Consider the following 144,179-nt stretch of genomic DNA (forward strand, 5'->3'; position numbering starts at 1 on the left):
GGGCTGACTCGCTTGGCCATCTGGAGTAGATCGAGAGCTACGCCCCTGGCCATCAGGTCAGGTTCAGAAACTTAAACTACACCGCCAACATCCACGGAGACTTGATCTTCGAAGGATTCGAGCCCTTGTCAGGTGCACCGCACAATCACGACGAGCATGACATAACTATGCCGTCCGACAGTATTTGGAAGATCGCATCTGCAACTACTCCGGCCCTCAATCTGGAGCAAAGTGCACCATCCGAGGATGGGTGGATAGACCCCGCCATGGAGGCCGCACTCTCAGTGGCGATAGAGCCGAATACTGACTTCACCCCCTACGAGAGCCATGTTGCCGAACCATTGGATTCGTCCCCGACCATAGGCTCCGAACTGCCTGCGTCCGTGCCTATCAAATCTGATTGGGCACCGATCATGGAGTTTACCTCCACGGATATCTTTCAACACTTGCCTTTCGGCGATGTGCTAAATTCATTAAGGTTTCTCTCCTTGTCAGGAGAACCTTGGCCGAACTATGTCCGGCTAGAAGGGGATGCGGACGACGAACAAATTCGCTGCCCACCCACCACCCACTTAGTAGCCACTGTCGACGATTTAACCGACATGCTCGATTTCGACTCCGAAGACATCAACGGCATGGACGACGATGCAGGAGAGTGCCCACAGAGCGCTGGACAGCCACTTCATCACATGACATATACATGGTGGATACACCCAAAGAAAACAATGACGAGGAACGGGAGGAGACAGCGGAGGATGACCCCTCCAAGAAGCAAACAAAGCGTCGGCGTAGGCGCTGCTCCAAATCCCGCCTTGGCAAAAACAGCGATAACAGCGCAAGAGAAAATAACACTCCAGTTGACTCCTGAGGAAATGACGACCACATTGCCCCGACGGCTGAGCATGATGAAGCTACAAACGGCGAACATAGTATGGATCCGACGTCCGAACACGGCGATGCCGCGGATAAACCTCATCAACCCCCCTCTGGGGAGGAAAACAGTCTGGACGAAGATGCACACATCATCCCGGAAAGGCACTTGGAACAAGAGAACCTCCGCAGCAGGCTTATTACCATAGCGAGGAGTCTGGAGAAGCAGGAGCAAAGGCTTAAGGCAGCACAAAATACGCTCAATAGCAGGTGGAACAAAGTGCTCGACAACGAAGAAAAGTATGGTGGAAGTTACCACACAAAGAGCTATCCAAAGCGCAAGCTATTACCCGAATTCGACGATGAGGCCTTAGAGCCCACACAGCCGAAAAATAAAACCGCCAACCGGCCGGATCCACCACCTTGTGACCGCGACAGAGCGGCTAAAAAGGTCGCACATAAGTCAACACACGATCTACATGAGGACTTGCGCCAAAAATCCAGTATGACCAGATCCATCTATGGATCTAAGAAGCGCGCTCCGGCACAAAATCAAAACCGAATACCACATCCGTCTAAATGCCATGATACATCCAAATACAGGGGTGCCGCACACCCCCTATGTTTCACCGTTGAGGTGCTGGACCACGAATTCCCAGAAGGATTCAAACCAGTGAACATAGAGGCGTACGACGGGACCATAGACCCCGGGGTCTGGATTGAGGACTTTATCCTCCATATCCATATGGCTCGCGGAGACGATCTCCATGCCATCAAGTACTTGCCACTCAAGCTTAAAGGACCAGCTCGACACTGGCTGAAAAGCCTCCCCGAAAACTCAATTGGAAGTTGGGAGGAGCTCGAGGATGCTTTTCAGGCTAATTTTCAAGGGACTTATCTTCGACCTCCGGATGCAGACAATTTAAGTCATATAATTCAACAGTCCGGAGAGTCAGCCCGAAAGCTTTGGAACAGGTTTCTCACTAAGAAGAACCAAATCATCGACTGTCCGGACGCCGAAGCCTTAGCAACTTTCAAACACAGCGTCCGAGACGAATGGCTCGCCAGACACCTCGGCCAAGAAAAACCGAGAACAATGGCAGCCCTGACAAGCCTCATGACCCGCTTTTGCGCGGGCGAAGATAGCTGGTTAGCCCGTAGTACCACCAGCGACCCAAGCACATCCAAAGTCAAGGATGGCAATGGAAAACCACGACGCAGTAAAAGTAAGCGCCGCAATAAAGAAGACAGCCCAGATAATACGGCAGTAAATGCCGGATTCAGGGGCTCTCGACCAGGTCAGCGGGAAAAGCCTTTCAAAGGCAGCAGAGATGGACCGTTTAGCCTAAACAAGATTATAGACAAACTATGTCAGATCCATGTCACCCCCGACAAACCTGTAAATCACACCCATAGAGAATGTTGGGTCTTCAAGCAGGCCGGTAAGCTAAACGCCGAACACAAGGGGGGGGACACCAAGCGAAGACGAGGACGAACCTCGCCAGCAAAGAACTGGAGGACAGCAAAAATCCCCGCCAGAGGTTAAAACAGTAAACATGATCCATGTGACGAAGAGGAGAAGCAAACACGCACTCCGAGACATACACGACGTAGAGCCCATCATGTGGCATCCTGGCTTAGAGAAAACCGGAACGCCCCGTATTCCAGCCCAGAGATCAAGGAGAAGTCTTCTGGAATACGGCACTGCTTAGCATAGAACAAACCAGCTTTCTATTATTACACGAATAAGATTACAAGGTCTTCGATGTTACAATGAATAACATCAGCACGGCGACACTACGCCATCCTCAGTTGCTCTATGCAAGCAGCAGAACAACTCGAAGCAGCGGAATAACTCTAGCAGCGGAAAAACTATTGGCAGCGGAACAACGACGATGGTGGTAAACTCCACTCCGCAGGGACTCTGGCTGGAACGCTTATCCTAGCTCGCGAACACAGGAACAACACCAAACAAGCAAGCAATCCAGGCACGACCTACAAGCTGGCATGACACGCCAGGTCAGTACATTGAATGTACTTGCAAGCACACAATTAACCAGAAGCATTCAAGACAAACAACAACATGGCAATTACAGGTTAAGTAGGAATTAACATGAGATCATCAAGATAGCATGGCATGAACAACATGAACATAATACTGCCAGAACAATATGAGCATGGCATGAACATATGAATCTGTCGATACTAACATGCAACATGATAACACTACATGCACCAATTATTCTGCTTGGGTTATCTCACAACCATCACACGCAGCACTTACCAACCTCGGACATCACACAATCATCTCAGGATCAAATCAAGCTTGGTATAAACAATACCGTAGTAATCATTAAATCACCACAAGGAGCTTGATCTTTACCCATGATTCTCGCACAACATCATGAATATCCAACAACTCGGTATCCTCGATACCACGGTGATCATTCCGACGATCACAACCATGACCAACACTTGGTCTCAAACGGTGATCATTCCGGCGATCACAACCATGACCAACACTTGGTCTCAAACGGTGATCATTCCGGCGATCACAACCAACTTATCTCCTCATCGAACCGGGGTTGTCATTAATCAAGTTATTATTAATACCGTTGACTCACGATGGGACCGACACGAACTGGGCTCTTATCCTCGGGCGCGGCTATCGATAGGTTTAATATACACTCTGCAAAGGTAGCACACTGTACCCACACCACGGAACCCATGGCCTCGCACTCCCATTCGGGTGGACCAACGGCGTTCTGACAAAACCGATCTATTGTCATGACACTCTCCTGGCCACTCCGACCCACTCCCAACTGGGCTAGTCCTGGGTGGCCCCGTGTCTACCAAAGACACCCCGACCACCGTCGTGGTCAAACGTCTCTCACGGGGACCGGATCCATAAAAATAAAAACAACGGGCACACAAGGTTATGTCCGCCTACCTGATCAGGGTAAGCACACCCATAACCTTCCCTCGTGGGAGGCACCGGCGAGATGCACGACAATAGACCCAGTTAGGACCTTACCCATACGGTAAGCGTGGTTGCACTGGTCAGTTTCGATCTAGCAGCACCATGACTCAGTGAACAGTTGTTCAAGTTCAATTAAATCTGGTTAAACTTGAATGCAATATGCTGAGCCATGATAAAATAACATGATGCAATGACAATGCATGAGCATAATATCAACATAAGCACGGGATGCAACATAACTGTCCATCATATCAACTATGAAATAATCACCATCTGAACATGGCATAATGACGAGCATAAATATTACAAGTTCAACACTACTCATAGTATAACATAGCATGACCACTAGCATCAACCATAAATAACATGCAAGAACTTATCAATAACATCACCGAGTAACACTTAACCAACTAACAGCAACGGAACAATGCCTATTAACAGTACTCGGTAACCGACGTTAGTCATGCACCGAAGAGCATGACCAACCCAACATGTACTACTATCAAGCATGGCAATATGAAAGTAATACTAGCAACTAGCAGGGCATGATAACTAGGTGCATAACAACATAGCAAACAAGTAAGCACAATCCCAGAAGCATTTCCGAAACAACGATAACCATATTTTAAACAAGCAATCATTTAATAAATATTCAAGTTGAAAACCATGGCTACCGCATGACTATCATGCAAGTGGGTATTGTGGCTTGCCTGGGGGTGAAGAAGGCACCGGGAAGAAGTGCGGTGAAGCCGCGGAAAGATTTGCCGGAAACAGTTCTCTCTCGGAGGGGCTGTTTACGTGCAAGGGCAAAAAAGGTCATTTTCATAGTGTCAAACCGAAGTGAAAATACCAACAGAACGGGCTCGACGAGACGAAGAAGTGGGCTTTGGATTCACCTCATTTGGAGTTACGGTTGAAAAGTTATGAGGAGTTGAAGATCAGGGACCTATCGGGGAAACTTTTTCAGCAAACAGGCCCCTGGTGGATAAACAGAAAGCGCCTTCTCTGAAAATACGTTTCCCAGAGAGGAAAACGCGTTCTTGCCCGAACAAGAAATGGAATACGTCTTTGATAAGGGAAAGCATACTCACAGGAGTACGTTTCCACTTATCCACGCTGGCAAGCGCGGGGCCGGGCCTTGAGCAGCTGACAGAGGGGGCCCGCGCGCAGGGGGAGGGGGCCAGCTGGGCGTCGTCTTCCTCCTCGCTGCTCCCCCGATGGGAAGCAGAGGAGCAGAGGCAGGGGAGAGGCCGGCGATGGCCCGGGCAGCTCCGGCAGTCCCTGGCCAAGCCGAGGCCACCGACGGGCGCGGGAGGAACGGACGCACCCGTCCCCAAGGTCAGCTGGCACCGGGGAGGGGCGGGACGACCGCAAGGAGAGGGGAACTATGGCGGCTCCGGCAGCGGTTGAACTTGAAGACGGCGTCTTCTGCTACTCCGGCGAGGGGGCGAGGGGTGGAAGAGGTTCGCCGGGGTCTGGGTGGGCTTCTGGTGGTGAAGAGATGGAGGGAGAGGCATCGACTCGCTCGGATTTGAGCGGAGCCGAACGGCGGCCATGGTGGCAATGAAGGTCGAGGAGGGGCTCTAGTGCTCGGGGAAGTGGACGGGGAGGGGGAGTGGAGTGCGAGGAGGCCAGTGGTGAGGTCGAGAGGCCTCGGGGACGGCTTAAATAGCCGCGGGCGAGGAGGCCGAGCTGTCATCGCCGCGGACGCGTGCCCACGTGCTCGAGCTCGGGGGTAGGAGACGAGGGAGGTGCAGTGGAGGTCTCACCGGGCGGAGGAGGCCAAGGGGGAAGCAGTGGAAGAAGCCGAGCGCCATTAAAGCTCGGTCGGCACTGTGTGCTCGTGGACGTGCGGCGGCATGCGTCAGTGAGGAAGTGGACGGAGGGGAAGAAGGGTCCAGGTGATTGGCGACGACGAGAGGAAGACAATGGACGTGCTCACGCGCACTAAGACGACGAGGGGGAAGCGAACGAAGCAGAAACGACGCCCTGGACACGGCCACTGCGCACAGAGCGCGTGCACAGACACGCCATTGTCGTGGTCACCACGCGAATGAGGGCATTCAATGCTCAACAGCACCCAAAATGTTTTCTAGCAGATAGTCCTTCCAAAGTAGGTTGTAACTATGGTGGTAGATTGGTTAAAAGTGACACGGTTAAAAGGCAGTTAACACCTGAAGTTTACTACAGTAAACTTGATCGTGTACTGCTGCTCAACAAAGACTTGATTGAGGTCAATGGAGTTTTCTGGTAGATTGAGGTAAAGAAGAACTTACATCCTGGTAACTGTGGAGGGGTTTGGATCAAGATTTAATAGAGTTGCTTTGCAACTGCCAAAGATGGTCCAGAATCAAGATTAGGATGATGCACTCACATGGAGTGTCAAATTGAGCTCAAATTTGTCAAGATTAGAATTACTTGGGAATTTTAGGAGTGATGGAAATAAAGGTTTCTTCACAACCTAGGGCAAATTGGGTTATTCCTTTAATAGAAAAGGAATATTCCCAATAAAAAAGAATATTGGGATTTGGGCTAGGATGAAAATGACAGGGTCTAGGGAAGGATTTGGGAATGACAAGCCACTCCGGAAGCAAAGAAGAGGGCATCTTCTTCAGTTTCCAGACCACAAAGCCACGAAAAAAGAAAAATCAAGCAAAAACCTCAGAAAAACAAAAGAAAAAGAAAGGGCCAAAAATCAGGCTATCACACGTCACCCCCAAGTTCACCCCCTGGTTGGCCTGCCCGATCACTTTCGACCGCAGGGATCACCCGACAAGCATCCGACATGAAGGATTGGCTGCCTTGGTGTTAGACCCAATAATAAACGGATACCATCTCACACGAGTCCTTATGGACGGCGGCAGTGGTCTAAATCTGATATACCAGGACACAGTCCGCAAAATGGGGATAGACCCGACAAAAATCAGCCGCAGTAATACTACCTTCAAGGGAGTAATACCTGGCCCAGAGGCCCGCTGCACGGGCTCTCTATTACTAGAGGTTGTATTCGGTTCTTCTGACAACTTCCGAAGCGAAAAGTTAACTTTCTACATCGCTCCATTCCGAAGTGGCTATCAAGCACTACTCGGAAGAGCGGCTTTCGCTCGTTTTAATGCAGTACCACATTACGCTTCTCTCAAGCTTAAGATGCCCGGTCCACGTGGCACCATCACAATTATTGGAAATATTGAGTGTTTTCTACGCGCGGAAGAACGTGCGGCGGCTTTAACAGCCGAGCACTAGACGGCCTCACCAACCAGAATAAATGACAAGTCGTCAAGACCACGGATATGGTTAGACGAGTCCGGCGCATCACTACATATACATGAGATTGGTTTGATGGCTAAACCCTCATAGACGGTACCAGGGGCTTCCCGCGTGTAATCAGGGCTAGTTCGGCTCAACTTGACTTATCTTAAATTTTAATGGCTTATTGATAATAACCAATTTTTTGGCACGGCAACTTTCACCTAAGTTCTTCTCTTTTATAGATGACAATCGTGCTACACCCGTCCAGGACACAACACAACGGAGACACATGCGCAGACATGCAGCAGGGACCCGCTCAAAGGTTTCTTTTCAGATTAAGACCCTGCGTAAACCTTTTTTACTGTCTCTTGTTGTTCACATCCTCCGGATACTCAATACAACCGAGAAGGATGCTGATGTTATTGGCATGTGACCATGTCAGGATATTGCATGTACCTGGACACTCGGGGATTATTATTAAGGGCATTGTTCAGCCCGGCATATGTTATAAAGACCGAATACCTTAGGGAGTGTTCGGCGTCACGAGTTTAGCCTTATATGCATCAGCTCCGAATCATGTCTTTGGTCAAATGTTGGGTTTGCTCGGCTCCCGTGTTTTGCTACCTTACGTTCCGCTCTATCGGCTAAGGCGGCACCGGGAGAACTACTGCAATTGTGCCCTGGTTCATCCGGATGAGCACCTCAGTAGAGAAAGCCGAAAACTGACTGTCATGATAAAGCGCGAGACTGGTCAACCACTCGATGACTTAGCGGAATCTTCGGGATTCCTCCGCATTAACGAAGGGCCGTTTCCTGGTCATGTACGTACGTGCCCCGTATTCGGACGAGCGCGGAAGTACCAGGGGCTATATAGTAGTCCCACCGTCAAACTCCTATGGCTAAGTGAAAGTGTTAAAGCAATATAGTCTGATTGCCTCGTTCGCTGCGCTACCACCTCCTTCATGGACCAAGACGTTGGATCAAGTGTGAATATGCATTTTTTGCGAACACCCCCGCATTATATGCGTGGGGGCTGAAGCCGACGACTGCAAACTTTCAGGTTATATACATATATACATAAACGGCCGCACAGGAGGCATCATAATACTTTCAGGCAAAAAGTATAAACACAACCCTTATAATTCAATGAAACATTGCTTTTACAATAGGAATACATGTCACTAGAACATAATATTCTTCGAGCACTGAGCCTCTATTGAACGAGCGCCTTCAAGGACTTCTTCAAAGTAGTGCTCGGCAGATACTCGGCTTACGACCGAACTCTGGGTTGCAATAGCGGTGGCCTCCATCTCTGCCCAGTATGTCTTTACACGGGCAAGCGCCATACGCGCACCCTCTATGCATGCCGACCTCTTCATAGCGTCGATGTGCGGCACATCACCAAGGAACTGTTGCACTAAACTAAAATAACTATTCGGCCTTGGCCCTTCCGGCCACGGATGATCCACAATAGACCTCATGGCAAGTCCGGACAACCTATGGAGCTCGGCCCACTCGGCCATTCACTCATTCAACAGCAGCGGACGCACTGGAACATGGAACTGTGACCAGAACAACTTTTCCACTTCATGATGTTTTTGATCCTTGAAGTACTCGGCCGCATCAGTAGCACTTGCTGCCAAATCCACGTATGCATCTGCAGAACTCCATAGTTGATCAAGAGGGGCATACTTCGGATCTCCGAACTTCATCCGCAACAAAAAGGGCTTCCCAGCCGCGATATCTCCAGCTTGACGCAGCTCCTCCTTCGCCGCTCTGATTTTAGAGCGGGCTTTCTTGGCTGCTACCATGGCCTTCTCCAGGTCCGTCGCCTTCGCTCGGCTTTCTTTTTCAAGAAGCTAGTAACAGTCGGCGGAATCTTTCAACTCAACGGCCATCTTGGCTATTCTTTCCTTGCTTTGGCAATGCGCGGCCTGTTCGGCCCTCAGCTCTTTGACCGCCTTTAGAGCGGCCGCATCGCTATTCCTGGCTTTTTCCTTGGCTCGGGCAAGTTCCGCCCGAAGGGTCTCCACGGTGGCAGCTCCATCTGCAGTCACAACATATTAAGGATACTGGCATCATGCTCCTCTTACTATGTGTTGATCACCGGAGAAATCACATACCCTGTGCCTCATCAAGCCGCTTGTTGACAAGCACGATGTCGGCATCTGCTGCATCAAGTTGCCGCTTTAGCTCGACAAACTCATCAGTCCGGCTAGCCACCGGACCTTCAGCCACCTGCACATGAAGGCGGCCTGATTATTACCTGGGACTATGATCCTCTGTTTGCCGCCGTTCTCAACGGCAACCAGAGTCTCAGGGGCTACTATCTGCATAGGGCACACCTAACGTGTGTGGTACTGTCAAAAACATACACTATTTCACGTACCTCAAAGACTTTCAGTAGACTCATAAAAGCTTCATGCAACCCGCTTTCAGTGGATGAAATCGTTTCAATCACCATACCCATTAGCGTACGATGCGCTTCTGAGATGGCCGCTTGCTCCAGAAGATCCTTCAGTGCGTCCGACCGCACACTGTACGGTTCCGGACTCTTTCTGTTGCTCTCTTTAGGAGCCGAATATTGAGTACTTCGGGTGGCCAAAGGATTACCCTCTGGCCTTGGCGGATCAGGAGAAACCCTCTGCGACGACACTTCAGGGTCGCCCACCTCATGAGGCGGGGTGGTAGGGGGAGGTGTTTCGCTCTCCATCATCTCCGGAAGAAGATCCCCCGAAGACGAACTCTATCGAGAAGGGCTATGATCCGAACTACAAGATAAATGCTTCGGTTATTGTCTTCAGAGGTAATGTAGGATATTTTTACTATTAAGTACCTTTTGTTTACTTACAGCTCGGTAGAGGGCTGATCCCCTTGCGGGCACGGTGCGGCAAGAGTACCCTCCGAGGCAGGACCCTCTGGCGAAGATTTCTTCCCCCGTTTAGAAACCTTTGTTTCCGGGTCTTCACAAGTGGTCCTCTTCCTTCCTTGGGGAGAGAGAATTTCAGATTCTTCTCCCTGGTTATCCTCCTTCACGGAGGCGCTAATTCCGCCGGCTTGGATGAATAATGAGTAATGCCTGCTTTCAGCCTCTTTATTCTCCCCTTTATCTTCCCCTAAGGGCGCCTGATAAGGCGCCGTCTCGAGCATTCTGGCTAGTACTAGATTCGCTGAGCCTTCGGGAAGGGGGGCCGAACACCTGATCATCTTCGCCTTTGTTACCCAGTCCTGGTCAAGGAGCGACTTTTCAGAATAATGTTATGATAAATAAAGACAGCATGTTCGGCCGCGGGATTACTTACTTGGGTATCTAGGTGATTACAACTCAGACCCGCATCCTCGGTGGTGTCCGGACACTTTATTTGTGGTCCGAAGAACAATTTGTACATCTCTTCGAGCGTCATGCCGAGGAAGTGCTGAATAGTTCGCGGTCCTTCCGGGTTGAATTCCCACATACGGAGGGGTCGGCGTTTGCAAGGCGGGACTCAACGAACTAGCATGACTTGCATTACCATGACTAGGCTCACATCTCTCTCAAGGAGATCTCGGATGCGACTCTGCAATATCAGCACATCATTTACTGGCCCCAAGTTCAGCCCCTTGTTGATCCATGATGTTAGTTGTGGTGGGGGGCCCGGGCGAAAGGCAGGGGCGGCTATCCACTTGGCACTTCGGGGAGCTGTGATATAAAACCACTCCCGTTGCCATAAACGGGACACCTCTGCGTGTCGCCCCTCGATCATATTCGGCTTCACATTGAAAGTCTTGAGCCACAGGCCGAAGTGTGGGGTAATGCGGAGGAAGGCCTCACACACGACGATGAATGACGAGATGTGAAGGAGGGAATCTGGGGCCAGGTCATGGAAATCCAGCCCATAATAGAACATGAGTCCCCTAACAAAGGGATCCAGAGCGAGGCCTAGCCCTCGGAGAAAGTGAGAGATGAATACAACGCTCTCGCCGAGTTCGGGAGTGGGAATGACCTGCCCTCAAGCAGGCAGCCTATGCGAGATTTTGAGGGTCAAATACCTGGCCTCTCTTAGCTTCTTGATGTCTTCCTCTGTGACAGAGGAAGGCATCCACCGACCTTGAAGGTTGGATCCAGACATGGTTGAAGGTCCGAAGCGCCTGACCTAAGCCTTGGGTGTTGGAACTCGAGGCGGGGGAAGGATTCGATTGAGCACGAGAGGGAAAAAAGGACAAGCCTTGGCCTCTTTATAAAGAGGGTGAATATCAAGCGTCCCCCTCGTGGCCGTTTGGGACTTGCCTAAAATCTAGGAGTCATACCAACGGGCACGGTTGGGTTACCCACGTCCGTATTGATGAGAATTCCGTAATAAGGGGGACATGATCTCTGCTTTGACAAGACGTGTCAAGAAAACCGCCTCGCGGTATATGCAGTGCTGGTTAAAAAAATGGTTCGAATAAAGACCGGGCCATGGCATGATGTCATGTTGCTAGACATGTCAGCAGATTAGATTTGTGGAAATATTATTCTCTCTATGGTGGTATGTGAAACTTATTTTGCAGAGCCGGACACTATCCTTGTGTTCAAAATCTTCTATGGAGTATTCGGAGGAGGAACCCGCCTTGCAATGCCGAAGACAAATCTGCGCGTCGGACTCATCGTCATTGAAGCCTGGTTCAGGGGTTACTGAGGGAGTCCTGGATTAGGGGGTCTCCGGACAGCCGGAATATATCCTTTGGCCGGACTGTTGGACTATGAAGAGACAAGATTGAAGACTTCGTCCCGTGTCCGGATGGGACTTTCCTTAGCATGGAAGGCAAGCTTGGCAATACGGATATGTAGATCTCCTCCCTTGTAACCGACTCTCTGTAACCCTACCCTCCTCCGGTGTCTATATAAACCGGAGGGTTTAGTCCGTAGAACAACAATCATACCATAGGATAGCTTCTAGGGTTTAGACTCTACGATCTTGTGGTAGATCAACTCTTGTAATACTCATATCATCAAGATCAATCAAGCAGGACGTAGGGTATTACCTCCATCAAGAGGGCCTGAACCTGGGTAAACGTGTCCCCCACCTCCTGTCACCATCCGCCTTAGACGCACAGTTCGGGACCCCCTACCCAAGATCCCCCGGTTTTGACACCGACACCCTCCCTCTCCTTCCACCTCCCTCCTGCCTCCTCCCTCTCCCTGCCTCGTCCCTCCTCCTCCTCCTCCCTCCTGCCCCCTCCCCCGGCCTCGTTCATCCTCCTCCTCCCTCAACGTCCCTTCCTCCTGCCTCCTCCCTCCCGATCACCTCCCTTCCTGCCTCGTCGTCCTCCTCCCTCCACCTAGCTCCCTCCCTCGCTCATCCCTCCATGTTCCTCCCTTCACATCCATCTGTTTTTGAATTTTTAGTAAAAAAATTAGTAACATAAATTAGTTAACTTAATACTTTATACTTTCTAGTTTACTTAATTAGTTTAAAAATTAGTTGGTAGAAACATGTATTGGACACTTAGTTGGTAGATATTATAACTAGTAATAGAATAGAAAATAAATTATAGTAATCGAAATTTTTAGTAAAAAAATAAGTAATAGAAACTTTTATGTGTAGAAAATTTTCAATATAGAAATGTATTGGAATGCTATATGAGAAATTTTTAGGTATCACATTTAGTAATAGAAGTTTGTTGTAAGAAAATTTAAGTATAGAAATTATAGTAATAGAAATTTTTAGTAAGTGTTGAATAGAGTAGAACTAGGGTATTTAGTTTTGTCAATCTCACATTGCCAAATTTAGAGAGAGAGAGACCTAGTTTCTATATTAAACCATTGTGAATGAGCGCCAAGTTTGAATGCTCATGTGTGGCGCAGGGTATATCAACGACGAGCCGGTCGACGACACTGAGAAGATCATCGACGACACCCGCATCCTCGACAACCATCGTCTATAGTGAGTAAACATGTATAACTAGTGTTGTGTACTAGCTAGTGTTGCTCAAATATGATATGTGCTTACCCAGGCGGCCTATGTTTGCAAGGAACACCTCTGAGTGGTCTATGTTTTTGCCGGATTGTTGATTAATTTCCGTTTCGGCGAATTCCAGGCGCTCGATATGTTCTTTTTAGCAAAGCTCATGCTGGATTTTTCCGTGAATTTTAGCATGGCTTGTGCTAGAATGTAGGAAATATCGAGTGCCTTTGATTTGTCGAAAAGAGAATTAAACGACATTTTGGGTTGACTTTAAGTCTGTTGGGGCTCCATACATGACAGTCAAAAAACAGTGAGGGAGTGTCCACCATATATGAGAGAAGAAGAATGTCGACTATTGTCGTGGGGGTCGTTCTTCCTGTTCTTTCTCGTGATAGACCTTTTGGTAATGCACGGAAAGGAAGAGAAGAATGACCATCACCGACAGTCGCAAATATGAGAGATGAAGAATCCCGACTATTGTCGTGGGGGTCACTTCTCCTTCATTCCCATGTCCTAGACAATGCAATTTGGTGTAATGCACTCGGGGACGATGGGAGGAGCAACCATCACCGACAGTCGAATATATCAGAGAGGGAGTGCCCACCATAAACACCACATGAGATGAGAGTTTTCAAGGAAGACTCGATGGACCGAAAGTCAACCCATGATGACTATTAATGATCCAATTTAGTTTTCATAGTACATATATTGAAATTCAGAAGTTTAATCTTTGAATTATGAACATAGGAAATGTCTGACAATGACGATAGGATCTCGGAGTGGGACTACTATGGCGACGACCGGGATCTATGCAACAAGCCTCACCTACAAGACGGTTGACGCTTCAGTATTAAGCTCGACGAGACGTTCGATGTTGAAATGGTACACAATGACGACAAGTCTTTTTCGTAATTAAGTATGACTTCTGCTTCTTCAATGTGTGATTTCTATCTTTTACAATTCGACTAGTGCATCCCCTGGCATGCAAGACGCTATGTCTTGGAGAAGCTAAATTTCGAAGATCTTGAGAATATGGAGACAAAGAGAGTTAACCTATGGAACCATCATATGGTTATGCTTTTTCCGTAAAGCTATACAATGTGGTGACCTAATCCCATTTCGGTTGCTCGAATTGGGAAGCACTATGCAAGGTGTATGGTTTTCAGGAGGGTATGCATGTCACCTTCGATCTTGGTGATCCTGAAGATGACACTGGCGAAGATAATATCAATGAAGATAGTATGGACGAAGATAATATCGACATTTGGGTCGATGTTGATACGCCTCCACTTCTTCCTCTATGTGAGTTTCTCAAACATATTTATTAAGTAATGTATATTGTTATTTCAAAATAGTTGACATCTTATTTCCATTTACAGCTTATTTCCATTCTTCAAAAATGTACAAAAGATAGTAGACATAAACTACTACACTGATGGCTTTGAATTAACTTATGAGGAGAAAGATCATCTTATCTCACTTATTATTGATGTTGAGAATTACAATACCAATTATGAAACTCCTGCACATTATGGTCAATATGCGCCACTAGTGCACATGTCGAACTACGGTAACATCCATGGAGATGGCATGATAAGCTTTTTTACTATTACGACATCAGTGCACCTTTTGCATACATTCTTCTAAAGCTAAACTACATTGCTAACTACGACGTTACTATTATGTTTTTTAACAAAAAATCCCAAAAGATTGTGTGCCTCATTTGATGTTGTCGAAAGGTCGCCTTGATGTTATTACCTTACGGTCAAGTCCGCCTAGGCTTCATTGCTGTTCATACAAGATTTCTCAAACCGATGAAGACATGACAATCAAAGAATGGAAAAATATATGAAGAATCATAGGGAGCTACTTGGAAGCAACATTGTGCAAAGCGCACGAATTGGAGATAGGATAATCTCCATTCTTCATAATGGAGTGTCAGGGGCTATCTTATTTTATGCTATTTTACCTTAGAGAGGGTAGTAGGTCCTAGCTAACACTGGTACATCGAGGTGCTATACAAACGGTTTTTAACCCCTTTACGGGACGACATTTGGAACCGTCGCCAAGTGAGCGACTGTGATGGTCGGTCCTTCCCACACGACCGAAAAAACGTCGGGGATAGGGAGCCTTGATGCAGACAGTTGTCCCTATAAAATTGTTTCTGATATCTTGAATATCCGAAATGCTTCATCCTTGCAACTCGTTTGTGCTCACATTGCCATTGCAGCCGGTATTTTATGGTGCTACGCCTACGATGCACGACCCATCACAAACTGTTTACGATTATAGAAGCAGACAACCACACACATTTACTTTTCGTCGACTATATGCGATTTGATGTAAGAGCGCATAATGTCATGATTTTTTCACGGCCGATGCCCTTGTGGAAGGACTTATGTGTGGAGCCATCGCAATGTAGGTTAGCTCGAAGGGGTTGAACGGGACAAAGGACACAAAGGATTTACCCAGGTTCGGCCCCTCTCAATGAGGTAAAAGCCTACTCCTGCTTTCGCCGACTATTGCTTGAGTATCAATTACAAGGGAGCGATTACGCTTGACCTAGCTATTGATCAACTGTTTCTTGAGTTAACCCGCCTCCGGGTCTCGCCTTTATAAACACAGGTCGAGGCCCGAGGCTTACAAGAGCCCGAGCCAGATCACACAACGTGACCGGCCTGGTTTCTAAGTCGCATTGCCTTATCAGGCAAGCCATCGTACGACGGTTCATACGTCCATGTCTTGGGCCACCAACAGACCCACCTCTTGAGCCGCCGTCTTTGCACTTGTCTTCCTGGGCTTACTTGGGCCTTCTCCGTTGAGCCGCCAACGGTGTAAGCTGGCCCCTCCTGGGCGGGTCGTACCTCAGGGTTATATCCCCAACGTTAGGCCCCAGGTTGACTTGAACTTGTTCATGTCAATCTTCACTGCTTCAGTTGGCGAGTCATCTCTCCAGAGATTAACCTTGAATAAAAAGTTCTAACCTTCCATGACGTCACATGAAGTAAATTCATAAAACATCCATGACCTCACAATGAATCTTTTGCATTAACTGGCCGTCCGAGAATCGAGGCGCCCACACTGCTTGAGATAATCACAACGCCTCCTCGATTTCTGCGTCTGCCATTTTACTGTTCACCTTTTCCCTTATAAATAAGTGCGGGGGGGGGGGGTCCTCTTTCAGTTTTACCCCATCCCTCTCTCTCCTTCATCTTTCTCGCCCCGATCGCCGCAGTCGACCTGCACCAACTTGGCCGCTGCATCAACCTGAACGAACCAGAGAAACACGATGCCCCTCCACTGTCCATCAGCATCACCAGGTACTCATCTCTCCTCACTTCCAATCTGCACTAAGTTGCCCTAGTTCGTCGGTGGTCGTCGTGTTCATCCGAGTTCGTCTTAGTTTATGCCACCAATGCTTAGTTCAATCCAAAAGTAGTACTAAAGTTGTGCGGTAGCAATTTTTGCATTTGTTTCCAATCGTAGATGCATTCTATCCTCCTGAAATTCAATCCCCAGCACACTGGTTCCCCTGCCTATATTTTAGGTTTAGCCATTTCCTTCTGCTTTTCGAGCTGCTATAGATCCGTAAACACAACTACAAACTTGTGGAACCTGTTTGTCCCACACTTAGCAAAATCTCAACTGCCTTGATCTGATAGTTAACTGACCCACCGTTCACTGTCTGGGTGGCTTAAACGACAACCTCTCTAACCAACTTAATCATGATATTATAATCTGCCAGGGAATGACTGACTTAAACATGAATTTTGTAATTACTGGGCGGTTCTTCATCACAACATTGACCCGCCACACTGTATTCTCATGCTTCCGCTGTCAAAATGACTAAAACCACCACCTCTTTTGATTGGGTTGCCTCTACTGTCACTGAGCAAACTCTCAAGGAATATGTTGAGATGGGCGTTTTGTCAGCAAAGAATATCATCCACTAGCGAGTTCCAGGAACTGAAGTTCCCCATCAACCTAAGGAAGGGGAGGTCATAGTCTTTGCAGATCACCTTGTTCGTGGCTTCTCACAACCCGGATCAAAATTCTTTCAGGGTGTTCTGAACTTTTATAAGTTACACCCCCAAGATATCGGCCCCAACTCTGTTTTCAACATCTGCAACTTTCAAGTCTTATGTGAGGTGTACCTTCAAGAGGAGCCCAACGTTGACCTATTTAGAGAATATTATTACTTGAACCGCCATACCGAGATGACAGACGGGCCTAGCCTTGAACTCGGCGGGATTTCAATCCAAAGGCGAAGGGACGTTGTCTTTCCTACAACTACACTACCCAGTCACCCCAAGGACTGGAATCAGACTTGGTTCTATTGCCAAGACACCTATCTGGCGGGTGAAAATCCTCTGCCGGGTTTCCGAACCTGCCGGCTCAGCCCTAGACATCCACTTCCCGACCGGATCTCTACTGCAGAACGAGCCAAATATGCGCCTACTTTTTCAAGGATAAGGGCCTTATTACCAATGGTTTAAATGGAGTCGATCTGGTCCGATGCTGGGTCGCCTGGAGAGTCTTGCCTTTGAGCCGCAGCACCGGCTTAATGTGCGAATACACATGTGATGTAAAGGACCCTCAAAGGTAAAATCCAACATGTCTTGAAGACCAGGAAATCAATGAAATGACCAAGTCATTACTCAGGGAGCACCTCGAAAGCTGCAGCAAGACAGGTCTAAACCCCTTATGCACTCTCAACCCGGCTCCCGACGTAAGTATTTCAAGCCATTCGTTACTTCATTTATCATTTTCTCATAAACTGCACAACTTCTTATTGTCATTTCTGTTTTCAGGCCAGCTCTCCCTTCTGGAACAAGAAACTGCAGGATAAGCCGACCAAGAAGGCCAAATCAAAAACTCGAGCTCCAAAAAAGACCAAAGGAAAAAAACAGGATGCTGAAGATTTATTTGCCCTTAAACATGAGTCGGAGGTAGAACTCGATTCTCTTGGCTTTCTTTTTATGCAACTTATTGATGCTAACTCCTCTCAGGATGATGCAGAGAATAGCCACGCGGACGTCGTAGAGGTAAATATAATTTCCTCCGACCCAGAGCCCTTGCCAAGACAGAAAACTCGGCAGGTGATCCAGAAAGTAAGATTTTCTCATCCTCGTGCTTACTTGGATCCCGACTTTATTTTGAAGAAACAACAACATGAGGCCAGGTGTAAGACCCGGAGCGGCGACAATGAAGAATTGGTTTCCAGCTTACCAAATACTCTAGCTCCTCGCAAATGTCGTCACGAGGTGCCTCTAAGTCCAACTCTTTCCTTTACAAAGGTGGGTCTCATTTTTCAACCACTAACTCTTCCGACTCAAACTATCAGGGAACATCTCATTCATCATCCTGCGACTCTACCGGGACCCAAATGCCTGCCTTCAAAATTGGCCAGGGGTAAGAATTTGCATCTATTGGTCAATTTTTTTACAATGACATGCTCATACTCTTTATATCTTCCTTTCAGAGGTATAGCCAAGGCAAGCAAGAAATTGAAGATGGGCGGGCCTTCCAAAGTTCCCACAGTTAATGAGCTGGAGAAATAAGCACCAATAGTCTCAGAGGCTTCCATTGAAAATCCTGAAGATCTTGCTGATGATCCGCCACCACAAGTCGACACCATAGTCGTTGATGCAATGAACATTCATGCTATCCTGCCAAGCCCTAAGCCGCCCAACCCTGCCAAGCTTGTTGAAGAAATTCCTCTTTGGCAAGAGTGCTGAGGATGTCCTCATTACTGCCACAAGCTATACGGAGCCAGTGAATCCCATGGTCTTGGCCAAACATAGTGCCAAGGAGAATCTCATTCTTTGGATATGGGCAAGACCAGGATGAATTTGGAGAGCTATGCTGCTTTCAGTGCAAGCGACATCCACGCAGGGTACCTGAGCCGCCTTCACACCAGCCATGAGTTTGAAGCCGGCTTAGTGAACCTCATGAAAGAGCGTCCTGAGGTATGATATTAATCTCCTTCCATATATACTTATGTAGCCGCCGAGTCTTAAGTATAAGTAAAGACATTGACTATACTTGAGAGTCCATGATCACTTGCAATCCATAACCTCTTAGGGCCGACTTATAATTGCTTGTAAAATCCAAATATGTATCCCCCAAGGACCAGCTTAAGCTGACAAGTTGAACCGGTACTTATAATCACTTGTAGAAACTCAAATATGTAGCCCCCAAGGGCCGGCTTAAGCTGACAAGTTGAGTCGGGTCTCAGTAAAAGTGAATTGACCCACATTAGCCCCCAAGTGCCAAAAGTAGAGTACTTGTAGTGTGCTTGGGGATTGAATAGGATAACAGCACCTATAATTATTCCTTGCTTTGAAATCATCACTTCATCATTGCATTGCATGCAAAAGAGTATGAAGGAATCGCAAGTAGGCGATTTAAGGAAAAACATAAAGTTGCAACAAGTAGAGGTCTCCAAGGCCAAGCTTGAGCTGAAAACAACTCTGGAAGAAATGGAAAAGCTGAAGCCAGGTTTTGATGCCGAGAAAGCCGGCTGGGAAACTGACAGGACTGCACTGGCGAAAAGGGCCAAAGATGCTGAGGCTGCTCTTAAACCGGTGACTGAAGAGTTATCCAGCTTAAGGCAACATATTACTCAAATGACATCCGCCATATTTGGTAAGTATAATATGTCAGTCTAGTTCTTTAACTTGTCGGACATCCCTTATGTATAAAAAGTCTAACCCTCCGGCGACTCTTGTCTTTGACAGGTGTCAGGAGTGCCAGCCTTGGCCAAGACATTCTATCGAAGTTGAAGGCCATCTACTCTTCAACTGAACAACTATAAAGTGGCACCCACCATAGTCTTGTGGCTTTAGGGGGAAACAGAAAACCGCCGAGTCAAGTCAAGGCTGTGCTGGATCACTTATCAACTCCCCTAGCCTAATTGGAGAGCAAAGATTTTCATCCGCCCGGGCCGGAGCCCTTGTCGCTCTTGGTCACTCCAAATCATGGGCATCAGAACTTGACCCAGATGAGATAGCCACCAGATGCCCCGAGTTTAAAGATGATAAGTTGCCCTTTGAAGAGAAGGACTTCAACCATTGCGTCCGGGAGATGCGGCCCGTGGCCTGCAAGCTTGTTGAAGAGTAAAATATGAAAAACTACATGGCAGCTATGACGAGAACAATAAGAAGATACCACCGCCAACTTATCATACTGTCAATCTCATTCCTCCTCAGCGTAATCATATCTTTGCTCCTGACGTTGATCATTCCATTATTCTCAATGATGAAGCCACTTTTGAAGCGTTAACTGGCATCGATTGGACAATGGTTGATCTTCAGATGATCGACGAGGAAGAACCAGTGCAGGATGATCCACAATCCTCAAAGCGGCAAGGAGGAGAGTAAATAGCGATGATCCAGGCGGCTCTCGGGCCAGCTTATGGGAGCATAGATGCAAAAAAATTAAAGTTTGGTATTTTTGAGGGCTCAAAGCTATGACTTGTAATAGGATAGTAGAAAACAATGATCTGCTATGTCAAGCCTTCATGCATGTTAACTTGTGATTTCCTGAACATCCTGCCATAGTTACTCCTATGGGTCATACCAGCACTTCATATTTTCATTCAAAATGTTGCATGTCCTGGACAAAGGTCAAACGACATATGCCCTGGCGATTTAAGCTAGGGCGGGTAACAACCCAAAATATAACAGTCTTGTAAAATTTACAGAAAGACTAGAATCAAGGCCATCCAAGCCAAAACATACTGGCGACTTAAAGTCGAAAGCCAGGGCGGTTTTACCAAACCCTGAATGTTCATATAATTATTGAAAGACATACCTGTAAATTGAGACCATAGTGATCTCTTCAATATTAATATCCACAGCGAGTGCCAACCCTAAGTCATGCGATTTCATGACCTTAATTGTTTAATCCAAAATACCCTGGCGACTTAAAGTCCATAACCAGGGAGGGTTAACAAACCCAAAAATACTCAAAATATGAGTCATATAATTAGAGGTTCATTACCCAGACTATCAAAAAATCCACTTAGCAGAAAAAATCTTTTTCGGAGGAACAAACCCAAAATACTCAAAAGAATGATTCAAGAAAATCTCAAATTATTGCTTGGCCGGCTTACCAAAGCACGACCAGATGAAAGGATCGATATAGTTGACCAGATATGAAACTTTGCATCAATTTAAACTTTGCATCAAAGTAGGTTGTCTAGATATGAAACTAGGTGAGCAACCTATATGATGCAACAACAATAAGTACACAAGCAAGCAAGGGATGTAACATAAGATAAGCTTGCACGAGTAAAGGGACGAGATAACCAAGAGTGGAGCCGGTGAAGACGAGGATGTGTTACCGAAGTTCCTTCCCTTTGAGAGGAAGTACGTCTCCGTTGGAGCGGTGTGGATGCACAATGCTCCCCAAGAAGCCACTAGGGCCATCGTATTGTCCTCACGTCCTCACACAATGCGAGATGTCGTGATTCCACTATTGGTGCCCTTGAAGGCGGCGATCAAACCTTTACAAACAAGGTTGGGGAAATCTCCACAACTTAATTGGAGGCTCCCAACAACACCACAAAGCTTCACCATGATGGAATATGGCTCCGCGGTGACCTCAGCCGTTTAGGGTGCTCAAACACCCAAGAGTAACAAGATCCGCAAGGGATTAGTGGGGGAATCAAATTTCTCTTGGTGGATGTGTAGATCGGGGCCTTCTCAACCAATCCCTAGGAAATCAACAAGTTTGATTAGCTAGGGAGAGAGATCGGGCGAAAATGGAGCTTAGAGCAACAATGGAGCTTAGGGGTGGAAGAGGTAGTCGACTCGGAGAAGAAGACTCCCCTTATATAGTGGAAGAACAAATCCAACCGTTATCCACTAACTCAGCCTGCGACGCACGGTAGTACCACACCAGAGACGCGGTACTACCGCCAGGGCCCGCGGTACTACCGCATGGCATTGCGGTACTACCGCTGGCACAACAGTAGCTAGACCAGCCCTGATGCGTTGAAGCAGAGGGCGGTAGAATCGCTGGCGCGGTACTACCGCTCCCCCTTGCAGTACTACCGCAAGGCACGGATAGTCTAGATTGGGAAGGCATGGACATATAAAAATACATCTGTGGCAACTTCTGCTGAGTTTCGATCTATACCAAAATCCGACATGGTACTACCGCAAGCCAGGAGTGGTACTATCGCGTAGGGCGCGGATGTAAAAAATTACATCCGCCCCTACTTCCGCTCGTGCTGCTGAGCCTGGCCTGAGGCCACGGTACTACTGCATCCGAGAAGGGGTACTACCGTGAGCACCTGCGGTACTACCGCGCCCAAGGCCGGTACTACTGCAGGGGCCTGCGGTACTATCGCTCTGAGGAGCAGTACTACCGCATGCCCCAGTTTAGCAACACTAGAAGTCCTTCCTTTTGCAGAGATACGGAGAAACGAAGGATGCTCCAAAGAGCCAAAGGAAAGGTGGTGCAAAAGGAACAGACATGTACGTGTTGATTCCACCCAAACCTTCCCAACGTGGACCCCCTCTTAATAGTACGGCTTTCCTACAACTCAAATCCATCAAAAAGAAACATAGAGAAACGCCGTCTTCAATAGTCTTCGAGGGGCACCAAACCGTCTTGTGCCTAGACATGATATATATGAAATGCTGAATGCATACGATTAGTCCGCAAAATCATTGTCATCAATCACCAAAACTACTAAGGGATAAATATGCCCTTACAATCTCCCCCTTTTTGGTGGATTGATGACAATATGGGATTTGCACATAGGGATATAAAGTAAAGCATAGGCAAACCCAACATCTATGAAATATAGACGGGCTCCCCCTAGATGTGTGCACTCTGGAGATGTGCTTTGGACTGCATGACACACATACTAGGATCAACACTCCCCCTATATTTTATAGACGAGGCAAATCTTACAATGGAGTAACTAATACTAACAGGGAGGCTAGATAATACATATGAGCATAAGTTAACTCACACAAGATAGCATAAGCTCACGGGCTACTGAGCATGAAAGACAATAAGATACGCTAGAGTGCATATGTCTTACACCATATGATAAGGGAAAACGACTCACAAAAAACCAAACCAAAGCAAACGAGGTCCAACAGAACGAAAGCAAACACGTCACACGACTCGCAAATCCCTACACTATCTCCCCCTTTGGCATCGAGACACCAAAAAGGTAGAGAGGACACCTACGACATAGGTGGTAGCCCCAGCTGAAGTGATCACTCGTCACGCTCCTCGTCGGACTCGGCAGCGGGGATGGGATCCTCCTCAGATTCAGTCCACTGATAGCCCTGCTTCGCCATCCATTCCACCTCTGGAGTGATGTGCTTCTCGGACCCACTGGATATCTCCTCGCCAAATGTCCTCAAGATCCTCTTGTCGCGGTGACGACTCTCCTTGGAAGCAACATGGGTCCTGTACTGCCCCTTGGCTTGCATACAAAACAAGGCCTTCATCTTGGCCTTCAGCTTCTTAGCCCATGAGGGCTCAGTAGAGGGAGGAGCATAACCAACAGAGCTATCCTCATTCGCTTCCTCCTCCTCAATCTCATCCCCATCCACGTCCATCTGAGCAGCCTCTGCCTCAGCACGGGTAGTGGTGTTAGCCCACTGAGGCTTGATGCGGAGCTTGATGGGCTCGTGACGGGTCCAGTCGAGGGCCTCAAACTCATCATTGGGATAGAGCTTCTCCCAAGTCTTCGAGATCAGGTGAAATAGGTAAGGACCATAGATGGGTACCTTACGGTTGAACACCGCAAACCGTAGCTCACACCACATGATATGTGAGACATCAAGTGGTTGCGTCTGAACACGACGCGCCTCCTCACAGATGAGCATCATATCCACGAGATAGGCATGTACCTTATCCTTGTCACCAATGCATGGGAAGAGGGAGTTGCGGAAGATTCGATGCACGATGTCAAGGAATGGGTTCAGCACCCATGCCTTCTTGCCACTAGGAAGCTGCTTCTCAACATAGTATTGCTGAAGCTTGTTCTTGTTGGCGGACTCAGGGTTGGCATGAGGGCAAACACCAATGGGAAAGTTGAGCCCCTTATCACGAACCTGTATCAGATCCATGAACTCCTTCCACTTGGCGGTCATCCGCTGTCCATTGGTCATCCACGTCATGGTCCATTCCTCATCAGTATGGAAGTGGACCGAGGCAAAGAACTGAGCCACAATTTCAGGGTCAAAGTCCATGTGGAAAGTGATCAAGTCATCAATGCCAAACTGCTCCACCAGGTCCAAAGCCTCACCAAAATAGTCGCGGTGCTTATCCTGCCTCATATGATTCATGTCAATCCAATGCACGTCCACGTAGATGTTCTGCTTGGCCTTGATCACATCCAGATAGATAAGATTCTGCTGCTTGGTCCAGAACAACTCATTCCCTCTGAAGTTTGCACGGGGATTCACATAGGGGTTGATCTTCCTTCGAGTGACAAACTCAGCTAGTGGCATCTCATCCATGCCCATTGTTGGCTCCTTGGTCTTGGTTGCGGTTGACTTGGTTCTGCGTTGGGGGGCATTGGAGCCCTCTGGAGCCTCATCTTGGTTGCGCAGGTGCTTCAAGCCCGTGTCGCGGACGGGATTTGACCGACATACATTGGAACCGGAGCCACCACCTATGACACACAACATAAGAACATGCAAGAGAAGCGAGAAGGATTATTGCAAAGACGAGGACCAAAACCAAATGAAACAAGCAAGCACAAGATTCGGAAGGACAAAAGAGCAATGTTTGGAAATCTACGATAGTACCGGACCAGCTTACAGAAGTAAAAAATTACAGCCGCGCGAGTCGCGATAGTACGGTGCCGGGGTGGCAGGGTACTACCGCGCCTTGAGTGGAAGTAATTTTTTACTTCCGCTCCCCGGGCGGTAGTACCGCTCCAGAGAAGCGGTAGTACCACGCGAGGCTGTTCTTGGGTGTGTACGCGGTAGTACCGCTCTAGCGGAGCGGTAGTACCGCACACATTTGAAGACCACAAGAACGGCGGATCTGGATGCGGATCTGGAACACAAACCACCGCAGCAGTAGATCGGTACTACTGTTGATCAAAATATGCTATTGTATCACTCCAAAACACATGTTTACTACACTAACAATCTCCTAGACTTCCCTCTTGCAAAGATTTAGCCAAAGATCTCATGAACTACACAAGCATCTCCCCAAGACCTAGAAGCACAAGAACGGAACAAAACGGAAAGAACTTGGGGAAATACCTAGGTCCATGGAAAGAGGACGAGGTGGGGAGCGATCCCACCGGTCGGAATGCAAGGAGAGCGGCCGGAGACGGAGATCCGGTGAGGTCCTCCGGCGCCGTTCTTGAGCAGGAGAGAGAGAGATGGGGTGGGAAAAAGAGATGAATGGGTATGGGGGAGTTAGAACTCCCCCTGCCCCGCTCTTAAGCCCCACACGCTCGTGAAGGCACAGTAGTACCGCGGGTCCTCATGGTAGTACCGCCCGGGCGGAAGTACCGCACAACAGGCGATAGTACCGCTCCTCCAGCGGCAGTAAAAAATTATTGCCGCGATGGAGGCGGTAGTACCGTGTCGTGGACGCACTGGTACTACCACAGAGCAGCCCACCTCCTGCGGTAGTACCATGGCATGCCACGGTAGTACTGTACCCCAAGAAAGTGCAAGTTTTGCAAAAAGAGAGGGAAACAGCCTTTGCAATGCAATCTTCAAGCAACCGAACACACACACAGGAGAGGCGAACACACGAGGCAACTCAAACACGCACACGGCAAAAATAGAAAGGCAAAAGACAACAAAAACCAAACACGAAACACAAACTCTCCAAGGAGAGGGCGGTTGCCGGAGCCACCTATGTTTGAGTCAATTGGTATGGCACCGCGAAGAATTATCCTTGGGCCCATGAACAAAACTCATCTTTGAAGCACAAGTACCATCAAAAATGGCTAATGTGAAAGAGTTGATCGATTTTTGCATAATGGGGGGAGGGAGAGTTCATTGCGAGAACAACACTCCTCCTATGTCCATGCCTACACCTAAACAAGATATCAAGTTGAGTATGGTGGGGCGTGCAAGGGTTCAAGCCACATTGCTCGAGTCAATGATATTTAGCTCATGCCTTAACTCGCGAAATCTTGCTTCATCCAAAGGCTTCGTGAAGATATCTACAAGGTTATCATGAGTGTTGACATAGTTGAGCTCGATCTCCCCTCGCCTGATATGATCCCGGATGAAGTGATACCGGATCTCAATATGCTTCGTCTTGAAGTGTTGCACCGGGTTGAGAGAAATCTTGATGGCACTTCCATTGTCACACCAAAGAGGCACTTTGTCACAAATGACACCGTGATCCTTCAAAGTTTGGCTCATCCATACAAGTTGTGCACAACAACTGTCGGCGGCCACATACTCCGCTTCGGTGGACGAGAGAGACACACAACTTTGCTTCTTAGAGGACCAACTTACCAAAGAGCAACCAAGGAATTGGCACCCTCCGGAAGTGGACTTCCTATCCACTTTGTCTCCCGCCCAATCTGAGTCCGAATAGCCTACAAGGTTGGATTTTGCTCCTCTTGGGTACCATAAGCCAAAGTTTGGGGTATGAGCCAAATATAGAAAGATTCGCTTGACCACCACAAAGTGGCTTTCCTTAGGTGCGGCTTGAAACCGTGCACAAATTCCCACACTCAACCTGATATCCGGTCTAGATGCACAAAGGTAAAGCAAGGAGCCAATCATGGAGCGATATATGATACGTCTCCAACATATCTATAATTTTTGATTGCTCCATGTTATATTATCTACTGTTTTGGACAATATTGGGCTTTATTATCCACTTTTATATTATTTTTGGGACTAACCTATTAACCGGAGGCCCAACTCAGAATTGCTGTTTTTTTTTGCCTATTTCAGTGTTTCGAAGAAAAGGAATATCAAACGGAGTCGAAATGGAATGAAACCAACTGGAGAAGTTATTTTTGGAAGGAAAGCTACCGGAAAAACTTGAAGTGCATGTCAGGAAAGGAACGAGGGAGCCACGAGGCAGGGGGGCGCGCCCTCCACCCTCGTGGCTCCCCTGACGTATCTCTTTCACCCATATATACCCACGTACCCTAAAACTATCGAGGAGCACAATAGATCGGGAGTTCCGCCGCCAGAAGCCTCCGTAGCCACCGAAAACCAATCTAGACCTGTTCTGGCACCCTGCCGGAGGGGGAATCCCTCTCCGGTGGCCATCTTCATCGTCCCAGTGCTCTCCATGACGAGGAGGGAGTAGTTCTCCCTCGGGGCTGAGGGTATGTACCAGTAGCTATGTGTTTGATCTCTCTCTCTCTCTCTCTCTCTCTCGTGTTCTTGAGGTGATATGATCTTGATGTATCGCGAGCTTTGCTATTATAGTTGGATCTTATGATGTTTCTCCCCCTCTACTCTCTTGTAATGGATTGAGTTTTCCCTTTGAAGTTATCTTATCGGATTGAGTCTTTAAAGATTTGAGAACACTTGATGTATGTCTTGCCGTGCGTATCTGTGGTGACAATGCGATACCACGTGATTCACTTGGTGTATGTTTTGGTGATCAACTTGCGGGTTCCGCCCATGAACCTATGCATAGGGGTTGGCACACGTTTTCGTCATGATTCTTCGGTAGAAACTTTGGGGCACTCTTTGAGGTCCTATGTGTTGGTTGAATAGATGAATCTGAGATTGTGTGATGCATATCGTATAATCATACCCACGGATACTTGAGGTGACATTGGAGTATCTAGGTGACATTAGGGTTTTGGTTGATTTGTGTCTTAAGGTGTTATTCTAGTATGAACTCTAGGGCTGTTTGTGACACTTATAGGAATAGCCCAACAGATTGATTGGAAAGAATAACTTTGAGGTGGTTTCGTACCCTACCATAATCTCTTCGTTCGTTCTCCGCTATTAGTGACTTCGGAGTGACTCTTTGTTGCATGTTGAGGGATAGTTATGTGATCCAATTATGTTATTATTGTTGAGGGAACTTGCACTAGCGAAAGTATGAACCCTAGCTAGGCCTTGTTTCAATGCATTGCAATACCGTTTACGCTCACTTTTATCATTAGTTACCTTGCCGTTTTTATATTTTCATATTATAAAAACTATTATTTACTATCCATATACCACTTGTATCACCATCTCTTCGTCGAACTAGTGCACCTATAAAATTTACCATTGTATTGGGTGTGTTGGGGACACAAGAAACTCTTTGTTATTTGGTTGCAGGGTTGCTTGAGAGAGACCATCTTCATCCTACGCCTCGTACGGATTGATAAACCTTAGGTCATCCACTTGAGGGAAATTTGCTACTATCCTACAAACCTCTGCACTTGGAGGCCCAACAATGTCTACAAGAAGAAGGTTGTGTAGTAGACATCAAGCTCTTTTCTGGTGCCGTTGCCGGGGAGGTGAGTGCTTGAAGGTATATCTTTAGATCTTGCAATCGAGTCTTTTAGTTTCTTGTTTTATCACTAGTTTAGTTTATAAAAGAAAACTACAAAAATATGGAATTGAGTTTGTCTCATATGCTTCATCTTTTCAATATCTTTCGTGAGTATGATGGGAAGGAAAATTGTGCTCAAGTGCTAGAGGAAGAAGTCTATAAAATGTTTGGCACTAAATATTTGAATGATGAACATGATTGCAATGTTGTTAGTATGAACTCCTTGAATACCCATGTTACTAATGATGATTGCACTAGTTATGATGAAAATGTCTCCTATAAACATGTCAATTTTTGTGGAGTACATTGGGTTTGTAAGCACACACCAAATAGGGAAGATAGATATTGCAAGAGGCATAAGTACTTAGAAACTAAATTGTTGCAAGAAAGTCTTGATGATTGTGCTAAAAAATTCAATATTTTTCGCACCCCTTGTGAACTTTGCAATGAACATGGTCATTTAAATCTCCAATGCAAATTGTTTCATGACCGAATCGTATCCAATTTTTTTGATAATTTGATTACCCTTGAGCATCATAAAGAGCTTAGTCTTCTTTTGGGGTATGAGGAAATGAAACGTATAACTGAGGGTATTCCAAAGTTTAATCTTGATATATTTCTTGATTTGGATATAGAGAAAATTTATATGTATTGTGCGGTGAATTGTATTGAAAATCCTTATATTGCCAATTACATAAAGAAAAGAAAGCAAATAGAAGATGAAGAGAATACTAATGAAAGGGAAGAGACTTCCCAATATCCTTCTATTATTTCTTATGATGAATCAGGTAACGAGGAGGAGCCTCCTATTCAACCAATCTCATTAATAAGGAGCTCCAAAAAGAGGATTGAACCCACACATGATGTGGTGAAGAAGAACAAAAGAAAAAGAAAGAGAGGTAAAAAGATATCTCCCCCAAATAATGCTGCTCCTATTACTATTGTGCCTCATGAAAACATAATTGTGGAAGATAATGATACTTCTTATGATCTTGAAAATCTTTTTGGCACTTGCTTGGAAGAATATGATAATTGCTATACTACTGGTGCTATCCATACTATTGATGATGAAAGTGATTATGCTTATGATACGAAAAGGCCCAAGCTTGGGGATGCTATGTTTGATGAGGATGACATATTTGAGAATATATTTTCTGAAATTAATGTTTGTCCCAATGAGGGAGTCCTGGATTAGGGGGTCTCCGGACAGCCAGACTATATCCTTTGGCCGGACTGTTGGACTATGAAGATACAAGATTGAAGACTTCGTCCCGTGTCCGGATGGGACTCTGCTTGGCGTGGAAGGCAAGCTAGGCAATACGGATATGTATATCTCCTCCTTTGTAACTGACCTTGTGTAACCCTATCCCCCTCCGGTGTCTATATAAACCGGAGGGTTTTAGTCCGTAGGACAACATACAATCATACCATAGGCTAGCTTCTAGGGTTTAGCCTCTCAGATCTCGTGGTAGATCTACTCTTGTAATACTCATATCATCAAGAACAATCAAGAAAGACGTAGGGTTTTACCTCTATCAAAAGGGCCCGAACCTGGGTAAAACATCATGTTCCTTGCCTCATGTTACCATCCGCCTTAGACGCACAGTTCGGGACATCCTACCCGAGATCCGCCGGTTTTGACACCGACATTGGTGCTTTCATTGAGAGTTCCACTTTGTCGTCACCATAAGGCTCGATGGCTCCTTCGATCATCGCTAGCAATGCGGTCCAGGGTGAGGCTTTCCTCCCCGGACAGATCTTCATATTCGGGGGCTTTGCACTGTCGGCGTTCTGGGAACGGGGGTCCCCAGACTTGCCTGCCTGCGGCCTGCGGCGTGGCTCAAAGGGGGGCCCAGCGCGGCCCATCTTCATTCTGGGAACGGGGGTCCCCAGACATGCCTGCTTGCGGCCTGCGGCGTGGCTCGAGGAGGGGCCCAGCACGGCCCATCTTCATCAACACAGACCCAAGACCCTCGCGAGGGGCCAAGCCTCGCGGGGTGGACGACACGGAGCTTCCTCAGGCACGGCCTGATCAGGCTGGCTCGCGAGGAGGCGGAGAGATCAAGGCGGGGTACCTCACGAGGTGCCCGTGACGCAAGCCATGACGACCAAAGGCGCCAGGCGGGCGCCAGCCGCGCAGTGTCCTCCTTTCCTCTTTGGTGCAATGGGAGCAAGCGCAGGCGAGAGCATCAAGCAAAGGCACCCGTTTCGGTGCAACGAGACCAAGACTAGTCCAATGGCAGGGAGGAAGTCATTGTGGAGCCCAAGCCAGCGTCACCACCAGAGCCTTTGGCAGGCGAGGACCAACTTTAGTCAGGATAAGTGTACTAGATGTTCCCCTTCAAAATGGCCAATTGTTGGCGCCCTTCCCGCTCAATATTTGGGAAGAAGGCCCAGGGCCTTTGCCTATAGATAGCCAGGGTAGGAGAGAGATCGAATCGGAGGGATCAGAAATCGGAGGAGAATCGAGAAGAGAGAGAGAGAGAGAAGGTGACTGAACTCCTCCTAGCAGTCATCCCCGCAGCCAAGAACAGACCCTCGTGAGGCTGTTCTTCCTTGTATTTCTCATCATCATCAGCCCAAGAGGCAATGCACCACACCACACACTGGAGTAGGGTATTACACCACAACGGTGGCCCGAACCAGTATAAACCCTGTGTCTCTTGTGCTGTTCTTTCCATAGCTTAGATCTTAACGAGGCGGAGGGGTGCAGGTAGGTAGAAGGTGAAATCTCCACGCGCACCCCAGTGTTCGAACCTCAAGGGTCTGCCGGAACCCGAAATCCACGTTTGGCGTGCCAGGTAGGGGTGTGCCGGAATTCATCTTCCACCACCCCGTTCTCCTCCGACCATCGCGTCCATGTCTGACGCTCGTCGGGCCCGCGCCGAGCGCTGGGCCGCTCGCTTCCCGCGTCGCCCAGACGGCTCTTGTCGGCGGGCGTCCTTGCCGTTCCCCATCACCTGCCGTCAACGCCGCCACCGGCCCGGCGGGGGACGAGCAGCAAGCGTCGTCTCAGCATCCGTTCGTGCGGCAAGACGGCCGCACCGCTACTCCCTCGCTCATCCCAGCTGGTTCTTCATCCCGCGCGCTCCGCGCACCCATGGAGGCTCGAGCTGCGCTCATCGCAGCAAACGAGCTCCTGCGCTACCGTCCCGTCGACGACGTCTACGAAGAATGGCTCGACCGCGTCGCCGAGCTCGTCCGCGCCGCAGGGGGCTCTCCTGCGCCGTCCGTTCCACTGCACCGCACCCCGCCCCGCGCGGGCGACGAAGCTCCGGGGGCGCCCCAGCCGCCTCCTCCTCAAGAAGGCGCCATGGCTCCAAGGCGCATGGCCCCTGGGCGGAACCCGCTCCAGTATGTGCCAGTACGGCAAGAGCAGAGCTGCCAAGAAGTCCCTCGCCCGCAAGAATCTGCCCGGGCACTCCCTGCTCCAGCACGTCGTGACCATGCTCCTGCTCCCGTACGTCAAGACCCCGCGCTGCTCCCAGCTGCAGCGCGTGGGGACATGCAAGACCAAGCTCTCCGTCACCCAAGGCCTCCCGTGGCCATAGCAGGCTGCCGTGCCTTCACCATCGAGCTACGCAGCGTCGCGTGGCCCGGCAAGTTCAAGCCAGACCTGCCTCCTCGTTACGACGGCACGGCCGACCCTGCGGAGTTCCTCCAGCTCTATGAGCTGGGCATCGAAGCTGCCAACGGAGACGAGAAGATCATGGCGAACTGGTTTCCCATGGTGCTCAAGGACGGGGCCCGCACCTAGCTCCTGAACCTGGCTCAAGGCACGATCTCCTCCTGGGACGAGATGCGCACCCGCTTCATCGCCAACTTCCAAGGTACTCGCGACCGGCCACCCGCCGTGAGCGACATTGCGCTGCATCAAGCAACAACCTGGAGAGACCCTGCAGAAGTACATCCAGCGCTTCAACAACGCACGCCTCAAGATTCCCAAGGTGACCGAGGAGGCCATCATCTCAGCCTTCTCCGACGGCGTGCGTGACGTCAAGATGAAGGAGGAGCTGGCGATGCATGAAGACCTGTGCACTTCCTTGGAGTTGTTCAACTTGCCAACCAAGTGCGCCAGGGCTGAAGAAGGGCGTCTCTTCCTCCTCGAGCCGCCTGCCACGGACCCAGAAGAGAAGAAGCCCAAGGCCAAGGATGTGAAGCGCAAGGGGCTTCCATGCTCGCGGCAGAACCAGACACCAAGCGGGGCAGAGATCAGCCCGAATCTTCCAAGGGCAGTCGGTCCTGTGTGTACCACGACCTCCACACCCACAACACCAACGAATGCCAAGAGCTCCGAGCCATGCAAGAAGGAAGGATAGGCCGACGCCCCGACCGCGGTGACCGGGGCTGCGGTCGAGGAGGAGGAAGGAACGCAGGACGCTGGGAAGACCGCTGCCCGTGCCAAGGGTGGTGCGATTGACCTCGCGAGGATCGATGGCAAGACCCGCCTCGCGAGGGAGACTGGAGGGATCAGCCTCGCGAGGATCGCCCGCCAGGCAACGCAGGCCTCCCTCCGCTGCCGCCGCAGCCAAGGAGAAACGAGGACCGCCATCAGGACAAGGGGGCTGGGGGCTTCCAGGAGCCGCGCACGATCGCCTGCATCCTGGGCGAGGCTCAAGCCCCAGCCTCTCAACGCATCTTCAAGCAGTTCGCCCGCGAAGTGAATGCAGTCCTCCCCAAGCTCGAAGCCACGCACGCTCTCAGGTGGTCGGCGTGCGCCATCACGTTCAGCTCAGTAGATCAGCTCAAGTGTGCGGCCATAGCCGGAGTCCTCCCGATGCTTTGTTCCCCAATCATCAGCAACGTGGTGGTCACCAGGACCCTCATCGATGGCGGGGCAGGGCTCAACGTCCTGTCCGTGGAAACATTCAACAATCTCCAAGTGCCCTACAACCAGCTTCAGATAACCAAGCCTTTCTCCGGAGTCACCGACGGCTCCACATTCCTGATTGGGCAGGTCCGCCTCCCTGTCACCTTCGGGGCACACGACAACTACCGCACCGAGCTCATCGACATCGACGTCGCTCACATTCGCCTGCCGTACAACGCCATCCTTGGGTACCCAGCGCTGGCCAAGTTCATGGCCGTAACTCACCACGGCTACAACGTCCTCAAGATGCCAGGAAGTGGCGGAGCCATCACGGTGCCCTGTGAAGAGAAGGACGCCGTGTGTTCCCTGGAATGAGCCTTTTAGGCCGCATCGCTGGAAGACCCGGATCGCGGAAGCAGGAGGCTTCCCGAGACCGCCCCCAAGAAGAAGAAGACATCGTCCGGCCCGGCCCCTCAGGAGGCAGGCCCCTCAGGGCCCGCGCCTGCCCAAGGGGAACCTCCTTCCATCGCATAGGAAAGCGTGCCCGGCGCCCTCCTCAGGCAGGGCTCGGGGGCTCTCCCCTGGAGGGCAATCGACCTGGCTAAGGTCACGAGGGAGGCGCTTGGGCACCACATGGAGGCGTGTTTCGAAGCATGTTTCCCTCAAGAAGGAGTAAGGCAAGGAGGGCCAGACCCTCAGGAGTTCGTCAGCAAGGCCATTCAGGAGCTACGGGAGTCAAGAGTCATGAGAGGCGGCCGCCGCCTACCAGCTGTGGCTCCCCATCCAGGCGAGGATGGTGGGCTGCGCGTCTGCACCGACATACCAGGGCTCAATCGAGTCGCCTCTCTGGAGCGCCTCTGGCCCTCGCGAGTGGGGCGCTGCAAAGGTCCACCCCACAACTACGTTTGCATGCCTTACGGCTTGCCGAACGCGGCTGCCACGTACCAGCGCCTCATGAGGGGCATCATGGAGGCTCAAGAGGCCAGGCGTTCCGCGGCCCTGGTGGAGATGGAGATGGTCCGCGAGGAGCCACCAGCGCCTCCGGAGCCTCCCGAGGCCCCTGCGCCTGGGGGCTCGTGAGGATCGGCTTCTGCAGCCCACCGAGTCTGCTACGCCAACACTCCTTCGTCCTCAACATCATCAGTTGACATCTTTCAAGTTTCGTTTCCAGTTGGGAGCACCCCCCAGGGCTGCATTATTCCCAGGCCGCGTGGGTCTGTCCCTGCGGCATGTATCCCTTCTATTTTATGTTGTTAGCTTACCTTGTTGGGGGCGCCCCTCGGGCTGCATACCGCTCGGGCCAGGCCCAGCGGCATGTATCCTGTTTGCGTTTATTTCCGATTATGCGTTAGACCCACCATGCTTGATTATTTGATGCCGGTCCACGGCACCTCTTCTTCTCCTTGCCGACCACTTGCACGTTAAAGGGGGGGTACCTGAGCATCGCGACTCAGGGCTCTTACTGGCTCTCCAGCCCTCACCCTCTGGCCTTGTCCATGGCATCGCGACCTAGCATACCAGCGACGGCTGAGACTAGCTCGAGGGCCGGGACCCGAGGACGTAGAGTGCCGACATCTAACCAAATTTGCAAGGACACATCACAAGATAAGGCCAAGTGCCAGGCGCAACCCGCCTAGAGGTAGGGCCCCGTGAGTCCCGCGCTGGCTCACGGGTGCCCAGATACACCTCGCCAGGCCCTACCGTGCCAGCCACGTGTCAGGGCGGGGCTGTACACGCCCCGGGGCTCCTCCAGGAGGGGGCCCCCCTCCCACGTACCGGTGGAAGCACCATGCTCCGCGCTGGCTGACGACACTGCCAAGGAGCGGCTATGCCCGTACACATACGGTAGCGCTATGCTCCGCGCTGGTGATAAACACCTGAGGGTGGCCCCCGGGCCGCACCAACCTCAGGGAGCCCAGAGCTCAGTGTCTAGCCTCATCGTAACGCCTCCCCTCGGGAGTGCCGCGCGAGGGGGCTGGGCACAGGGGCTGCGCCTGGGTCACACCCAGACGCACGCCGCTCAGCCAGGTCCCCCTGGGCCTGGTTCGTCACGCGTCTCTCCCCGAGCGGAGCTAAGGTACGAAGGCCGTTTGAGCGTCAAGGGGGACTCCTGAGCATCGCGACTCAGGAGCCTAACTGGTCACGTAGCCCCTCACTCCGTGGCCCCATCCTGGTTTCCGGTCGGGACCAACGCTGGGTGAGGTACGCGCGCGGCCAGGCTCTGCAGACGTAGAACGGTAGATCCACCCGCATCACACCTCCCTACTTGTTGTTCGTGCGCCAAGGGGGACTCTTGAGCATCGCGACTCAGGAGCCTAACTTGTCACATGGCCCCTCACTCCTTAGCCCCATCCTGGTTTCCGGTCGGGACCAACGCTGGGTGAGGCATGCGCGGGGCCGGGCTCTGCCCGCGTAGAACATAAGCAAGTAGGAAGGAAAGGCACAAATTCCAAGGAATTCAAAAGCAAATATTACAGTCCAGACTATTATCTCAATGCCAAACGCAAGTTTAAACACCTCCTCGAGGCTTGATACATGTGCAGGAATTAAAGGCAGGACAGGAGCCGCAACGGAGCCACTTGTCGGCGATGGAGCAGCGCGGATTGGATACGCCTCACGGAGCGGTGGGGTCGGCAGTGCCTTGCTTCGGCTTGGTGCCGAAGGCCCGGAACTTCCCCAATAGGGCCTCTGCGCGACCCTTCACGGCCTCGGCAGCGGCAGCGGCACGCTCGCCGCTCACTGGCTCCAGCAGGCTGTCGAGGTCGACACCGGGATCGCGAAGGTAGATGTGGGTGAGGACCCGCGTCATTGCTGCAGAAGACAGGACACGCGCCTCGGCCTCGGCCGCGGGGCCAAGGCCAAGGGCGACATCTTCAAGAGCGTGAACCAGGAAGGGAAGCAGCTTGGTGGGGCCGTCCGCCAGCCAGTGGGCTCTCCAGGCCGCTGTCGTAAAGCGTCCTCAATGAGGAGCGAGCCCTCGCCTCCATCTCCGCGAAGGCCACACGGTCCTCGGCAAGAACCAGGGCCTCGTCGTCCAGCTTGGCCTTCCTCGCCCCCAACTCCTGCTCCAGCGCGCCTAGGCGGTCGCGGCGTTTCTTGAGCTTGATCTCCCTCTCCTTGAGAGCCGCCTCGCGAGCCTTCACGCCTCCTTCCTGCTCTTGGCGAAGGCGGACCTCGTTCGCGAGCTGGTCCCGCAGACCTTGCAGTTCGCCCTCCAGCGCCTTGCAACGACCACGGACGTCGACCACCTCCCCCAGGGCTGCATCACGAGCAGCTTTCGCCTCAAGGACGGCCTGCTTCTCCTTGTCGCACGCCGTCGAGGCCTGGACCAGCGCCGCCCGAATTGAAGCGTCGGAGCGAACCCATCCTGAAGCCAGCTCCAAGCGCCCGGCCACCAAGCGAGGGTCGGCACCAAGAAGATCCTGACGCAGTCGGTCCAGCTCAGCAACAGCATGATCCAGAACGGCAGAAGGAGTCAGAGAGACGGCAGCCGGTGGAGTAGGAGGAGAAGATGGCAGCGCGGCCACAGCATCCTGAGGCGGAGTCTGCCGTGCCCCGACAGCCGAAGTGGCGGCGGCAGGCAAGAGCACCTCGGGAGCCACTTGGGCCGTGGGGGCTGAGCTCGCCCCAGCCGGCTCAGCCAGGCCTCGCGAGGACACCCGGGGAGGAGAAGCCTGTGCGTCGCGGTCACCCTCCTTCGCAGGCAGAAGCGCTGCCACAGATGGAACCTCGGGAGCCCCCTTCGGCTTCTTTGCGGCGGGCGCCAGCCTATCCAAGAGATGCGGACGTCAAGCTTCAGAAGCAGAGCAAGAGATAAAGAGAAGAAACGAACGCTTATAGGTCATCGCCAGTGAGCTCAAGCGGCCTCCGGCCAAATTTGAAGCCTGAAAGCTGGCTGGAAGGGTCAACCTCGGGAAGCTTGGAGGCGGAAGGCGCATCCACGGTCCGCCCCCGGGGCCGGGGCAGACCCCCGGGAGATCAGCCCGGTCCTGTCCTTCTTAGGGATCGGGGGTGAGCTCCCGCCGTCCTGCTCGTCATTGTCCTCGTCGTCGTCTTCATCATCATCCTCGTCGCCATCGCTCGGAGAGAGGCGGAGAACGCGGGACCGGCACCGGGGGAGGGGAGCCCTCGACTCTCCGTCAATCGCCTCAGAGTCAGGCCCTTTTCCCCGCTCCCCTCCTTCCTCCTCTTCGCTGGAGTCGTCGGAGGGCACGTCCACCGGTTCCTCGGTAGTTTCCATGGGCACGGGCCCATCCCCGTTGAAGACGGGCATGGACTCCACTACCTGCTCCTAGTCGTCGCGGAGGAACAAGGGCGTAGGAGCGCCCGCCAACCTCGCCACATCACCCCCGACCAGAGATTGGAGGACAGCAGCCAGATCTCCGTCGGCTAAGGCCGCGGGGCTCGGACGGGGCCCCACATCGGAAGTGAGTACTGCTGAAGCGGGGCCAGCTGGTGCTCCAGGAATTCCCTCAGCGGCGACGTACCGCTCAGCTTCGCCGTCGCCATGTTGGCCGGCCTCAGATCCGCGTCCATCTTCTCCAACATCAGCTTCGCGCGGGGGTCCGTGAGCTCCGCTCGACCCCAATCGCTGGAGCTCATGGGCTGCTCCGTGGGCAAGATCAGCCGAGGGTGGATGCGCCCAGCATCCACCAAGACCCACTTGCTCCTGAAGCTCTCAATCCTTTTCCCGGGGTTCGAAATGGCAATGGCGCCACCGTACGCGAGAAGCTCGCGCACGTGGAAGCAGTACCACGAGAGGTCCGGAGGTAGAAGTAGTGGCGCAGCAAGGCCACTGAAGGCTGCACCCCTACGTGAGCCTCGCAGTAATAGGCGAAGATCGCCAGGAGAAGGACGGAGTTGGGGTGGAGATGCAGGGCTTGTAGCTTATAGTGGCGGAGAACAGAGAAGAAGAACTCGGAGAAGGGAGGCACCAAGCCAGCAGCAATGGCACTTACGAAGAGCGGATAGAAGGTGATCCATTGACCCTCAGGGGTGGCGGAGCCGGCTTTGAACACCTTCGCCCCGTTGACGCCCCGCGCCATCGCCATCCGGCGCAACCGGGCGAGGCTCGCCTCCGACACATTCGGCGGATCCAGGGCAGATGAGTTCCAAGCTACGGCCGGGGGCTGACTAGGCGCCATGGCTTCCTAGGTCACACGGTCGGAGTGGATCTGGAAATTTTGGAGGAAGGAAGGAGAGGCGCAAGAAAGGGGATCTGAGCAGCAACCAGGGAAAGCAAGAAGCAAAGCCTAGATGGACGCCGCTCCTTTATCAACTCGCATGATTGCAAGGGCGCCCACATCCAACCAACCGCCATGTGGCGCCCAAGGCCGCAGGTTTTTAGGGCCCACGGCGCTTCGTTCTTGCCCTTCCGCCTCCCTGCACGGCCAAGTCCGGGCGCGCCTTGGGCCCGGGGGCTACTGTCGGTGTTCTGGGAACGGGGGTCCCCAGACTTGCCTGCCTACGGCCCGCGGCGTGGCTCAAAACGGGGCCCAGCGCGGCCCATCTTCACCAACACAAACCCAAGACCCTCACGAGGGGCCAAGCCTCGCGGGGCGGACAACGCGGAGCTTCCTCAGGCGCGGCCTCATCAGGCTGGCTCACGAGGAGGCGGAGAGATCAAGGCGGGGTACCTCACGAGGTGCCTGTGACGCAAGCCATGACGACCGGGGGCGCCAGGCGGGTGCCAGCCCGCACAGCGTCCTCCCTTCCTCTTTGGTGCAAAGGGGGCAAGCGCAGCCACGGAGTACCGAGGCATCAGGAAAAGGTTGCCATTTCGGTGCAACGAGACCAAGACCAGGAGGACTACGAGAAGGAGGTCAGTGTGGAGCCCAAGACGGCGTCATCACCAGAGCTTTGTGCAGGCGAAGACTACTTTTGTTAGGATGGTTGATACTAGCTGTCCCCCTTCAAATTAGCCCGCCATTGTTGGCTCCCTTCCCGCTCGATATTTGGGAAGAGGACCAGGGCCTCTATAAATAGGACCAGCCACCCACAGAGCAAGAGAGAGACGGAAAGAGAGAGAGAGAGAGAGAGAGAGAGAGAGGGAGGCACAGAAAAAGAGAGAGGGAAGATCAGAAAGAGAGAGAGAGAGAGAGAGAGAGAGAAAGGTGACTGAGCTCCTCCCAGTAGTTCATCACCCCAGCCAAGAACAGACCCTCGCGATGCTGTTCTTCCTTGTATTGTTCATCATCATCAGCCCAAGAGGCAATCCACCACACCACACACTGGAGTAGGGTATTACACCACAACGGTGGCCCGAACCAGTATAAACCCTGTGTCTCTTGTGTTTTTCTTTCCTTAGTTTAGATCTTGGCGAGGCAGAGGGGTGCAGGAAGGTAGGAGGCGAAATCTCCACGCGCACCCCAGTGTTCGAACCTCAAGGGTCTGCCGGAACCCGAAATCCGACAGCTCATGTTGTAATTAAACTTTAATGAATTGTATGTCTCTTTGGTTTGGACAGTCGTTCAACTTAGATGTAATCGATGCTATTTATTAGTAGGACCATGAATCGTGCTATTAATGTCTTGCTTTTCTCTTCCGATCCTTTTGTTGCATACTTATATATTGCTTATGTATTGTCTGTTGTTTGGCTTGTGCATAGAGATGCCGTCGTATGTCGTGTACAAGGGTAAGGTTCCCGGAGTCTACGACGACTGGGAGGAGTGTCAGAGACAGGTTCACCATTTCAGCGGTAACAGCTACAAAGGGTACACCACTAGGGCGGAGGTGGAATCTAGATACGCCCGCTATCTAGCGGAGAGGGAGGGAGTGTTGTAGGAACCGGATGAAGACCAGTTTCATCGCGATGATGCTCATCGTGATGACCGCAGCTCTCTTCTATGTGATGGTAGTTTAGATGATCGATATCGACTTGTAATGTGAAGACAAACTCGATACTCGCGGTCTCGAGACTTGTAATGTTCTATCTTTGATCGGTCTTTTGAATTCGGAGACTAATATGATGAATTTTATTCGGAGACTAATCTTCTATTGTATTCGATGAATCTGCTGTTGCTGTGTGGTGCTGTCTATATTCTGTCCAATAATATATTTTGTAACCTGTGCAAAAATCAGAAAAGTAAAAAAAATAAAACCTAATATTCATACTAATGGCGCATCACTTCAAAATGCGCCATTAGTATGCCAAATGATACTAATGGCGCATCACTACACAGTGCGCCATAAGTATGCCAAAGGATACTAATGGCGCATCACCCCACAGTGCGACATTAGTATGCCAAAGCACATGGGTAAATATGGCCCCCTGGGAGGCATACTAATGGCGCATGTTGGTCTATACTAATGGTGTGCGGCGTGGTGCGCCATTAGTATACCAAATACTAATGGCGCACCAGTGGTGCGCCATTAGTATATAATACTAGTGGCGTGGTACTAGTGGCGCACCAGTAGTGCGCCATTAGTAGGCAAAACTGGTGCGCCACTAGTATGCCTTTTCCTAGTAGTGTATGAGCACTTATTTCGCTGATAGTTATTCGTGACTTAGGAATTTCCTCACCAAGAAATTCCTCAGTGACGAATTTATAAAAATCGTCTATTCACCCCCCCTTCTAGTCGATATAACGCACTTTCAACTACATTATTGTTTGTCGTCAGTGGGAGAAGGAATCAAAGAAGAAGAAACACAAGGATGACAGTTCTGATGACTCGAAGAAGAAGAAGAAATCTTCAAAGTCCTCATTGTCAAAATCTTCAAAGTCTTGATCTCACAAGAAGAGCAGCTCCAAAAGGGCTCGGGCGTTCATTGTCAAGGAAATGGACTCTGAAGCCGAATCTGAGGAAAATGAGGAAGAGGAGGCATTTGAGGAGTCAGACTTTGGTGTGGCTAGCCTAGCTCTCGCTACTGCTTTCGTCAGCAAGTCCATCTTCAACTCTGAGGAAAATGACTTCCCAACGCTGCTGACGACGTCGATGATGACTACGCTCCCACCTATTGCTTCATGGCAAAAGGTGCCAAGCTACTCAAATATCCCTGCTCTGAATCAAGTGAGGTGAATCTGATGAAAACCTCAAGCCTAGCTATTTTAAACTTGCTAAGATGCTGCGAAACAACAACAGGCTTTTGAAAAGGTTCAAAATATGTTAGACAAAAGTGATGACCTGTTGGGTGAAGAAATGGATCGAACTCAAACTCCGACTGATAATCTTCAGAGACTTCAATCTAAGTTTGATAACCTTCAGAGTTATCATAAAAATATCTTAGCTGATCATGAGAGACTTTCTTATGAATTTCTTTAAAGAAAGCAAGATCTTGAGAAGCTAAGGGTGACTTCTGAAGATCTTCACAAGGAGCGTGATTCATTATTTGCTCAACAGATCAGTTCTTCTTAGGACGAATTCATTCCACCATGTTTGAAATGCATTGAATGTGAATCTGCTAATTCTTCACCTGAAAGTTCAAATGCTTCTATTGCTGCAAATTCTTTAACTGTCTTTGTGGTGACAAATTCCTCATCTAAGGATACCACAAGTATCATTAACAATGCAGGGTTGAAGGAACTATATGTGACAGGCATGTACAAAAGCCTCAAATGGCATCAAGCTCTTTTTGGTGTGCTTAAAAAGCAGATCCTCAACAGGAACCCGAGGAAAGAGGGTATTGCCTTTGATAGAAAACTCAATGCTGATGGGACCTACTGGAAACCTGAGCAGTATCCCAAAACCTCATGGGTTGCTACAAAGGGACCTCCCGTAGATCCATCCACTTTATCTGGTTTTACTTGTGAATCTTCATATTCTCCGGATGAGTCATTTGACTTCAACAATAAACTGTTCAAAAATCAGAATGGTGAAGTATTTGCTAGATATGATGGAACTAACTGCAGGAATGGTCCCCCAATGAAGAAAATCTGGGTTCCCAAAAGGTGCCTTGAAAGTCTTCAGGTGAATGTCATCATGACACCACCTATGAAGAAAAGGAACCCTGGTTTGAATTCTTCATATGGATCCAAGTCCTCATATGGACCAAATTCCTCACGTGGATCAAATTCCTCATATGGATCCAAATCCTCATATGAACATCATCGTGATAACACTTCTGTTTCGCAGGGAAAGCCTAAGGGCTATGAATATGTGCATCATTCTTCAAATCATTATGTTCATAAGTCCTCGAAGAATTTCTCTGCTTATTCATATGCTTACTCTAACCCCTCTTCTATGAAACAAAGTGGACTGGCTTCTATGCCACCTTTCTCTTATGGAGCTTGCAGAATGATGAACTCTTTGCCACCCCTCCAGATGTGGATGGTGAAAAAAAGAACTAATCTCTTATGCAGGGTTCGGTTTCTAGACGAACATGAACGTCTGATGAATTTGCTGGAGACCTAAATTTGCTTGAAAGGGTGCAAGCTAATCTATGAAGAAATGAATATTCATTTCTCACGTCCTTATACTGCTATATCTGTTGTACTGCTTGATGAAATTCAAACAGATGAATTCTGAAGTCATGTTCTTCACTGATGAAGTATATGAGTTCGTAAGTTGCACTAATTCATCTGAAGGACGATCAACCCAAAGCTACTGAGTGGGTCCTCGACAGTGGATGTACAAATCACATGACCGTTGACAATAACTTATTGATGGACACTGATTTATCTCCATCGCATCTAAATCATATCACCTACGCAGACAAAGGCAAAAGCAAGGTATTGGGTCTAGGTAGGGTTGCAATCTCAAATGATCGACACATGGACAAAGTCTGCATGCTTGTCGAGTCCTTACGATTCAACCTCATGTCTGTCTCAATGCTTTGTGATCTTGATATGGTCGTTGTCTTTGGAAAATATCGTTGCGTTGTGATCATGGAATCTGGCCACTCCAAAGTATTTGAAGGCTTTAGGAAAGGATACTTGTATGTTGTTGATTTCTCTACAGTAGCCTGCCACATGTCTACTTGCAAAAGCTTCAGAAGGCTGGTTATGGCATCGACGACTAGGTCATGCTGGAATGAGGAACTTACACACACTCGCGAAGAAGAAGCACATCATTGGCATAGAGGGTGTCAAATTCCTCAAGGACCATTTGTGTGGAGCTGGTGAGGTTGGAAAGATGACCAAGTCCAAGAATCCCTTGAAGACTATCATTACTAAAACTCATCCATTTGAATTGCTTCACATGGATCTCTTCTGCCCTACTCACTATGCCACATTCACAAATGCAGCATCTCTATATGTCTTTCTTATTGTTGATGACTATTCTCGTTACACATGGGTGCATATCATCACTTACAAAACTAAAGTGCAGGAAGTCTTCAAACGATTATCCTTGAGGGCTTCGACAAACTTTGGTGTGAAGATCAAGCACATTTGGAGTGACAATGGGACCGAGTTCAAGAATACTGCTCTTAATGACTATCTTGATGAACTTGGTATTACTCACAAGTTATCTGCTCCTTATACTCCTTAGCAGAATGGCGTCGTGGAGCGCAAGAATAGGACTCCCGTTGAGATGGCTCGCACTATGCTTTATGAATACAAGACGCCTCCTCGCTTCTGGCCTGAGGCAATTGATACTACGTGCCACATCATCAACAGGGTATATCTTCACAAATTCTTCAAAAAGACCTCATACGAACTCCTCACCGACAAGAAACCCAATGTGAGTTATTTCTAAGTCTTTGGTGCTAAATGCTGGATTAGAGATCCTCATCACAATTCCAAATTTGCACCGAAAGCACATGAAGGTTTTATGCTCGGTTACTGAAAGGACTCGCACACCTATAGATTCTTCAACATTGTTCATCACAAGGTTGTTGAAACTGTAGATGTGCGGTTCGATGAAACTAACGGCTCGCAAAGAGGGCACCTACCTCCTGTGCTAGATGAAATGTCACATGAGGAATCCATTAAGTTCAAGGCTACTGAGGATGTCATTCCTACCGAGGAATCTGCTGAAGAAGTCATTCCAGAACATGAAGAAAATTATGATTGTGCACCTGAGGATAATGGCTCTAAAGAAAATACTGAGCCCATGTCGTCAACCCTAATTCTTATCATGTCGGGCTGCTCCCTAGGCTATAAATAGCCACGCCCTACAACCACTAGTTGGTTGGCTGCTCCGAGAGAAACCGACACTTGTCATTGAGAGCATCCCATCCTCCGAGGACTTTGAGCGAAAATCATCAAGTGAGAAAACCCAAACCCAAACACCTACAAACCCAAAGTGATTGAGCATCACCGAAGAGATTGTTCCTTTGTGGAACCGATGCTTGTTACCTTTGAGGACTGTGCATCCTCCAGATGGTTAGGCGTCATGGTCTAGAGTATACAAGAAGAAATTGTGGATCGCCGAGTGACCGAGGTTGTGAAGGTTTGGAAGTCACCTGAATACTTACCACGAGTGATTGGGTGAGGTCTGTGTGATCTTAGATCAAGGAGAATACAGTGAGGACAATGTGTTTAGGACTGTGTGTCCTTATGTTTAAATACCTAGCCGCTCCAACCAGACGTACCACTGTCACAGTAGTTGGAACTGGTCTACCAAATCATCGTCTTCACCAAGCTACTGGTTCTATTTCCTCAATCCTTTCATTTCCTCATTCATGTGTTGATGTATTTGATCATTACTATCTGAAGACTTTGACTGAAGACTTTCTCAATTTCCTCAACCCTAATTATTCTGTCACTTTGTCTTTAGCCTGCTTATCCTGTTTACACGCTACTTGTGCTCTGTGCTTGTTTCATTTCATCATGATGACTATGCTACTGCTCTGTTATGCATGCACCTAAGTACTTATTCTGATGCAAGTAGTTCGTGACTTAGGAAATTCCTCACCTTGAATTTCCTCGGTGATGAATTTATAAAAATCGCCTATTCACCCCCTCTAATCGATATAACGCACTTTCAATTGGTATCAGAGCAAGGTACTCCCTTGTTCTATGTGATTTTGGTTTAACCACATGGAGTTTTAGTTATGTCGACCGCAGGAATGAAGAAAGTGTCATGCCCCATCTTTGACGGTCATGATTATCTCAAGTGGAAGGGCATAATGAGGAAGCGCCTCATGGCAATGAACAACAAACTATGGACCGTCACTGAGATTGGCCTTACCGATCTATGCAAGATGGCGGATGCTGATGATATTCGCAAGTACACTCGACTTGACATCATGGCGAAGGACATTATCCATTCTTGCCTATCCAGAAATCAGTCCAGGCTCATTATGCATCTCTGCAATGCGAAGCTTATGTGGGACCGAATCTCTAACGTGTATGAAGGTCACCAAACTTGTCATGATCCCTGGTTTGAGGATTTCAAGGATGCACTCAAAACAATGACTTTCGAACCTGCACCATCATCTTCTGCACAGTGCCTCATGGAAAGAGGTGCCAAGGTGTCGTGGAAACGTCACGACAGATGTCCTAGTGTGAGGACTTAGTCGTGAGGCCATCGCGTTGAGGTTAGCTTAAAGGGGTTAAACAGGACAAAGGACACGGGAGTTTATACTGGTTCGGCCCCTTACGATGAAGGTAAAAGCCTAGTCCAGTTTGTAGTTGGTATTGTGATACGTCTCCAACGTATCTATAATTTTTATTGTTCCATGCTATATTATATTCTGTTTTGGATGTTTAATGGGCTTTATTATACACTTTTATATTATTTTTGGGACTAACCTATTAACCGGAGGCCCAACCCAAATTGTTGTTTTTTGGCTATTTCAGTGTTTCGAAGGAAAAGGATATCAAACGGAGTCCAAATGGAATGAAACCTTCGGGAAACGTGATTTTTGGAACAAACGTGATCCCGAGGACTTGGATTCTACGTAAAGCAATCAACGAGGATGGCACGAGGCAGGGGGCGCGCCCACCTCCCCCAGGCGCGCCCTCCACCCTCGTGGGCCCCTCGTTGCTCCACCGACGTACTTCTTCCTCCTATATATACCCATATACCCTGGAAACATCAGATACGGAGCCAAAACCCTATTTCCACCACCGCAACCTTCTGTACCCATGAGATCCCATCTTGGGGCCTTTCCGGTGCTCCACCGGAGGGGGCATTGATCACGGAGGGCTTCTACATCAACACCATAGCCTCTCCGATGATGTGTGAGTAGTTTACCTCAGACCTTTGGGTCCATGGAGTCTTCTCTCTCTTTGGATCTCAATACAAAGTTCTCCTCGGTCTTCTTGGAGATCTATTCGATGTAATCTTCTTTTGCGGTGTGTTTGTCGAGATCCGATGAATTGTGGGTTTATGATCAAGTTTATCTATGAACAATATTTGAATCTCCTCTGAATTCTTTTATGTATTATTGGTTATCTTTGCAAGTCTCTTCGAATTATCAGTTTGGTTTGGCCTACTAGATTGATATTTCTTGCAATGGGAGAAGTGCTTAGCTTTGGGTTCAATCTTGCGGTGTCCTTTCGCAGTGATAGCAGGGGCAGCAAGGAACGTATTGTATTATTGCCATCGAGGATAAAAAGATGGGGTTTATATCATATTGCATGAGTTTATCCCTCTACATCATGTCATCTTACTTAAAGCATTACTCTGTTCTTATGAACTTAATACTCTAGATGCATGCTGGATAGCGGTCGATGTGTGGAGTAATAGTAGTAGATGCAGAATCGTTTTGGTCTACTTGTCACGGACGTGATGCCTATATACATGATCATACCTAGATATTCTCATAACTATGCTCAATTCTATCAATTGCTCGATAGAAATTCGTTTACCCACCGTAATACTTATGCTCTTGAGAGAAGCCACTAGTGAAACCTATGCCCCCCTGGTCTGTCTTCCATCATATTAATATTCCAACACTTAGTTGTTTCTATTGCCATTTATTTTACTTTGCATCTTTATTTCTCTTTATCATAAAAATACCAAAAATATTATCTTATCATATCTATCAGATCTCACTCTCGTAAGTGACCGTGAAGGGATTGACAACCCCTTTATCACGTTGGTTGCGAGGTTCTTTTTTGTTTGTGCAGGTACTAGGTGACTTGTGTGCTATCTCCTACTGGATTGAACATTGGTTATCAAAACTGAGGGAAATACTTACGCTATTGTGTTGCATCACCCTTTCCTCTTCAAGGGAAAACCAATGCAAGCTCAAGAGGTATCAAGAAGGATTTCTGGCGGCATTGCCAGGGAGATTCGTGCCAAGTCAAGTCAAGATTTGACTCCCAGCAACGAGCCATTTCTGGCGTCGTTGCCGGGGAGTCTACGCACAAGTCAAGACATACCAAGTAGCCATCACAAACTCTTATCCCTCGCATTACATTATTTGCCATTTGCCTCTCGTTTTCCTCACCCACACTTCACCCTTGCCGTTTTATTCGCCCTCTCTTTTTCTGTTTGCCTTTTTTTTGCTTGCTTCTTGTTTGCTCGTGTGTTGGATTGCTTGCTTGTCACGATGGCTCAGTACAATACTAAACTATGTGACTTTTCCAATACCAAAAACAATGATTTTCTTAGCACTCCGATTGCTCCTCTCACCGATGCTGAATCTTGTGAAATTAATGATGCTTTGTTGAATCTTGTCATGAAAGATCAATTTGCCGGCCTTCCTAGTGAAGATGCCGCTACCCATCTAAATAGCTTTGTCGATTTGTGTGATATGCAAAAGAAGAAAGATGTGGACAATGATATTGTTAAATTGAAGATATTTCCTTTTCCCCTTAGAGATCGTGCTAAAGCTTGGTTTTCGTCTTTGCCTAAAAATAGTATTGATTCATGGAATAGGTGCAAAGATGCTTTTACCTCTAAGTATTTTCCTCCCGCTAAGATCATCTCTCTTAGAAACGATATTATGAATTTTAAGCAACTTGATCATGAACATGTTGCACAAGCTTGGGAGAGGATGAAATTAATGACACGTAATTGCCCTACACATGGTTTGAATCTTTGGATGATTATACAACAAATTTATGCCGGATTGAATTTTGCTTCTAGAAATATTTTAGATTCAGATGCAGGCGGCACATTTATGGAAATCACTTTAGGAGAAGCTACTAAACTCCTAGACAATATTGTGGTTAATTATTCTCAATGGCACACCGAAAGATCTACTAGTAAAAAAGTGTAAGCGATAGAAGAAATTAATGTTTTCAGTGGAAAGATGGATGAACTTATGAATTTTTTTGCTAATAAGAGTGTTTCCTCTGATCCTAATGATATGCCTTTGTCTACCTTGATTGAGAATAATAATGAATCTATGGATGTGAATTTTGTTGGTAGGAATAATTTTGGTAACAACGCGTATAGAGGAAACTTTAATCCTAGGCCGTTCCCTAGTAATTCCTCTAATAATTATGGTATTTCCTACAACAATTCTTATGGAAATTTTAATAAGATGCCCTCTGAATTTGAGACTAGTTTTAAGGAGTTTATGAATTCGCAAAAGAATTTCAATGCTTTGCTTGAAGAAAAATTTCTTAAGGTTTATGAATTGGCTAGGAACGTTGATATAATTTCTCTTGATGTTGATTCTTTGAAACTTAGATCTATTCCACCTAAGCATGATATCAATGAGTCTCTCAAAGCCATGAGAATTTCCATTGATGAGTGCAAATAAAGAACCGCTAGGATGCGTGCTAAGAAAGATTGCTTTGTGAAAGCGTGTTCTTCTAGTTTCTATGAAAATAAAGATGAAGATCTAAAAGTTATTGATGTGTATCCTATTAAATCTTTGTTTTGCAGTATGAATCTTGATAATGATGGGACTGAAGATGAGCCACCTTTACCTAGAAGGCGTTCTAAAAAATCGGAGTTTTTAGATCTTGATGCAAAAATTGGTAAAAGTGGGATTGAAGAGGTCAAAACTTTAGATATCAATGAACCCACTATTTTTGGATTTCAAGGAATTTAATTATGATAATTTCTCTTTGATAGATTGTATTTCCTTTTTGCAATCCGTGCTAATTCTCCTCATGCTTATAGTCAAAATAAAGCTTTCACTAAAAATATCGTTGATGCTTTGATGCAATCATATGAAGAAAAACTTGAGTTGGAAGTTTCTATCCCTAGAAAACTTTATGATGAGTGGCAACCTACTATTAAAATTAAAATTAAAGATCATGAATGCTATGCTTTGTGTGATTTGGGTGCTAGTGTTTCCATGATTCCGAAAACTTTATGTGATTTGCTAGGATTCCGTGAATTTGATAATTGTTCTTTAAACTTGCACCATGCAGATTCCACTATTAAGAAACCTATGGGAAGAATTAATGATGTTCTTATTGTTGCAAATAGGAACTATGTGCCCGTAGATTTCATTGTTCCTGACATACATTGCAATCCGTCATGTCCTATTATTCTTGGTAGATCTTTCCTTAGAACGATTGGTGCAATTATTGATATGAAGGAAGGGAATATTAGATTCCAATTTCCATTAAGGAAAGGCATGGAACACTTCCCTAGAAAAAAATAAAATTACCTTATGAATCTATTATGAGATCCACTTATGGATTGCCTACCAAAGATGGCAATACCTAGATCTATCCTTGCTTTTATGCCTAGCTAAGGGCGTTAAACGATAGCACTTGTTGGGAGGCAACCCAATTTTTTTTATTCCTTGATTTTTGCTTCTGTTTAGTAATAAATAATTTATCTAGCCTCTGTTTTGGTTGTGTTTTTTGTGTTTAATTAGTGTTTGTGCCAAGTAGAACCGTTGGGAAGACTTGGGGAAAGTCTTTTTGATCTTGCCGTAAAAAACAGAAACTTTATCGCTCACGAGAATTGCTGCCATTTTTATTTGGAAAGTTCTATTTAGTTAATCCTTTTTGAAGATGATTAATAGATAAATTCCTCACGTCTGGAAAGTTATTTTAGAATGTTTGGGATTCCAGAAGTTTGCGTTAATTACAGATTACTACAGACCGTTCTGTTTTTGACAGATTCTGTTTTTCGTGTGTTGTTTGCTTATTTTGATGAATCTATGGCTAGTAAAAGAGTTTATAAACCATAGAGAAGTTGGAATACAGTAGGTTTAACACCAATATAAATAAATAATGAGTTAAATACAATACCTTGAAGTGGTGTTTTGTTTTCTTTCGCTAACGGGGCTCATGAGATTTTCTGTTGAGTTTTGTGTTGTGAAGTTTTCATTTTTGGGTAAAGATTTGATGGATTATGGAACAAGGAGTGGCAAGATCTTAAGCTTGGGTATTCCCATGGCACCCCAAGGTAAAATACAAGGATACCAAAAAGCCTAAGCTTGGGGATGCCCCGGAAGGCATCCCCTCTTTCGTCTTCGTCCATCGGTAACTTTACTTGGAGCTATATTTTTATTCACCACATGATATGTGTTTTGCTTGGAGCGTCTTGTATGATTTGAGTCTTTGATTTTTTAGTTTACCACAATCATACTTTCTGTACACACCTTTTGAGAGAGACACACATGATTCGGAATTTATTAGAATACTCTATGTGCTTCACTTATATCTTTTGAGCTATATAGTTTTTGCTTTAGTGCTTCACTTATATCTTTTAGAGCGCGGTGGTGGAATTGTTTTATAGAAACTATTGTTCTCTCATGCTTCACTTATATTATTTTGAGAGTCCTACAAAACAGCATCGTAATTTGCTTTAATCATAAAAATTAGTCCTAACGTGATAGGTATCCAAGATTAGTAAAAAATAATCTTATGAGTGTGTTGAATATATACTATGAGAAGTTTGATGCTTGATAATTGTTTTGAGATATGAAGATGGTGATATTAGAGTCATGCTAGTTGAGTGGTTATGAATTTGAGAAATACTTGTGTTAAAGTTTGTGATTCCCGTAGCATGCACGTATGGTGAACCGTTATGTGATGAAGTCGGAGCATGATTTATTTATTGACTGTCTTCCTTATGAGTGGTGGTCAGGGACGAGCGATGGTCTTTTCCTACCAATCTATCCCCCTAGGAGCATGCTCATAATATTTTGCTCTGATAACTTGTAGATTTTTGCAACAAGTATATGAGTTCGTTATGACTAATGTTGAGTCCATGGATTATACACACTCTCATCCTTCCACCATTGCTAGCTTCTCTAATACCGCGCACTTTTCACCGGTATCATACACCCACCATATACCTTCCTCAAAACAGCCACCATACCTACCTACCATGGCATTTCCATAGCCATTCCGAGATATATTGCCATGCAACTTACCACCGTTTCGTTTACCATGAAATGCTTCATCATTGTCATAATTGCTTTGCGAGATCATGTAGTTGACATTGTATTTGTGGCAAAGCCACCGTTCATAATATTTATACATGTCACTCTTGATTCATTGCACATCCCGGTACACCGCCGGAGGCATTCACATAGAGTCATATTTTGTTCTAAGTACCGAGTTATAATTCTCGAGTTGTAAGAAAATAAAAGTGTGATGATCATCATTAGAGCATTGTCCCATGTGAGGAAAGGATGATGGAGACTATGATTCCCCCACAAGTCGGGATGAGACTCCCGACGAAAAAGAAAGAAAGAAAAGAGGCCAAAAGCAAAAAAAAGAGAGAAGGCCCAAATAAAAAATGAGAGAAAAAGAGAGAAGGGACAATGCTACTATCCTTTTTCCACACTTGTGCTTCAAAGTAGCACCATGATCTTCATGATCGAGAGTCTCCTATGATATCACTTTCATATGCTAGTGGGAATTTTTCATTATAGAACATGGCTTGTATATTCCAATGATGGGCTTCCTCAAAATGCCCTAGGTCTTCATGAGCAAGCGAGTTGAATGCACACCCACTTAGTTTCTTTTGTTGACCTTTCATATACTTATAGCTCTAGTGCATCCGTTGCATGGCAATCCCTACTCACTCACATTGATATCTATTGATGGGCATCTCCATAGCCCGTTGATACGCCTAGTTGATGTGATACTATCTTCTCCTTTTTTGTCTTCTCCACAACCACCATTCTATTCCTCATATAGTGCTATGTCCATGGCTCACGCTCATGTACTGCGTGAAGATTGAAAAAGTTTGAGAACATCAAAAGTATGAAACAATTGCTTGGCTTGTCATCGGTGTTGTGCATGATTTAAACATTTTGTGTGATAAGATAGAGCATAGCTGGACTATATGATTTTGTAGGGATAACTTTCCTTGGCTATGTTATTTTGAGAAGACATAATTGCTTATTTAGTATGCTTGAAGTATTATTATTTTTATGTCAATATTAAACTTTTGTCTTGAATCTTTCAGATCTGAATATTAATACCACAAATAAGAGAATTACATTGAAAATTATGCTGAGTAGCATTCCACATCAAAAATTCTGTTTTTATCATTTACCTACTCGAGGACGAGCGGGAATTAAGCTTGGGGATGCTTGATACGTCTCCAACGTATCTATAATTTTTGATTGTTCCATGCTATATTATATTCTGTTTTGGATGTTTAATGCGCTTTATTATACACTTTTACATTATTTTGGGACAAACCTATTAACCGGAGGCCCAACTAAAATTGCTGTTTTTGCCTATTTCAGTGTTTCGAAGGAAAAGGATATCAAACTGAGTCCAAACGGAATGAAACCTTCGGGAACGTGATTTTCGGAACAAACGTGATCCAGAGGACTTGGAGTCTACGTAAAGTAATCAACGAGGAAGGCACGAGGCAGGGGGGCGCGCCCACCTCCCCCAGGCACGCCCTCCAGCCTCGTGGGCCCCTTGTTGGTCCACCGACGTACTTTTTCCTCCTATATATACCCATATACCCTGGAAACATCATATACGGAGCCAAAACCCTATTTCCACCGCCGCAACCTTCTGTACCTGAGAGATCCCATCTTGGGGCCTTTTCCGGTGCTCCACTGGAGGGGGCATTGATCATGGAGGGCTTCTACATCAACACCATAGCCTCTCTGATGATGTGTGAGTAGTTTACCTCAGACCTTCGGGTCCATAGTTATTAGCTAGATGGCTTCTTCTCTCTCTTTGGATCTCAATACAAAGTTCTCCTCGATCTTCTTAGAGATCTATTCGATGTAATCTTCTTTTGCGGTGTGTTTGTCGAGATCCGATGAATTGTGGGTTTATGATCAAGTTTATCTATGAACAATATTTGGATCTCCTCTGAATTCTTTTATGTATTATTGGTTATCTTTGCAAGTCTCTTCGAATTATCAGTTTGGTTTGGCCTACTAGATTGATCTTTCTTGCAATTAGAGAAGTGCTTAGCTTTGGGTTCAATCTTGCGGTGTCCTTTCCCAGTGACAGCAGGGGCAGCAAGGCACGTATTGTATTGTTGCCATCGAGGATAAAAAGATGGGGTTTATATCATATTGCATGAGTTTATCCCTCTACATCATGTCATCTTACTTAAAGCATTACTCTGTTCTTATGAACTTAATACTCTAGATGCATGCTGGATAGCGGTCGATGTGTGGAGTAATAGTAGTAGATGCAGAATTGTTACGGTCTACTTGTCACGGATGTGATGCCTATATACATGATCATACCTAGATATTCTCATAACTATGCTCAATTCTATCAATTGCTCGACAGTAATTCGTTTACCCACCGTAATACTTATGCTCTTGAGAGAAGCCACTAGTGAAACCTATGGTCCCCGGGTCTATCTTCCATCATATTAATCTTCCAACACTTAGCTATTTCTATCGCCATTTATTTTACTTTGCATCTTTATTTCTTTTTATCATAAAAATACCAAAAATATTATCTTATCATATCTATCAGATCTCACTCTTGTAAGTGACCGTGAAGGGATTGACAACCCCTTTATCGCGTTGGTTGCGAGGTTCTTATTTGTTTGTGTAGGTGCGTGGGACTCGAGCGTGATCTCCTACTGGATTGATACCTTGGTTCTCGAAAACTGAGGGAAATACTTACACTACTTTACTACATCACCCTTTCCTCTTCAAGGGAAAACCAACGCAGTGCTCAAGAGGTAGCATATTGCTAGGGCTTCGATGAACGGGGAGCGAATATGCTTGACCCGGCTCTCGATCTCTTGTTTCTTGTCCCTAAACCGTCACTGGGTCGTCCCTTTATATACATAGGTTGATGCCCGGCGGTTTACAGAGTCTCGGCCGGCTCATAAGCGTGTCCGGCTCGGTTTCTACCTTTTCTTATCTTACAACACAAGTTATACATCTTATGGCGGTTTATACCTATGGATCATAATCCGCCTTTGGGCCTTGGGCCCTCTTGTTAGCTCTCCTTCGCAAAGCACTGTACTCCTTGTCCTCGTGGGCTATGACAGGAACAACTCACTATGAGTATAATCCGGCCCGTCCTGGGCGGTTTATACTCAATAGTTATATCCCCAACATTAGGCCCCAAATTGATTTGAACATGTTCATGTCAATCTTCAGCACTTAGAAAAATTCCTTCTTCAATATCTTCACAAAAATCTTGTAAACCGTCGTGACGTCATTCTCCAGACCATGATAACCCGCCATGACGTCATCCCCTATTAACTTTACATAGAACCCAAATCTTTTAATGTATCTCCTTTAATGAACCTCCAAACATCGAGGCGTCTGTATATGTACAGATCTGTTTTTTGACCTCCTCGATTCTTGCGCGTGCCACTTATCCATTCACCTTATAAATAGGGTCGGGGGTCATTTTACTTTTTCCCCTCGTGCCTCTTCGTCCCATCGTCTTCCTCGCGTCGCACCAGTGCTTCGACTCTGCCGCTGCCGTCAGACTTCGCCTTTGCTTCGACCTTAGCCGCTGCATCACCCTGAACGCACCAGAAACTTGCAGCGCCTCTCCGTCGTTCCCTCAGCACCAGTAAGCTTTACTTTCCTCCATCGTAGATCTTCCTTTAGGGTTTGAGCGTTCATTGGTGTTCGTCGGTGTTCATCACTGCACGGTGGCTCTTTGATTCAAACCACGGTATTCAACCTGTATAGTGATGGCCATAATCCTTCTTTTTTCATCAATGCATCTCGTTTAAGTAGAGACTCCAAGCTGAACCTTTATGGACTGCTTCGGTAACCATATTTAGGTCTGAATGAAGTTTCATTTTCTAACCCGTGATAGATCCAAAATTATAGTGCCAACTTGTGAAACTTGTTTTTCCATCACTTAGTTATTTCAGATATGTACCTTCAATATCAACATAGGCGGTTTAACTTTAGAAAATGATAACCCGCCAGATACCATTAGTCCCTTCTTTAAACCGCCAATCGCTTATGATTGTACTTCTGACAACACCAATACCCGGTTTAATAATTTTGCATGCTTTAACACTTTCCATCTCTTAACCTGCAATGCTTTATGCTTGTCAACCATGAATCTTAAAGCGGCACAAACCTTCCTTCAGGTTGTCAAAGAAATGACCAAGTCTTTTTATGCCTGCAACTGGGTTCCATCTTGGATTACGGAAGAAGATCTGAATGGATGTGCTGCAACTGGCGCTTTACCCAGACAGAGTGAAATCCATTAGAGAGCTCCTGGTCCAGAAAATCCTCCTGAGCCCAAAGATGGCGAAATAGTTGTGTTTGTTGATCATCTGAGACACGGTTTTAAACCTCCTGGATCAAAAAAATTCGTGATCTGCTTGCTAGCTTCCAACTCCACCCGCAAGATATTGGACCTAACTCTGTGTCCAATATTTGTAATTTTCAAGTGTTTTGCGAGGCTTATCTCTAAGAAGAACCGACCGTTGAACTGTTCAGAGACTTCTTCTATTTAAACCGCCATACTGAATTTACAGATGGGCCCAATACAGAACTTGGCGGTGTTTCAATTCAGAAAAGGAAAGATGTCAGCTTCCCTCACACCAAGCATCACAGTCACCCCAAGGATTGGAACCAGACTTGGTTCTATTGCAAAGATACGTCCCCAGACGACGAGAATCCTCTGCCGGGTTATCGTGCTCACCGTCTTACCAATACACATCCATTTCCCCAAAGGCTGAATGTAAAAGAACGGGTCAAATATGCACCACAGCTTGCAAAGCTCGGAGCCTTTGTGGCTAATGGTTTAACAGGCCTGGACTTTGTTCGTTGCTGGATATCTTGGGGCATTTTGCCTTTAAGACGTCGCCCCGGTTTAATGTGCGAGTACACACGGGATTTAAAAGACCCTCAACAGTACACTGAAATTCAGTTAACTGACGCTGAAATCACTGAAGCTGTCAAAAAGATACTGGATGAACCGGTGGTTGTTTGCCGTAAAACAGGGCTTAGTCCCTTCTGTGTTTCAAATAAACCGCCAGCTGTAAGAATTGCATAACCCCTGTTTTAACTTAATACTCTTAACCCCTCCTTATAACCTTTGTCAATATTATAACATGGTGATGACCCATTCTGGAAGAAGAAAGCTTAGGATAAACCGGCCAAGACACCTCTCCCCAAGACAAAGGTCATCAAACGGCCTGCCAAGAAGAAAACTGCCGAGTCCACTGAGTTGAATATCGACGAGGATCTTGATAACCCGGAATCAGAGGTAGAACTTGACACTCTTGGTTCCTTTTTCATACACCTCATTGACAATGACCATTATCAGGATGACGCTGAGGCTAGCCGGGCTGATGATGTAGAGGTAATTATTCTTTCCTCCGGTTCAGATCCTCTGCCAACACACAAAACCCGGCAAGCAAACCAGAAAGTAAAATTTTCACACCCTCTAGCTTATCTGGATCCAAACTTTCTTTTGAAGAAAAAGCAACATGAAGCTCGTCGCACAACCCGGCATAGTGGCCAGGTGGTTACTTCGTCCGGTTTACCGAACACGCCGGTTCGTAAATGCCGCCCATAGGTTTCACCTACTCCTGACACATCTTATCCCAAGGCAGGTTATTTTCGGCAACCTCTTAATCCATCTGACTCAAACTATCAAGGAACATCTCATTTATCGTCTGGCGAGTTAACAAGGACACAACTTCCACCTCTTAAATATGTTCCTGGGTGAGCATATTAAAACTAACTCTTTACACCTTGTGCCTGCTTAATATGCTAATTTTTAGTTCCATTCATTTCATAGCCAAGGCCAGACCCAGCAAAAGGGCCAAATTGAATAAACCGGCTGATGAAGATACGACAGCTGACCCAGAAAAGACTCCAGAACCATCTAAACAAAATACTGATGCTGTCCTTGATGATCCGCCAGCACAAGACCATGACACCTTTGTTGAGCAAGTGGAAATTGATCCGATGACCCATGATGATAACCCGCCAAGTCCAACCAAAGCTGCTGATGATAAAACGGACGATGTTGTCGTTACTGGCGTTAGCTATACAGCCCCCGACAACCCCACTACTCTATCAAAACATAGCGCCAAAGAGGAATTTTCTGCTATAGACAAGGGCAAGTGGAAAGTGGACCTGGAAAGCTATGCCCATCTCAGCGCCCAAGATATCCACTTTGGGTTTTTAAACCAGCTGTATACCAGCCGTGATTATGAAGCCGAATTATTGAATATGATGAAGGAGCGATATGAGGTAAACACTCCTGATTTCTGCATCGTTACTCTTCTCTTATAACCAGTTTAGGCTACCAGCTCCAGTAGTCCCCAAGGGCCGGTTTATAGTACTGATATAAGCCGGGACTTTTTAGAAAATAGTTCAACCTTCCCTGTGTACCCCCTAAGGACCGGTTTATCTTTTCAAGATGAACTGGGGCTTATTTATCAAACTCAACATTCATGTACAAATCTGTGTAAACCGAGGAACCACCAAGTTGATTGATTGCAGCAAAATCCATAGTCTTTAACTTGAGCAAATATGCATTAGTCCCCAAGTGCCAAGTATATGACTTGTCATGTGCTTGGGACTTTGTAATATTTTTAGAGAAGAAACAATAGCCATTAGCCCCCAAGTGCCAAGTGTATGACTTGTCATGTGCTTGGGACTTCAAATGTAAACTGCCAATTTAAAAATTGCATACCTCTTGCAGGCTGAGCTTAGCAAAAAGGAATCCCAAGTCACCGACCTTCAAGAGAATATCAAAACTCAACAAGCCGAGACTTCCAAGGCCAAAGAAGAGCTGACCAACGCTTTAGCAACTATGGAAAAGCTAAAAGAGAACTTTAAGTGTGAGCGGGCGGGCTGGGATACAGAGAAAGCCACTCTGCTGAAGATGGTTGAGGATGTTGAAGCGGCCCTTAATCCGGTTGTGGAGGAATTAACTGGCTTAAAGCGGCAAATAACTTCCATGACTACTGCTGTCTTTGGTGAGTAATCATCTTCACAAACTGTAAACATGTATTATCAAATAGACTGCCGATTTACCAATTTTGTCAATGCAGGGAGTCGTGTGGCTCATCTAGGCTTAGACATGCGTCAAAGTCTAAAGGCTGCCTATAGCTTTATAGAACAGCTATATACCGGCATACAGCGGGTCATCTGCACTGCTTCTCATAATAAACCTCCCCCAACTTTGATCAAAGATACATTGGTAAGGCTAGCTGTGATGCCTGCCCGGATTGATGAACTGAAGAAATCGGCTGCCAGGGCGGGTGCTCTTACCGCGTTGACGCGAGCCAAAGCCTGGATCTCTGATCTTGATTCGGCCGATCTTGGAAAGGGCTATCCTAGCATAAAAGAGGACGGATTAGACTTTGATAATGATGACCACATAGATTTGACAAGGGAGATGCGTCCACTGGCTAGCAAATTGGCTGAAGAAACTGATATGTCACATTATCAGGCTATTTATGATGACAACAACAAGAAGGTTAATCCGCCAAGTTGCAACGCTCCAGATCTTATTCCACCGATCCATAAGCATACTTATGCTCCTGATGTTGACCCTTCCTCACTTATAAGTGATGAAGCTGTATTCAGAGCCTTAACTGGGATCGATTGGTCAACTAATGACTTCTGGGTAGAGAAGAGGAGGGTGAACTAGCCCAGGATGACCCACAACCTTCAAGCCAGCCTGATCAAGATTCATAAACCGGCAACCGCTTTAGCTTCTTCTCTCTGCAAGATTTGTTTGAAACATTTGTTCTTATGGGCATCGAACCGCCTTGTAATAGGCTAAGATACACGCTTGGTCTGCTATGCCATCGTGCATATTTCTTTTGCATGACACTGTTAATCCGCCATGTTTAATATATGCTATGTCTACTTATGATACTTTTGCACCATGGAATCTGCTCCCGCAATTAATAAAAAATGTCCTAGAGGTGTTCTCCTAGGCGGGTTATCTTGCCCAACAACATAGCCTATAACCATGGCTAGGCATAAAAATAGCCATATATAATGCAAGACATACCATACCTGTGATATTTTATCACCCTGCTGGTTTAGCAAGCCGGTATAATAAGGGTGATAACCCATTACTTGAATACTGGTAATCATCATCTGTCAGCCGGTTTATGAATGGGCCCAGGCCAGATCAATAAACACCGGATAGTAGTTTATGCTTGCTGGCGACTTATAGTCAAAGGCCAGGCAAAGATAAATAATACTCATAAAGCATTATAAACCGAAAAAATCAAGAAAAAATTCAAATAGTCACAATTGTGGTGTTGCACTGATCAAGAGGGTTTAAGCTATGGTTCGGATACGACCAAAGCCCCCAAATGATTTCCCTGGTGGCCTTATGCCTATCAAGAGGTGTAGCTATGGTTCGAATACGACCAAGCCCCCAAGTGATTTCCCTGGTGGCCTTATGCCCATCAAGAGGTGTAGCTATGGTTCGAATATGACCAAGCCCCCAAGTGATTTCCCTGGTGGCCTTACGCCTATCAAGAGGTGTAGTTATGGTTCGAATAGGACCAAGCCCCCAAGTGATTTCCCTGGTGGCCTTACGCCAATCAAGAGGTGTAGCTATGGTTCGAATACGACCAAGCCCCTAAGTGATTATGTGGGTTGTGCCCAAGGGGTACGTATGTTTGAGCTGTGTTGTGCAACAAACTCTCTTTGGTCCCTTTAATCCGGCATTAAGCCTCTAATAGACCAGAGCTATGCTCATATGAAGTTATAATATTGGCTTGATAGTCGGATTACCAAGGTAACCAGAGCTGTGCTCTTATAATATGGGCTTAATAGCCGGATTACCGAAGTAACCAAAGCTGTGCTCTTATGATATGGGCTTGATAGCCAGATTACCGAAGTAACCAGAGCTGTGCTCTTATGATATGGGCTTGATAGCCGGATTACCGAAGTAACCAGAGCTGTGCTCTTATGATATGGGCTTGATAGCCGATTACAGAAGTAACCAGAGCTGTGCTCTTATGATATGGGCTTGATAGCCGGATCAAAAACTCGTTTAAAAGAATGACAGAGGCCCCGCTTTAGCAAGGATGCCGGTTTATTATATCAATCATAATATATACATTGTCTAAATATGTACATAAGGAGAGCCTGTGGCTCAAGTGTAATATGGCCTAAGCTGAGCGATACTCCAGGGCCAACGGGTCTCCTCCTCCGACGTGCGTGAGTCCTTGTGGTCTCGAACATCGATAAGGTAATATGGCCCGTTGTTTAAATTCTTGCTGGCCACAAAGGGTCCTTCCCAAGGTGGGGATAACTTGTGCATATCGGTCTGATCCTGGATGAGCCGGAGCACCAGATCGCCTTCTTGAAAAGTTCTAGTTTTAACCCGGCGGCTGTGGTAACGGCGCCGATCTTGCTGGTGAATCGCCGAACGAGCTACTGCGATGTCACGCTCTTCATCTAACAGGTCAAGTGCTTCCTGGCGTGCTTTTTCATTGTCAGCTTCAACATAAGCCGCCATGCGGGGCGAGTCATGATGGATGTCACTAGGGAGAACTGCCTCTGCTCCATAAACCATGAAAAAGGCGTATAACCCGTAGACCTGTTGGGGTGGTATTAATGCTCCATAACACGGAAGGTAACTCCTCGACCCAACAACCTGGCGTCCTCTGCAAGGGAACCATAAGCCGGGGTTTGATACCTCTCAAAATCTCTTGATTGTCTCTCTCAGCTTGACCATTATACTGGGGGTGAGCCACTGAGGATACATCAAGCCGGATATGCTCACGTTGACAAAAATCTTCCATAGCTCCATTGGAAAGGTTAGTGTCATTGTCAGTTATAATGCTATGTGGAAAGCCAAAGCGGAAAATCACCTTCTTCATGAATTGAACCGCTGTTGCTGCATCAAACTTACTCACTGGTTCTGCCTCTACCCATTTAGTAAATTTGTCAACTACCACCAAGAGGTGGTTCTTCTTATCCTTGGATCTTTTAAAGGGCCCAACCATATCAAGTCCCCAGACTGCAAACAGCCAAGTAATGGGAATCATCCTTAACTCCTGAGCCGGAACATGAGCTCGACGTGCAAATTTCTGACAACCGTCACACCTCCTGACCAAGTCCTCAGCATCAGCATGAGCCGTCAGCCAATAAAAACCTTGACGAAAAGCTTTGGACACCAGAGATTTTGAACCGGCATGATGACCACAGTCCCCTTCATGGATCTCACGTAGGATCGCACAACCTTCTTCAGGAGCCACGCAACGCTGAGGCGCCCCTGTGACACTGCAATGATGCAATTCTCCATTGACAATAGTCATTGGCTTGGACCGCCGGATTATCTGCCTGGCCAAAACTTCATCCTCAAGTAACTCGCCCCGAGTCATATAAGCCAAATAGGGAACTGCCCAATCCGAGATAACATGAAGAGCTGCTACCAACTGAGCCTCCGTGTCAGGGATAGCCAAATCCTCCTCTGTGGGTAACTTGACCGACGGGTTATGAAGGACATCAAGAAAAACATTGGGCGGCACCGGTTTACGTCGAGAACCCAACCGGCTTAAAGCGTCTGCCGCTTCATTCTTTCTCCGGTCCACATGCTCAACCTGATAACCCTTGAAGTGACCAGCAATAACATCCACCTTCCGTCGATAAGCCACCATGAGTGGGTCTTTGGAGTCTCAAGTACCTGATACCTATTGAGCTACCAAATCCGAGTCACCAAAACACCTAACCCGACTTAAGTTCATCTCCTTAGCCACTCGAAGACCGTGGAGTAAGGCCTCATATTTCGCTGCATTATTAGTGCAAGGAAACATTAAGCGGACAACAGAACAAAATTTATCGCCTCGAGGGGAAGCTAGCACAACTCCAGCCCTCGAGCCCTCCAATTGCCTGGACCCATCAAAGTGAATAGTCCAATATGTGTTATCCGATTTTCCACCGGTGTCTGCAACTCTGTCCAGTCATTGATGAAATCCACAAGTGCCTGGTACTTGATTGTCGTACGAGGCATATATTTTAACCTGTGAGGTCCAAGCTCAATGGCCCACTTGGCAACCCGGCCAGTTGCTTCCCAGTTTTGGATTATATCTCCCAAAGGAGCAGAACTGACCACAGTGATGGGATGACCCTGGAAATAATGTTTAAGCTTCCGGCTTGCATAAAAACTCCGTACACCAGCTTCTGCCAATGTGGGTATCTCTGCTTGGACTCAATGAGAACCTCACTGATGTAATAAACCGGCCGTTGACCCAGATACTCCTTGCCTGCCTCCTTTCGCTCTACCACAATAGCCACACTGACAGCCCTGGCATTGGCAGCTACATATAGCAACAATGGCTCCTTATCAATAGAAGCAGCAAGGACAGGTGGCTCGGCTAACTGCTTTTTCAAGTCCTCAAATGCCGCATCAGCAGCATCACTCCAGACAAAATTGTCTGTCTTTTTCATCATCTGATATAGAGGGATAGCTTTCTCCCCCAACCGACTGATAAACAGGCTCAATGTTGCAATACGACCCACCAGACGTTGAACATCATTGATACACGCCGGTTTAGCCAGAGAAGTAATTTCTTTGATCTTTTCCGGGTTAGCCTCAATGCCCCTGTTAGACACCAAAAAACCCAAGAGCTTGCATGCCGGTACGCCAAAGGCACATTTGGCTGAATTAAGCATCATCTTATAAATTCGGAGATTATCAAAAGTTTCCTTCAAATCATCTATCAATGTCTCCTCTTTCCTGGACTTCACAACAATATCATCCACATAAGCATGACAATTGCGCTCGTTCTGAGTATGAAGACAATTCTGCACACAGCGCTGATAAGTCGCCTGGGCACTCTGGAGCCCAAAAGGCATAGACACATAGCAGAAGGCTCCAAAGGGAGTTATAAAAGCTGTCTTCTCCTGGTGAGGGAGTCCTGGATTAGGGGGTGTTCGGGTAGCCGGACTATACCTTCAGCCGGACTCCTAGACTATGAAGATACAAGATTGAAGACTTCGTCCGGTGTCCGGATGGGACTTTCCTTGGCGTGGAAGGAAAGCTTGGCGATGCGGATATTCAAGATCTCCTACCATTGTAACCGACTCCATGTAACCCTAACCCTATCCGGTGTCTATATAAACCAGAGGGTTGTAGCCCGTAGGCAATCAACTCAATATACAACAATCAGACCATAGGCTAGCTTCTAGGGTTTAGCCTCCTTGATCTCATGGTAGATCTACTCTTGTACTACCCATATCATCAATATTAATCAAGCAGGAGTAGGGTATTACCTCCATCGAGAGGGCCCGAACCTGGGTAAAAAACATCGTGTCCCTTGTCTCCTGTTACCATCCGGCCTTGACGCACAGTTCGGGACCCCCTACCCGAGATCCGCCGGTTTTGACACCGGCATTGGTGCTTTCATTGAGAGTTCCTCTGTGTCGTCGCCTTTAGGCCCGATGTCAAAACCAATCATCTTCGATCAGCTAGATTATTCTAGGAATATCAAGAATGTAGGCTGGATTGCCTTGATACTCGATCCAATAATTGGCGGACTCCAGTTTTCAAATGTCCTTATGGACAGCGGCAGCGGACTAAACCTGATATATCAGGATACAATCCAGCACATGGGGATAAACCCAGCAAGAATCCGCCGCAGCAAAACCTCCTTTCAAGGGGTAACACCTGGTCCGGACACCCATTGTATGGGTTTTCTCCGGCTCGAAGTTATACTCGGCTCTGCTGATAACTTCCGCCACGAAAAGCTGACCTTCCATATCGTCCCATTCTCAAGTCGCTATCAAGCAATACTGGGACGCGAAGCTTTCGCCCGCTTTAACGCAATACCGCATTATGCATCTCTCACGCTTAAAATGCCCGGTCCACGAGGCATCATCTCTTTGAAGGGGAAGCACTAAAGTGCGCCCCCAAGCGAGGGACTGTGCGGCCGCTTTGACAGCCCCACAGTAAAATGGCCTCATCGGCCAAAAAACTTCGAAATAGGTCATTAAAGACCACGAACGCAGATAGACGAGTTTGGTACAAAATCATCATTGATGCAGGCTTAGTGGCCACATACCCCCGCACTAGGGGCTCCATGCATATGCAATAAGAGACAATAAAGCTCAATTTTATATATTTTACTTTACACTTTGTTTATTTTGAACTTTTGTTCGGCACGACCCGTTTTCAACTCAGTTCCTCTCTTTTATAGATGAACGTCGTGCGGCGCCTGTCTAGGATACGGCACAACGGAGACACAGGCGCAGACGTGCAGTAGGGACCCGTCCTAAAGGATTCTTTTTAGATTAAGACCCTGCGTAAACCTTTTTTACTGTCTCTTGTTGCTACACATCCCCTGGTTTTTTCTGATATAACCAAGGAGGAGGCTGGCGTCTTGGCATGTGGCCACGTCAGAAATTTTTGCACGTACCTGGACACTAGGGGCTTTTTTAATAAAGAGTGTTGTTTTTCCCGCACTCATAAAGACCGAACACCTTAGGGAGTGTTCGGCTTCGCGAGTTTTGGCAATATATGCATCAGCTCCGAATCATGTCTTTGGTCAAATGTTGGGTTGCCCGGCTCCTGAGTTTGGCTACCTTACGTTCCGCTCTATCGGCTAAGGTAGCACCAGGAGAACTACTGCGATTGTGACCCCGGTTCGGCCGGGCAAGCACCTCAGTAGAGAAAGCCGAAAACTGACTGTCATGATGTAGCGTGAGACTGGTCAGCCACTCAATGACCTATCGGAATCTATCAGATTCCTCCGCTTTAACGAAGGGCCGCTTCCCGGTCAGGCACATACGCGCCCCGAATTTGGACGAGCGCAGTTGCCACCAAGGAGCTACCTAAAGAGTCTCATTGTCAAACTCCTATGGCTAAGTGAAAGTGTTAAAGCATTATAGTCCGGTTGCCTGGCCCGCTGCGCTATCACCTCCTTTGTAGGACCAAGACGTTGGGTTAAGTGTGAAAATGTGTCTTCTGCGAGCACCCCCGCACTATGTGCGTGGGGGCTGAAGCCAACGACTGCCATCTTTCAGATTCTATATATATATATATATATATATATATATCTCTTAAAAGGCCGCACAGGAGGTGTTCCCAATACTTGGAGGCACAAGTATAAAAAAGGTCACTACAGTTTATCAAAATATTACTTTATAAATACATATGCTATCATAACATAGCATCTTTCGGGCACTGCGTCTCTATTACACGAGCGCCTTCAAGAACTTCCTGAAAATAGTGCTCGGAGGGCACTCGGCTTTTGTCCGAATCTCGGGACGCAACAATGGTGGTCTCCATCTCTGCGCAGTATGTCTTAACACGGGCAAGAGCCATCCTAGCGCCCTCTATGCATGCTGACCTCTTCATTGCATTTATACGCGGCACCGCGTCAAGGAATTGCTGCACCAAGCTGAAATAACTCTTCAGCTCCGATCTCCCCGGCCACAGGTGACCCATGACGTACTTCATGGTGAGTCCAGACAACCTATTCAGTTCGGCCCATTGAGCCAAACGATCATCCACTGCCAGTGGACGCTCTGGATTGTGAAACTGCGACCAGAAAAGCTTCTCCACTTCACGATCTTTCTGATGTCGAAAGTGTTCGGTCGCATCAGCAGCACTCGCTGCCAAGTCCAGATAGGTGTCCTCCACACTCCACATCCGGTCCAACGGAACAAACTTCGGATCACAAAATTTCCTTCGCAGCATAAAGGGCTTTCCAGCCGCAATCTGTTCGGCCTGACGCAGCTCCTCCTTCGCAGCTCTCATCACAGAGCGAGCGTCCTTGGCATCGGCAATGGCCTTCTCTAAGTCCGTCTGTCTCGCCCGGTCTTCTTTCTCAAGAAGTTTGCAACGGTCTGCAACGCTCTTTAACTTCTCGGCCATCTCGGGCATCTCTTATTTGCTTCGGCAGTGAGCAGCCTGTTCGGCTCTCAGCTCTTCAAGGGCCTTCTCGGTAGCCGCATCGCTTTTTCTGGCTTGCTCCTTAGCTCGGGCAAGTTCTGCCCTAAGATTCTCCACGGCGGCCGTACCATCTGCGTCAAACACACACATTGTAAGACACTGGCATGAAGCTCCTCTTACCTGATGCTGCCCGAAGAATTACATACCTTGAGCCTCATCAAGCCGCTTGTTGACAAGCGCGATGTCGGCATCTGCCATGCCCAGTTGCCGCTTTAGTTCGGCCACATCATCAGTCCGGCTTGATTCCGGACACCTCGCCACCTACATTCAAAGGCGACATCTTAGACCTGGGATTATGATCCTCTGCGTGCCGTCATTTCTTGACAATGCGCAGAGTCTCAGGGGCTACTATCTACACAGGGCGCATCTTACTTATGCGTAACCGACAAAAGTGTACATTATCTAACGTACCTCAAAACCCGTCAGTAAACTTTTGACGGCCTCATGCAATCCGCTTTCTACGGATGAAATCCTTTCAATCACCGTGCCCATCAATGCACGGTGCTCCTCTGAGATAGAAGCTCGCCCCAGCAGAATCTTTAGCTCCTCCGGCCGAGCACCAGACGGTGCCGAACTTGTCCTATGGCCTCTTTCGAAGGCCGGACGCGGAGAACCTTGGGGGCCACATAGCTATCTTCCGCCCCTGCCGGATTCAGAGAAACCCTCCGCGACGACACCTCAGGGTCGCCCGCCTCGCTAGGCGGTACAGCAGGGGGAGGCGTCCCGCTCTCCATCATCTCTGGAAGAAGATCCCCTGAAGACGAGCTCTGCTGAGAAGGGCTGAGGTCCGAGCTACAAGGTAAAATTTCGGTTAATCTTCTCAGATATAAATCAAGGATTTCTTTCATCCCTCAAAAGGAAAACCTCTCTCTACTTACGGCTCGCTGGAGGGCTGATCCCTTTGAGGGCATAGTTCGGCCGAGGAACTCCCCGGCGTCGGACCCTCTGACGAGGATTTTCTCCCCCGCTTTGGGGCCATGGTCTCCGGGTCGTCAGAGGTGGCCCTCTTCTTCCCCTTGGGAGAGGAATTGTCAGTTCCTCCCTTCGGAGCAGCCTCCTTCGAGGAGGCCATAGTTCCCTTGTCCTTCCCCTTACTTCCCTCCAAAGGCATTATCTTCAACATCCTGACAAGCACGGGATCCGGCCTGGTTTTGGGAAGGGGAGCCGGACACCTGATCAGCTTTGCCTTCGCTATCCACTCCTGTTTAAAAGGACGGCTCTTTTAGGGGCAAGTTTATGACGATTATATGGATAGTAGGTCCGGGCACAAGGTTACTTACTTGGGTATCCGGGCGATTGCAGCTTAGGCCTGCGTCCTCGGTCAAATCCGGACACATCATTTGTGATCCGAAGAACAGTTTATACATCTCCACGGGCGTTGCGCCCATAAAATGCTGGAGAGCTTGTGGTCCCTCCGGATTAAACTCCCATAGACGAAGGGAGCGACGTTTGCCGGGCAGTGTTCGGTGAATCAGCATGACCTGCGTCGCCTTGACCAGGTTGAGGTCTCTTTCTAAGAGATCCCTGATGCGGCCCTGCAACAAGGGCACGTCTTTGGATAACCCCCAATCTAATCCTTTGTTGACCCATGACGCTAGCCGTGATGGGGGACCCGAGCGAAAGGCAGGGGGCGCCGCCCACTTAGCGCTCCTGGGAGCGGTGATATAGAACCATTCTCGTTGCCACAAGCCGAGCTCCTCTTGAAAGGAGCCCTCGGGCCATGGAGCATCAGCATTCTTACTTATGACAGCGCCTCCGCACTCTGCGTGCTGTCCCTCGATCATCTTCGGCTCCACTCCAAAATTCTTGAGCCATAATCCGAAGTGAGGAGTAACACGGAGGAACGCTTCGCACACAACGATGAATGAGGAAATGTGGAGGATGGACTCCGGAGCTAAGTCATGAAATTTCAGCCCGTAATAAAATAGCAGCCCCCTCACGAAGGGATCCATCGGGAAGCCTAACCCCCGAAGGAAGTGAGACATGAACACTACGCTCTCACCGGGTTGGGGACTGGGAATAGCCTGCCTTTGAGCAGGCAACCTATGCGAAATTTCGGCGGTCAAGAACTTAGCCTCTCTCAACTTTAGCACGTCCTCCTCCGTGACAGAGGAGGGCATCTATCGGCCTTGAAGGTCAGAACCCGACATTGTCGAAGGTCCGAAGCGCCTAGAATCTGGAGCCTAGGGTGTTGGAACTCGAGGCGACGGGCAAACTTGTTTGAGATTGGGAAAAGGAGTGAGGCCTTGGTCTCTTTATAAGAGGTTGAATACCAGGAGCCCTCCCCGTAACCGTTTGGGACTCGCCTTTAGTCGAAAAAACATGCTAACAGGCACGATTGGGTTACCCACGTCCGTATTGATGAGAATCCCGTACAAGGGGGGCACACGATCTCTGCTTTGACAAGACGTGCCAAGGAAACCGCCTCGCAAAACATGCTGAGGTGGAAAAGTAAAAACGATTCGAGTGAAGGACTTGGCTGTAGTGTGATGACGCACTGCGAAATACGTCAGCAGATTTGATTTGTGTTAATATTATTCTCTCTATGGCAATATGTGGAAACTTATTTTGCAGAGCTGGACACTACTCTTGGTGTTTACAATCTTCTATGAAGGATTTGGAGGAGGAACCCGCCTTGCAATGACGAAGACAATATGCGCGCCGGACTCGTCGTCATTGAAGCCTGGTTCAGGGGCTACTGAGGGAGTCCTGGATTAGGGGGTGTTCGGGTAGCCGGACTATACCTTTAGCCGGACTCCTGGACTATGAAGATACAAGATTGAAGACTTCGTCCCGTGTTCGGATGGGACTTTCCTTGGCGTGGAAGGCAAGCTTGGCGATGCGGATATTCAAGATCTCCTACCATTGTAACCGACTCCATGTAACCCTAACCCTATCCGGTGTCTATATAAACCGGAGGGTTGTAGCCCGTAGGCAATCAACTCCATATACAACAATCAAACCATAGGCTAGCTTCTAGGGTTTAGCCTCCTTGATCTCGTGGTAGATCTACTCTTGTACTACCCATATCATCAATATTAATCAAGCAGGAGTAGGGTATTACCTCCATCGAGAGGGCCCGAACCTGGGTAAAAAACATCGTGTCCCTTGTCTCCTGTTACCATCCGGCCTTGACGCATAGTTCGGGACCCCCTACCCGAGATCCGCCAGTTTTGACACCGACACCTGGTCCTTAACTGCCATCTTTATCTGATGATAACCATAAATAAGCATCCAGAAAAATCAAACGCTCACAACCCGCCGTAGCATCGATAATCTGATCAATACGAGGGAGGGCAAAAGGATCAGCTGGACAAGCCTTGTTTAAATCTGTGTAGTCCACACACATGCGCCAAGTGCCATTCTTCTTAAGTACCAGCACCGGGTTAGCCAACCACTCAGGATGAAATACTTCAATGATAAACCCAGCTTCCAGGAGCCGGGCTACCTCCTCACCAATAGCCTTACGCCTTTCTTAGTTGAAGCAGCGGAGAAACTGCTTGACCGGTTTAAACTTAGGATCAATATTAAGAGTGTGCTCAGCGAGTTCCCTCGGTACACCTGGCATGTCAGAAGTTTTCCATCCAAAGATGTCCCGGTTCTCATGGATGAACTCAATGAGCGCACCCTATTTTGGATCCAGATTAGCACTGATGCTAAACTGCTTGGATGAATCCCCAGGAACAAAATCAACTAACTTGGTTTCCTCAGTCGATTTGAACTTCAAGGCCGGATCATGCTCTGTAGTTGACTTTTTCAAAGAAGTCATATCCGCCGGACCAACATTGTCCTTATAAAATTTCAACTCTTTTGTTGCACAAACCGACTCAGCATATGTTGCATCACCTCCTTCACATTCCAAAGCTATCTTTCGTCTCCCATGTACCGTGATGGTCCCCTTATGACCTGGCATCTTGAGCTGCAGATAAACATAACAGGGTCTTGCCATAAACTTAGCATAAGCCGGTCATCCAAACAGGGCATGATAAGGGCTCTTGATTTTCACCACCTCAAAGGTCAACGTCTCTGACCTAGAATCATGATCATCTCCAAAAGCAACTTCCAGGGCTATCTTACCAACTGGATACGCCGATTTACCAAGCACCACTCCATGGAAAATAGTGTTTGATGGTTTAAGATTTTTATCCATCAAACCCATACAACGGAAGGTGTCATGGTAAAGGATATTAATGCTGCTCCCTCCGTCAATGAGCACCTTGGTGAACTTATACCCTCCAACCTGAGGCACAACCACTAATGCCAGATGACCCGGATTCTGAACCGTGATGGTCCCCTTATGACCTGGCATCTTGAGCTGCAGATAAACATAACAGGGTCTTGCCATAAACTTAGCATAAGCCGGTCATCCAAACAGGGCATGATAAGGGCTCTTGATTTTCACCACCTCAAAGGTCAACGTCTCTGACCTAGAATCATGATCATCTCCAAAAGCAACTTCCAGGGCTATCTTACCAACTGGATACGCCGATTTACCAAGCACCACTCCATGGAAAACAGTGTTTGATGGTTTAAGATTTTTATCCATCAAACCCATACAACGGAAGGTGTCATGGTAAAGGATATTAATGTTGCTCCCTCCGTCAATGAGCACCTTGGTGAACTTATACCCTCCAACCTGAGGCGCAACCACTAATGCCAGATGACCCGGATTATGAACCCGGGGCGGATGATTCTCTCGACTCCACACAATGGGCTGCTCAGACCAGCGCAAGTAACGGGGCACTGCTGGTTCAACAGAGTTTACTGCCCTTTTATGAAGCTTCTGATCCCGCTTGCACAAACTCGTGGTGAAGACGTGATACTGCCCACTATTCAACTGTTTCGGGTTACTCTGGTATCCAAACTGCTGCTGCTGATTCCCCTGACTAGACTGTTGATGGTAACTGCCCTGATTACCTTGATTGCCTGGATGACCTTGGTGACCTTGATGACCTTCATGAACCTGGAACTCAGAGCCTGCACCGCCACCTCCATAACCCGAACCCTGTGAACCGGATCCTGAACCGCCTCCCAGTCCATGGTTGCTTTGAAAAAGATTTGAATTCTTGAACTCCCTCGGGATGTAACAATCTTTCTAAAGGTGAGTAGACGGTCTTTGATGTGTACCATGCTTTGGGCAGGGCTGATTCAACGTCTGCTCAAGATTAATGCCTGATCCTCTGGTCCGCGGGGGTGGTCTGCCCTTACGTCCCTGGCCATTATTCTGTGCATTGGTATTTGCCACAAAGTCCAGGTTGCTATCAGCCTTGCGCTTACCATTACCTCCCTGATTCGCCGTTGGGTTATGCTGCTGCCCTTTGGTGCTGCTGCTCTTCTTTCCCTTTCCCGGTTTGTCATCATCAGACTCAGGATCTTTGGTACTATCAGAGTTAGCATACTTAACTAGAGCAGTCATAAGTGTCCCCATGTGATTGCAGTTACGTTTAAGCCGCCCTAATTTCTACTTGAGGGGCGTAAAACAGCAATTTTTCTCTAACGTCAAGACTGCTGAATCGGCATTGATTCGGTCTGACGAGTGCAGTATCGTTGAAACCTGACGCACCCAATGGGTTGTTGATTCTCCTTCTTCCTAGACACAGGAGACCAAATCCACAATTGACATGGGCTGCTTACATGTGTCCTTGAAATTTTGGATAAACCGGGCTTTTAACTCGGCCCATGACCCAACGGAGTTAGCCGGTAATCCCTTCAACCAAGTACGAGACGTTCCTTCTAACATCATGGTAAAATACTTAGCACATGCAGCCTCATCAACATCCAACGGTTCCATCGCCATCTCATAACTCTCAATCCATGATTCAGGAGGTAAATCGGCCGTGTAGTTGGGTACCTTATGGGTTCCTTTGAAATCCTTGGGCAACCGTACGTTACGCAAAGTCGGGGTCAAACACGGAACACCCAAAGACCTGAAAGTTACTCCTGTCTCGACCGAAGCCGTCGGATGAACCAGAGAAGGCTGACGGGCCGCGTACTACGCCACTAACTCGGCCTCTCGACATGCTCTCCCTTGGTCCACCGTGATCTGAGCACCGGCTCCACCGCCTGCTGGGTTATTGCCACGAGGCGGATTACGATTCCGCACACTGCTGGACACGGCTGGCTCATCAATATGTCTGTTGTAACTCCAGCTCAGATGGGGGGTGGAATGAATCCTCTCGTGGCTATATGAATAAGCCTGCTGCTGAGCCAAGGCTGTCTGGAGGAGCTCTCTAGCCCGTCGCGTCTCAACCGCTACTGGGGACTCACCTTTGACCGCGAGAGCCACCAAACATGAAGCAGCCGCGACCATGTTATCCAAGGGGTTAGAGTAATGACCCGATGGTGTCGGCCCATGATGCGGCGTCGGTGCATGCTGCGGCGGGTTATCACCCCGACGAGGTGGATCCATCGTGCGTGGTTGAACTGGCACCCCTGTTCCTGGTGCTTCAGTCCGGTTTATCATTGGCTGGTTACTGGTCCCTGCTCCAGGCGTGTTGAAGAGGTTTCTCGGCTCGTAAACCAAAGATAAGCGGGTCTGATGCCTTCTCCTCATGACATCATTTGACGCGTTCTGATCTAGCATAAGCTGGAAGGATTCCGATTGAACCCGCTGCGCCTGAGCCTCCAACTCGGCCCGCATCGTGGCCATCCTTACATCCTCGGCTGCTAGGTCTTCCTTGGCTTGAGTTATCTGGTCTCTCACCTTGGCAATTTCTGCATTATGCTCATCCCGGCTTGCCGCACTAACCTTGGTCGCCATCGGTGTTGCTAAAGCGTCAAGTAAACCGGACAAAACCTGAGCAGACAGGCGCGCAGGGCCTCCTGCCCCGGCTGTTGTTGCTGCTGTTAACCTGGATATTAACGCCGCCGCAGTTGAAGAATTCTGCCCTGTCTGTGTACCGGCCATAAAGATTGCAACCCAGTTCAGCGGCTCCCGGGGATCCGAAATACTGTTGCCTTCGGAATAGCCCCCAAGCTAGCCGTCTTGCGGTTGGTACTATGACTCGGTCTCTCCAGTAGATGACCCGCCATCGGAGTAAACGACGGTTTCATCATCAGATACCAATCTTTCCTCAGATTCTGCCCCGTGGATGACTCCCACGAAGGAACGCTTCATGGCAGGCTGAACCCGGGCGGGTCTCGCACGCTGAGCCGTCTCGATGATGTCGGTGCAGATGTCCAGCTCAGGGCCCGGTTCGCCGATCTTGCCGATGAAGACGTCAATTCCGCCAAAGGGGACCCGGTACCCGTACTCAATGGAGCCGGCCTCGGGGCCCTAGCCTGTGTCGTCGATGTAGAGCTTGCCGCGGCGACTCTTGGTCATCCGGCCCACGGCGTATCCCTTGAGCCCTTCGAAGCTGCCCTTCAAGAACTCGAAACCATCGTGCGATAGCCCCACGGTGGGCGCCAACTGTCGTGGAAACATCACGATAGATGTCCTAGTGTGAGGACTTAGTCGTGAGGCCATCGCATTGAGGTTAGCTTAAAGGGGTTAAACAGGACAAAGGACACGGGAGTTTATACTGGTTCGTCCCCTTACGATGAAGGTAAAAGCCTAGTCCGGTTTGTAGTTAGTATTGCTAGGGCTTTGATGAACGGGGAGAGAATATGCTTGTCCCTAAACCGTCGCTGGGTCGTCCCTTTATATACACAGGTTGACGCCCGGCAGTTTACAGAGTCTCGGCCGGCTCATAAGCGTGTCCGGCTCGGTTTCTACCTTTTCTTATCTTACAACACAAGTTATACATCTTATGGCGGTTTATACCTATGGATCATAATCTGCCTTTGGGCCTTGAGCCCTCTTGGTAGCTCTCCTTCGTAAAGCACCGTACTCCTTGTCCTCGTGGGCTATGACAGGAACAACTCACTATGAGTATAATCCGGCCCCTCCTGGGCGGTTTATACTCAATAGTTATATCCCCAACACAAGGTAACCGAATGTTCCTCATCTGAGTCTAGTGATGATGAATCTGATGATGATTTTGGACCCAACTATACCAAGCTTGCTTCTATTGCCACTAAGCAACAAAAAGCTTTGGAAAAGGTTCAAAATATGCTAGACAAAAGCGATGACCTGTTGGGTGAAGAAATGGGTCGAACTCAAACTCTGACTGATAATCTTCAGAGACTTTAGTCTAAGTTTGATAACCTTCAGAGTCATCATAACACTCTCTTAGCCGATCATGAGAAACTTTCTTATGAATTTCTTCAAAGAAAGCAAGATCTTGAGAAGCTAAGGGTGAGCTATGAAGATCTTCAGAAGCAACGTGATTCATTGCTTGCTCAACAGATCAGTTCCGGTCAAGATGAATTCATTCCACCATGTTTGAAATGCATTGAACGTGAATCTGCTAATTCTTCACCTGAAAGTTCAAATGCTTCTATTGCTGCAAATTCTTCAACTATCTCTGTGGTCAGAAATTCCTCATCTGATGATACCACAAGTATCACTGATAATGCAGGGCTGGAGGAATTGTATGTGACAGGCATGTACAAAAGCCTCAAAGGGCATCAGGCTCTTTGTGATGTGCTTAAAAAGCAGATCCTCAACAGTAACCATAGGAAAGAGGGGTATTGCCTTTGAGAGGAAACTCAATGCTGATGGGACCTACTGAAACCTGAGTAGTATCTCTAAACATCATAGATTGCTGCGAAAGGACCTCCCATAGATGCATCCACTTTATCTGGCTTTACATGTGAATCTTTATATTATTCTGATGATTCATTTGAATCCAACTATAAACTATTCAAAAATCAGAATGGTGAAGTATTTTCTAGATATATTGGAACTAACTACAGGAATGGCCCCCTATGAAGAAAATCTGGGTTCCCAAAAGGTGCCTTGAAAGTCTTCAGGTGAATGTCATCATGACACCGCCTGTGAAGAATAGGAACCCCATATCAAATTCTTCATATGGACCAAAGTCTTCATATGGATCCAAGTCCTCATATGGACCAAATTCCTCACATAGATGAAAATCCTCATATGAACATCATCGTGCTAACACTTCTGTTTCGGAGGGAAAGCCTAAGGGTTATGAAAATGTGCATTATTCTTCAAATCATTATGTTCATAAGTCCTCAAAGAATTTCTCTGCTTATTCATATGCTTACTCTAACCCCTCTTCTGTGAAATGAAGTGGACTAACTTCTATGCCACCTTTATCCTATGGATCTCGCAGAATGATGAACTCTTTGCCACCCCTCCAGATGTGGGTGGTGAAGAAAAGGATCTAATCTCTTATGCAGGGTCAGGTCTCCAGACGAACTTGAACGTCTGGAGAATTTGCTAGAGACCTGAATATGCTTGAAAGGATGCAAGCTAATCATGAAGAAATGAATATTCATTTCTCACGTCCTTATACTGCTATATTTGTTGTAGTGCTTGATGAAATTCAAACAGATGAATTCTGATGTCATGTTGTTCACTGATGAAGTATATGAGTTCGTAAGTTGCACTAATTCATCTGCAGGACGATCAACCCAAAGCTACTGAGTGGGTCCTCGACAGTGGATGTACAAATTACATGACCGGTGACAAGAACTTATTGATGGACACTGATTTATCTCCATTGCATCTAAATCATATCACCTACGCAGACAAAGGAAAAAGCAAGGTATTGGGTCTAGGTAGGGTTACAATCTCAAATGATCGACACATGGACAAAGTCATGCTTGTCGAGTCCTTAGGATTCAACCTCATGTTTGTCTCAATGCTTTGCGATCTTGATATGGTTGTTGTCTTTGGAAAATATCGTTGTGTTGTGATCATGGAATCTGACCACTCCAAAGTCTTTGAAGGCTTTAGGAAAGGAGACTTGTATATTGTTGATTTCTCTACAGTATCCTGCCACATGTCTACTTGCAAAAGCTTCAGAAGGCTGGTTATGGCATCGACGACTAGGCCATGCTGGCATGAGGAACTTACACACACTCGCGAAGAAGATGCACGTCATTGGCATAGAGGGTGTCAAATTGCTCAAGGACCATCTGTGTGGAGCTGGTGAGGCTGCAAAGATGACCAAGTCCAAGAATCCCTTGAAGACTATCATGACTACCACTTGTCCATTTGAATTGCTTCACATGGATCTCTTTGGCCCTACTCACTATGCCACATTCACAAATGCAGCATCTCTATATGGCTTTGTTATTATTGATGACAATTCTCGTTACACATGGGTGCATATCATCACTTACAAAAATTAAGTGCAGGAAGTCTTCAAACTATTTTCCTTGAGGGCTTCGACAAACTTCGGTGTGAAGATCAAGAAAATTTAGAGTGATAATGGGACCGAGTTCAGGAATACTGGTCTTGATGACTATCTTGATGAACTTGGTATTACTCACAAGTTATCTGCTCCTTATACTCCTCGATAGAATGGCGTCGTGGAGCACAAGAAGAGGACTCTCATTGAGATGGATCGCACTGTGCTTGATGAATACAAGATGCCTCCTCGCTTCTGGCCTGAGGCAATTGATACTGTGTGCCACATCATCAACAGGGTATATCTTCACAAATTCTTCAAAAAGACCTCATGTGAACTCCTCACTGACAAGAAACCAAATGTGAGTTATTTCTAAGTCTTCAGTGCTAAATGTGGATTAGAGACCCTCATCACAATTCCAAATTTGCACCAAAAGCACATGAAGGTTTTATGCTTGGTTACTGAAAGGACTCGCACACCTACAGAGTCTTCAACACTGTTCATCACAAGGTTGTTGAAACTGTAGATGTGTGGTTCAATGAAACTAACGGCTTGCAAATAGGGCACCTACCTCCTGTGCTAGATGAAATGTCACATGAGGAATCCATTAAGTTCAAGTCTACTAAGGATGTCATTCCTACCGAGGAATCTGCTAATGAAGTCATTCCAGAACATGAAGAAAATCATGTTGGTGCACCTGAGGATAATGGCTCTGAAGAAAATACTTATCATGTCGTCAACCCTAATTCTTATCATGTCGGGCTGCTCCCTAGGCTATAAATAGCCACGCCCTACAACCACTAGTTGGTTGGCTGCTCCGAGAGAAACTAACACTTTTCATTGAGAGCATCCCATCCTCCAAGGACTTTGAGCGAAAATCATCAAGTGAGGAAAACCCAAACCCAAACACCTACAAACCCAAAGTCATTGAGCATCATTGAAGAGATTGTTCATGTGTGGAACCGACGGGGTCCTGTTCATCCACCCCCAACCGGCTCGATCGGGGTCCTGTTCATCCAGTGGCCAATGACCTCTACTACCACGGGGTTCTGTTCATCCAATCCCCACCGAGAACTGTTCAGCCAACCCCCAACAATGCTAATTGTTCATCAAGATGCAGCAGGTTCGATCAACTTCAGTTAGCAACAATAGCGAAGGAATCACTCAATCGGGTTCAGTTAACAGCCAGGGATTGGTCGATCGCTCGGGTTCAGTAATGCGTAGCCAGTGCAATCGCTCAGGTTCAGTAGGCGAACGCCTCGCTCGGGTTCTGTTAGAGCCCAACGCCTCGCACCCACGCATGTATGTGTACGAGAGAAATGCGCAATCCCTCCATGCATCGCTTGGCCCTGACCACCCACCGTAACCAGGAACTCCCCAATATTTTCCTCGCCCTCGCTTCTACCATGGTTTTTTCCGTCATGGACGGCCCAAAGAATGTCATGCAGCTGCGTCTTGAGCCCGCCCAGGACGAAAAGCCCATTTTCTGTCATTATTTTTTGTCATAGAAGTAGGAGCCCACCACATCTATGATGATACCAAGTTTTTTCACAGTTGTCGTCATAGAAGTGTCATAAGCATGACAGGAAAAAAATTCGTTCGGCCCAAAATGTCATGGATGTGTCTTTTTTTGTACTGCTATGACTATTGTCAATGGCAAGTTACACCGATGCAGTGTCACAAGTGTGTTCCAGCGTTGTGCTTCTCCCAAAGAGGGCCGTCAGATCTTGCGTGAGATTCACGAAGGTGATTGTGGTCATCACGCCGGCTCAAAATCTTTGGTGGCCAAAGCTTTTCATCATGGGTTCTATTGGTTGACGGCTCATGCTGATGCAGATGATATCCTCAGTAAATGTGATGGTTGTCAAAACTTTTCTCGACGGGCTCATGTACCGGCTCAAGAGTTGAGGATGATTCCAATTACGTGGCCAATTCCCGTCTGAGGGCTTGATATGGTTGGGCCTTTCAAAAGGTCATCGGATAAAAAGACTCATCTTTTGGTGGCAGTAGACAAATTCACCAAGTGGGTAGAGGCAGAGCCGGTTAGCAAGTGTGATGCAGCTATAGCCGTTCAGTTTGTTAAAAAGTTGATCTTCCGCTTTGGCTATCCTCATAGTATAATTACCGATAATGGTACTAACTTGTCTAAGGGTGCTATGAAGGAGTTCTGTCAAAAAGAATATATTCGTCTTGATGTTTCTTCTGTGGCTCATCCACAGTCTAATGGTCAAGCTAAGAGGGCTAACTAGGAAATCTTGAGAGGTATCAAGCCCCGGCTTATGGTTCCTTTGCAGTGAACACCGGGTTGTTGGGTTAAGGAATTACCTTCAGTAATCTGGAGCATTAATACCGCCCCCAACAGGCTATACGCCTTTCTTCATGGTTTACAGGGTAGAGGCCATTCTTCCCAGTGATATATGTCATGACTCACCTCGTGTGGCAGCTTATGTTGAAGCTGATAATGAGGTAGCACATCAAAACGCACTCGATGCTTTGTATGAGGAGTGTGATCTTGCGGTGGCTCGTTCTGCAATATATCAACAAGACCCGCGTCGCTATCATAGCCATAGAGTTAAAACTCAGGCGTTTCAAGAAGGCGACTTGGAGCTACGGTTGATCCAGGATCAAACGGATATGCACAAGTTATCCCCACCTTGGGAAGGGCCCTTTGTGGTCAGCAAAAATCTGAATAATAGGCCATATTACCTCATTGATATACGTGAACACAAGGACTCAAGCAAGTCAGAGGAGGAGACCCGCCGGCCCTGGAATATTGCTCATCTTCGGCCTTATTACACCTGAGCCACCGGCTCTCGTCATTGTACAGAGATTTGTCAATGTATATATTTTATGATCAATATAATGAAGTCGGCATCCCTGATAATTCAGGGCCTTTGTCGTTACATTTCTATGTATCCGAGTCTTTATTATTTGTTCATAAGGTCACTTGGGGGCTTCCAACCCACCAGGTTTAGCTTCCATACCCTCTTGACTAGGCGTGGACGCCGAATTCTGAGTTATCCAGCCTGTTTTCAACTTGCTACTCTGCCAGGTGACCCACCGAACTCTTGATAATCAATCTTTTTCAAGACCCTGAACTCGTTAAGGTAAAAGTGATGGCTTGTGTCAGTGTCAAAACTGGCGGATCTCGGGTAGGGGGTCCCAAACAGTGCGTCTAAGGTTGATGGTAACAGGAGACAGGGGACACGAAGTTTTACCCAGGTTCGGGCCCTCTTGATGGAGGTAATACCCTACGTCCTCCTTGATTGATATTGATGAATACAAGTATTACAAGAGTTGATCTACCACGAGATCGTAATGGCTAAACCCTAGAAGTCTAGCCCGTATGACTAAGGTATTGAGTATATCCTTTCCGGACTACACCCTCCGGTTTATATGGACACTGGGGGGATCTAGGGTTACATAGAGTCGGTTACATAAGAGGGAATCTTCATAGTTGTTCGCCAAGATTGCCTTCCACGTCAAGGAGAGTCTCATCCGGACACAGGTACAGTCTTCGGTCTTCATATATTCACAGCCCATCAGTCCGGCCCATAGATAACAGGCCGGACGCCTGAGGACCCCTTAGTCCAGGACTCCCTCAATAGCCCGTGAACCTGGCTTCAATGACAAGGTATCCGGCGCGTAGTGCTGTCTTCGGCATTGCAAGGCGGGTTCCTCCTTCCGAACTCCCGAATAGTCTCCAGACGAATTGATTGTGTCTGGACCTGTAACACACACCGTACACAACTTCAGAGAGAATATAATAACACACAAGTCCAATCTGCTGACAACTTTAGTAATGCGATGTCACGCCTGTCCGGTCATAATTTTGAACTGTTTTTCGCCCCACGTTTCGAGACGCGGTTGCCATTGGCACGTTTTGTCAAAGCAGAGATCGTGTCCCCTTATTACGGGATTCTCATCAATACTGGCGTGGGTAACCCAACCGCACCGTTTACACAGCCCTTGGGAGTAGACGAATGGGTGGGCATTCGATATTCACCACCCTTATAAGGAGATAAGATTCCCCATTCTTCTCCCACACTTTCTTCCTGCCTCTCTGCTCTTGAGCTCCAATGCCCGAGTTCTCATTTCCCTAGCTCGAGAAAGCACTCAATCATGTCCAGATCTGGAGGTCAAGGCAAATGGATGGCCTCCTCAGTTAAGGAGGAGGACATCGCCGAGCTTCGGGCGGCCAGGTACCTGGTGAAGGAAATCGCCCACCGTCTTCCAGCCCGGGGACAAATCATCCCCACACCGAAGCCCAACGAGAGGGTAGTGTTCATCCCTCATTTCCTCCGCGGGCTAGGGTTTCCACTCCACCCCTTTGTCCGCGGGATAATGTTCTACTATGGGATAGACTTCCACGATCTATCCCCGACCTCCTTCCTCAATATCTCGGGTTCATCGTAGTGTGCGAGGCCTTCCTCCACATCCACCCCCACTTCGTGTTGTGGCTCAAAACCTTCAACGTGAAGCCCAAGGTGGTGGGCGAACAGCACGCAGAGTGCGGGGGCGCCATGGTAAGCAAGCTCACCAATGTCTCCTGGCCAAAAGGCACATTCGTGGAATCTGTCAAGGAATGCCAGAAGCCATGGTTCTACATCACCAAACCCCGTGATGCCACCTGGGCCGCGGTTGCCGAATTCAATTCCGGCGCCCCCATGCGGCTCACCTCCTGGATCGAGAAGAGCCCAAACCGGTGTTCGTCGGACAAGCTGATTGCACTGCAAACGCGTATCCAAAGTATGATCCATAAGGACATCAAGCTTGTCGACATAATCCAAGTGATGTTGGTGCGCCGAATCCTTCCCTGCCAGAGCCGAAGCCGTCCTCTATGGGATTTCAACCCGAAGAAACACCATACCCTGGTGAGGCTTTTCCAAACGACTCACGAAGATGCCTGGAAGTTGCTTTTCAAGGGCAACGAGATACCGCCGGCCACTGGCTCGGACCGGGGTCATGACATAAATCACCCTCCCAACGAGGTATGTTGCTTTCAACACATCCCTTACTTGCTTGTTTCAAGGATGATATCTAAGCTTCCGTTACCATTGCTTTTTCAGTACTGGTTGAAGAAGGCGAAGCAGATCCGGTGTCCGGCTCCCTTGCCCAAGGAGCCAGTCATCCCGCGCTTAGCAAAGATGCTGGAGCCGACACCTTATAAGGCACCAGAGAAGAAGGCCACAGGGAAGGCCAAGGGGGCCCGGAGCGGCCTCCGCCGCAAGGGTACCTCGGACGCGACGTCCGAAGACAAGGCCCATTCCCTTGCCGCCGAAGACAACACGGATGAGGAGGAGGAGGAGAGCGACTCTCCCCCTAATGGGAGAGGAAGAAGAGGGCGACCTCCACAACTCTGGAGGCAGAGGCGCCCAAAAGGGGGGAAGGGCTCCCTCGCGGATAACTCCGCATGGGACTTCAAGGACAGTCCGGAGAGACGCCCCCGCGCTAAGTCTCGGGCCGCATCGTAAGTACTAAAACCTTATCTGCCCATGAAGTTTCCCCTCTTTATTGTCCTGAGACGATTGATTATGTTATTGTAGTCCGGCCCACAATAGCCCTCCGGGATCCTCGTCAGGAGGCATGCTGGATTCCATGGTGATGGCCAGCGACTCCCCGCTAGTCGCACACTCCCCCAAGAACAAGGATGATGCGGAGGTGCTGTCCCGAAGGACTGTTCCCGGCGAGGGAGAGGCTTAGGAGGCGCCCGAAGGCGTAACCCCTGTCGCCGGACACCAAGGGGAACCAATCCCCCTCGGAGACTGGCAGGGAGGGCCGTATACAATTCAGCCCTCAACCAGAGTCAATTCCGGAGATCGAGGCGGCTCCAGAATCCAACACGCACCCTCCTTCGAAAGAAGGGGGATGCCTGTTCTGCCAGTGGCCCTGTCCAACCAGGGGCACCGGACAATCTGTTGGGAGCGCTACGAGGCGCTTCCATTATGGATGAGCATCGTGTCCTTATGGGCACGGTGATTGAAAAAGTTCAGTCCACCAAGAGCGGACTAACCGATGCCTGCAGGAACCTGCTGACAGGTTTTGAGGTAAGTGACGCCAATAGGAGAGAATCCCAATGTAGACAGTAGCCCCTGAGACGCTGTTCGATGTTCGAAAAGAAAAAAACCAGACAGAGGATCAATCTCTGACATCGGGAAACTAACTAATTTTTTCTTAACTACAGGCGTCGTTGCTGGCCGTGGCCTCGCATACTGCCGAAGTCCCCGGACTGAAGCAGAAACTGGCGGAGGCCGAGGGAGAGCTGAGCCAAGTGAAGCGGCAGCTCGAGAAGGAGCAAGGTAAGCAATAATTTGTTATATATTCGAAAAGAAGAAAATGATATGCGATGACCAAAATGACATGATTTGTATAGAAGCAACGACCGAGGTCGCGGCCCTGAGAAAGGCCCTGGCCAAAGCCGAGGGGAAGGTTGTCCAACAGCAAGCCGCCCGTAAGAAGCTCAAGGCCCGGGGCGGCGAGGTCCAGCAGCAGCTCCAGGACATGGTGAAGAAGTGTGAATCCTTGGAGCGCAAGGCGTCGACTCGAGAGGCCGAACTTACCAAAGCTCGTCAAAGCATGGAGGCCACACGGAATGAGGCCCGGGACGCTCTCCAGGAGATCCAGGAGGCGAAGAAGACCTCAGCGGGTAAGGCGTTTAACATGCAAAGCAAGTATGCGGAGAGGAAGTACCTTTTAGTAACCCAGATTCGGAGTTACCCAGGGGCTTTTGTGGATCTGCCGCGCAGTGTATCTGATGCTGCGGAGTTCTTCCGAGCTAGGGAAGGGGATTCTCCAGAGAAGCGGTTCTGGTCGTAGTATGTTGTGCCAGAACATCCGGTGGCCGATCAACTGAAACAATTGGTCGAGCTGCACAGGATGGCCGAACTGGCCATGAAGGATTTAATAATCCTACTATGGCCAACCGAAGCTATACCTAGCAGTTATTTTGGCCTCGTGAAGCGGGTGGTGGAGGCTTGTCCGTGGCTAGACATCGTCAAGCGATCAGTCTACGTTGAGGGTGCCCACATGGCCTTCGCTCGTTGCAAGATGTGGTGGGCGAAGATGGATATCGTCGAGGTGGCCCGGGGGCCACCGGAGGGCAAGGAGCACCGCACACCCGAGCGATATTTTGCAGATGTCCTGGAGGGGTCTTGACTTGTAGCAACGCAGTGCGGGAAGGATGTTACTCTCGAATAAATACTTTCATATTTCGGCTTGTATGATGAAAACAAATCCGCTTTGTAATATAATTTTATTATGTTTTAATTGTATCCTCCTGTGCGGCCGTGTTGTATGAAATCTGAGGGTTGGCCAGTCGTCGGCTTATACCCTCATGTAGGTAGTACGGAGGTGTTCGGGATGGTATCTAAACAATTTTGATCCAATTATATGGTCCTTGAAGGAGTTGTTTAGCGCAACGAACCAGGCAACCAAACTATATGGCTTGAACACCCTCACTTAGCCATAGGAGTTTTATAATAAAACATAGGCGCAGCCCCTGGTATATGAACCAGGGTGCTGTCAGCGTGTGATCGGGAAGTACCGATCCTTCGTGAAATGCGGAAAAACCTCCAACGATCTGAGACCTCCGAACAGCTGACCGGCTCTCGCCGCATCATGATAGTCAGTTTTCGGCTTGCTCTACTGAGGTGCTCATCCGGTTTAGACTAGGGCACAATCGCAGTAGTTGTCCCTTTATTACCCTAGCCGATGTAGCGGAACGTAGGATAGCAAGCACAGGAGCGGGGCAACCCAACTATTGAACAAAGACATGATTCGGAGCCAATGCATATAATGCTAAATTCGGGGTGCCGAACTATAATTACAAGAAGTGTTCAGACTTTTGTTGCCGTAATGTGGGGTGCTATAAAGCCCCTGGCAAACATCAAAACATACCAAAGTGTACGGGTGCTACCCGATGGGGTTATCCATAGGGAAACTGAAAAAATAAAGAAAAGAGAGAAAGAAAACAGAAAAGATGTAAAGGTAAAAAGCTGGGGTCCTACAGCTCCAGCTACAAATTGTTTTCACTGTAATGTAATTAGTACGCCAAGGCGCATTGATACAAGTAGTGCAATAAGCAACAAGCTATTTAACATGTCAAAACCAGGGAAGAGCCGCATGTGGGTCCTGGAAGACAGGTAGAGCTATCGTTAACGGAATCACCTAAAAAGTCCCCATATGTCTGCGCTCCTCGCCATCTTGGTGTGTTTATCCTTCAAGAGGACCAATAGCCAGACCACCCGATGGGGTCTGTGGGATTAAAACCTGAAATAAAACAAGCAAAAGTGAAAGTATGTGTGTATCCGATGTCGATTGAGCCGTGCCGTGGATCACAAGCTAGTTATGCCTCCGTTGATGACCATGGAATTTTGAGTGTGTAGTTATGTATGCGCGGCACGCAGGACACCGCTTGATCAGGATTGAGACGGAGGCCGGATTGCTAGTCGAGCTCCTGATGAGCCGAGCTCTCCTGCTGCAGAGTAGTCCGGACCCTCTTAAGGGTGTCCGAGGGCTCGGCAGCCGAATGAAGGTTCTGCTTGAGAAGGCCGCTTTGTACTTCTGCTGCTAGGGAAGTTGTGTGCTCTTCTGTATGGAGAGAGCGTTCCGTATTGCCATTCACTGTTATGACGCCGCGTGGGCCGAGCATCTTGAGCTTGAGATAAGCATAGTGTGGCACTGCGTTGAATCGAGCAAACGCAGTTTGTCCGAGCAGTGCGTGATAGTCGCTGCAGAATGGGACAATATCGAAGACTAACTCCTCGCTTTGGAAGTTTTCCAGAGATCCGAAGACAACCTCTAGTGTGGTTGAGCCCGTACAACGGGCCTCTACGCCAGGAATGACTCCTTTAAAGGTGGTCTTTGTAGGCTTAATCCTTGATGGGTTAATGCCCATTTTTCGCATTGTATCCTGATAGAGCAGATTGAGGTTGCTACCGCCATCCATAAGGACACCATTCAGGTGGAACCCATCAATTATTGGGTCTAAGACCAGTGTGGATGAGCCTCCATGACGGATACTGGTCGGGTGATTACGGCGATCAAAAGTGATCGGGCATGACGACCATGGGTTGAATTTTGGGGCGACTGGCTCTATCGCGTAGACGTCCCTGAGCGCGCACTTGCGCTCCCTCTTGGGGATGTGGGTAGCATATATCATGTTCACCGTTTTTACCTGAGGGGGAAACTTCTTCTATCCCCCTGTGTTCGGTTGTCGTGGCTCTTCGTCATCGTCCTCGCTTTGCGATCCCTTTTCCCTGTTCTCGGCGCTTAATTTGCCGGCCTGTTTGAAAACCCAGCACTCTCTATTTGTATGATTAGGAGGCTTGTCGGGGGTGCCATGGATCTGGCATGGACGATCAAGTATGCGGTCCAAGATGGATGGGCCCGAATTGTTCCTTTCGAACGGCTTCTTTCGCTGACCGGACTTAGAGCCACTGAATCCGGCATTGACTGTCGTATCCTCGATGTTGTCACTGTTGTTTCGGTGCTTGTATCTATTGCATAGAGACTTGTCTTTGTTTCTTTTAACTTCAGGGGTGCCGGCGTCGCTTGCATTGTTTTTGCTTTGGGCCAAGCAGCTGTCCTCGCCCGCACAAAAATGGGTCATGAGTGGCGTGAGGGCTGCCATGGATTTTGGCTTTTCTTGGCCGAGGTGGCGGCAATCCATTCGTTGCAGATACTATGCTTGAAAGCTGCTAGAGCTTCGGCGTCCGAACAGTCGACAATTTGGTTCTGTTTAGTTAAGAACCTTGTCCAGAATTTCCTGGCGGGCTCTTCGGGCTGTTGAACTATATGGCTTAAGTCATCAGCGTCCGGAGGTCGAACGTATGTACCTTGGAAGATATCGAGGAAAGCCTCTTCTAAGTCCTCCCAGCTGCCAACGGAATTTTCAGGTAGACTGTTTAGCCAATGTCGGGCTGGCCCTTTGAGATTTAGAGGGAGGTATTTTACGGCAAGGAGGTCATCTCCGCAGGCCATATGGATGTGGAGAATGAAGTCCTCGATCCATACCACGGGGTCCGTGGTTCCATCATGTGATTCTATGTTCACGGGCTTGAATCCTTCTGGGAATTCGTGATCCAGGACCTCATCAGTGAAGCAATTAGGATGTGCGGGGCCTCTGTATCGGGTCGTATCGTGGCGTGGCTCTGATAGAGTCCGTCTGTGGTGTTCAGCCCGCCCATGACTGGGTTTGTCACGTCTGGATAGGTGGCCATTGTCGCGTGTCGAGGCGCGTCCTCACGATTCATAGATTGATCTGGTGTGTGATAACCCACAAGTATAGGGGATCACAACAGTTTTCGATAAGTAAGAGTGTCGAACCCAATGAGGAGCTAAAGGTAGAACAAATATTCCCTCAAGTTCTATCGACCACCGATACAACTCTACGCACGCTTGACCTTCGCTTTACCTAGAACAAGTATGAAACTAGAAGTACTGTGTAGGTGTTGTTGGATAGGTTTGCAAGGTAATAAAGAGCATGTAAATAAAAAGTAGGGGCTGTTTCTAGGAAATCGATAACTACACCCGTAATTGTTATTGCAATTTTATTTGAGGGAGAGGCATAAGCTAACATACTTTCTCTACTTGGATCATATGCACTTATGATTGGAACTCTAGCAAGCATCCGCAACTACTAAATATCATTAAGGTAAAACCCAACCATAGCATTAAAGTATCATGTCCTCTTTATCCCATACGCAAACAACCTACTTACTCAGGTCTGTGTTTCTGTCACTCATGCCACCCACCATAAGCAAATCATGAACATATTGCAAACCATACAATGGGAATCCCTCACGCTTGCGCGACACAGAGAGCACCATAGGATAGCACCAATAATAAAACATGCAACCCAAAGCAATCATGATCATCAAATAACCCATAGAACAAAACGGATCTACTCAAACATCATAGGATAGCCATACATCATTGGGAAATAATATATAGCGTTCATCACCATGTTTAAGTAGAGATTATAGCGGGTAAAAGAGGGGTTACACCGCTGCATAGAGGGGGGAAGAGTTGGTGATGATGGCGGTGAAGTTGTTGGTGAAGATTGCGGTGATGATGATGGCCCCCGGTGGCACTCCGGCGCCACCGGAAGCGAGGGGGAGAGAGCCCCCCTCCTTATTCTTCTTCCTTGACCTCCTCCCTAGATGGGATAAGGGTTTCCCCTCTGGTCCTTTGTCTCCATGGCATGGGAGGGGCGAGAGCCCCTCCGAGATTGGATCTGTCTCTCTGTCTCTCTCTGTTTCTGCGTTCTCAGATTCATCCCTTTCACCGTTTCTTATTTTCCCGGAGATCCGTAACTCCGATTGGGCTGAAATTTTAACACGATCTCCATCTGGATATTAGCTTTCTTGTGGTGAAACAAGGGCACCAACCGCCTTACGGGGTGGCCACGAGGGTCAGGGGCACGCCTGCCCCCCTGGGGGGCGCCCCCTGCCTCATGGCCCCCTCGGGCATCGTCTCACGTGGATTTTTCTTCCCAAAAATCACATATATTCCAAAAAATCACATATATCCCCTCGGGCATAATTTGAATGTAATTCTTCTTAATTGTGGTATGAATATTCAGATCTGAAAGATTCAAGATAAAAATTCAACATTGACATAGAAATAATAATACTTCAAGCATACTAACTAAGCAATTATGTCTCTTCAAAATAACATGGCCAAAGAAAGTTATCCCTACAAAATCATATAGTCTGGCTATGCTCCATCTTCACCACACAAAATATTCACATCATGCACAACCCTGATGACAAGCCAAGCAATTGTTTCATACTTTTGACGTTCTCAAACCTTTTCAACTTTCACGCAATACATGAGCGTGAGCCATGGACATAGCACTATAGGTGGAATAGAATGGTGGTTGTGGAGATGACAAAAAGGAGAAGATAGTCTCACATCAACTAGGCGTATCAACGGGCTATGGAGATGCCCATCAATAGATATCAATGTGAGTGAGTAGGTATTGCCATGCACTACAAGCTATAAGTGTATGAAATCTCAAACTGGAAACTAAGTGGGTGTGCATCCAACTTGCTTGCTCATGAAGATCTCGGGCATTTGAGGAAGTCCATCATGGGAATCTACAAGCCAAGTTCTATAATGAAAATTCCCACTAGTATATGAAAGTCATAACTCAAGAGACTCTCTATATGAAGAACATGGTGGTACTCTGAAGCACAAGTGTGGTAAAAGGATAGTAACATTGCCCCTTCTCTCTTTTTATCTCATTTTTTTGTTTTTTTGGTGGGCTTCTTTGGCCTCTTTTTTTATTTGGGCTTCTTTGGCCTCATTTATTTATTTTTAAAGTCTGGAGCCTCATCCCGACTTGTGGGGGAATCATAGTCTCCATCATCCTTTCCTCACTAGGACAATGCTCTAATAATGATGATCATCACACTTTTATTTACTTACAACTCAATATTACAACTCGATATCTAGAACAAAGATATGACTCTATATGAATGCCTCCGGCGGTGTACCGGGATGTGCAATGATCTAGCGTAGCAATGACATCAAAAAACGGACAAGCCATGAAAACATCATTCTAGCTATCTTACGATCATGCAAAGCAATATGACAATGAATGCTCAAGTCATGTATATGATGATGATGGAAGTTGCATGGCAATATATCTCGGAATGGCTATGGAAATGCCATGATAGGTAGGTATGGTGGCTGTTTTGAGGAAGGTATATGGTGGGTTTAAGGTACCGGCGAAAGTTGCGATATACTAGAGAGGCTAGCAATGATGGAAGGGTGAGAGTGCGTACAATCCATGGACTCAACATTAGTCATAAAGAACTCACATACTTATTGCAAAAATCTATTAGTCATAGAAACAAAGTACTACGCGCATGCTCCTAGGGGGATAGATTGGTAGGAAAAGACCATTTCTCGTCCCCGACCGCCACTCATAAGGAAGACAATCAATAAATAAATCATGCTCCCACTTCATCACATAACGGTTCACCATACGTGCATGCTACGTGAATCACAAACCTCAATACAAGTATTTCTACTAATCCACAACTACCCACTAGCATGACTCTAATATCACCATCTTTATATCACAAAACTATTGCAAGGAATCAAACATATCATATTCAGTGATCTACAAGTTTTATGTAGGATTTTATGACTAACCATGTGAATGACCAATTCCTGTCATCTCTCTAAATAGATATAAGTGAAGCAAGAGAGTTTAATTCTTTCTACAAAAGATATGCCCATGCTCTAACAAATATAAGTGAAGCAAAAGAGCATTCTACAAATGGCGGTTTTCATTGTAAAGAGAAACAGGCAATTCAAACTTCAAATGATATAAGTAAAGCACATGAAGCATTCTATAAAGCCATACTCAAAAGATATAAGTGAAGTGCATAGCAAATTCTATAAATCAACCAAGTACTATCTCATACCAGCATGGTGCATAAAAGAAAAATGAAAACTAAATGCAAAAGACGCTCCAAGATTGCACATATCGCATGAACGAAACGAATCCGAAAACATATCGATACTTGTTGAAGAAAGAGGGGATGCCTTCCGGGGCATCCCCAAGCTTAGATGCTTGAGTCTCCTTGAATATTTACTTGGGGTGCCTCGGGCATCCCCAAGATTGAGCTCTTGCCTCTCTTCCTTCTTCTCACATCGAGACCTTCTCGATCATCGAACACTTCATCCACACAAAACTTCAACAGTAAACTTGATAAGATCCGTTAGTATAATAAAGCAAATCACTACTCTAAGTACTGTTGCAAACCAATTCATATTTTGTTTTGGCATTGTAGCTACTGTAATTTACTTTTTCATGGCTTAATCCACTGATATAAATCGATAGTTTCATCAAAACAAGCAAACTATGCATCAAAAACAGAATCTGTCTAAAACAGAACAGTCTGTAATAATATGAACATTCACCATACCTATGGTGATTGAAAAATTCTGCCAAAATTAGGAAAAATAAACAATTTGTAAAGAAAGACAGTGTAAAAAGAATCAGAACCATTTGACATTCCAGTAAAAAATGTAAAATCGCGCGCTACAGCCAAAGTTTCTGTCCTGCACCGTACAAACCAACAAGCAAAGTAAACATCCTAAAGGCAAACCTTGGCACATTATTTTTATAATAAAATCGAATTGTACAATGGGATAATTATTTTTGTTGAAAAGATTCTGTAATCAAGATTCACAAAGTTTCCGTGAGCATGAACAAAGTTCAAGGCTAGCTCCCACTTCAACAATGCTTGTCTTTCTCACTTTCGCTTTTCTTTTTGAAAAAGATTTAGGTTCCCCTCTTTATTTATTTTTGTTTTTAAACTTTATAAAAGCACTCAACAGAAATAAATGACTCTCTAAAACTTCTAGGTTGTCTCCCTAGCAGCACTTTCTTTAAAGCCATTAAGCTAGGCATATAGTGCTCAAGTAGTGAATCCACCCGGATCCCAAGGTATATCAAAGCCAATTTTAATTAACAATGATTTGTAAATATCATGTAACAACGAAGTCTAACTCTCTTCCTATGCATCGTCATGTCATAAAAGAACAATCCATGCACACATAGTAAAGGCCAATGCATAGTATAAACAGTTTCTTGCAATTTTATCATATTGGAAACATATCGAGGTGGAGATATAGTTCCTCTCTCATAATAATTGCAAGTAGGAGCAGCAAGCACATGCATATTATATCTATCAAAATCATCATGTGTAGTAGTAAAAGGCAACCCATCAATATAATATTTAATAAGCACAAACTTCTCCGATATAGTGTAGTTTGGAGAATTCAAAAAGATAATAGGACTATCATGAGTGGGTGCAATAGCAACAATTTCATGGTTAACATAAGGAACTATAGAAAGTTCATCTCCATAAGCATAATTCATATTGGCATCTTGGCCACAAGCATAGCAAGCATCATCAAAAAGGGATATTTCAAAAGAATCAACGGGATCATAGCAATTATCATAGCATTCATCCTTCGGTAAGCACGAAGGGAAATTAAACAATGTATGAGTTGAAGAGTTACTCTCATTAGAAGGTGGGCACGGGTGATAAATCCACTCTTCCTCCTTTTGTTCTTCACTCTCCTCCTCATCTTTTTCATCCAATGAGCTCACAGTTTCATCAATTTCTGCTTCCATAGATTCCTACAAAATATTAGTCTCTTCTAAGACAGCGGAGACTTTCTCAATAAACGCATCAATATCGGAATTGTATTCATAATTGGCATAGCAATATTTAAGGATAGCTAAATTTTCATGTCTATAAACAGCATCATAAAGATTTTCAAACTCTTTGAACGTAGATTCAATTTCATAAGCACCCATAAAAGCAACAAATTCTTCTATTTGTTCCACATCATAGTAATCATATATACCTCTAGCATAAGAAGCCATGGTTTCATTATCATTAAATTCGCATGAAAACAGAAGGTGTGGAGCCTTCATCCTAGAGAAACAAGTATAATCATATCTCAAGCATAGTTGCCTAGCATACCACTACAACACATAAATTTGATCCCATAATAGTTTCCTTTTTTGAGTTAAGCGATAATCCTTAAAGTATTCACATTGATCCAACGTGTCTCCCATTACCAAATTGAATGGGGTTTTCTCTGGATTATCAAAGTAGTACATAATGTCTGTCACATAACGAGCATCGAGAGTTTTAGGAGGTTCCTCATCTCCATGAGCAGCAAGTAAACCTAATTTTTTTTGGTATTTCATGTTCCATATCCATAACTAAAGATAAAGAACAACTAAGAACAGAAAATAAAAATTACTTAGTGATAAAGCAAACAAGCACACACGAGAATATTCACCCCACGCTATTGCTCCCGGCAACGGCGCAGAAAAAGGTCTCGATAACCCACAAGTATAGGGGATTGCAACAGTTTTCGATAAGTAAGAGTGTCGAACCCAACGAGGAGATAAAGGTAGAACAAATATTCCCTCAAGTTCTATCGACCACCGATACAACTCTACGCACGCTTGACCTTCGCTTTACCTAGAACAAGTATGAAACTAGAAGTACTTTGTAGGTGTTGTTGGATAGGTTTGCAAGGTAATAAAGAGCATGTAAATAAAAAGTAGGGGCTGTTTAGATAAAGACACAACTAAGTTAGTTTTAGTAAAGAGCTTTTTGTTACGAGAAAGTTATTTGTCCCTAGGCAATCGATAACTAGACCGGTAATCATTATTGCAATTTTATTTGAGGGAGAGGCGTAAGCTAACATACTTTCTCTCCTTGGATCATATGCACTTATGATTGGAACTCTAGCAAGCATCCGCAACTACTAAAGATCATTAAGGTAAAACCCAACAATAGAATTAAAGTATCAAGTCCTCTTTATCCCATATGCAAACAACCTACTTACTCGGGTCTGTGCTTCTGCCACTCACGCCACCCAACATAAGCAAATCATGAACATATTGCAAACCCTACAGCGGGAATCCCTCACACTTGCGCGACACGGAGAGCACCATAGGACAGCACCAATAATAAAACATGCAACTCAAAGCAATCATGATCATCAAATAACCCATAGAACAAAACGGGTCTACTCAAACATCATAGGATAGCCATACATCATTGGGAAATAATATATATAGCGTTGAGCACCATGTTTAAGTAGAGATTACAACAGGTAAAAGAGGGGCTACACCGCTGCATAGAGGGGGGAGTTGGTGATGATGGCGGTGAAGTTCTTGGTGAAGATTGCGGTGATGTTGATGGCCCCAGGTGGCACTCTAGCGCCACCGGAAGCGACGGGGACAGAGCCCCCCTCCTTCTTCTTCTTCCTTAACCACCTCCCTAGATGGGAGAAGGGTTTCCCCTCTGGTCCTTGGTCTCCATGGCATGGGAGGGGCGAGAGCCCCTCTGAGATTGTATCTGTCTCTCTGTCTCTCCCTGTTTCTGCGTTCTCAGATTCTTCCCTTTCACCGTTTCTTATATTCCCGGAGATCCGTTACTCCGATTGGGCTGAAATTTTAACACGGTCTCTATCCGGATATTAGCTTTCTTGCGGCGAAATAAGGTCACCAACCGCCTTACGGGGTGCCCACGAGGGTCAGGGGCACGCCCCCTGCCTCATGGCCCCCTCGGGCATCGTCTCGCGTGGATTTTTCTTCCCAAAAATCACATATATTCCAAAAAAATCTCCTTCCGTTTTTATCCCGTTTGGACCCCGTTTGATATGGATATTCTGCGAAACAAAAAACATGCAACAAACAGGAACTGGCACTGGGCACTGGATCAATATGTTAGTCCCAAAAATAGTATAAAAAGTTGCCAAAAGTATATAAAAGTTGTAGAATATTGGCATGGAACAATCAAAAATTATAGATATGACGGAGACGTATCAGTGTGTCCTACTTTATTGTTCAGTGTCTGCCATATGTGTTCCTTGGTCCTTGGTTAACTCGGGGTGCCCATACATCAAAATGGCAACTCATGCCGAACACAAGGCCGTTGGGCTGAAATTTTGTCCCGATCATGTGTGGTCAGTCGGCCGTATTGTGCAATGGTGGTATGTACTCCGGCGCCTCCTCGTCGAACTGAGGTAGCAATTTGCACTTTGGGTAGCTTTTGGTTGGCCGCTTGAGGCCGTACTCTTCGGCTGCTAGGACATCAGTCCATTTATCATTGAGCAGATCTTGGTCAGCTTGAAGCTGTTGCTGCTTCTTTTTCAGGCTCCTTACCGTGGCTATTAGCTGGCGCTTGAAGCGCTCCTGCTCAAGAGGTTCCTCGGGCATGATGCAATCTTCGGTGCCGAGGCTCACCTCATCTTCGGAGAGCGGGAGGTAATTGTCATCCTCCAAATCTTCGTGCGTGGCCTGTTTAATAGGGCTAACCTGCTCATCTTCCCGTTCATCTTGTTCGTTTGCTTTATCAATGGGGTCTTCGTTGTCTTCGGCACCTTCCCGAGTGTCATCTTCTCATGTGCCGGTGTTGCTGTCTTTACTGCGGCGTGATTTAGAGCGGCGTCGCTGATGACGGTGCTTTGACTGTATTTTAGAAGGTTTATCCTCAACTGGGCCTTCCTTATCGTCGCTGATGTTCTCCTTTGGTGCATCCACTATGTATACGTCATACAAGGAAGTGGCCGTCCAGCGTCTGGTGAACGGCGGGTTCTGGGCCTCTTCTTCTCTGGCATCATCGTCCATACCGTCGATGTCCTCGGAGTCATAATCAAATTCGTCGGTCAAATCCTCGATCGTGGCTATAAAGTGGGTGGCGGGTGGGAAGTAAAATTCTCCATCGTCAGCCCCTAGTTCGAGCCGGATATAGTTCGGCTGAGAGTCCTCCACCAAGGACAGGTTTTTAATGAGTTTAGCACATCACCCAAAGGTGAGTGCTGGAAGATGTCTGCGACGCTGAATATGAAGATCGATAAATGATCAAGCTCGGCGTCCACGGGCTCGCGCGATTCAGAACCTACAGCCAGAGACGAGTCCGGCGTTCCGGTGGCATAGGCATCGTGTGAGACCAGGTCCATGTGCGGCTCCAACACCGTGGATTCTGCAGCCTTCGAGGTGGGGTTAATCCTCCTGTCTTTGGATGGCGCGGCCTGCTCCGGCTCTAGGGCCAGAGTGGTTACAGGAGCGATCTCCTGGATGCGGCCCGATGACAGATTTAGGTCATGATCATCGGGGTGACCGGGAGCGGCCACCGCGGTATCGAATCCGGTGAAGATCAAGTCTCCACGGATGTCTGCGACGTAGTTCAAGCTCCCGAATCTGGCCTGATGGCCAGGGGCGTAGCTTTCGATCTGCTCCAGATGGCCAAACGAGTTGGCCCGCAGTGCGAAACCGCCGAATACGAAGATCTGCCCGGGGAGGAAAGTTTCTCCGTAGACAGCATCATCATGGACGATTGAAGGGGCCATCAGACCTTTCAGCGACAGCACAGAGGAACTCTCAATGAAAGCACCAATGTTGGTGTCAAAACCGGCGGATCACGGGTAGGGGGTCCCGAACTGTGCGTCTAAGGTTGATGGTAACAGGAGATAGGGGACACGAAGTTTTACCCAGGTTCGGGCCCTCTTGATGGAGGTAATACCCTACATCCACATTGATTGACATTGATGAATACGGGTACTACAAGAGTTGAACTACCACGAGATCGTAATGGCTAAACCCTAGAAGTCTAGCCCATATGACTAAGGTATTGAGTATCCTTTCCAGACTACACCCTCCAGTTTATATAGACACTGGGGGATCTAGGGTTACATAGAGTCAGTTACATAAGAGGGAATCTTCATAGTTGTTCGCCAAGCTTGCCTTCCACGTCAAGGAGAGTCTCATCCGGACACAGGTATAGTCTTCGGTCTTCATATCTTCACATCCCATCAGTCCGGCCCATAGATAACAGGTCGGACGCCCGAGGACCCCGTAGTCCAGGACTCCCTCAGCTTGTGTCACGTGAGAGCTGGATTACAGTGAGCTAGGATTAACTGAAAGGTTGCGCGGCCATTGAAAGCACATGGCTTTGCTAGCCAATTTGTCTGGTGTAAGGGCATATTTATCCCTTAGTAGTTTTGGTGATTGATGACAATGCTTTTACGGACTAATCGTGTGCACTGAGCATTTCAGATATATCATGTCTAGGCACAAGACAATTTGGTGCCCCTCGAAGACTATTGAAGACAGCATTTCTCTATGTTTCTTTTTGGTGGATTTGAGTCATAGGAAAGCCGTACTATTAAGAGGGGGTCTGCATTGAAAAGGTTTGGGTGGAATCAACACATACACGCCTGTTCCTTTTGCACCACCTTTCCTTTGGCTCTTTGGAGCATCCTCCGTTTCTCCGTATCTCTGCAAAAGGAAGGACTTCTAGTGTTGCTGAACTGGGGCATGCGGTAGTACTGCTCCTCAGAGCGGTAGTACCGTAGGCCCTGCGGTAGTACCAGCCTTGGGTGCGGTAGTACCGGCCTTGGGCGCGGTAGTACCACAGGTGCTCATGGTAGTACCGCTTCTCAGACGCGGTAGTACCGTGGCCTCGAGCCAGGCTCAGCAGCACGAGCGGAAGTAGGGGCGGATGTAATTTTTTACATCCGTGCCCTACGCGGTAGTACCGCTCCTGGCTTGCGGTAGTACTGTGTCGGATTTCGGCATAGATCGAAACTCAGCCGAAGTTGCCACGGATGTATTTTTATATGTTCGTGCCTTCCCAATCTAGACTATCCCTGCCTTGCGGTAGTACCGCAAGGGGGAGCGGTAGTACCACGCCAGCGGTTCTACCACCCTCTGCTTCAACGCATCAGGGCTGGTTTAGCTACTGCTACGCTAGCGGTAGTACCGCAGTGCCATGCGGTAGTACCACGGGCCCTGGCGGTAGTACCGCGTCTCTGGTGCGGTAGTACCGTGCTTCGCAGGCTGAGTTAGTGGATAACGATTGGATTTGTTCTTCCACTATATAAGGGGAGTCTTCTTCTCCGAGTCGACTACGTCTTCCACCCCTAAGCTCCATTGTTGCTCTAAGCTCCATTTTCGCCCGATCTCTCTCCCTAACCAATCAAACTTGTTGATTTCCTATGGATTTGTTGAGAAGGCCCCGATCTACACATCCACCAAGAGAAATTTGATTCCCCCATTAATCCCTTGCGGATCTTGTTACTCTTTGGTGTTTGAGCACTCTATACGGTTGAGGTCACCGCGGAGCCATATTCCATCATGGTGAAGCTTCGTGGTGTTGTTGGGAGCCTCCAATTAAGTTGTGGAGATTGCCCCAACCTTGTTTGTAAAGGTCTGGTCGCCGCCTCCAAGGGCACCAATAGTGGAATCACGGCATATCGCATTGTGTGAGGGCGTGAGGAGAATACGGTGGCCCTAGTGGCTTCTTGGGGAGCACTGTGCCTCCACACCGCTCCAACGGAGACGTACTTCCCCTCAAAAGGAAGGAACTTCGGTAACACATCCTCGTCTCCACCGGCTCCACTCTTGGTTATCTCGTACCTTTACTTGTGCAAACTTATTTGTGTTATCTCCCTTGCTTGCTTGTGTGCTTATTGTTGTTGGATCATCTAGGTTGCTCACATAGTTGCATGTCTAGACAACCTACTTTGATGCAAATTTTAATTTCATAAAGAAGGTTAAAAATTGTGGAATCACGTCATCTCGCATTGTGTGAGGGCGTGAGGAGAATTCGGTGGCCCTAGTGGCTTCTTGGGGAGCATTGTGCCTCCACACCGCTCCAACGGAGACGTACTTCCTCTCAAAGGGAAGGAACTTCGGTAACACATCCTCGTCTTCACTGGCTCGACTCTTGGTTATTTCACCCCTTTACTCGTGCAATCTTATCTTGTGTTACATCCCTTGCTTACTTGTGTACTTATTGTTGTTGCATCATATAGGTTGCTCACCTAGTTGCATATCTAGACAACCTACTTTGATGCAAAGTTTAAATTGATAAAGAAAAGCTAAAAATTGTAAGTTGCCTATTCACCCCCCCTCTAGTCAACTATATCGATCCTTTCAATTGGTATCAGAGCCTTGTCTCTTTATTAAGGACTTTGCTGTCCGAAGAGTATGGTTGATGCCGTAGACGGTGAGGAGGAGCACCCTGGTGTGATTCAGTACTCATCTACGGCCGATGGGGGAACCCCGGTCTCACGTGAGGAGTTCAATGTGTCTTTGGACACATTGAAAACCTCCATGACGGCCGAGGTTAAAGGCATGCTCAAGAACTTTCTTGATGGTCTCAAATTATCCACCGCATCGTTGGAAGTGGTTGATCCCACTAACATGGTGACGGATGCTAACTCCGACAAGGGGGAAGCTACTGGTGAGAAAGATCCTTCTTCTAGTGGTAGAATTGGTAGCGGCATCTTTGCCCATGTGGAACCTCCACTTACCTATGGAGGACCGATTCCCTCCACTCATTTAAATCATGTCGGTTCTCCTCCTAAGATTGTGAAAAATGAGGATTTTGACGCTTGGGTCTGTCGCTTTAAACATCATTTAAATCATGTTAATAGTAAACTTTGGAGAATCATTGAGCAAGGTTTCTATCCATATGACTCAAGCAACTTCATCCCTCGAGAAGCCGCGGATCATCAATTCAACGAGAATGCTCTCTTCATCATCCAAGATGCAATCCCTCCCAAAGATATTGCGCATCTCCGACTATTCACCATGGCAAAGGAAGCATGGCACCACGTTGTTTGCCTTTACAAGGGAAGCGCAAGCATTCAACACTCCAACTATGAAGTAGTGCAAGATGAAGCCGATGAATTTGCCATGAATGAAGGTGAAGAACCTCGTGAGCTCTACCGGAGACTAACCACACTCGCGGTCTCACTCCGAGATCATGGGAGCAAGGATACAAATGACAATTGGATCAAGCAGAAGTTTCTCAAAGCCATGATGCCTTACCATAAGGCCATGTCCTCCGTCATCTGTCAAAGTCCAGAATTCCACACCTTGTCCTCAAGTGAAGTGTTGGATGAGTTTGTGGCAATGAGTATCTTGGATAAGACCGCCGACAATGCGGTGTTGCGTTCTCAAAGAGCAAAGGAGCCCAACCTTGCCTTGAAAGCCAAGGCTAGTGCGGAAGAAGAGGAGGAAGAGGAAGAAGAGGAGAGAAACCCCGAGGATACAAAATATGATTATCATAAGCACATGGCTCTCGCTTCAAGACAATTTTGGAGCAAGAAGAACTCAAGGCCCAACTTCAACAAGAGCAACTCAAGTGGCGCCAAGGGCAAGCAACATGTGAGGACTTGCTATAATGTGGCAATGTGAGCCACTTTGTTGCGGAGTGTCCCTATGAGAAGAGGGAAGACAATAGTGGCAAGCTCATCCGGAAGGACAAGGCCAAGTCTTTCCCCCAACAAGAACAACTTCACCAAGAAGAATCCTCCCAAGGGATTGGTGGCACAAGAAGAGTACAATGAGGATGATGATGATGAAAACGGTGAGCCGGTTGCCATGGCCTTCATGGCCATTGTGACAACTCCACATGTGTCCCTCTTCGACTCACCCAATGAGAACATCACCGCCAAGTGCATCATGGCTAAAGCCACCAACAAGGTAACCCCCAACATCAAAACTACCATCATTACTCATCCTTCTTTGACTGATTGCATTGATTAAAGTGGGGGGGTCTAACATGGAGGAAAATGAATTTGAGTCCTTTATGAGTAAGCTCAAGGGTAAATCCAGGAAGCACTTCGTTGCTCTCTTGGAACAACTTGGTGAAGCCAATGACATGATCGAGGCTCACGAAGACACCATCTCTAAGATGGAGGGGCATAGTCGTGAATATGCCGATGAGATATCGGATCTCTCTAATGCTCTTGAGGAAGAGCGAGGTCATCGTTTGTCTCTTGAGGAGTCACACAACGATGACCATGCTAAATTGAAGAAAGATCTTGATCATGCTCTTGTTACATATCATGTGCTAAATTCTGAGAAAGCCAAACTTGGGGTTGATCTTGCTAGACTCAAGGAGTTTGATATACTTGACAAGGCTCACAAGGCCTTGAAGGGTACTCATGCTAGTCTTAAAGAGTCTCATGATCAACTCCAAGTGAAGCTAACCAAGGAGAAAGCCACTTTTACTCATATGGTTTTATTTGATAATGCAAATACTACTAACCCTTGGTGTGAGCATCTGCATCTTGTTGAGGAGAATGCAAAGTTGAAGGAGCAACTTGAGAAAGGCCTTGTGTCGTGCATACAAGGTGAGAAGAACCTCAACGACCTTTTGAGCAATCAAAAGGAAGTTGTGGCCAAGGAAGGGATTGGGTTTGCACCCAAGTCCAAGAACAAGAAGAAGAATGACAAGGCAAAACGGCATATTCCTCTCATGCAAAATTTTGTCAAAGAGGGAGAGGGTGCCTCTAAGCAGAAGAAGAACAATGTGAAGGGTGGTGGTGTCAAGAAGAGCAATGCCACCCCTTACAACAAAGTCGGCAACTTTAACCCTTCCTATGTGTTATGACGTGCTAGTGATGGGCATGTTTATGCCAATTTGTTGGTTCTCCTTATGAGTATATTGAATGGTCTATTTGGGTTCCTAAGACCCTTGTCACTAAAATCAAAGGACCCATTACAAAATGGGTACCTAAACCAAGCATTGATCTCTTGTAGGTGTTTGCTTCCAGTGGGGGATCATGGTTGCTCGATAGTGGAGCCACTAATCATATGACCAGAAGCAACGACTTGGTGGTGGACATGCACAAGATTCCGTCTATGTCCACCAATGTCGAGTGGGGTGATGCCTCATCCTCTAAGGTATTGGGGCTTGGCAAGGTTGTCATTTATCATGATCTCACAATCGAGAAGGTCATGCTTGTTGAGTCCCTTGCATACAATTTACTTTCCGTTTGTCAACTTGCAATCATGGGCTTTGCCACTTTCTTTGATATTGGTACTGTGGCCCTCTTGTGGAGCAAGACTCTTAAAGTAGCCTTTGTTGGGCATGTCGAGAACGGTCTCTATGTGATTAACTTTTCGGAGTGACCCACTAAGACCGCGACATGCCTAATGGCTAAAGTTGACGTGGGATGGGTTTGGCATCGCCGTTTAGTCCATGTCCATATGAGATATTTGCAAAGTCTTTTCAAGGGGGACCATGTCCGTGGACTAACAAATGTTAGTTTTGCCAAAGATCGTGCTTGCAGTTCTTGCATTGAAGGAAAGCTACATGAGAAGGCTCACCCTCCCACGACTATCATTTACTCAAAGAGGCCTTTGGAGATCCTTCACTTGGATCTCTTTGGGAATCCATCCTTTGATAGTCTTGGGGGTAGAAAGTATTGCTTGGTGATTGTGGATGACTATTCAAGACACACTTGGGTGTACTTCTTCAAGAGGAAGAGTGAGACCCAACAAACCGTCATTGACTTTGCAAATGAAGCTCAATGCCAACACAATGCAAAGATCTTGAAAATAAGAAGTGACAACGGCACCGAGTTCAAGAACTACACCTTGGATGAGTTTCTTAGTGATGAGGGGATCAAGCATCAATATTCCGCACCTTACACTCCTCAACAAAATGGTGTAGCAGAGAGGAAGAACCGGACGTTGATGGATGCTGCAAGGACCATGATGGCGGAGTTCAAGTCTCCATACAACTTTTGGACCGAAGCCATCAACACCGCGTGTCATGCATCCAATCGGCTCTATCTCCGCAAAAGGCTTGAACAAGACTCCATATGAGATACTCACCGGCAACAAGCCCAACCTCAAATACTTTCGGGTGTTCGGGTGTAAGTGTTTCATTCTCACGAAAGGTGTTCGTTTGTCTAAATTTGAGGCTAGAGCTCAAGAGGGCATATTTGTTGGTTATGCTACAAACCCTCATGCTTATCGTGTCCTCAATAAGTCCACGGGACTTATTGAGGAGACGTTTAATGTGGAGTTTGATGAGAATAACGGCTCCCAAGTGGAACAAAGTGGCACTTGTGATGTAGGTGATGAAATTCCTCCCCAAGCTATAAGAAGAATGGGTGTTGGTTTTATCCTACCCATTGAGGAACCCCTTGTGGCCGAAGGAGAAGGACAATGTTCCACTCAAGTGGAACCATCACCAACCCAAGGCCCACACGCTTCCGAAGAACAAAGTGAAGGCCCTCAACCTCATGAACAAGACCAAGGGCAAGATCAACCTCAAGATGGTGTTGAACCACCAAGTGATGCCCGAGGTCAAGTTTTCTCCTTCGAGCAAGTTCAAGATCAAGAGCAAGCTCAAGATCAAGAACAAGCTCCAGACGACACTCAAGATGATCAAGTAACCGCTCCTCAACTCACTCCTGAGGAGGAATTGGAGCATCGTGCTGCCAAGATTGCATCCAAGCTATCTACCAAGGGCCATCTCATGACAAATGTGCTTGGAAGCATTCGAAAGGGGGTAAGCACCCGTAGACAACTGGCAAGCTATTGTGAACATCATGCGTTTGTCTCTTGTGTTGAACCCTAAAAGGTCTATGAGGTGCTCGAAGATCCGAATTGGCTTAATGCCATGCATGAAGAACTCAACAACTTCGAGCACAACAAGGTGTGGAGATTGGTGCCAAGGCCAACAGGGAACCATAATGTCATTGGAACCAAGTGGATATTCAAGAACAAGCAAGATGCTCATGGAATTATTGTCTGCAACAAGGCTCGCTTGGTAGCACAAGGCTACTCCCAAGTCGAGGGTATCGACTACGGTGAAACCTTTGCTCCCGTTGCTCACCTTGAATCTATTCATTTGATGATTGCTTATGCTTCTCATCATAACTTCAAGTTGCAACAAATGGATGTGAAGAGTGCTTTTCTTAACGGTCTGATTAATGAGTTGGTGTATGTCAAACAACCCCCCGGGTTCGAGGATCCCTATTTCCCCGATCATGTGTACCAACTCGATAAGGCACTCTATGGCCTTAAACAAGCCCCACATGCGTGGTATGACCACCTTAACAAGTTGTTGCAAGATCATGGATTTGAAATTGGGAAAATCGACCCCACTCTTTTTACTAAGAAAGTCAAAGGGGAGTTGTTTGTGTGCCAACTATATGTTGATGACATTATCTTCGGTTCTCCTAACAAAGCTTTCAATGAGGAATTTGCCGTTCTCATGACCTCAAAGTTCAAGATGTCCATGATGGGAGAGTTGAAGTTCTTTCTCAGTTTTGAACTCAAGCAACGAAGAGAAGGAACCTTCATCAACCAAGCCAAATACACTCAAGACATGCTCAAGAGATTCAAGCTAAGTGATGTCAAGCCGGCTTCCACTCCAATGCCCGTCAAATGCCAACTTGACATAGATCCCGATGGTAAAGCAGTGGATCAAAAGGTATATTGATGTCTACTACACAACCTTCTTGTAGACGTTGTTGGTCCTCCAAGTGCAGAGGTTTGTAGGATAGTAGCAAATTTCCCTCAAGTGGATGACCTAAGGTTTATCAATCCGTAGGAGGCATAGGATGAAGATGGTCTCTCTCAAGAAACCCTGCAACCAAATAACAAAGAGTCTCTTGTGTCCCCAACACACCCAATACAATGGTAAATTGTATAGGTGCACTAATTCGGCGAAGAGATGGTGATACAAGTGGTATATGGATAGTAGATAATGGTTTTTGTAATCTGAAAATATAAAAACAGCAAGGTAACAAATGATAAAAGTGACCGTAAACGGTATTGCAATGCGTTGAAACATGGCCTAGGGTTCATACTTTCGCTAGTGCAAGTTCGCTCAACAATAATAACATAATTGGATCACATAACTATCCCTCAACATGCAACAAAGAGTCACTCCAAAGTCACTAATAGCGGAGAACGAACAAAGAGATTATGGTAGGGTACAAAACCACCTCAAAGTTATTCTTTCCGATCAATCTGTTGGGCTATTCCTGTAAGTGTCACAAACAGCCCTAGAGTTCGTACTAGAATAACACCTTAAGACACAAATCAACCAAAACCCTAATGTCACCTAGATACTCCAATGTCGCCTCAAGTATCCGTGGGTATGATTATACGATATGCATCACACAATCTCAGATTCATCTATTCAACTAACACATAGGACCTCAAAGAGTGCCCCAAATTTTCTACCGGAGAATCACGATGAAAACGTGTGCCAACCCCTATGCATAGGTTCATGGGCGGAACCCGCAAGTTGATCACCAAAACATACATCAAGTGAATCACGTGGTATCCCATCGTCACCACAGATACGCACAGCAAGACATACATCAAGTGTTCTCGAATCTTTAAAGACTCAATCTGATAAGATAACTTCAAAGGGAAAACTCAATCCATTACAAGAGAGTAGAGGGAGGAGAAACATCATAAGATCCAACTATAATAGCAAAGCTCGCGATACATTAAGATCGTATCACCTCAAGAACACGACAGACAGAGATCAAACACATAGCTACTGGTACGTACCCTCAGCCCCGAGGGAGAACTACTCCCTCCTCGTCATGGAGAGCACCGGGACGATGAAGATGGCCACCGGAGAGGGATTCCCCCTCCGGCAGGGTGCCGGAATGGGTCTAGACTGGTTTTCGGTGGCTACGGAGGCTTCTGGCGGCGGAACTCCCGATCTATTGTGCTCCTCTATAGTTTTAGGGTACGTGGGTATATATGGGTGAAAGAGATACGTCAAGGGAGCCACGAGGGGCCCACGAGGGTGGAGGGTGAGCCCCCTGCCTCGTGGCTCCCTCGTTCCTTTCCTGACGTGCACTCCAAGTTTTTCCGGTAGCTTTCCTTCCAAAAATAACTTCTCTAGTTGGTTTCATTCCGTTTCGACTCCGTTTGATATTCCTTTTCTTCGAAACATTGAAATAGGCAAAAAAAACAACAATTCTGGGTTGGGCCTCCGGTTAATAGGTTAGTCCCAAAAATAATATAAAAGTGGATAATAAAGCCCAATATTGTCCAAAACAGTAGATAATATAGCATGGAGCAATCAAAAATTATAGATACGTTGGAGACGTATCAAGCATCCCCAAGCTTAATTCCTGCTCGTCCTCGAGTAGGTAAATGATAAAAATAGAATTTTTGATGCGGAGTGCTACTTGGCATAATTTGAATGTAATTCTTCTTAATTGTGGTATGAATATTCAGATCCATGACAAAAGTTCATATTGACATAAAAATAATAATACTTCAAGCATACTAACTAAGCAATTATGTCTTCTCAAAATAACATGGCCAAAGAAAGTTATCCCTACAAAATCATATAGTCTGGCTATGCTCCATCTTCACCACACAAAATATTTAAATCATGCACAACCCCGATGACAAGCCAAGCAATTGTTTCATACTTTTGATGTTCTCAAACTTTTTCAATCTTCACGCAATACATGAGAGTGAGCCATGGACTTAGCACTATAGGTGGAATAGAATGGTGGTTGTGGAGAAGACAAAAAAGAGAAGATAGTCTCACATCAACTAGGCGTATCAACGGGCAATGGAGATGCCCATCAATAGATATCAATGTGAGAGAGTAGGGATTGCCATGCAACGGATGCACTAGAGCTATAAGTATATGAAAGCTCAAAAAGGAAACTAAGTGGGTGTGCATCCAACTTGCTTGCTCATGAATGATAACCCACAAGTATAGGGGATCACAACAGTTTTCGAGGGTAGAGTATTCAACCCAAATTTATTGATTCGACACAAGGGGAGCCAAAGAATATTCTCAAGTATTAGCAGCTGAGTTGTCAATTCAACCACACCTGGAAACTTAATATCTGCAGCAAAGTGTTTAGTAGCAAAGTAATATGATAGTAGTGGTAACGGTAGCAAAAGGTAACAGTAGTAAAAGTAATGTTTTTGGTATTTTGTAGTGATGATAGCAATAGCAACGGAAAAGTAAATAAGCGAAGAACAATATATGGAAATCTCGCAGGCAATGGATCGGTGATGGAGCATTATGTCGGATGCGGTTCATCATGTAGCAGTCATAACCTAGGGTGAAATAGAACTAGCTCCAGTTCATTGATATAATGTAGGCATGTATTCCGAATATAGTCATACGTGCTTATGGAAAAGAACTAGACATCTTTTGTCCTACCCTCCCGTGGCAGCGCGGTCCTTACGGAAACTAAGGGATATTAAGGTCTCCTTTTAGTAGAGAACCGGAACAAAGCATTAACACATAGTGAATACATGAAGTCCTCAAACTACGGTCATCACCGGTAAGTATCCCGATTATTGTCACTTCGGGATTAACGGATCATAACACATAATAGGTGACTGTAGACTTGCAAGATAGGATCAAGAACACTCATATATTGATGAAAACATAATAGGTTCAGATCTGAAATCATGGCACTCGGGCCCTAGTGACAAGCATTAAGCATAGCAAAGTCATAGCAACATCAATCTCAGAACATAGTGGACACTAGGGATCAAACCCTAACAAAACTAACTCGATTACATGAGAGATCCCATCCAACCCATCACCGTCCAGCAAGCCTACGACGGAATTACTCACGCACGGCGGTGAGCATCATGAAATTGGTGATGGAGGATGGTTGGTGATGACGATGGCGATGGATTCCCCTCTCTGGAGCCCCGAACGGACTCCAGATCAGCCCTCCCGAGAGGTTTTAGGGCTTGGCGGCGGCTCCGTATCGTAAAATACGATGATTTCTTCTCTCTGTTTTTTTTCTCATCGAAACTCAATATATGGAGGTGGAGTTGGAGTCGAAGATGCAACAGGGGGCCCACAAGGTAGGGGGCGCGCCCTAGGGGGACAGGCGCGCCCCCCACCCTCGTGGAGAGACGGTGGGCCCCTTGCCTTCATCTTTGGCAGGTATTTTTCCTATTTTCTGATAAGTGTCTCCGTGAAGTTTCAGGTCATTCCGAGAACGTTTGCTCCTGCACATAAATAACACCATGGTAATTCTGCTGAAAACAACGTCAGTCCGGGTTAGTTCCATTCAAATCATGCAAGTTAGAGTCCAAAACAAGGGCAAAAGTGTTTGGAAAAGTAGATACGTTGGACACGTATCAACTCCCCCAAGCTTAAACCTTTGCTTGTCCTCAAGCAATTCAGTTGACAAACTGAAAGTGATAAAGAAAAACTTTTACAAACTCTGTTTGCTCTTGTTGTTGTAAATATGTAAAGCCAGCATTCAAGTTTTCAGCAAAGATTATAACTAACCACATTCGCAATAACGCATAGGTCTCAAGTTTACTCATATCAATGGCATAATCAACTAGCGAGCCATAATAATAAAACTCGGATGACAACACTTTCTCAAAACAATCACAATATGATATAACAGGATGGTATCTCGCTAGCCCTTTCTCAGACCGCAAAACATAAGTGCAGAGCACCTTTAAAGACCAAGGACTGACTAGACATTGTAATTCATGGTAAAAGAGATCCAGTCAAGTCATACTCAATGGAACTAACAGTAATGAATGCAAATGACAACGGTGCTCTCCAACTGGTGCTTTTTAATAAGAGGATGATGACTCAGCATAAAAGTAAATAGATAGGCCCTTCGCAGAGGGAAGCAGGGATTTGTAGAGGTGCCAGAGCTTGGTTTTGAAACAGAGGTGAATAATATTTTGAGCGGTATAATTTCATTGTCAACATAACGACCAAGAGATGGCGATATCTTCCATGCTACGCACATTATAGGCGGTTCCCAAACAGAATGGTAAAGTTTATACTCCCCCTTCCACCACAAGCATCAATCCATGGCTTGCTCAAAACAATGAGTGCCTCCAACTAACAAGAGTCCCAGGGGGAGTTTTGTTTGCAATTATTTTGATTTAGTTTGCATAAAGCATGCGACTGGGCATCCCGATGACCAGCCATTTATCTCGTGAGTGAGGAGCGGAGTCCACTCCTCTTGAGAATAACCCGCCTAACATGGAAGATACAGACAGCCCTAGTTGATACATGAGCTATTCGAGCATACAAAACAGGATATTTATTTGAAGGTTTAGAGTTTGGCACATACAAATTTACTTGGAACGGCAGGTAGATACCGTATATAGGTAGTGGACTCATGTGGAATAACTTTGGAGTTTAAGGAGTTTGGATGCACAAGCAGTATTCCCGCTTAGTACAGGTGAAGGCTAGCAAAAGACTGGGAAGCGACCAGCTAGAGAGCGACAATAGTCATGAACATGCATTAAAATTAATCAACACTGAATGCAAGCATGAGTAGGATATAATCCACATGAACATAAATATCGTGAAGGCTATGTTGATTTTGTTTCAATTACATGCATGAACATGTGCCAAGTCAAGTCGCTTAAATCATTCAGAGGAGGATACCACCCTATCATACCACATCATAACCATTTTAATAGCATGTTGGCACGCAAGGTAAACCATTATAACTCATAGCTAATCAAGCAGGCGTAAGAAACTATGATCTCTAGTTGTCATTTCAAACATGTTTATTCATAACAGGCTGAATTAGGAATGATGAACTAATCATATTTAGAAAAACAAAAGAGGTCGAGTTCATACCAGTGTCGGTGTACAAATCTAGGGGCACATTTTTGTACCCCTTTACCTGTGCACGGCAGTCAGAGCCGCGCCCGTGACCACATCAAGCTGAGCAAGGGATGTAAGCCAAGGTAAGACCGAAGCCCAAGATGAAGCGAAGCAATGACAAGGACCAAGACCACAAAGATCAGATGGGCAAAGCAGGTTTCCCCGGCAAGACCCTTGCCGGGGCAGCTCGCCCACGCCAGCCGAGCGAGCCACCCTCGAGCCCACCAACACTCGAGAAATGCATTGGACAGGGCTCGGGAGGCACCTCTGTGGTGGCATGCAGATCTTTGTGAAAACAAAGAATAGTCAAGATCGAATGAGAATAGGAAGGCAGCCATCCTCACCGAAGAAACCCACAAGACTCCCGGCAAGATCCTTGCCGGGGACGCTTGCGCGCCACGGCAAGACCCTTGCCGGGCCGCCCAGCAAGGCCCTCGCCAAGCGCATCAGCAGGGCCACCGTCAGGCCCGCACCAGCCAAGTCTCCGCCGCCGTTCGCATGCAGCTGCCGACCCAACCAGTAGGGTAGGCACCTACATGGCGACATGCAGCCCTTCATGGAGGCTCAACCACCGCGCCACCTCAGCTGCCTGCCTACCTACATGGCACCGCATGCATCGCTGGCCAGGGCGTGTGTCGAAGCTTGGAGGAGCGGCGACGGACGGGACGGGCCTCGCTCCCGTCCCCGATAAAGTGGAGGGATACCTAAGTCTCGCATTTAATGTGCTTCGTCCTGTAATACCAGGATAACCTCGCAACATTGTTGCCTTTCCACCTCCTGCGTGCCACTGTGGCAACCCCTTTCTCTATAAAAGGAGGCCTAAGGTGACGAGGAGAGGGATTCGGCTTTTTGGAGCTCGTTGCACCCCGTAGCTAGTTCAAGAACTCAGAATACATCCACAAAGCAGGACTAGGGTTTTACGCATCCTCGCGGCCTGAACCAGGGTAAACGAACCGCATGCTCTCTGTTAGACCCACTCTTCTCTCAACCCCGCGCCCCGCAACCGCAGTAGGGATTCTTGTGATCCCATAGGTGTCGTTTCCCACCGACATCTTTGGCGCGCCAGGTAGGGGGCGCACAATTGTGAGAATCGGTTTTAGCAGTTAAGTGAGGGTTTCTTCATGGCGATGGCTCTAAGAGAAGTAGGAGAAGGGGTCGAAAGATCGACGCCGGCGCGACCACAAGCAGAAGCTAAGTCACACCGAACGCTGACTACTTTCTTTCCTTTTTATACAAGGTTATTTCCCTCGGAGATGTCGTGCCTTTGTATGGAAAACCTGCACGCCAGGGGGCTCTCCCGCTATCGACAATGCCCTTGCCCTGTTTTGAGTCTGGTCAACAGCTCAAGCGGCTGCGTCGAGTGCGGCAGGGTTATCCTTCCGCGATTGACAATGCTCTCGATTCTGACTCGAGTCAAGCTCGACAGTTCGAGCGTCCGCGTTAAGAACGGTGAGGTGGCTCGTCCGGCAGGACGCATACCCGGCAGGCTCTTGGGGATCCGTCCCCAAGACGCCGCCTTGGGATTCTGCGCCAGCGAGTCTGCCCAGTTGGCGTAGGGTGCGTATACAAAGGGAAATTGAACAGGGAAATAACATGCATAGTACTGAAAGTGCTGCAGAGTTATGTTACATCAAATTGTTGTCGCGGTTGTAACTAGAGATAGCAATTGTCTTGGTTGTGAACCCGCAGCAGCAATGAGGAACGGGATGCCTAATCCCGACGCTGGCCCTCTACCCTCAGAATTCCACCGACACAGCTGATGATGGGCTTGATGCGCTCCCTGAGCGGCGCGAGGTCGACACCCTCCGGCAAGTTCTCCAGCCCGGCGTCGAAGTCGAGGTCAGGGTAACAGTGCGCCATCTTGGTGAGAACCTTGGTCATGGCGCCCTGACAAAGCATCCGGGACTCCTCGGCCAGTGAGGCCGCCCGGTTGGCGTGGAGCTGTTCCAGAGCATGGACGACCTTTGCAAAGAACAAGATCAGGGTGCAATGGGCGCTCATGCTCCGCTCCGGGGCATACCTCATGTCCGGCATCCCCATGGTGGCAAGCTGCGCGGCAGCCTGATTGGCGACAGCGGCGAGGCGTTCGAGCCGATGGTTCTCGCCCGCCACATGATCGGCGAAGTTGAGGCCTTCGTTCTGCCGCAACTACTTCTCGCCCTCCAGCGCCTTGGCCAGGTTTCCCTCTCGGGTCTTGGCCTCCTCCAGCGCCTCCTTGAGACCCTTCAGCTTCAGCTTGAGATCCCCGATGGAGTTGTTGGCCTCGGCAAGCTCCCCAGCCTTGCCGATGACCACGCCATGTGCCTCCGTCAGAGCACCGTTAAGTGCCTGCTTCTCCCGGGACAGCTTTAACGCCTGCTCCGTCAGCCTGTGGCGCTCCTCCACCAGCTCCTTCACCTTGCCGGCGTGAACCTGGGCTTGGGCATTGAGTGCCTCCTTGTGCCTCTGCTCTAGCTCACTGGTCCGCTGCAGGACAAGCTTCTCCACCTCGGCATCTTTTCCACGAAGTGTGGCGGCGAGCTTCTCCTCGCGTGCGGCAAGATCCTCCTCCTGAGAGTTCAGCGCGGCCTCACGCTGGGTCCGAACGGCCTCGGCCGAGTTCTTCGCCGCCTCCTGAGCTTTCTCGACGTCGGCAAGCTTCATGGTAAGCCCCACGTCGCACCTGGCCTGCTCGTCCTGGGCCGCCTTGAGCTTCTCGTGGGCCTCGTGGAACCAATCCTGCACTTCGGCGACGCGCTCCTGTAGGTCCGCCTCTGCCTTCTCCACCACCGCCATCCTAGACTCAACCTTGTCCAGGCGGGCGCGGTGGAGCGCCTGGAGCTTCCGGAACCTGGCGCCCATGGCGTGGAGGAGCCGCCCTTCCTGCGAACCGCCGCCGCCAACGATTGGCTCATCAACGACTTCGAGCCCGGCGGCGGCAAGCACCTCATCGTCGAACACCTCTCCTTCAACAGGCGTCCTGGTGCTCGACGCGCCCGGAAGGTGGACGAACAAGTCGTCGCTCACCCTCGGGTACTTGCTGGAGCTGGAAGCAGCAGAGGAGGAAGGCCGGTCACCAGCCTCCTCCTCCGTCTCCCCGGCAAGCCCCTTGCCGGCCTCTTCAGCGGCGGCCTTGTCGGCCTCCCCGGAAGGCCCCTCGGCGGCCTCCTCGACAGCATCCTTGGCGGCCTCCTCTGCGGCGACCTTCTCGGCGTCCGCCTCGGTGGCCTTGGCGACACCCTCGGCGACGGCGTCCATGTCCTCTGGGTCCACCAAGGAGGAATCTGGGCGCCGAAGACAGGGGTGAGGCAAAGCCAAGACCAAGAACCGGAAAGAAGAAGAAGCAGGGACGAAACGGCGAACGACTTACCGGTGCCGACACCCGGCTGGGAAACGGAAGTCCCCTCTCTGGCAACATTTGGCGTTGAGGCAAAGCCACCGGCGCCCAAGTTCTCTTCCTCCTCCTCCATGTGTGTGGGCTCGGTGATTGGCGCCCTTGTCGGGAACGTCCCTCGGGGCGGCGTGGTCGATGGGGGCAGCATGTTGGGAGTAGCCCCCTATGGCTCCTCCTGCTCCTGCACACCTGGCAAGGTCAGCACCAAACTGCCGCGCCCCCGCCCCTGACACGTGTCGAAGAGAGAAGAATGATGAACTTACGCTGGGGGCTTTGCCGGGGGCTGCTGTCCGGGCTGCTCAATACCACCAAGGGCACCCTCGAAGTACCAGCCGGGGGCTGGCCACCCGCGGAGGCCTTGGCCCTTTTTGCTCTCTGGGCCAGCGTCTCCGCGTCCCTGCAAAGATGAAGACAAGTCAAGATCAGTAACGCGGGTTGGGGAGACAGAGATAATGGGGAGGAACCGGATGCTTACTCATCGTCCTCCTCCTCCTCTGTTGTCTTCCTCTTCCTCCTCAGATTGAGGGATCCATAACCAAAGGTGATCCCAGCGCCGATATTCGCCGGAGGAGGGGAGGGAGGCGGCGTCTGGGCACGCTTGGATGAAGAAGGAGCGTTCGTCTTCTTCTTCACCGTGACCTTCGCTGGCTCCTTCGCCGCCGCGGCCCTCGTGTGGGGCCGGGACCCCTCCAAGGTCAGCTGCGCAGCCCTGCGAGGCCAGACCGGCTCACCAGGACTGGCCCGCCGCAAGACTTGCCCCCTCCCCGTAGGTGGCGTCGGGTCGGCGGTCTCGGCCTCCTCCGACAATGACTCGCCGGTCACATCCTCAACCAGAGGAGCCTTGGTGCCGGCGCTGCTGGCTCCCCCGGCGGCCGCCGCCCACCGGGTGAACCCCTCCTCTTCCGCAGCCGTCGCGGCCTCGTCCTCCACACCGCCGGCGCTGCCGTCCTCCCTGGCAAGCTGTGCCTCCCTCGCCCTAGTGGCGATGTAGTCCAGCTCCGCCTGGGTGGTGTCCATGACAAGCAGTTGCTCGGCGTCGGCATCGATGTACCCCTCGTGCAGGGTATCAAAGAACTACTGCACTTCGACGTCCTCCGGCTCCTTCTAGCTCGAATCAGGGCCATGCGTGTTGCAGTCCGGCATCATGGCAATGATCTCGGACCAACTCGAATTGTTGCACAATGGGACCACCCCCGTTGGCAGCTTAAACAACAGCCCCTTGAGGACCTTGCCGGCCTTTGCGGCGGCCCTCACAACCATGCCGGTCCGCTCAACCTCGCCGTCGCGGCCCACGTCAAGCTGGAAGAGCCGTTGGCACAAATGGGCGTGCGCCATCACCGTAAAGTTGTGGTCGAGGACGGGGCAGAGTCGCATGATATCAGCGGGGTTCATGAAGAGCCAGGCTGGCCTCCCCTTGTTATGCAACAGAGCAGTCCGGCGGCGGATGAAATCCACCCCGATCATTTCAAGGGTGAGCCTGGCCTGGGTAAGCCGGAGAATCCTGGTGGTGGCAACCGTGAGCTTCCCGTCGGCACCATCAACGTCGCTCCAATTAATGCCGCAAACCGGCGGCACCCGGCGAACTTTGCAGAACGTCGGCGGGTCCTTCTCTTCAATCCAGCACCACCGGCCCCGCCATTCCTCCCACCTCTCCTTCATGGCGCCGTTCGGGTACGCCCCTTTGGATCTTGGGATCCAAGTGACGCAACCAGAGATGGCACCCCCCGGCTGGATCCGAGGTAAGAAATAGTGGCGGAAGAGCAACGTGCTGGGGTGTACTACGGCAAAGCCTTCGCAAAGGTGTGCAAAAAGGGCCATGCACGCCACAGCATTCGGAGTAAAATCCAAGAGACGGAAGCCGAAGGTGTGCATGATGTCGCTGAAGAAATCGGAGAAGGGAGGGCAGAGCCCGCAAGAAAGGTAATCAACGAAGAAGGGGTACCGATTTCGGGCAGGGTCGGCGCAGGCGGCGGGGATGACGCGCGTGGCCGGGTGCCCCGAATCCCCCCCCCCCCCGTCTTCACTCCCCACAGGGGCCTGAAGAAGTCCCAAAGCTCTGACGCGTCGACCGTCGAGGGGAAGAAGAAGGTGGACTGCGTCCGTTGCCCCGACAGCGTGCTCTCCAGCGGCTCCACAGCCCCAGCATCCTTGGCCACCCCCTTGCCCCTGGTGGATTTTGGCGCCATGGTGGCTGAAGGAGGAGGGAGGAGCGGAGGGCGGCAGAAGCACAACAGCGGCGAGCGGAGGCGAAGCTTGGAGAAGAAGAGGGAGACAGGCGGAGGTTTCCGAGATTGGGGTCGCGCGAAGGGTAAAAGGAACAGTGCGCCCGCGGTTATCCCTTTTTATGGGGAAGCCGCGGGTCGCGCCGCCCATTTAATGCGATGTGATGCATGCGTGTGGAAACCGCCCCATGCATGCCGCCCACGTCACGCACGCCCTTCCACCCCGCGCCGCACGCGCGGGTCGTGGGAAGCACAGCGCGCGAAAAATCTTACCACGGTAAAAACCGCCCCGCCTGCCCGCGCACCGTCTTCAGCCTGACCCAACAACGTGTCGCGCTTATGTGTGGCCCAGGCCCGGGGGCTCCTGTCGGTGTACAAAACTCGGGGCACATTTTTGTACCCCTTTACCTATGCATAGGCAGTCAGAGCCGCGCCTGTGACCACACCAAGCAGAGCAAGGGAGGTAAGCCAAGGTAAGACCGAAGCCCAAGACGAAGCGAAGCAACGACAAGGACCAAGACCACAAAGATCAGATGGGCAAAGCAGGTTTCCCCGGCAAGGACCCTTGCCAGGGGCAGCCTCAGCGGCCCCAGCAAGACCCTTGCCGGGGCAGCTTGCCCACGCCAGCCAAGCGAGCCACCCTCGATCCCACCAACACTCGACAAATGCATTGGACAGGGCTCGGGAGGCACCTCTGTGGTGGCATGCAGATCTTTGTGAAAACAAAGAATAGTCAAGATCGAATGAGGATAGGAAGGTAGCCATCCTCACCGAAGAAACCCACAAGACCCCCGGCAAGATCCTTGCCGGGGACGCCTGCGCGCCACGGCAAGACCCTTGCTGGGCCGCCCGGCAAGGCCCTCGTCAAGCGCATCAGCAGGGCCACCGTCGGGCCTGCACCAGCCAAGTATCCGCCGCCGTTAGCATGCAGCTGCCAACCCAACCAGCTGGGCAGGCACCTGCGTGGCGACATGCAGCCCTTCGTGGAGGCTCCACCACCGCGCCACCTCAGCTGCCTGCCTACCTACATGGCACCGCATGCATCGCTGGCCAGGGTGTGTGTCGAAGCTTGGAGGAGCGACGGCGGACGGGACGGGCCTCGCCCCCGTCCCCGATAAAGTGGAGGGACACCTAAGCCTTGCATTTAATGCGCTTCGTCCTGTAATACCAGGATAACCTCGCAACACCGTTGCCTTTCCACCTCATGTGTGCCACTATGGCAACCCATTTCTCTATAAAAGGAGGCCCAAGGCGACGAGGAGAGGGATTCGGCTTTTTGGAGCTCGTTGCACCCCGTAGCTAGTTCAAGAACTCAGAATACATCCACCAAAGCAGGACTAGGGTTTTACGCATCCTCGCGGCCCGAACCTGGGTAAACGAACCGCGTGCTCTCTGTTAGACCCGCTCTTCTCTCAACCCCGCGCCCCGCAACCACAGTAGGGATTCTTGTGATCCCATAGGTGTCGTTTCCAACCGACAACCAGCTTTTCTCATCTCAGTTAGTCCATCATATATCATCATAATTGCCCTTCACTTGGACGACCGAACGATGTGAATAATAATAATAGTGCACGCGCATTGGACTAAGCTGGAATCTGCAGGCATTCAATAAACAGGAGAAGAAAAGGCAATGTGGGCTCTTTTGTTAGATCAACAATAATGCATATAAGAGCAAATTCAACAATTTAATTATGGTCTTCTCCTATCGACCCCCAAAGAAAAGAAAAGAGATAAAACTATTTACACAGGAAAGCTCCCAACAAGCAAAAGAAGAACAGGAAATATTTTTGGGTTTTCTTTTTAATTACTACTACAAGCATGGAAATTAAACTGATTAACAGCTGCAACTAATTTTTTTGGTTTCTCTTAAGGTTTATTAAACACACAAGAAGAAACCATAAAAAAGAAAATAAACTAGCATGGATGATACAGTGAAAAAGTATGAGCACCGACATCTAGCAATGAGTGTGTGAGCATAAATGTAGTGTCGGTGAGAAATACGTACTCCCCCAAGCTTAGGCTTTTGGCCTAAGTTGGTCTATGGCCATGGCTGGCCTGGCGGATATCCATAATAGTAGTTGGGGTCGTACTGTGATGCAGCAGTTATCGCCTGCTGAGCTGCAGCGTGGCGACGAGCGGCCTCCTCTCTCCTCTCGTACTCATTTGCCTCCTCTCTGGTAATAGTATATCCTCCTCTTGCCTGATAATCAAAGAAAGCAGGAGCAGGGAGAGTAATACAGACAGCATGGCGTCTGTCAAAGATTAGTCGATACTGGAGAGGTGATTCGCTCCTCTCGACAAACTGGTGGTGAACCATAGCATTAAAATCTAGATAGGAAGGAGGTAATTCAATATCATCTTCACGTACATATATACCAAGAAAATGAGCTACGCGGGTTGCATAAATTCCACCAAAGAAATCTCCATTAAATCTATTATGATGCAACCTACGTGCAACAATGGCTCCCAAATTATAAGATTGGTCTCCTGACACAACACTCCTAAGAATACTGAGATCGGGGACACACATGTGACATGCCTCATCTTTACCATTAATGCATCTACCTATGAAGAGAGCAAAATAATGTATAGCAGGAAAGGGGAATGCTCCCTATGGTAGCTTGTGTAATATCTCTAGATTCTCCCACAGTTATGCTAGCAAGAAAATCTCTAAATTCAGATTTGCGAGGATCCCTTATACTGCCCCATTGTGGAAGTTTGCATGCAGTGGTAAAATCCTCTAAGTCCATGGTATAAGATTTATCATAAAGATCAAACAGGACAGTTGGAGAATTACGTGAAGTTGAAAATTCAAACCTCCTCACAAAGGAACTAGTGAGATTATGATACTGACTGCACTTCTCTTCCTCGAAGCTCACGAGATCAGCGTTGCGCAAATATGCGTTGAATTCTTCTTTTATTCCTGATTGATCCATAAAATTTTCAGAAGGCCACTCACAAGGACGCACTGGAGCGTCTCTTGGTGGCTCTTCGTCAGCTTCACGCATTGCAAGCCTGGGTCCTTGCTTCCTTGAAGAACCACCTTGGAACATTTTCCTAAGCATTTTTCTTCCTTTGAAAAATTCTGAAATTTTTTAGTAACTTCAAAATAAAAGTAAACCAAACTCAATAATATTGATAGTAACTACTCCTACAAGTGCCTAGGGCCTATATCATGCATCAAAACTACTTTTGACCATATAAATTTGGCATGCAAGCTCAAGAACAGGGTCACCTAAGCAGAAAAAAATTGCAATGAATAAAGCACTAGAACAAAAACTAATTGGACCAACGGAGGAGTCACATACCAAGGAACAATCTCCCCAAGTAGTTTTGTGAGAGGTGCTTTGAGCAAGGAGACCGAAAATGGTAGCAAGATGAGCTAGAACTCGTGCTTGAGCTAGTTATTCTTGTTTGTAGGAGGAAGATGAAGTCTGTGGGTGCAGGAATAAGTGGAGGAGGGCCACCATGGGCCCACAAGGCAGGGGGCGCGCCCTCCACCCTCGTGGCAAGGTGGTTGGCCCCCCTGGTGTGCTCTCTATTCCATAAATCCTCAAATATTCTAAAAAATCATATTTAATTTTCAGGGCATTTGGAGAACTTTTTTTTCGAGGTATTTTTATATTGCACGGATAATCAGATAACAGACAGACAAATAATTTTTTTTATTTAATATAAATAACAGAAAGTAAAAGTGGGGTACAGAAAGTTGTGCCTTCTAGTTTCATCCATCTCATGATCATCAAAAGGAATCCACTAACAAGGTTGATCAAGTCTTGTTAACGAACTCATTCCGAATAACATGGAACCGGAGAAATTTCGACTAACACTATGTTACCTCAACGGGGATATGCACATCCCCAATAATAAGAATATCATATTTCTTCTTGACAGTAGGATGAGGAAATTCAAAACCTCCAAATATAATCGATGTAATTTTTCCAATAGAGTTGATACTATGAACTTGAGGTTGTTTCCTCGGAAAGTGTTCCGTATGCTCATTACCATTAACATGAAAAGTGACATTGCCTTTAGTGCAATCAATAACAGCCCCTGCAGTATTCAAAAAGGGTCTTCCAAGAATAATAGACATACTATCATCCTCGGGAATATCAAGAATAACAAAGTCTGTTAAAATAGTAATGTTTGCAACTACAACAGGCACATCCTCACAAATACCGGCAGGTATAGCAGTTGATTTATCAGCCATTTGCAAAGATATTTCAGTGGGTGTCAACTTATTCAAATCAAGTCTACGATATAAAGAGAGAGGCATAACACTAACACCGGCTCCAAGATCACATAAAGCAGTTTTAACATAGTTTCTTTTAATAGAGCATGGTATAGTGGGCACTCCTGGATCTCCAAGTTTCTTTGGTATTCCACCCTTAAAAGTGTAATTAGCAAGCATGGTGGAAATTTCAGCTTCCGGTATCTTTCTTTTATTTGTAATAATATCTTTCATGTACTTAGCATAAGGATTGGTTTTGAGCATATCAGTTAATCGCATACGCAAAAAGATAGGTCTAATCATTTCAGCAAAGCGCTCAAAATCCTCATCATCCTTTTTCTTGGATGGTTTGGGAGGAAAAGGCATGGGTTTCTGAACCCAAGGCTCTCTTTCTTTACCATGTTTCCTAGCAACAAAATCTTTCTTATCATAACGTTGATTCTTTGATTGTGGGTTATCAAGATCAACAGCAGGTTCAATTTCTTTATCATTATCATTACTAGGTTGAGCATCATCATGAACATTATCATTAACATTATCACTAGTTTCAGGTTCATTACCAGGTTGTGTTTCAGCATCAGAAATAGAAATATCATTTGGATTCTCAGGTGTTTCAACAATAGGATCACTAGGAGCATGCAAAGTCCTATCATTTTTCTTTTTCTTCTTTTTAGAAGAACTAGGTGCATCTAAATTATTTCTCTGAGAATCTAGCTCAATTCTCTTAGGATGGCCTTCAGGATACAAAGGTTCCTGAGTCATTCTACCAGTTCTAGTAGTCACTCTAACAGCATAATCATTATCTTTACTATTCAATTCATTGAGCAAATCATTTTGAGCTTTAAGTACTTGTTCTACTTGAGCGGTAACCATAGAAGCATGTTTACTAATAAGTTTAAGTTCACCTTTGACATTAGCCATATAATCACCCAAGTGTCCAAGCATATTTGAATTGTATTTTAATTGTCTACCAAAATAAGCATTAAAATCTTCTTGCTTAGCCATAAATTTATCAAATAAATCTAAGCATGGGCTAGCAATTTTAGTAAATGGGATTACAGCTTTATCATATCTATAGAGAGAATTTACATTTACTACCTGTGTCGGGTTATCAAGACCATGAGTTTCTTCAATAGGTAAAGGATTTGGATTATATGTTTCTTCAACAGGCGGTAAATTAAGACCATGTATTTCTTCAATAGGAGGTAAATTCTTAATATCTTTAGCTTTAATAAATTTTTCTTTCATAGATTTCTTTGCCTCTTGCATATCTTTAGGACTGAGAAATAGAATACCCCTCTTCTTCGGAGTTGGTTTAGGAATAGGCTCAGGAATTGGCTCCGGAGGTGTCCAATTATTTTCATTTGTCAACATATTATTCAATAGAATTTCAGCTTCATCTGGTGTTCTTTCCCTGAAAACAGAACCAACACAACTATCCAGGTAATCTCTGGAGGCATCAGTTAGTCCATTATAAAAGATATCAAGTATTTATTTTCCTTAAGAGGATGATCAGGCAAAGCATTAAGTAATTGGAGAAGACTCCCCCAAGCTTGTGGGAGACTCTCTTCTTCAATTTGCACAAAATTATATATATATATCCCTTAAAGCAGCTTGTTTCTTATGAGCAGGGAAATATTTAGCAGAGAAGTAATAAATCATATCCTAGGGACTACGCACACAACCAGGATCAAGAGAATTAAACCATATCTTAGCATCACCCTTTAATGAGACCAAAATATTTTAAGGATATAAAAGCAGCAAGTTCTCTCATCTTTAGTGAACAGGGTAGCTATATCATTCAATTTAGTAAGATGTGCCACGATAGTTTCGGATTCATAACCATGAAAAGGATCAGATTCAACCAAAGTAATTATACTAGGATCAATAGAGAATTCATAATCCCTATGAGTAACAAAGATAGGTGAAGTAGCAAAAGCAGGGTCAGGTTTCATTCTGGCATTTACAGATTGCTTACTCCATTTAGCTAATAATTTTTTAAGTTCAGTTCTATTCTGCAAGCTAAAATGGCTAAAGAAGCATCTTGATCAAAAACATAACCCTTAGGAATGGCAAGTGGTTCTTCATCATCACTTTCATCAGTATCAACAGATTCAATATTTTCAATTTCTCTAGCCCTGGCAAGTTGTTCATCAAGAAAAGCACTAAGTGGCATAGTAGTATGAGGCATAGAGGTAGTTTCATCATAAGTATCATGCATAGCAGAAGTGGCATCATCAATAACATGCAACATATCAGAACGAATAGCAGAAGCAGGTGTAATTGTCGCAAGCTTACTCAAAACAGAAGGTGAATCAAGTGCAGAGCTAGATGGCAGTTCCTTACCTCCCCTCGTAGTTGAGGGATAGATCTTGGTTTTTGGATCTCTCAAGTTCTTCACAATGATAAGCAGATATATATCCCAAGTGACTCAAAGAATAGAGCTATGCTCCCCGGCAACGAAGCCAGAAAATAGTCTTGATAACCCACAAGTATAGGGGATCGCAACAGTTTTTCAGGGTAGAGTATTCGACCCAAATTTATGGATTCAACACAAGGGGAGCCAAAGAATATTCTCAAGTATTAGCAGCTGAGTTGTCAATTCAACCACACCTGGAAACTTAATATCTGCAGCAAAGTGTTTAGTAGCAAAGTAATATGATAGTAGTGGTAACGGTAGCAAAAGGTAACAGTAGTAAAAGTAATGGTTTTGGTATTTTGTAGTGATGATAGCAATAGCAACGGAAAAGTAAATAAGCGAAGAACAATATATGGAAATCTCGCAGGCAATGGATCGGTGATGGAGCATTATGCCGGATGCGGTTCATCATGTAGCAGTCATAACCTAGGGTGAAAGAGAACTAGCTCCAGTTCATTGATATAATGTAGGCATGTATTCCGAATATAGTCATACGTGCTTATGGAAAAGAACTTGCATGACATCTTTTGTCCTACCCTCCCGTGGCAGCGGGGTCCTTAAGGAAACTAAGAGATATTAAGGTCTCCTTTTAATAGAGAACCGGAACAAAGCATTAACACATAGTGAATACATGAACTCCTCAAACTACGGTCATCACCGGTAAGTATCCCGATTATTGTCACTTCGGGATTAACGGATCATAACACATAATAGGTGACTATAGACTTGCAAGATAGGATCAAGAACACTCATATATTGATGAAAACATAATAGGTTCAGATCTGAAATCATGGCACTCGGGCCCTAGTGAGAAGCATTAAGCATAGCAAAGTCATAGCAACATCAATCTCAGAACATAGTGGACACTAGGGATCAAACCCTAACAAAACTAACTCGATTACATGATAGATCCCATCCAACCCATCACCGTCTAGCAAGCCTACGATGGAATTACTCACGCACGACGGTGAGCATCATGAAATTGGTGATGGAGGATGGTTGGTGATGACGATGGCGATGGATTCCCCTCTCCGGAGCCCCGAACGGACTCCAGATCAGCTCTCCCAAGAGGTTTTAGGGCTTGGCGGCGGCTTCGTATCGTAAAACGCGATGATTTCTTCTCTCTGATTTTTTTCTCATCTAAACTCAATATATGGAGGTGGAGTTGGAGTCGGAGACGCAACAGGGGGCCCACGAGGTAGGGGGCGCGCCCTAGGGGGACAGGCGCGCCCCCCACCCTCGTGGAGAGACGGTGGGCCCCCTGGCCTTCATCTTTGGCAGTATTTTTCTTATTTTCTGAAAAGTGTCTCCATGAAGTTTCAGGTCATTCCAAGAACGTTTGCTCCTGCACATAAATAACACCATGGTAATTCTGCTGAAAACAGCGTCTGTCCGGGTTAGTTCCATTCAAATAATGCAAGTTAGAGTCCAAAACAAGGGCAAAAGTGTTTGGAAAATTAGATACGTTGGATACGTATCAATGAAGACCTAGGGCATTTTGAGGAAGCCCATCATTGGAATATACAAGCCAAGTTCTATAATGAAAGATTCCCACTAGTATATGAAAGTGATAACATGAGAGACTCTCTATTATGAAGATCATGGTGCTACTTTGAAGCACAAGTGTGGTAAAAGGATAGTAACATTGTCCCTTCTCTCTTTTTCTCTCATTTTTTTCTTTTTCTTTTTTTTATTTGGGCCTTTTCTCTTTTTTATGACCTCTTTTCTTTTTCTCTTTTTTTTATTTTTCATCCGGAGTCTCATCCCGACTTGTGGGGGAATCATAGTCTCCATCATCCTTTCCTCACTGGGATAATGCTCTAATAATGATGATCATCACACTTTTATTTTTCTTACAACTCAACAATTACAACTCGATACTTAGAACAAAATATGACTCTATATGAATGCCTCCGGCGATGTACCGGGATGTGCAATGACTCAAGAGTGACATGTATGGAAGAATTATGAACGGTGGCTTTGCCACAAATACGATGTCAACTACATGATCATGCAAAGCAATATGACAATGATGAAGCGTGGCATACTAACGGAACGGTGGAAAGTTGCATGGCAATATATCTCGGAATGGCTATGGAAATGCCATAATAGGTAGGTATGGTGGCTGTTTTGAGGAAGGTATATGGTGGGTTTATGGTACCAGTGAAAGTTGCGCGGTACTAGAGAGGCTAGCAATGGTGGCAGGGTGAGAGTGTGTATAATCCATGGACTCAACATTAGTCATAAAGAACTCACATACTTATTGCAAAAATCTATTAGTTATCGAAACAAAGTACTACGCGCATGCTCCTAGGGGGATAGATTGGTAGGAAAATACCATCGCTCGTCCCTGACCGCCACTCATAAGGAGGACAATCAATAAATAAATCATGCTACGACTTCATCACATAACGGTTCACCATACGTGCATGCTATGGGAATCACAAACTTCAACACAAGTATTTCTCAAATTCACAACTACTCAACTAGCATGACTCTAATATCACCATCTCCATATCTAAAAACAATCATCAAGCACCAAACTTCTCTTAGTATTCAATACTCTATATGAGAGTTTTTACTATTCTTGGATGCCTAGCATATTAGGATTATTTAAGCAAATTACCATGCTATTTAAAACTCTCAAAATGATATAAGTTAAGCATGAGAGTTCAACTATTTCTATAATACCACCACCGTGCTCTAAAAAGATATAAGTGAAGCACTAAAGCAAACGACAAACTACTCCGAAAGATATAAGTGAAGATCAATGAGTAGTCGAATAATTATGCAACTATGTGAAGACTCTCTAACATTTAAGATTTTCAGATCTTGGTATTTTATTCAAACAGCAAGCAAAACATAATGAAATAAAATGACGCTCCAAGCAAAACACATATCATGTGGCGAATAAAAATATAGCTCCAAGTAAAGTTACCAATGAATGAAGACGAAAGAGGGGATGCCTTCCGGGGCATCCCCAAGCTTAGGCTTTTGGTTGTCCTTAAATATTACCTTGGGGTGCCTTGGGCATCCCCAAGCTTAGGCTCTTTCCACTCCTTATTCCATAGTCCATCGAATCTTTACCCAAAACTTGAAAACTTCACAACACAAAACTTAACAGAAAAATCGTAACCTCCGTTAGTGTAACATCCCAAATTTTCAATTTGGAATGTTATACATTAGATCATCAATGCATATCATATTTTAATTTCTTTTGGTTTTGGTCCTAGAAATTCTACCCAACTCAAGGACCCACCGAGAGAGTTGGGGATTTCGTTATTTTCATATTTGAGTTTTCTCAAATTTTGAGAATAGGATCATTTGATTTTAATTATTTTATCGTCAATTATTTCTATTACAAAAATATGAGAGAGTGAATAAAATGACTTTCCCAAAATAAAGAAATATTGAGAATTTAATAATAAAATCAAATAAGTTTTTTATTTCAGAGTTTTTCGTTATTTTATTTAAATTTAGGAAAAATGTGTGTTTTTCAAAATTGCATTTAGGCCCCAAATAAATGTTCACCATGTGCGGCTTGATTTTAGAAGCCCGGGAAAATTTATTTCGAAATTTTTGGAGTCCGTTTAGTATTTCTTTTATTTGATTTTCTGTGCGGAATAATTTAAAAAAACGAAACCGACCTACGGGCCGTGTTAGGCCCGGCTTCCTCCGGGGCCGGCCTTTAAAAGCCGGGGCACCCGACCCCGCAGCCCGCCGCCCCGAACCCTAGCGCAGCCGCCGCCGCTGCGTCGCCGCGCCGCCGCCCCGCCGTCGACCGCCGCCGGATTCTCGCTGTAGTTGCCGGGTAGTTTTTTTTGTTAGACGCCGGTTTTTTTTCCAAAAAACCGTTCGGTTTTTCCGATGATTTTGTTTGTTTTTTTAGTTTCGGTTTTTTTAATAGATTGGTTTTTCCGATTTATTTAAATAGCGAGCGTTCGTCCGTTCGTTCGTTCGTTCTAGCGAACTTTCGTCGTTTTTCTTTTTTCTCGGATTAAATCCGCGATTTTTTTGATTGCGATTCCTGATCCGATTTTCGTTTTAGTATAACTTTTTGCTCGTTTATCGGAATTAGGCGATTCAAGCACCTGGAGTTTCGTCTCGAAACCCTCTATCCGTTTAACCAACTCAAACAAGTTTTTGCCACTGTAAAAATTGCCCTAGATCCAGAATAGTAAACGAAGCCTGTTTCTTTTGCCGTTTGACTTTCGTTGCTTCGTTTGATTTGATTCTTTTTGCAAACCGGAGTTCTTAAGTTGAACCTTCTGGTTAGATCTCTTATTTGAGTTTTACCCGTGCGTTAGATGAATACTTATTGTATGCTTGTTTGTTTGTCTACGATAGAATACCCAGAGTGCGTCGTCTGTTACTTCGAATCTCTAGGTTTCGCGGATCATCAGCAAGGCAAGTAACACTTTGATCATACCTCCTACTACCCAGTTTTATTGCATTAGATCAATCCTCAAACATTACATGATTAGGATCTAATTAAATTGTGGGATGGGAAGTAGTTGAGGTAGTACCTATTACCTGTTATATTATCAAACCTTTGGGAGTTACTTCTACGTTTGCCATTATGCCATGCTATGCTAGTAGACGTGGATTGGGTGAGTGATATCCATGACAGATGTGAGTTTGTTAATTAATGGTTTATCTAAGGTGGCAACTTAAATTCACATCTGGGTGGATTGAGGTACCTGGGTATTCCAGGATTGCCTGTTTTTCTTTATGGACCGCCACCCAGGCCCAAAGGGATCATGAGATTTTTCAAACTAGAAACTTTCGTGTGCAGCCACAAGCTATTATGGGCTCTAGCATAGTTGATTAAGTCGTGCGAACTCTTACAGGGTAGACTAGCAGATGTAGGGGAAAGTAGGTGTAACGGTCTATCCATCGTAAGGTGCTAGCGCTTCTGAAAGACTATGTCGCGGTCATCCGTCTTCTCAAACACCATGTAGTGCGAGAAACCAAACGGAGGCGATCGAGTCTTGTGGGGAAAAGTGTGCAAACCTCTGCAGAGTGTATAAACTAATCATGGTTAGCCGTGTCCCCGGTTATGGACATCTTGAGTATCTAGTACTTGGATTATCATGTGAATCTCAACATGTTACTCTAAAATTTAATTTTGTTGGGTTTTGTTTAATGATGATGCTTAATTGGGATTGAGAATGCTGTCAACCATTCTCAATGTTTAACAACTACCATGATAGTTAAATAAAATTTATTCCTTTGCAGTAGGGAAAAATTGGCTTTACGCAAAAACTGTAACCATAGAGCTTTCCACCAGCCAAATATGCATATAGAATAGCTGTTTCATTCCATTACTCTCTATGTGTTACCTTGCCAGCATATTCCATGTGTTGACCCGTTTCGGGCTGCAACGTTAATGTTGCAGACTTTTCAGACGATGATTAAGAAGTTTTTAGGTCGTGGTTCTATACTCAGTGATGCCGTTGGAGTTGATGGACTCACTTATCTTCCAAGCCTTCCGCTGTTATCGTTAGTATATGGCCTTAAGCCATATTTATTGTAATAAGTTCTCTATTGAGACACTCGATGTAATAAGTGTGTGATTGCTACTCTGTTATAAATCCTTCAACTACTGTGTGGTGTTAGCATTACTGATCCAGGGATGACACCTGAGCACAGAGATTGGACTGTTTGAGGTCTGGTCGCTACAGTTAGTATAAGAAAGTAAATCACCACTTTAAGGTACTGTAATGAACTCATTCTTTATTTATATTGGTGTTAAACCTACTGTATTCCAACTTCTCTATGGTTTATAAACTATTTTACTAGCCGTAGATTCATCAAAATAAGTAAACAACACATGAAAAACAGAATCTGTCAAAAACAGAATAGTCTGTAGTAATCCGAATCAAACGTATACTTATGTAACTCATAAAATTCTAAAATAAATTGCCGGAACTGAGTAATTTATCTATTAATCATCTGCAAAAAGAATTAACTAAATATCACTCTCCAAATAAAAATGGCAGCAATTCTCGTGAGCGCTAAAGTTTCTGTTTTTTACAGCATGATCAACAAGACTTCTCCCAAGTCTTCCCAAAGGTTTTAGTTGGCACAAACACTAATTAAAAGCATAAAACCACATCTAAACAGAGTCTAGATGAATTATTTATTACTAAACAGGAACAAAAATCAAGGAACAAGAATAAAATTGGGTTTCCTCCCAACAAGCGCTATCGTTTAACTCCCCTAGCTAGGCATGATGATTTCAATGATGCTCACATAAAGGATAAGAATTGAAACATAAAGAGAGCATCATGAAGAATATGACTAGCACATTTAAGTCTAACATACTTCCTATGCATAGGGATTTTGTGAGCAAACAACTTGTGGGAACAAGAATCAACTTGCATAGGAAGGTAAAACAAGGATAACTTGCATAGTTCCAGGAAGGACGTTCATGCCAGTCACTGAGCCCATAGAGTTTTCTTTTGATGCACCAACTTGGAGTCTAGGAAAGAGCATGGCAGCTCACATCGCCATGGACGCATTGGAGAGGTCTACCGCAATGATCTCAAAGATACTATCTACCAGATTTGTGGGCGCCGAGATGAGCACTGGGAGATGATCAGCATCAGAAAGGATAGATCAATTGCCGCTTTTATCCAGGAGTTAAACCAGCACATTCGACGACAGGAGAACCAGATGTGCACCGACATGATAGACCTGAAGAAAGCAAGGACAAGAATCAAGGAACTGGTGGAAGAACTCAAGGCTACACATGAATATTATGAAGAAGAAATTGAAGTATTAGTGGAGAAGAATGACGATCTGATCAAGAAGATCGGAATATTTATGGGAGGCCCTACACCAGTAGATGAAGACAAAGAACCCAAGGAGATTCGCCCGGAAGACTACATCATCATCGACGACACCGACTCGGATCCAGATGATAGCGATGATGACTATGTTGATGAAGCCGGAGCAGATATCATGGAGTCTGCAACCGAAGAATATTTCTAGTAGACCACCTCATCAGTAGTAGTCCACCATGTAAATACAGTAGTCCGAACACTTTTACGATAGCTAGATCGATTGTATGCCCTTGTTTGATTGAATGAAGTGAATTGTTTGCTTTTGCCTCATGTGCATATGGGTAGTGTTTTTCTCTTTAGACCCCCTCTATTCTTAAATCTCATCTTTTCTAAACCCTCGGATGCCTCCGAGACGTGACCCCGGATTTACCTTTCCACCGGAGCTCACCCAGTTGATCCAGCAGCAGAACACATTGATGCAGTTGCTAGTCTAGAATCAGAATCAGGTGAACAACAACAACAACCCACCACCACCACCACCTGTTGATCACTTAGCCCGTTTTCTTAGGCTAAATCCGCCAGTGTTTTCCAGTAGCACCGAGCCGATAGTAGCAGATGATTGGCCCTGCAAGACAGCTAGAGAGTTGACCACAGCAGGATGCACAGATGCGGAGAAGGTGAAGTTTGCCGCACATCAGCTTGAAGGACCCGCAGCATCATGGTGGGAGAATTTCACAGCCACTTTCCCTGTCAACACTGTTATATGGGACCAGTTTCAGCAAGCTTTTCGAACTGCCCATGTTTCAGCAGGAGCTATGGCCATGAAGAAGCGTGAGTTTCGCAACTTGCGCCAAGGAGGACGGACAGTTGGCCAGTATGTGGAGGACTTTAGTAAATTAGCCAGTATGTGGAGGACTTTAGTAAATTAGCGTGCGGTTCTACTTGGCACAAACACTAATTAAAAGCATAAAACCACATCTAAACAGATTCTAGATGAATTATTTATTACTAAACAGGAACAAAAATCAAGTAACAAGAATAAAATTGGGTTGCCTCCCAACAAGCGCTATCGTTTAACTCCCCTAGCTAGGCATGATGATTTCAATGATGCTCACATAAAGGATAAGAATTGAAACATAAAGAGAGCATCATGAAGAATATGACTAGCACATTTAAGTCTAACATACTTCCTGTGCATAGGGATTTTGTGAGCAAACAACTTGTGGGAACAAGAATCAACTTGCATAGGAAGGTAAAACAAGGATAACTTCAAAATTTTAAGCACATAGAGAGGAAACTTGATATTATTGCAATTCCTACAAGCATATGTTCCTCCCTCATAATAATTTTCAGTAGTATCATGAATGAATTCAACAATATAACCAGCACCTAAAGCATTCTTTTCATGATCTACAAGCATAGAAATTTTATTACTCTCCACATAAGCAAAATTCTTCTCATTCGGGATAGTGGGATTATCATAAGAGACAAGAATACTATAAATTGTTTCCACATTAAAAGAGTAATGTTCAGAAAAGGGGTAACCATAATCATGGCAAGTTTTATAAATATAATCACTACTTTTTATAGCATAAGTATCATCACAATAATCATCATAAGTAGTAGGCATGTTATCATCATTATAAATATGCATATCAAAACTTGGGAGACTAAAAATATCATCTTCATTAAACGTAGCATCCCCAAGCTTGGGTGTCGGTGTAAAAACCGGCGGATCTCGGGTAGGGGGTCCCGAACTGTGCGTCTAAGGCGGATGGTAACAGGAGGCAGGGGACACGATGTTTTACCCAGGTTCGGGCCCTCTTGATAGAGGTAAAACCCTACGTCCTGCTTGATTGTTCTTGATGATATGAGTATTACAAGAGTAGATCTACCACGAGATCAGAGAGGCTAAACCCTAGAAGCTAGCCTATGGTATGATTGTATATTGTCCGACGGACTAAAACCCTCCGGTTTATATAGACACCGGAGGGGGCTAGGGTTACACAAGGTCGGTTACAAAGGAGGAGATATACATATCCGTATTGCCTAGCTTGCCTTCCACGCCAAGTAGAGTCCCATCCAGACACGGGACGAAGTCTTAAATCTTGTATCTTCATAGTCCAACAGTCCGGCCAAAGGATATAGTCTGGCTGTCCGAAGACCCCCTAATCCAGGACTCCCTCAGTAGCCCCTGAACCAGGCTTCAATGACGATGAGTCCGGCGCGCAGTATTGTCTTCGGCATTGCAAGGCAGGTTCCTCCTCCGAATACACCACGGAAGAGTTTGAATACAAGGATAGTGTCCGATCCTGCAAAATAAGTTCCACATACCACCATAGAGAGAATAATATTTCCACAAATCCAATCTGCTGACACGTTTTGATAGTATGACATCACTTCATGGCCCGGTTATTATTCGAACCGCTTTTCTCAACCAGCTCCGCACACATCGCGAGGCGGTTTTCTCGATACGTCTTGTCAAAGTAGAGATCGTGTTCCCTTTATCACAGGATTCTCATCAATATGGACGTGGGTAACCCAACCGCGCCATCAATTACGGCGCCTGGGGAATAAGCGGTTTTGCCAGGCAAGTGGGGAGACTCATCGCCTCCTCTGCCCTTATAAAAGGGACAAAGATCTACTTTTTTCACCCACACCTTCTTCCTTCTCGCTTTCCCATTCCCGCACACTCGAGCTCCAGCGCCCAAGCTCGCGTTCTTCTTCTCAAACCACCCCAAGCATGTCGGGAGCAGGAGGCAAGTGGATGGTCTCCTCCGTCACGGAGGAGAACGTCAAAAAATTACGGGAAGCCGGATATCTGGCCGCAGATATCGGGCACCGGCTGCCCGATGTGGGGCAGATCATCCCAATGCCCGAACCCAATGAGAGGGTAGTTTTTCTTACCCATTTCGTCCGCGGACTAGGATTTCCTCTCCACCCGTTTGTCCGTGGGCTCATGTTCTACTACGGGCTGGATTTCCATGATCTGGCCCCCAACTTTATCCTCAACATCTCAGCGTTTATCATCGTGTGCGAGGCCTTCCTCCGCATCAGGCCCCACTTCGGCCTATGGCTGAAAACCTTCAATGTCAAACCAAAGGTGGTGGGAGGCCAGCAAGAAGAATGCAGAGGCACCGTGGTGGGCAAGATGCCCAATATCATCTGGCTCGAGGGTACCTACATGGATACCGTAAAGGGGTGGCAATCAGGGTGGTTCTACATCAACGAGCCACGCGACTCCAACTGGGTGGCGGCCCCCAAATTTCGATCTGGAATGCCCACGCGGCTCACCTCCTGGAAAAAGAAGGGCTTTTCTTGGGGTTCTTCAACAGAGCTAACCGGACTCCAGACCTGTATCCAGAACATGATGAACAAGAAAGTCAAACTTGTCAACATGGTCCAGGTTATGCTCGTCCGCCGGATCCTTCCATGCCAACGATGGGCATTCAATTTGTGGGAGTTCGACTAGGCCAAGCACCAGATGGTGTGAGAGCTCTACGACACGATGCACAAGGACGTCTGGAGGGTGTTGTTCAAGAGAGCCGAGATCCCTCCCCCTCTTACCGAAGACCGCGGACTCAGCGCAAAGCAGCATGCCGGTCCGGTAAGCATTTATATTTCTCGGGGTATTTATTTGCCCAGGTTTAGTTATGTGTAGGATCTAAGCTCCCATGTCACTAATAGGACTGGATAAAGACAGCGGAGCAGCTTGATTGCCCAGCCCCCCTGCCCCGAAGATCCGGCAAACACTCTTCTGATGAAGATGCTGACCCCGGCACCTTACGAGGTGCCGGAAAAGACGGCCAAGAAGAAGGCCGCGGGGACCCGAAAGGGTCTTCGGCGCAAGATGGATCTGTCGGTCTCATCATCCGATGAGTACGACGCGCACTCCTCCCACGGAAACGAGGAGGAGAAAAGTTCTCCCCCCCCAGCCGGTGGAGACAAAAAAGGAAGGCCGACCCATCCGGGGAGGCCGAAGGGTCCAAGAAGGGAAGGACTCTCCTTCTGGACTGTGCCACGACGGCCGTCAACAGCGGCGGCGAGTGGCTGCCCAGGGACAAGCCCCTAGCAAAGTCGTAAGTGTCCGGACACCATAGTACTTCATGATATGTTTTATTGTACTGCCTTTCCTCATGCTGAACATGATTATGCAGTCTGTCCCGAGCTCATCTCGACGTACCCTCGTCGAGCGGCTCTTTGGACTCGTCGGATATGAACATCGGTTCTGTTCCGACCGCTTCCACCCCTCGCCCTACGGACAACGCCGAGGTGTTGTCTAAACAGGCACCAAGCCAAGGGGAGGTGGTCCTGGGGGCGCCTCGCGGCGACTTCCCGGACCATGGGTACCAAGGGAGCGAGGCTCCTATGGGCTTCGAGTTCAGGCCCCAGCCGGACACTACGCCTGAACCCTCGATGGTTCCGGACTCCGGCAGGCAGTCCCCCGTCAAGGGGGGCCAACCATCCATGCCGGTGTCCTCTGTCCAACCAGAGGCACCGGACAACTTGCTGGAAGCACTTCACAGCGCTTCCATCGATGAAGAACACCACACTATCATGAGTGCGGTGGTTAAGAAGGTTTAGTCCGCCAAGAACGGGTTGACCGAAGCTTGCGCCAGCCTCCTAGCAGGCTTTGAAGTAAGCATTCAAAATATAAAAATATTACCGCATAGATAGTAGCCCCTGATGCTCTGTTCGGCGTTCATGAAGAAAAGCTGAATAGAGGATCAAATGATAACTCAAGAGTCTAATTAGAGTATGTCTATGTGTATGTGCAGGTTTCACTGCTGGCCGCTGCCGCACGTACTGCGGAGGTCGATGCGCTGAAGCAGGACCTGAAGTGGTCCGAGGACGAGCTCGACCTTACCAAGAGGCAGCTTGAAGAGAGCAAAGGTAAGAAATTCCCCCGTCTATGTAGTTAAAAAGAAGTTCGGGTGTAAAGTAATAGGATCATCATGGATTTGTCAGGGGCCACGACCGAGGTGGAGACCCTGAGGAGGGCGTTGTCCGCAGCCGAAGACAAAGCGTCCAAGGAACGCATTGAACGGGAGAAACAAGAAGCCCGAGTGGGCGCGATGCAGCAAGAGCTTGAGGCTCTCGCCAAAAAGCACGATTCCTTGGAGCTGGACTCTAAAACACGAGAGTCCGAGCTCGCGCAGGCGCTTGAAAGCGTCCGGAGCGCCAAGGCCGAAGCCCACAAGGCCCTCCAGGAGATTGATGAGGCGAAGAATAAAGTAGCAGGTAAGGCATTCAATATGCAAAGCAAGCATGTGAAGGAGAATTTCCTTTTTCTTACCCGAGTTCGAAGCTCTCCAGGAGCGTTTGCAGATCTTCCCCGCAGTGTGCTGGATGCCGCAGAATTTTACCGGGCTGAGGAGGGGAGCTCAACGGAGAAGTTGTTCTGGTCTCAGTATACTGGGACCGAACACCCCGTGGCCTTGAGCGACCAGCTGAAGCAGTTGGTCGAACTTCACAGGGCGGCCGAACAGGCCATGAAGGGCCTTATAGTCCGGATGTGGCCTGGCGAGCCCCTGTCCTGCAGCTACTTCGGTCTGGTGTGACGGCTGGTGGAAGCCTGCCCACGGCTTGAGGTCATCAAGCGGTCCGTTTGCATTGAAGGTGCATGCAGGGCTTTTGCCCGGGCGAAGGTGCACTGGGCGAAGCTGGACGCCGTGAAGCTTGTGAAGGAGGGGCCGCAAGAGGGCAAGGAGCATCGCCGCCCCGAGAATTATTACGAGGGACTCTTGGACGGATCCCACCTAGTGGCAGATGAGTGTGCCAAGGATGTAATTTTTGAATGAACATGCTCATGTGATCCTGTAATATGAAACGAGTTCATTTGCGCCATGCGACGCTTTCTTAATTTAAAATATTACCTTCTGTGCGGCCGTTTATAAAATCTGAGAGTTGGCCAGTCGTCGGCTTTTGCCCCCATGTAACTAGTACCGGGGTGTTCGGGATAAACCTGAACACTCTTTACCCCAATTTTGGGTCCTCCAAGGGAGTTGTTCAGCATAACGAACCAGGCAATCGGACTATAATGCTTTATCACTCTCACTTAGCCATAGAAGTCTATGATTTTAAATTTTTCGTGAAGCCCCTGGTATTCGGAGGGCCGAATTTGGGGCGCTATACACGCCTAAGCCGGACAAGGCCGACTCCTCGCCCGAAGTGGAAAAAGTCTTTAAGGACTTGAGACCTCTCGAACAACGACCAGTCTCTCGCCTTATCATGACAGTCAGTTTTTGGCTTTCTCTACTGAGGTGCTCGTCTGGAAGAACCGGGGCACAATCGTAGTAGTTCTCCCACCGCTACCTTAGCCGATATAGCGGAACGTAAGGTACCAAAGCATGGGAGCCGGGCAACCCAACATTTGACCCAAGACATGATTCGGAGCTGATGCATATAATGCTATAAGTTCGGGGTGCCGCACTGTCAAAAGTGTTCAGACTTCTTGCGCCGTATTATGGGGTAAACCAGAGCCCCTGGCGTACTGACTGTACCCAAGCGTGCAGGTGCGGTATGTCGTAAATGGACATATAAGAGAAAGAGAAAAACTTAAATAATGCAATGACAGATTAATAATATGCATTGTTATTTTAATAATACGTCGAAGCGTACTGGTACAAGTAGTGCAATGAGCTGAACGTAGGACAATTCGAAATGTCCCATCCAAGGTAAGCTATGCATAAAGAGTGAAAAACGGGTATATCAAGAATTACTAGAGACCACCTGGTGGTTCCCATGTTCATCTTAGCTTCTTGCCGCATCGGTTGTTGCTTCTGGAATGTGTCCGGTAGTTGTACTGCCGGAAAGGCCTTCCGAAGAGTTAGGCCCTGAAAGAGAAAAGGAATTTCAAAGGTATACAGCCCCTGGTGTGGTTAAGCCACAATGTGGGGCGTGTCCTGATTGTGCCCCCGCCTGTGTCCATGGTATTTTCAATGTGTAGTTATGTACGCGCGGCACGAATTTCGTCGCTGCACTGGGACTGGGACGGGGGCCGAATTGCTAGGCGAGCGTAGATCACGCCAGGCGATCCTATTGCAGATTATTCCGGACGCGCTTGAAGGTTTCCGGGGGCTGTAACGCTGAATGAGTGGTTTGTCTGAACAGGCTGCTTTGTGCCTCTGCTGCAAGGGCCGCAGTGTGCTCTTCCGTACGGAGCGAGCGTTTTGTGTTTATATTTACTGTTATGACCCCGCGAGGTCCTGACATCTTGAGCTTGAGGTATGCGTAATGCAGCACTGCATTGAATTTTGCAAATGCTGTCCGTCCGAGCAGTGTGTGATAGCCACTGCGAAACGGGACGATGTCAAAGATTAACTCTTCGCTTCGGAAGTTATCCGGTGATCCGAAGACTACTTCTAGTGTGATTGAGCCTGTGCAATGGGCCTCTACACCTGGGATGACACCTTTGAAGGTGGTTTTGCTGGGCTTGATCCTTGAGGGATCGATACCCATTTTTCGCACTGTATCCTGATAAAGCAGGTCCAGGCTGCTGCCGCCGTCCATAAGGACTTGAGTGAGATGAAATCCATCAATGATGGGGTCTAGGACCAGTGCGGTAGATCTGCCATGACAAATGCTAGTGGGGTGGTCCCTGCGATCGAAGGTGATCGGACAAGCAGACCATGGGTTGAACTTCGGGGCGACGGGCTCCATCGCGTAGACGTCCCTTAGTGCGCGCTTCCGCTCCCTCTTGGGAATGTGGGTTGCGTATATCATGTTTACTGTCTTTACTTGTGGGGGAAACCCCTTTTGTCCCCTTGGGTTCGGCGGCCTGGGCTCCTCCTCGTCATCGCTATGCAGCCCCTTGTTCTTGTTTTCGGCATTTAACTTGCTGGCCTGCTTGAACACCCAGCATTCTCTATTGGTGTGATTGGCTGGCTTTTCAGGGGTGCCGTGGATTTGACACGAGCGATCCAGTATGTGATCCAAATTGGACGGAGCCGGAGTATTTCTTTTGAATGGCTTTTTTCGCTGACCGGATCTAGAGCCTTTGAATCCGATGTTGACTGCCGTATCTTTGTTGTTATCGCCGTTATTGCGGTGCTTTGGTCTATTACGACGCTGCCTACCATTAACGTCTTTGATATCCGAGGTATCCAGATTCCTTGATGTATTGTTGCTGCGAGCCAGCCAGCTGTCCTCACCCGCACAAAAGCGGATCATGAGTGTTGTGAGGGCTGCCATAGATTTCGGCTTCTCCTGGCCGAGGTGGCGGGCGAGCCACTCATCGCGGATGTTATGTTTGAATGTCGCTAGGGATTCTACATCCGGACAGTCTACGATTTGATTTTCTTAGTCAGGAACCGTGTCCAGAATTGTCTGGCCGATTCCCCTGGCTGCTGGGTTATGTGGCTCAAGTCATCAGCATTCGATGGCCGCACATAAGTGCCCTGGAAGTTTTCAAGAAATGCATCTTCCAAATTCGCCCAACTGCCGACGGAATCTGCTGGCAAGCTATTCAGCCAATGCCGAGCTGGTCCTTTGAGTTTTAGTGGGAGGTACTTGATGTCATGTAGATCGTCACCGCGGGCCATGTGGATGTGAAGGAGGAAATCCTCAATCCATACAGCGGGATCTGTTGTGCCGTCATATGATTCGATGTTTACGGGTTTGAAATCCTCCAGGAATTCATGATTCATAAATTCATCAGTGAAGCATAGGGGGTGTGCGGCGCCTCTGTGCCGGGCTATATCCCGACGTAGTTCGTATGAGTCTTGTCCGCTATATTCGGCTCGGCTGGATTTACTCTTGGTGTATCCGACGTGACGATCATCGTCCCGTGTGGGCGCACGTGTTCGTGTCCCGTATATTGACCTTGTGATTTTTGCCTTGCTGTCCAAGATGTCTCGCAGGTCCTCTATGTTGCCCCGGGCCTTAGTATCTTTGACTGAGTGGCGACGGGGTGCGGGCTGAACTTTGGGCTGAAACGCCTCTCTGGCTCGGACGCGTAGTGGCCGGTCAGCCGCATTGTACACTGGTGAATGAGGTTTGAATGCTTCCTCCTCGAGGTGAGGTAGCAACCTGCGTTTTGCGTAACACTTGGACGGGTGCTCGAGTTCATGTTCCTTGGCTGCAAGGACTTCGGTCCACCTGTCTGCTAGCAAGTCTTGATCAACTTGAAGTTGTTGCTGTTTCTTCTTTAGGCTATTTGCCGTGGCCATAAGCCGGCGCTTGCAGCGCTCTTGCTCGACGGGGTCCTCAGGCACGATGAATTCGTCGTCGCCAAGGCTCGCCTCGTCTTCGGAGAGAGGCATGTAATTGTCCTCCTATGGTTCTCCGTCTGCTGCCTGCTCTAGAGGGCTAGCTTGTTCATCCTCCGGCTCTACATCATGCTGGGGGGGATTGTTGTTGTCTTCGGCACTATCCGGAGTGTTATTATCTCCTGTGCCGGTATCACTGCTCTTACTGTGGCGGGACTTAGAGCGGCGCCGCTGACGTCGGTGCTTGGGTTGCTTCTTGAAGGGGTCATCCTCTGCTTTCTCCTCGCCATTGGCTTCTTTGGGGTTGTCCACCATATATATATCATATGATGAGGTAGCGGTCCAGTGCCCCGAGGGCGGTGGATCCTGTTCGTCTCCGGCTTTGTCGTCTGTACCGTCGAAGTCTTCGGAGCCGAAGTCGAGCATGTCGGCTAAGTCGTCGACAGTGGCTACTAAGTGGGTGGTGGGTGGGCAACGAATTTCTTCGTCGTCCGCATCCCATTCTGGCCGGACATAGTTCGGCCAAGGTTCTCCTGAAAGGGAGAGAGACCTTAATGAATTTAGCACATCTCCAAAAGGTGAGTGCTGAAAGATATCCGCGGAGGTGAACTCCATGATCGGCGCCCAGTCGGACTCGACAGGCACGGATACGAGCGGCTCGGAGTCCGTGGCTGAGGATGAATCCAGTGGTTCGGCAACACGGCTCTCATAAGGGGTGAAGTCAGTATCCGACTCCATCGCCACTAAGAGTGCGGCCTCCATGGCGGGGTCCATCTCTCCGCTCTCGGATGGCGCGACTTGCTCCGGATTAAAGGCTGGAGTAGCTGCGGACGCGATCTCCCGAACACTGTCCGACGGCAGAGTTACGTCATGCTCATCGCGACTGCACGGCGCATCCGGCACGGGCTCGAATCCGTCGAAGATCAAGTCTCCGCGGATATCGGCCGTGTAGTTTAAATTTCCAAATCTGACCTGATGGCCAGGGGCGTAGCTCTCAACCTGCTCCAGATGGCCCGCAGTGCATGTCGGATTTCGGGTTCCAGCAGACCCTTGAGGTTCAAACACTGGGGTGCGCGCGGAGACTTCGCCTCCTACCTTCTTGCACCCCTCCGCCTTGCTAGGATCTGAACTATGGAAAGAACAACACAAGAGACACAGGGTTTATACTGGTTCGGGCCACCGTTGTGGTGTAATACCCTACTCTAGTGTGTGGTGTGGTGGATTGCCTCTTGGGCTGATGATGATGAACAATACAAGGTATAACAGCCTCGCGAGGGTCTGTTCTTGGCTGGGGCGATGAACTGCTGGGAGGAGCTCAGTCACCTTTCTCTCTCTCTCTCTCTACCTGATCTTCTCTATCCTTCGATCCCTTGGCCGGCTCTTTCTTCCCCAGCCTCTAGCCTCTCTCTCTTTCTGTCTCTTTTCTGCCTGTGGGTGGCTGGTCCTATTTATAGAGGCCCTAGTCCTCTTCCCAAATATCGAGCAGGAAGGGAGCCAACAATGGCAGGCTAATTTGAAGGGGGACAGCTAGTATCAACTATCCTGACAAAAGCAGTCTTCGCCTGCGCAAAGCTCTGGTGATGACGCTGTCTTGGGCTCCACGGTAACCTCCGTCTCGTAGTCCTCCTGGTCTCGGTCTCGTTGCACCAAAATGGCAACCTTTGCCTGATGCCTCGGTACTCCGCGGCTGCGCTTGCCCCCTTTGCACCAAAGAGGAAGGGAGGACGCTACACGGGCTGGCACCCGCCTGGCGCCCCCGGTCGTCATGGCTTGCGTCACAGGCACCTCATGAGGTACCCTGCCTTGATCTCTCCGCCTCCTCGTGAGCCAGCCTGACGAGGCCGCGCCAGAGGAAGCTCCGCGTCGTCCGCCCCGCGAGGCTTGGCCCCTCGCGAGGGTCTTGGGTTTGTGTTGGTGAAGATGGGCCGCGCTGGGCCTCCCTTTGAGCCACGCCGTAGGCCGCAGGCAGGCAAGTCTGGGGACCCCCATTCCAAGAACGCCGACAGTAGCCCCCGGGCCCAAGGCGTTCCCGGACTTGGCCGTGTAGGGAGGCGGAAGGGCAAGAGCGAAGCGCCGCGGGCCCTAACAGCCTGCGGCCTTGGGCACCGCGTGGCGGTTGACTGGACGTGGGCGCCTCCACTTCCCCATGGTGCCTCGGCAACTGCACGGATTGGACAAGTCCCTGCATGCAAAGTGGGTCATGATTACCTGCAATCGTGGAGGTCGGCGGTTGGCCTTCGCCGGCCATAAGTACGGAACAGGGCGCGCCCTTCCAGTCCATCCCTCCTTGCTTCTCCTTCTTCTCGATCCTTGCTCCGTCTTGCTGCGATGGCTCCGATCTGCAGGTTCTCGGTGGCAGAGAAGGGAAAAGCTCTCCGAGAGGAGCCAGACCCACTCCCGCCGAAGAAATGGCTCGTCCCCCGTGGCCCGGACGAAGGGGCCCTTCAGGTGGTGTCGAGGCCTTGGTGCGAGTGGGTGCCGTCGGGGTTCCCGCTGCCATTGTACGCCCACGTCGAGGGCCTGGAAGGAGCTGATGCTGACCTCCATGGGCGGCACCGCCGTCGGCGCCGACGGGTCACGAAGGTGTGGGTCGTCCCCCCTGGGGTCCACACCGAGGGCTCCTCCCGAGAGTTTGTGCTCCACGTCACCATTCCTCTTCAGTCTTGGATCCGCATTCCTTCCTTCTTCGCCTCCATCATCCCGCAGGGGGAGCCCCTGGAGCTTTGGCTGCAGCACGCCGGCTGCAGCACCCTCACGACCGAGGCAGAGGTCGCAGTCGTTGCCCCGGACGAGGTCTTCATGACTCGGGGCTGGAGAGAGATCGCCCGGGTTTGCAGGGTAAGGGGCGTCTTCGCGGTCCACTTGGATTACGACGGTGCTTCGGTGATGCTCTTCAAGGTCTTCGATGCAAGCGGGCGCCGGCTGGAGTGCTGCCCCGGGGAAGGTGGCCCGGACCCTGCCGCGACGAGGACTGGGCCCGCCAACCGCTCCCTTGGCGGCTCCTCAGGCGGTGGAGGCGTCGGAGGCTCCAGCGACTCCGGCGAGCTCTTCGCGACTCCGGAGACAAGCGACGACAGCTACGAGCCCCCGAGCCGGCGCCGCTCCTAGAGCAGGGCGGGCTCGTCAGGCCGCCGCCAACTCTGATCTGGATGGGGTTGGCGTCGGTGCTTGACGGCCCACTGTTGACGATGGCGTCTTTTGTAGGGTCGTGCGTAGTTTGTGTCCCTTTAGGATCTGTTCCCTGCGAGGAATTAAAAACGCGTCCCGTGGGGGCTTGTAAGGTGCCTGTGATCCTATTTTGTCAATATAACCCTTGTCGTAGAATTGCACGAGTTTCTCATTCCGTCTTAGCTCAGTCCTCCCTTTCGAACCACACGAGGGCTTGGTGCTCTGCGCCGATAGGTCCCAGTCCCAAGGCGGCTTCAGCTGTCGCTGGTATGCCAGGTCGCGATGCCGTGGTCAAGGCCAGGAGGTGAGTGACCCGGAGTCCGGTAAGAGCCCCTGAGCCGCGATGCTCAGGAGGTCCCCTTTGGCGCCCAAGCAGCCGTTGTTCGGTGAGAAAGGAGAGCGGCGTCGCTAACACGGGATAGCGTTAGGTGCGGGGATGGTGCCACGGCAGCTGGCGCTTCCGGGTGATGACTTATCTCGAGGATCAGGGGCCGCTCTCTGGTGTGTCGCCGGGTCCGTGCATCGGCACGCGCGAGGTTGCTAGGTGAGGTCCTCGTGTGTCTCTCCCCCCTCGCCTTTGCTCCCCTTTCTGCTCTACGTCCTCGGGTCCCGGCCCTCGAGCGAGTCTCAGCCGTCGCTGGTATGCCAGGTCGCGATGCCGTGGTCAAGGCCAGAGGGTGAGGGCTGGAGAGCCAGTAGGAGCCCTGAGTCGCGATGCTCAGGCACCCCCCCCTTTAACGTGCAAGCGTGAAAGCACAAGTGCTCCCTAGGTGGTTTTGATAATTGATGACAACATATCTCTTGTTGGACTAACATTTCGATCTAGCATGTTTCAGATAAGTTCAACAATGGAGTGGCATGGACTAAAGGTTGTGGGAACTCCTTCAAGATGCTAAGGACAAAGGATTGGCTAAAGCTTCAAGCTCAAGACTCCTCATTTTACATTTTAGTGATCCAAGATCACATTGAGTCTTTAGGAAAAGCCAATACTATCAAGGAGGGATGAGGTGTTGCTTAATGAGCCTCTTGCTTCATGTGCTTAGTGATATGCTCCAAAACCCTCAGCTACTTTCCCACTTCCACATATGACCTAAACCCTAAGCCAAACTCGGTCCTACCGATTCTTCCTATCCGGCGCCACCGAGTTTCACTTGTCATAAGCCACTGCCAAACCCTAATCAGTTCGGACTCACCGATGGGATCTCGGTCTCACCGAGATGGGCTTGCAAACTCTCTGTTACCCATTGCAATATTCTCGGTCCCACCGAGATATGCAATCGGTTCCACCGAGTTTGCTTGGCCAAATCTCAGTTTCACGTATTACCCAAATCGGTCCCACCGAGTTTGAGTAATCGGTCAAACCGAGTTTTGGATTTACACTAACCCTAGCACATCGGTCCCATCGAGTTGATCCAGTCGGTCCCACCGAAATCTCTAACGGTCACTAGGTTTACCTTTTCGGTCCGACCGAGTTTGTTGATTCGGTCCCACCGAGGTTGGAAAACTGTGTGTAACGGTTGGATTTTGTGTGGAGGCTATATATACCCCTCCACCTCCTCTTCATTCGATGAGAGAGCCATCAGAACGCATACACCATTCCAACTCATATGTTCTGAGAGAGAACCACCTACTCATGTGTTGAGACCAAGATATTCCATTCCTACCATACGAATCTTGATCTCTAGCCTTCCCCAAGTTGCTTTCCACTCAAATCTTCTTTCCACAAAATCCAAATCCTATGAGAGAGAGTTGAGTGTTGGGGAGACTATCATTTGAAGCACAAGAGCAAGGAGTTCATTACCTACACACCATTTTTTACTTCTTGGAGAGTGGTGTCTCCTAGATTGGCTAGGTGTCACTTGGGAGCCTCCGACAAGATTGTGGAGTTGAACCAAGGAGTTTGTAAGGGCAAGGAGATCGCCTACTTCATGAAGATCTACCGCTAGTGAGGCAAGTCCTGTGTGGGCGATGGCCATGGTGGGATAGACAAGGTTGCTTCTTCGTGGACCCTTTGTGGGTGGTTGCTTCTTCGTGGACCCTTCGTGGGTGGAGCCCTGTGTGGAATCGCGCAACCGTTACCCTTCGTGGGTGGAGCCCTGTGTGGACTCGCGCAACCGTTACCCTTCGTGGGTGGAGCCCTGTGTGGACTCGCGCAACCGTTACCCTTTGTGGGTTGAAGTCTCCGTCAACGTGGATGTAGGATAGCACCACCTATCCGAACCACGGGAAAAACATCCGTGTCTCCAATTGCGTTTGATTTCTCCAAACCCTTCCCTTTACATTCTTGCAAGTTGCATGCTTTACATTCCGCTGCTCATATACTCTTTGCATGCTTGCTTGATATGTATTGTGTGTGTTGAAATTGTGCCTAAACTCCACTTAAACCGAAAAAGCTTAAAAAATTGCAACTTTAGCATTAAGTGTCTAATCACCCCCCTCTAGACACATCTACTTCTAGATCCTACAAGTGGTATCAGAGCTTTGGTCTCCATTGCCTTGGTTTAATCACCATTGGAGGAACATGGATGTGTCTACATTAGGGAGTCTTAGACATAGAGTGCCTATTCTTGATGGAGAGTATTTTCATGAGTGGAAAAATGAGATGCTTGTAATCTTCAATCAATATCATTTGAACAAGTATATTGCTAGCCCTTGTGCATCTCATATTGATCCTTTGCATCCTACCCTAGATGAAGATATTGACATGATTCGCAATCTTAGAACTATTGAGCTCGTCATTAGAGGATTGCCCAAAAATTTGATTGCTAGTTTGCCTACTCAAAATTGTGCCTATACTATATGGAAATTTCTTGAGGAACGATTTCCCGATCATTCCTTGAAAACTTTGGATGAAATTCTCCATAAATCTATTGCCTTGAGTAAGATGAACTCTAGTGATCCTAGTTTTGGTAATTGTCTATTTGAACTTACCAATCTTAAGCATGCTAAAGGAGATGTTGGAATCATTAATGATATCATATTCAAAGCTATAAGAATTCATAAAAGTGACCACTTTGATGATCATTTATCTAATGAATTACCCTCTCTAGGAAATGATGAGTCACAAGATCATGATGAACATGAATATTATGATGATGATGATAGTGACTTCGATCTTGATAATGCAATGAGACATTTTGGTCTTATGGCAAATCTTCGGGGATATGAATCAGGAGGAAAGGAATGGGTTCTTGATAGTGGATGTACTGATCATATGACCGGAGATGAAGAGATGTTTCGTGAGCTTGCTGAAAATGACGGCCCTCGAAAATATGTCACCTTTGGTGATAATTCAAAGGGTAAAGTGGTTGGCCTTGGTAAGGTGGCCATCTCACATGATAGTTCCATTCAAAATGTCATGCTTGTTGAATCTCTTGGCTACAACTTACTTTCAGTATCTAGACTTGCTGATTTCGGTTTGAATGTCCTATTTACTGAGGTAGATTGCCAAGTATTTCGTCGAGACAATCATAAAATGGTCTTTACGGGTATGCGTAGAGGTGATCTTTACATTGTCGATTTCTCTAAAAAGGCACAACCTAAAACTTGCTTTGTTGCTAAATCCTCAAAAGGTTGGTTGTGGCATAGACGACTAGGTCACGTTGGCATGAGAAACCTTGACAAGCTTATTAAAGGAAATCATATCCTTGGAGCCAACGATGTCATATTTGATAAGGATAGACTTTGCAGTGCTTGTCAAGCAGGTAAACAGGTTGGAGGAAGACATCCCGTGAAGAACATGACCACAAGGAGGCCACTCGAGCTACTTCACATGGATCTTTTTGGTCCCAACGCCTACAAGAGTCTCGGTGGAAATTCTTTTGGTCTAGTTATAGTTGATGATTTTTCAAGATTTACGTGGGTGTTCTTTCTTAATGACAAGTCGCAGGTCCACAAGATCTTCAGAAACTTCGCTAGGAAGGCCCAAAATCAGTTTGATGTGAAGATCAAGAAGGTTCGGAGTGACAATGGAACGGAGTTCAAGAACGCAAATGTGGACACCTTTCTTGACGAAGAAGGGATTTCACACGAGTTCTCGGCTACGTACACACCTCAACAAAATGGAGTTGTTGAGAGGAAGAACCGGACGCTCATCGAAATGGCAAGAACGATGCTTGATGAATACAAGACGCCAAAGCACTTTTGGGCAGAAGCGGTTGAGACAGCTTGTCACGCAACAAATCACTTATATCTTCACAAGCTACTC

The sequence above is a fragment of the Triticum urartu genome, chromosome 5 (genome assembly GCF_003073215.2).
Source record: "Triticum urartu cultivar G1812 chromosome 5, Tu2.1, whole genome shotgun sequence".
Taxonomy (NCBI): Eukaryota; Viridiplantae; Streptophyta; class Magnoliopsida; order Poales; family Poaceae; genus Triticum; species Triticum urartu.